General features: G+C 41.6%; 1 protein-coding gene across 2 annotated transcripts; it reads right to left on the bottom strand.

Moving 5' to 3' along the window:
• Positions 1-31,535: 31,535 nt before the first annotated feature.
• On the bottom strand, positions 31,536-112,470 carry Znrf2 (zinc and ring finger 2). Of its 2 annotated transcripts, none has more exons than XM_041640298.1 (5): positions 111,654-112,470; positions 64,615-64,710; positions 50,144-50,249; positions 46,327-46,406; positions 31,536-41,603 (listed from the first exon to the last, which is right to left on the bottom strand). In XM_041640298.1, exons 1-4 carry the CDS (start codon positions 112,108-112,110, stop codon positions 46,349-46,351), a joined length of 717 nt encoding a protein of 238 aa, XP_041496232.1. In that variant the 5' UTR covers positions 112,111-112,470; the 3' UTR covers positions 31,536-41,603; positions 46,327-46,348. The 2 variants fall into 2 exon arrangements, 1 of the variants encoding a protein (XP_041496232.1); XR_005973284.1 differs by lacking the exon at positions 31,536-41,603 and adding an exon at positions 54,779-54,852 and having other exon boundaries at positions 111,654-112,110.
• Between the last annotated feature and the right edge of the window lie 19,241 nt (positions 112,471-131,711).

Below are 131,711 nucleotides of genomic sequence, written 5' to 3'. Positions count from 1 at the left end.
CCTACGGTAGGCAGAGGCTCCATATAGCCGAAGAAAAGAAAACTTGTCTTCCAGTGGCCCACCCCTGTAATCCAGCTGTGAAGAGGCTAAGGCAGGGCCGTTAGTTCAAGGTCAGCCTGGGCTACAACAGGGAAGAGGATTTGCCTAGGAGGTGCAAAGCCTGGGTTTCATCCCTGGTATTTATTTCCCTTCCAAATGTAAATGACAATGAAAAATTTCTATATGAATTTTGAATATAATTTATTTCCATAGGATGCTCTGACTGATTTGGGAAAAAAAACATACACAGTTCCTACCGTTCATAGATGCTATCATGGCATATCCAAGCTGATCTGGAACTTTTCTCTTAAAAATATTTATTTATTCATTTATTTATTTATTTGATGTGTGTGTGTGTGTGTGTGTGTGCGCGTACATATGTATGTGTGTGCTTGCGTGAATATAGAAGTCTGAGGACTTGTTCCTCATGTGCTATCCACCTTGTTTTTGAGACAAGGTATCTCATTGGCCTGGATCTCACTGAATAGGCTAGGCTGGGAGTCAATGGCTTATAAGGACCTCTGCTTGCCACCATACCTGGCTATTCTTTTAAATATAAGCTGTGGGGGTCACATTCAGGTCCTCATGCTTAAAGATAAGTACTTTGCTGACTGAGTTGTCTCCCTACACTAGATCGTACTTTGAAAAGTTGTGTAAATCACTACACACCTCCTGTGTGGGAAGTCCTTCTGTATGTGTGTTGCTTTTATTGGTTAATGAATAAAGAAACTGCTTTGGCCTGTGATAGAGTAGAATAGAGCTAGGTGGGATAAACTAAACTGAATGCTGGGAGAAAGAAGGTGGAGTCAGAAGATGCCATGGAGTCGCCAGAGGGGAAAGAGGCAAGCTGCCAGCTGAAACCTTGACAGTAGACCACAAGCCTTGTGGTAAAATATAAAATAATAGAAATGGTTTAACCAAAGATATAAGAGCTATCTAGCAATATGCTTAAGTGATTGGGCAAGCAGTGATTTAAATAATACAGTTTCTGTGTGATTATTTTGGGGAGTCTGTACGGCCGGGAAATGAACAAGCGGCCTTCTACAACACACCTGAGTAGAATTAACTTCATGGCACGCCTCACTCTGCCACAGCCTGCCTGTGGCTGTGGGCTGGGCATAAGACTCTTGGGATCTTGATTTCCTCCTTGAAAAGGAGAACCCAAGAGTTGTAACTGAGGAGTGTAACTGTTGAGAGCGGGAAGGGAGGAAGGAAGGGAGCAGCGCTGGCACAGGATCCCCACTCTACAGCACTAGCCCCCACAAGCCTGCCTTCCTCTCTCCCAGTCAAGTGGACTCCCCACTTGTTTCTTCTCCCTCAGGCTGAGGGAACCTCCCAGCAAAGTCAAACAGGACAGTCAGCTTCTCATCCCCTCCCCAACAAAACTGGGCATCATGCGTCTTATAATCCTCTAGCTCTGCCAATGAAGACAGTAGCTAGTCCTCACCAGAGTCCCTGAAAGGCACTGCGGTCCACGGGTGGACTTGCCGGGCACGGGTGGACTTGCCGAGCACGGGTGGACTTGCCGAGCACGGTTGGTTGCCATGTCTCCACTGCAGGAGTAAGAGCAGGGTCGGAGCTGGCACTACAGTGCAGACCCAGACCCTTTCAGGTTCTGCTATGGCTTCATTTTGAAAGAATCTCCCCAGTGTTGATGTGTTGAAGATTTGGTCCTCAATATGGAAAAGTCCCAAAGCTGGTGCTTTGGAAAAGTAATTGTGCAATGATGATCTGACCTCATCGAAGGGTTAATCTACTGATGGGTTATTGGAAGAAGGTATAAAACTCAGTTGGGGTCTATTTTTAGGTCAGTGGAGGCGTGCCCTGGAGAGGGTGTTTCTTGTTCCCTAGCTGCAACCTGTCACTCACTTGCTCCCTTATTGTCACTGCTTCCTGGCCACCCTGAAGAGAGCAGCTTTCCTCCTCCCCACCCTTTTGCCATGACTTCCTGCCTCACCCAGGCCCATAGACAGAGCCGAGGGACCGTGAGTTGAAACAGGGAACCGAGTTGAACATTTCTTCTCTAGGTTACTTGCTTCCTGGTGTTCTGTGACAATGTTGGGAAGCTAGCACTACTTAACCAGGAAGAGACATTAATATTTTTAGTTCATTTCCAGATGTGGCACATGTGGTAGTTTCTGGTAACGAACTACCTACCTAGTTGACAGAATCAAACAAAACCTTGCTATGGTGCTGAGAGGTAAAACCACGGCCATTATCCAGCTCTACAGAGCATGTGATCAGCTCCAGAGGTGGCCAAGACACGCTCACAATCACACAGACAGCTAAAAGCATCCTGTAATAGAGTTGCATGGGTGCGGGGGGCATCCCAATGCTGTTCGCATCAACTGAGATGGAAGGAACCTCACCCACAACCAGCTTAGGAAAACAAGGATGCTAAACAAGCGTGTGGTTCCCCCTCTTAATTACTTGACTACTCTTTTGAGTTGGTATGTATCAAAATGCCTCATGATTTTCCCTTAATTGTTTGCTCTCTCACTGTAGGGAAACTCAGAGTCAGCTCAGGATACCCCAAGACCAAATTCTCAGCACAGAGAGAATTTATTTGCCCCAGAGGGACAGAAGGAGGGGAATAAGAGACAAAGACAGGAGACAGAAGAAGGGGAAGTTATTTGTCCCAGTAGGGGTTGGAGGGCAGCAAAGACAAAGGACTGCGTCTAGATAGAGGAGACAGATGTGGCCCATGGATAAATGGCGGTTTATAAAGTAAGATAGGAAATCCAGTGTTAGGATGAGGTGTTTAATTTTAACTGGGCATGCTAATAGGTGATCCAAAGGGGGCTTTTGACTTTGATGGCAGGATCTTGGTCGTCAGCCTCAGGAGTAGAAATTGGCCTTTGTGGGATGAATCTTGGCAGCTAGCTTCAGGAATGTAATCTAATGGTTTTCAGAGGCAATGGGGGAGAAGGGCAAGGCCTGCCAGAGCCATGTTTGCCAGGCCTGGGCTGACTGGAGTTTCTTCACTCACAGCACACTTGTTTTTGTTAAAACCGACCTTATTATGTTGAACATTTAAAATACTGCACATTATCATGTTCCTTTCCTGTTGCTTTGACCAAATACCTGAGAAGTCCAGTATAAAGGGACGATTTGGGCTCATGATCTTGGAGGTGTCAGACCAAGGTTGGCTGGATAGGTGACTTAGACATATGTGGCAAAAGAGGCTGTTTACCCCCTAGCCATAGAATAGAAAGACCCAGAGGCTAGGGATGAAGGCCTGTGTCCCAGTGTCCACAGAGACTCAGAGGCTAGGGATGAAGGCCTGTGTCCCAGTGTCCACAGAGACCCAGTGGCTAGGGATGAAGGCCTGTGTCCCAGTGTCCACAGAGACTCAGAGGCTAGGGATGAAGGCATGTGTCCCAGTGTGCACAGAGATCTAGAGGCCAGGAATGAAGGCCTGTGTCCCAGTGTGCACAGAGATCTAGAGGCCAGGAATGAAGGCCTGTGTCCCAGTGTGCACAGAGATCTAGAGGCCAGGAATGAAGGCCTGTGTCCCAGTGTGCACAGAGAGACCCAGAGGCCAGGAATGAAGGCCTGTGTCCCAGTGTGCACCGTTTCCCAACTGTCCATTGAGCTACAAGTCTACTACAACTCTCATCATCCAATCACCTCTCAGTTAGTAGATCTGCCACATTAGAACTAAGTCTTCATCACATAATCTTATGGGGTACACTTCATACCAGACCAAGATAGTAACTACAGCTATTTAAGTTTTTTAATAATCTTCTACACTTTGCATTAATATGTTTAGGATTAAAAAATTGTTTAGTGTGTGTGTGTGTGTGTGTGTGTGTGTGTGTGTGTGTGTGGTCAGTGTACATGCACACCACAACATATATCTGGAGGTTAGAAAATGACTTCATGTGTTGGCGTGTTAACTATTCTCTTCCATCATGTGGGCGCCAAGAATGGAACTCAAGTCACCAGGCTTGTCAGTTATCTTTACCCATTGAGCCACCTCACTGACTCCTGAACCCCGTTTTCACTGTTCCAATCATGGCGCATGCCCGCAGTTCTTTTTATGTAACTCTGGCTGACCTGCACCTAGCTATGTAGACCAGGTTACCCTTGAACTCACAGAAATCTGTCTGTCTCTGCCTCTAAAGCGCTGGGATTAAAGGTGTGTGTAACCACACCCTATGTCTGTTGTTCCTTTAATAAAACATTTCTTTCATATTGTTATGCTCTTAACAACTCCCATTTGTGCTGTTAAGAATTGGAGAACTCAATAACATTCTAATGACTAGACATTCGTGTTTTCAGACTGGTTATGGAGCTGGTGATGACAGCGAACAATGTTTTGGTAGAACTGGAAATCTTTAAGTTATTTCTTTGGCGTGGTATGGTCAAGGCTCTTGTTATAAATTTTATTTCTTATCCATGTTAGGAGTGTGAGAAATGGTTTAGAAGTGCAGAAAACAAGAGAACAATAGAATGTAATGCCAATGGTGTTTCCATGGAAGAGCAAAGCTCTGTACCCTTGCCCCTGAGTATAGATGGAAGTTTCTGTCCCTCCCAGTCCCACAGCCATTCAGTCCCAAAGAAACACACAGAGGTTTATATTAATTATAAACTGTTTGACTTCTTAGTTCAGGCTTGTTACTAACTACCTCTTACAACTTAAATTAACCCATAATTCTTATCTATGTATAGCCCATGACTTGGTACCTTTTCTCAGTGAAGCATTTTCATCTTGCTTCCTCTGTATCTGGGTTGCAACTGCAGACTGAGACTTTCCTCTTCCCAGAATTTTTCTAGTATGGTTGCTACATCTATACTTCCTGCCTGGCTTCTGGCCAGTCAGCATTTTATTAAACCAATACAAGTGACAAATCTTTTTTTTTTTTTTTTTTTTTGATTTTTCGAGACAGGGTTTCTCCGTGGCTTTTGGTTTCTGTCCTGGAACTAGCTCTTGTAGACCAGGCTGGCCTTGAACTCACAGAGATCCTCCTGCCTCTGCCTCCGGAGTGCTGGGATTAAAGGCGTGCGCCACCACTGCCCGGCCCAAGTGACAAATCTTTACAAGGTACAAGAGCATTATCTCACAGCACTTCACCTTCTTTTCTTTTCAAAACAAGAACTCTGAATCTAATCTCCATTATTTAACTTTTTTCCTAACCGTCATCAATAACAACTTATAACCAACACTCTAAACAAAAACAAACATCCATAATTTATTTTTTGGGGAATGTAAGCATTGTTTTCTAGGCAACTTCCTACTGATTGGGGGCACTGATAATCTTATAGGGACCTCAAAAAATTTAGGATATGATCAAGTCCTAATTGGAGTATTCTGTGAGGCTGGATTATTTCAGCCAGCAGTCTTGAGACTATTCTGGATGCAGAACTCAGAGGAAATGGCAACAGAGGTGCTCTGAGATGTTGGATCATCTAGGTCATTTGTTCCCACTGGAGATTTTTCAGGGGGTCTTCCTTGATCAAACCTTATTTTTCTTAAGCCAGAATGAATCCACAGCCAATCATTTCCTGTGGAAACAAAAGCACATCCTCTTCTTCAAAGTAACATACATTCTGACTTAAATTTTAAAGTCAAGGCATTTTCAAAATATATTGGTTGGATTAATCTAGCAGCATTTATAATCAAATGTCTTCTTGGCTGCTGTTGCTCCTTCCTCAGCAGTCAAACAATTCTAAGACAACACAATAACATACAGTATCCACAGTCTCTGTATATTTTCCATCTTTATGTGACTTTTTTTCTTACTCCATTTCTTTTATTTTTATTTTATAATTTTTTTTTGTTTTTTTGAGGCAGGGTTTCTCTATGTATATTTAGCTATCCTGAGATTCACTCTGTAGACCTGGCTGCCCTTGAACTCACAGAGATCCACCTGCTTCTCTCTACCTCCCAAGTGCTGAGATTAAAGGTGTGTGCCACCACACCCAACTATCCTTTCTTCCTTCCTTCTTTCCTTTCCCTCCCTCCTTTCTTTCTTTCTTTCTTTCTTGACTTTCTCTATCCTTTTTCTTTTCTATCCCAAGTCTACATATATTTTTAAACATACTGCAAATGGTTTCCAAGGGTTTTTTTTTTGTCTGAATCTGTCTTTATTGTATATATCTTTTTCTGACCACATGAGATCTTTAATTTGCTAAACAATATGGCTAGGATTAAAGTCACAACTTTGGTGGCTGGATCGGCCCCACTCCTTGGCTTTCTCAGAGTCTAGCTTCACGATAGAGATATTGGCAGGAGCTACTTTTTTTTTTTTTAACCACAACTCTGTGGAGTTTCTAGGTTCATGTCACACCAAGAAGTCTGCCACTGGCTGCTCATAAACACTGTTTAAGTGTTTGGTGGCAGAGCTTCTTAAAAGAGCTGCAAGGTTTTTGCCACTAACGCTGAGTCAGGAAGCCTCTCTTAAAGGAGCCCCACCTCTGCTTGCAGCCAGCAAACAGAGCCTACCAGAGTAAAGACAGTTACCAAGAAGCTGTGCTTAACTCTGTTCTTGTTTGTCTGGAATCCTTTTTTTTTTTTAAAAGCTTTCTCAGGCTTTATGTAGAAATACTTGCCAAACGCTTGGGCACCATTTGTATACAGAAGTTTCTGTCCCACCTGGTCCTGTAGCCATTCAGTCCCAAAGAAATACACAGAGGCTTATATTAACTGTTTGACCTCTTAACTCAGACTTGTTATTAACTAGCTCTTACAACTTAAATTAGCCCATATTATTATCTATGTTTAGCCATGTGGCCTGGAACCTTTTCTCAGTAAGGCATCTTGCTTCCTCTGTGTCTGGCTGATGACTGACTGCATCTTTCCTTTCCTCTTCCCAGAATTCTCCTAGTCTGGTTGCCCTGCCTATACTTCCTGCCTGGCGATTGGCTAATCAGCATTTTATGAAACTAATATGTGTGACAACTCTTTACAATATACAAGAGCACCATTCCACAGCACCTCGGCCTAGACACTGCCCAGACTCTGCCTATGCCCAGGATGTGCATGTCTGAACACCACTGGTGGTGGCAACAACTGCCACAAGAAGGAGTTAGCAGGCCCAGGAGCAGCTCCTGTTGCAAGGGAACTGTATGAAATAGTGGGGAGTGGGAAGGTGTTGGGCTCTCCTTGATGTAAACATGTAATATCTCTGAATGTGTTCACTGGACCTGAACAAATCCAGCCTAAGCCCAGCACTGAGGCCTGTGGAAGCTTCTTCCCTGCACAAACCTTGTGAAGTGGGAGTGTTTAAACAGCGACAATGGAAATAGTGATCCAAATTGTGCAGATTGTCTCGTTAGCCAAGACGTGCCTACGATGAAGCAAAGCAAACCGTGAGGATGGAACCTTGGCAGATGTGGAAGACCATACTTGTCCTGTTAGGTACTTGAGGGACATGATTCAACCCCTCAGTCCACCAGTAAGGAAGCTGGCATCAGATGACAATGGTGTCAAGCCATGAGCACACAGTTTACTACTGACAGAGTTTACTACTGGAGTGGGAACACAGGCTTCTCCCTGACTGGTTTAATATTCCCTCTGTTTTAGTGGAGTGCACGGTCTTCCATGTGCAGCAAACCTGTCCACCATGCCTATTAAACACTGGCAAGCCAAGCAGAAAAGGTCTTTCCCAAGGGCACAGGGTGTCTGTTTGGCATCCAGTATTTCTTCAGAAAGCCTCACATTTACTCCTTCAATTAAGAAGCTTGCATCCCAGGACTCTGGAGTCAGGCTGATGGGCCTCGTGTATGTGTGTGTGTGTGTGTGTGTGTGTGTGTGTGTGTGTGTGTGTGTGTATGTGTGTGTATGTGTGTGTGTATGTGTGTGACCATCATGGAGAAGGCAGGAAGACTGCTAGAGCAGACAACTGCATCCCCAATCTCTAGCCAGGAAGTCAGCAGGTGCGTTGCAGAGCAGCAGTTCGTGTGTGTGTGGTGGGGGGTAGGAATTTTACCACAAGGGGACCCAAAAGAGCCATCTGTACAGGGACCCTGGTAACTGTCACACTATTCCACTCACTCTTTTTTTTTAAATTTATTTATTTATTAAGGATTTCTGCCTCCTCCCTGCCACCGCCTCCCATTTCCCTCCTCCTCCCCCAATCAAGTCTCCCTCCCTCATCAGCCCAAAGAGCAATCAGGGTTCCCTGCCCTGTGGGAAGCCCAAGGACCGCCGACCTCTATCCAGGTCTAGTAAGGTGAGCATCCAAACTGCCTAGGCTCCCACAAAGCCAGTATGAGGAGTAGGATCAAAAACCCACTGCCATTATTCTTGAGTTCTCAGTAGTCCTCATTGTCCACTATGTTCAGCTAGTCCGGTTTTATCCCATGCTTTTTCAGACCCAGGCCAGCTGGCCTTGGTGAGTTCCTGATAGGACATCCCCGTTGTCTCAGTGTGTGGGTGTACCCCTCGCGGTCCTGAGTTCCTTGCTCGTGCTCCTTCTCCTTCTGTTCCTGATTTGGACCTTGAGATTTCTGTCCGGTGCTCCAATGTGGGTCTCTGTCTCTGTCTCTGTCTCCTTTCATCGCCTGATGAAGGTTAATATTCAGGAGGATGCCTATATGTTTGTCTTTGGATTCACCTTCTTATTTAGCTTCTCTAGGAACGTGAATTATAAGCTCAATGTCCTTTATTTATGGCTAGAAACCAAATATGAGTGAGTACATCCCCTGTTCCTCTTTTTGGGTCTGGCTTACCTCACTCAGGATAGTGTTTTCTATTTCCATCCATTTGTATGCAAAATTCAAGAAGTCCTTGTTTTTTACTGCTGAGTAATACTCTAATATATATATATATATATATATATATATATATATATATATATATATTCCATACTTTCTTCATCCATTCTTCCATTGAAGGGCATCTAGGTTGTTTCCAGGTTTTGGCTATTACAAACAATGCTGCTATGAACAGAAAAGAAAGTGGGAAATACTCTACAACACATGGGCACAGGAGACCACTTCCTACATATAACCCCAGCAGCACAGACATTAAGGGCCTCATTGAATAAATGGGACCTCCTGAGACTGAGAAGCTTCTGTAAAGCAAAGGACTCTGTCACTAAGACAAAAAGGCAACCCACTTACTGGGAGAAGATCTTCACCAACCCCGCAACTGACAAAGGTCTGATCTCCAAAATATATAAAGAACTCAAGAAACTAGACCGTAAAAGGCTAATCAACCCAATTATAAAATGGGGTGCTGAGCTGAACAGAGAATTCTCAACAGAAGAAGTTCAAATGGCCAAAAGACACTTAAGGTCATGCTCAACTTCCTTAGTGATCAGGGAAATGCAAATCAAGACAACTTTAAGATACCATCTTACACCTGTCAGAATGGCTAAAATAAAAAAACACCAATGATAGCCTTTGCTGGAGAGGTTGTGGAGAAAGGGGTACACTTATCCATTGCTGGTGGGAATGCAAACTTGTGCAACCACTCTGGAAAGCAGTGTGGCAGTTTTCTCAGGAAATTCTGGATCAACCTACCCCTGGACCCAGCAATACCACTCTTGGGAATATACCCAAGAGAGGCCTTATCATACAATAAAAGTATATGCTCTACTATGTTCACTCTTTTTTTTTAAATAATTTTTTTAATTCTTACTTCACGTGTGAGCCCAGGTTCACGCTTGCATTCTCCTGTGTGTGTGCATCTGTGCAGATGTCATGACATACACGTGGAGTCCAGACTCTGTGGTCTCCATCTGCCTTGTTGAGACAGGGTTTCTTTTGTTTCTGCTGCGGTGCTGCCCTCTTCAGGCCAGCTGGCTGACAAGCTTCTAGATGATGGCATCTCCCCTCCACGTCTCACTTTAGGGTGCCAGGACTACAGATGAGCACACCTGCATTTGGCTTTTTATGTGTGTTTCAGGCATCAAACTCGGGTCATAAGGCTTGCTAGCAAGCATTTTTACCAATAGAGCCATGAAATTCAAACCAAAGCATACTTCACTAAATAAAAGAAACTTTATCTTAATTCCACTTCTTCATCAGGTCAAAGACAGCAATACATGAAGAAAACTGGCCAAGGACACATTAAAAGAGTATTTGGTGAATCACTGTAATGCTCAGGGTCTGGGTTCAAATCCCAGCGCTACCTGCAGCTGAGTGTGACCTTGTACAAGTGACTTAGCTTTTCTGTTGTCAAGTTTCCCATCTGTAAGCGGGGTCGATCAAACAGTGCTCCTCTTGCAGGGTTGTCTGAGCAAGTGGGTTAAATAAATTAATATAAAACTCTTACCCAGCATCCCCTCACAGTCAAGGGGTGAGGCAGAGTGACTCCCATTACCTCATCACTGTTGCCCTCTGGTCCTGCCTCAATGGAACTGGGAATTAGAGTAGGCAGAAGCAGAGATGCGCTGAGCTACCCTCTCCGACCTTCAGCATGCAGCCAAGACATCACCCTTTTACAGAGCCAGTCAACTTGCGGCTTTTAGACCAGACACACAAGGCCATGTGCAATGACCAACCCACATCATATCTGCAACAGCCCTCTTTATTTTGTAAAGCAACTTTGTGTCCAGGTGTGCTGGGGAAGATTATTTTCCAGTGTGTGACTTTTTTTTTATGCTGCATTTGATTAACTGTGAAGCTGTGTTTCTTTGCCTGTGTAACACACCTGATGGTCCTAATAAAGATGAATAACCAATAGTGAGGCAGAAGCATGGCTATGTCAGGCTAGCAGGAAGAAGAGTATAAAAAAGAAATGGGGACGAACGAGGAGGAGCAAGAGAACAAGGAAAAAAGGACATCCGGGGCCAGCCACTCAGTCACCCAGCCAGTCTCAGAGTAAGAAGGAAAGAAAGGTATACAGAAATAGAGAAAGATAAAAAGCCAGAGGCAAAAGGTAGTCAGGATAATTTAAGAAAAGCTGGCAAGAAACAAGCCAAGCTAAGGCTGGGCATTCATAACTAAGAATAAGCCTCTGTGTGTGATTTATTTGGGAGCTGGGTGGCAGGCCCCTAAAAAGTCGGAAGAGTAAAATATCCTCCAACACAGGTGCACAGGGCATGCATGGTTCGGACAGACGAGGCTTTCCACAGCGGTCTCCATGGCTGCAGGTTGCTTCCATTGTATCAGTCTCCTGCTTATAACATGTGAGGTCCCCACCCAACAGCCAGGGTACAGGAAAGATCGATGCAGTCAGCGAGCTCACAAGCTACTGAGCCCCCCAGGACCCCAGGACGGGCCAGCTGCCTGTTGTGGAGCTTAGATGTCCAATCAGGTGTTCACTCGGTGACTGCTAAGACTCTGCCTCCTGCTACTGAGAAGTGCTTGGTTCTTTATTTGGAAGGGGCCGAAGGCCTCACTATACAGTCCAGGCTGGCTTCGATGCTATGATGCTCCTGCCACAGCCTCCTAGGTGCTGGGAAGGCAGGCACCTGCCAATACAACCAGCCAAGAGAATTCCTGTCTGCAATTAATTTCCCAGCACAACTCATTAGAGACCAAGCAGTCCGGTATTTCCCCACGCTGTCATGGCCACCTCCTAAAGTGACTACGGTGTATTTTCTCTCTTCTCTCCACTCAGCGCACTTAGTCACTCGATGTGATGCGTTTCTGTTTAAGTCCCTCCCAAAGGCTCGCACTCAGAGCTAAGCTTCCTACCACCCCCAAGCCCTCACCTCTGTTTCTGTCTCTCCCTGGTGCTGCTGCCTGCTGCCCTACAGAGAGAGCTCTGCTTCCCCACACCTGGGCATTCTCTCCCTGTCACATCCAGAGTCCCTCTGCCCCGCCATGGCTCTTTCTGCACACTGCGGTTTTCAATTCAGCAAATCGTGGTCACAGGCCTCACAGTCTGCATTCTTTTCACTCACCTGTCCTGAAGATCATCTTTACCCATGCAACAGCTTTGCCTTCGTTATGTTTCTGACGCCCCTCTAGAAGGGGAAGAGGCTGCCGTGGGAGCAGTGGCGAGCAAAAGCCCATGAGGCAGCTGTCCCACAGCATTTCCTCCATGGCCCCTGACTCCTGAAACCACAGGCAGAGTGACAGGTTTTCCTGTGTGAGCTGCTGTCATACTTCCTCTTATTTCTTGGGTTCCTCCCATCCTGTCCTCCAAGAGACCAGGGCCTCCTTCCTCTGTGGGTACCCACGTTGGCCTCCTCACCACACACATCATGACACCTCACCACTAAGCTGGCTAAGGGTCAAGGTCATGTGGAGGTCAAGAGCAAAAGGCAAGTGCCTGCACTCTCTGCCTCCCGTGTGTCACCAGCAGGTTATGCAGGTGATCTCCTGAAGCCTCCCTACCACCCCAGGCCTTTGCCTCAGCCGCCAACTCTTGCAGGCTCCCTGGGAATCCACCCCACCCACCAGGGCCACACTGGCCAGAGAAGCAGGTGGGTGACTGTAGGATAAGTCCCGCCCCTTAGGGGGCGTGTTCGCCTCGGGCTAATGTTTACCTATAAATCTGGCAAGTGTGCTCGAGAGCTCGCTTCTGCTTTCCTGGTCTCCGCAGGAACAGTGGTTCTGTAAGTCTATTTCTCCATTAAAGCTGTATATATATTTTTACAATCTGTCTGCATTCGTTTACGCCGTTACAGGTGACCTTCAGACATTCACTCTCCCTCTTTTCCAAATCCAGTCCCGCCCCCAGCTAGGTAGCAAACCACCTGCCATGGCCTCCCTATCTCCTCTGCCCCATCTACAGAGGGTTACACAGATTCCCACAGACATCCTCGCCACCCCGAGCCTTTGTCTCGGCCGCCAGCTACACGCAGGTATTCCCTGGGAACTTGCCTGCCAGGAAAGCAGGCAGGCAATCTTCAGACCCTCATTGTCCCTCTTCCCCTCCAAACCCAACACCCCAGGCTCATTATTAGCTCCTTAGCAGACAGCTGTGGCATGTCCTCCCTCCCAGTCCCCACCCGGGGGACTAAGCAGATCCAGGTGGCACACCCTGCTTTCCTCCCTTCCATGGACCCTCTTCTAGTCAATCCCCATTATTTATTGTCAGCTCCCAATACCAAGAAACACCTTCTACCCAGAATAACCAGTGGCTGCATTCCCTACCAGGTGACCCACAGCTTCCACAGGAATGAGAAAATCAACAGAAACCAAGGAATGGAACATTCACCTAACAAAGACAAGAGCAGATACAAGAAATTAGAATTACAATCACTCCAAACCCAGATGCCTAGATGCCAGCCCCAAACCACAATCAATAACAACCCGAACAATGTGTCTCCACTACAGCCCACCACCCTACCGCAGCAGGCCCTGAGAAATGCAATACAGTTAAAGCACAAGACAAGGACATCAAAATGGCCTTTATGAACATGTTAGAGCCGGGCGGTAGTGGCACTTGCCTTTAATCCCAGCACTCAGGGGGCAGAGGCAGGCAGATCTCTGTGAGTTTGGGCCAGCCTGGTCTACAGGATAGGCTACAAAGCTACAGAGAAACCCTGCTCAAAACAAACAAACAAACAACAACAACAAAAGAACATGGTAGAGGTTTTGAAAGAGGAAATGGACAATCCAACAACGAAGTTTATGAAAACAGAAACAGTGGAATGAAATAAAGAAACCAGTTCAAGACTTTCAAGTGGAAGCAGAAGCAACAAAGAAAACCAAAGCTGAGGGAAAACTAGAAACTAAAAATTTAGGAATCTCAGAGGCAACCGTCACCAACAGAATAAATTGGTAGAACAGAGAATCTCAGTCACTGAAAACAAGATAGAAGAAATGGATAAAGGAAATGTTAAATAACTTTGCCCATGGCCCATGGTGCCACCCAAGGTCACATGATGCACAGAGTGAACTGCATCTTGTGGCCATGTTAGCATCCCGGGGCTGTGCTGATCTGAATGGCCTACACTGTTACGTGGAGCTATGGTGTCATCCAGGCCAGGGCTGCTGCTGAGGGTCATGTCTGGGTCTGTGGTCCTACCACAGCCAGAGTATCTATAGTGATGTCTATGGTCCATGGTGACACCAAAGGCCACACAGATGCCTGGGGTCTAGCCCACAATCTATGGCCATATTGGTGCCTTGGTAGCCTTCTGGGCTGTTGCTAAGGGCCATGTCTGGGTCCGTGGTCTTGCTGTAGCTGGGCTCTGTGATGATGTTCACGGTGCACGTTGTCACAGGGGATCATAGAAATCTTGCATGTTGAAATCCAAGGGTCATGCTAAGTTGGCCCCGCCCCTCACTGTCCCTGAGATGGCTGGCCCTGCCCCTTGTTGGAACACTGCAACAGGAAAGCTGGTCCTGCTCCCCATGGGAGAACTGGCTCCCACACTTGGGAGAGATATCCTCACCCCACGCCATGGACTTGGGAGAGCTGGTCTCTATGGCATGAGCCTAGGAGAGCTAGATCCACACCTCACCTGAGGGGGGCGGTCCCAGTGGGTCAGGTAGACTAACTCAGCTACTACCCAAACCCACATCCTGGACCTTCACTTGGCCCACGCTAACATCTACCACATCTGTGACCTGCTGGAGTGCATGAAGAGACTGGTCCTGTGGAATGAGGGCCACAGGATCTCCATGACCAGGGACAATAGCAGGATGTCTGAGGAGTTTCAGTGAGGGTTCAGTGATGGTGGTGTGCCAGAGACCTTGAACCAGACCAATAACTCCTCGCAATGAACATTTTGTGGGTGGGGCTGACTGGGAGATAGGGTACACTATGTGACACACTGCAGCACCCAGTGCCACTGGGATGAAGGAAGAGGTGTTGGAAAGGCAGAAGAACAGGTGTTTATTTTTGAGTGTTATATTTTGTTTTTAATTGATTTGTGGGGGAAATCTTTGCAGGGAATGCTGTAGGGGTGAGGGGAGACTATGGTGGGGCTGGGAGGTGAGCAGGATTGGGGTGCATGATGTGAAATTCCCAAGGAATCAATAAAGAATTATGTCTTTTTTTGGAAAGAAAGAAAGAAAGAAAGAAAGAAAGAAAGAAAGATGTTAAATCTATCCGGGCACAAAAATTTCAGGAAATCTGAAATCTGGAACACTATGAAAAGACCATAATACAAATAATAGGTAGAGGATAGAGAAGGCAAAGAAAGGCACAGGAAACATTTTCAAAAAAAATCATAGAAGAAAGTTTTCCTAATGTGAAAAAAGGAAGGTACAAGAAGCATACAGAACACCAAATATACTGGACCAGAAAAGAAATTCCCAACGGCACATAATAATAAAAACACCAACCAAACAAAACAATGAAAAAAATATTAAAAGCTTCAAGGGAAAAAGAACAAATAACATATAAAGGCAAACCCATTAGAATAACACCTGACTTTTACAGTGGGGACCCTAAAAGCCAGAAGAGCTTGGACACATGTTATATAAACTCTAAGAGACCACAGATGTCAGCCCAGACTACTATATCCAGCAAAGCTTCCAATCACAATAGATGATAAAAAAAAAACAAGTCCTATGATAAAACAAATTTTAAGCAGTTTCTATCTACAAACCCAATCCTACAGAAGGCATACTTCAAGGCATATTTAGAAGGAAAACTTCAACCTGAAAAGGTTAAACATACCCAAGGGAAGTAAATAATATCAGACCAGCAAGTCAAAGGAAGAGGGGGAAGGGTCCACACCATCACAGCAAACTAACAAGATCAGTAAACACAGTAGACACAAATCAAGTCTCAACAGATTCAAGAAAACTGAAATAACACCCTGTATCATATTCAGACCTCCCCTCATTAAAGCTGAACATCAACAACAGAAAGCTTACAAACTCCTGGAAACTGAACAACACACTACTGAGTAAAAAACAGGTCAAGACAGAAATTAGGAAAGACAAAAGACATTGTTGAACTGAGTAAAAATGAAGATACAACACACACAAAACTTATGGGACACAATGAAGGCAGTTCTAAGAGGCAAGTTCATAGAGCTAAGTGCTTCCATAAAGAAACTGGAGAGATCTTATATTAGTTACTCAAGAGCACACCTGAAATTTATAGAACAAGAGAAAAAATAACACTCTAAATGAGTAGATGGCTAGAAATAAACCCAAGGCTGAAGTCATTAAAATAAAAACAATACAATACAAAGAACGAATGGAACAAAGAGTTAGTTCTTTGAGAAAAAAAAATAAGATTGACAAGCCAAATTAACTAAAAGGTAGAGAGAATACCCAAATAAATGAAACTAGGTATGAAAAGGAGGACATGAAAACAGACACTGAGGAAGTCCAGAGAATTATAAGAACATGCTTCAAAAGCCTGCAGTCTACCAAAAAGGAAAATCTAAAAGAAATGGATAATTTTCTTTATATACACCACCTACCAAAGTTAAGTCAAGATCAGATAAGCATTAAACAGACTTAAACCCTAGTAAAGTAGAAGTAGTCTTTCAGACTGGAAGTCTTCCTCCAACTCAAAAAGTTCAAAGCCAAATAGTTTTAGCACTGAATTCTACCAGACTTTCAAAGAAGAGTTAATGATAAAACTTCTCAAATTATTCTACAAAATAGAAATAAAAGGAACATCAGTGGTTAAGAGTACTGGATCCTCTTCCAGAGGTTCTGAGTTCAATTCCCAGCAACCTCATGGTGGCTTACTACCATCTGTAATGGGATATGGTATCCTCTTCTGGCCTGCAGGCATACATGCAGACAAAATACTGTGTACATACTAAATAAATCAAAAAGAAGAATTACCACCATTTCTCTTGTGAACATAGATGCAAAGATTCTCAACAAAATACTTGCAAACAAACAAGAGCAAGTCAAAATGATCATCATGATCAAATAGGCTTTATTCCAGAGATGCAACAATGGTTCACCAAACTGAAATCGATAAGTGTAATCTACTGTATACGTAGACTGAAAGACAAAACCACATGATCATTTCATTAGATGTAGAAAAGCCTTTTGACAAAATCCAACAGCACTTCATGATAAAAGTCCTGGAGAGATTAGCGATACGTAATAAAGGCAAGCCTGTCGCGACAGCCTCGACCAGCAAGGATGGCACGACACCGGAGCTCTTCTTGTAGACAGTTTATTCAGGACCGTTTTTTTTTTTTGTTTTTTTTTTTTTGGTTTTTCGAGACAGGGTTTCTCTGTGGTTTTGGAGCCTGTCCTGGAACTAGCTCTTGTAGACCAGGCTGGTCTCGAATCAGGAACTTTTTTTTACAGAATCACGATCTTTTCTTTCTCTCTTCTCTCTACGGGCAAGCCTCTCCCAGCCCTTAAGTAGGCCTGGGCTACCAACCCTGGATAGCCACGTGGGCACCGTCCATTGGTCCAAGCATACGCAAAACAGCTTGCGATCATTGGGTGATGATCGCAAGAGTCCGGCCTTAGCCAAATAAGAAGTTGTTTGTGAGAGAGCACTCACTTTCGGGATGGTGGAGGGCGGAAGTCAGCGCCATCTTTAAGGTGCGGCTCCACGCCACTCTCTACACAACCCCATAGTCAACATCAACTTAAATGGAGAGAAATTCAAAGTATTTCCACTACAATCAGGAACAAGGCACGGTCGCCTACTCTCTCCACACCTATTCAATAGTACTTGAAGTCTTAGCTAGAACAAAAGACAACTGAAGGAGATCAAGGGGATACAAATTGGAAGGGAAGAAATCAAAATATCGTTATTTGCAGATATTAGTATACATAAGTGACCCTAAAAATTCTACTAGAGAACTCCCACACTTTTATGTAGTGTTTTTGATAAACACTTTTAACAAAGTTGCAGAATACAAAATTAACACACAAAAAACAATATTCAGTTGGCAGGATGGCACTAGTGTACCTCAGAAATAAACTTGATACTCCCCATATTCACTTATGATGAATGAAGTCAAATATTGTCTTATCCCAGTTTCATTGTTTTGTTTGTTTGATTGGTTTCGTTTTTTTGAGACAGGGTTTTTTTTCTGTGTAGGCCTGACTGTCCTGGAATTTGCTTTGTAGACCAGGTTGGCCTTGAACTCACAGAGATCCTCCTGCCTCTACCTCCCAAGTGCTGGGATTAAAGGCTTGCGTCACCTCTCCCTGTGACTAATGATACTTTTTAAATATCAGTTTTCATTGTTATGTTAATCCCACCAATCCAGAAAAAGACCACTACCGCAGTTTAAAGCCAAATTTGAAGGAAGCTTTAGTTAAACACTGGCCAGGTAGATGGACTCCGGCCAGGTCCATCTCCGGGTTTCCAGAAGATGACTCTGAGTCAAGGTTTGCAGCTGCTTAAATATTTCCCATCAGGTCCAATCAGGGACACGTATTCGTCCTGCCAAACCTCCAGCCTACCTCCAAATCAAGGGCAAGCATGCGTCCTGACGTATTTCCTGCCAGTGAACCTGCTCCTCACAAGTGATCAAGCACTTTTGGTGCAGATGGGTGGATCAAACTTGTTTAGGGGAATAAAAACAAGTGGCTTGTTATCTCCCATAAACAACAGCCTCCAGCATTTCAGGAACTACCTGTCCTTGGGCAAGGGCCTTGCAGATCAGAGGCATTTTTTGTTTCCTGGCTCTCTAAGGCATAATAATTCAAACTTAAAATGTAACTTTGGCTCTCACAGTTACACAATGAACACGCAGTTTTCATTATTGTATCAACAAAAGAACGCCCGGTCTGGGTAACTTTATAAAGAGATGTGGGCAGTTCGCCCTTCTGGGGTCACAGATGACAGCAGAGCCAGCGTGGCTCTGTGAGGATCTCCTAGAAGGTGGTGACACTGCAGTAGGAACAGGAATTAGAGGAAGAGATGGGGATCTAGAGGGGAAAGCCAGAGAGGCTGGGAGGGGCCAGTTGTGGATAAGCTGTCAGTGTCCCAGACTGGCCTCAAGCTCACGGTGGTGTAGTTGAGCTTGAACTCTGGATTCTCCTGCCTCTACTTTTGAATCTCAAGTATGCACCTTCACACCCAATTTTACGGCCGCCTTATGAGAAATAACTCCGGGATCCGGTGAGAACTACCCTAATTCCTTCCAAGGGTGTTTCCCCATGACCTATGGACCTCCCTGTGACTTCACCTCTTAAAGGCCCCATACTGCTTGCCAACATCACCACAGGAGCCCCGGGAGAAAAGCCACATCCCAACCATGATGACTGGCAAATACCTTAGTCTCATATCCAGACCTAAAAAGTAATTTAAAAATAATTGGAATTTTATTATGCCCAACACTTATTCAGTTGATTTAGATGTGGAACGCTGAGGCCCACACCTACAACCTCAGCTCCTCGGGAAGCTTAAGCAAGCTCTAAAGTTCAAGGCCAGACCGGGGCTGTGCAGGGCAAGACTCCTTCCTCATCCACCCCCTCCCACCAAAACATTTTCAACTCATTCAGGAGGTAATGAGAACAGTTTCCCAGCTGGACTTTATTATCAGCTATGCAATTAAGCTGTTAGACAAATGTGAACCAAGCCCCTACTTTGCATACTTGTGACATCTGTAGCAGACAGCAGCGAAAAGTGGCCCCCATAAACCCTGTGTCCTTCCGGCCTGTGGAATGCACCAGGGCTGTGGAGCCGCGGTGTGCACTAAGCCAGAGCAGCTTAGAAAGTATTTTCAGATTGGGGCCTGTCCTCTCTTGCTCCTGGGAAGGCTTCCACCATCACATGAACGAGCTCGGGCAAGCGTGCTGAAGCACGTGGTGCAGCCAGCAGCCAGCACCTACCAAGGAGCTACAGCCCGGCTAGACTTCATGAGATCCACCTGCTGATTGTAGCCACACAAGCAAGCACATGCGAGAGCCCACACTCCTGGCTTATGTAATCAGGGGTTAATTAAGGTTGACTGTGGTCTGAAGTCACTAAAATTTCAGAGCACTCTGTTACCCCAGTAAAGGGTAACTGAAGTAGTCCACACAAATTAAGAATGAATAGCCACAGAAAGAAGCAGCATACATATAGCAGAAGCCTCTCTTGGATTTCTACGCAGCCCAAGGAGGCCTTAATGCTGGTGACATGATCCACAGAAATCAGGACCTTGACAGGGCTGAAGAACCCACCTCACCTTTCCAGTGTACTGGTTGCTAGATCACATGTCTGTCCTTGTGGCCATCATCCAAATAAGGCAGAGCTATGTGGCGGTGTTTTCTTTAAGCACCACAGACCCAGCAGATCACAGAAAGAGTTGTAAAAACTGTAGACTCACCTTCATTTGGACTAGAAACAACAAACCTGCAGGATGGTCATTGCAGATGGAAGGTACCTAGTCAGTGGCTAGCTAGCACTTAAGCTTCTGTCCCATCACTCAGAAAGAGGGCACAGGGGCTGAGAACCAGTCATTTCTTTCTTTTTCATAAGAAACATTTTCTATAAAGGCAAACCTTCAGTGTCTCTTGGTGGCACTCCAGGTACGCAAGGTTTGTAACCTGCTGTATGAATTGGCAGCATTAAAGAAAGTAAAGACAGGATAATAGGAGAAAGACAGAGATAACTTTAGAAAGAAAAGACCAGACACATGAGAAATTAAGAATTTCTTGGCTATGACTTAGTACTTTGACATACATATATTACATATATTATCTATGTATGTATAGAAATTTAACCATTTTAAGTAGACCTCTTTATATCTCTGTCAATCAACCTTAATGCTTATATCATACTGCTGTGTCTAACTCATTTTCAATTTTGAGGTATGCTAAATTGTCTTTTCCAAAGAGGGACAACTGGTCTACCCACCTCACAGGTATAAAGAGGGGCAGATCCACCATACTTCACATGATCTAACCCACCTCATTAGCTATTCACTTTGTTAGCACATTAACTTTATATACCCCTTCCTGTGTGGTGGGCCTGTCTTCTTCCTATACACCCAGGAAGACCTTTGTGTCCTTGCCACAAACCTGATGGAGTGACAGTGACTCTGTATGACTTGTGAGCTGAGATCATAAAATCTAAGCACTTTTGCCTTGTTTTCTTGGGCAAACCACACCGAGAGCCCGGTCCCTGCAGTTAGGAAGTCAGGCTGCCACTCCGACATGCTACTGGTAGGTGTCTTGGTTCCTGTTCCCTTTGCTGTGATAAAATGCTCTAACAAAGGAGCTAAGGGAGAAAGGGCTTGTTTTATCACCAGACTGACAAATCTGGGTGGCAGTCCATCATGACTGAGAAATAAAAGCAGCGGGACTTGAAACAGAGAGCACTGAGTGTTTGCTGCTGTTCAGCTCTCTTTCTCCACCTCCAGTCTGCAATCCCATCCAGGGAATGGTGCTGCCCACAGTGGATCTCCCCATACCAATGAACACAATCAAGATAATACCCCAGAGGCATGTTCAGGAGCGATTCTAGAGTCTATCAGGTTGACAGTTAACACTAATCTTCACACTGGTGTTGTGGCAAAGATCTCCAGCTGAGTGAGGTATACACTGACCACCAACATCAACCAGGAGACAAGAGTAAAGTTTTAGGCAATTCTTACCTGAACCTGTGTGTAACCACCAGCTCCAACTAACATGCATGGAGCAAAGATGAGCAAGTGGTCCTGGATAATCCGGTCCATGATACAATGTGGTAATAAAACAATGACCACTATCATTGAAGTCACTAGGTTTGTTACACAGCAGAAATAGTCTAAAGACCAAAAATATCGTTACATTAGTAAAGATAGTGACTCAACACAGAGGGCCAGGAAGCAAAATATATTGGATTGAAAAATAGGTATCTTTTTGTTTTTGTTTTGAAACAAGGTCTCACTACATTATGGTCAGGTTTTTTTTGTCCTTCTTGCCAGCTTCCAAATCATGACATGGTGATTTATTATTAATCATTAAAGCTTGGCCAATAGCTTAGGCTTGTCCCACTAGTTCTTATAACTTAAGGTAATTCGTTTCTATTCATCTACACATTGCCATATGACTCCTGGAATCATGTCTTGTTCCCTTCTTTGTCTGGCTGCTGACTCCACCCTTCTTCCCAGCACCCTTTGTGCCTAAAAATCCTGCCTAGCTATTGATCATTTAGCTTTTTATAACCCAATCACAATGACACATCTTCACAGTGTACAAAAAGATTATTCCACAACATTTTCCCTTTTTGTTTAAATAAAAAGGAAAGGGTTTAACTTTAACACAGTAAAGCTATATATAATAAGTAAAATCATCAGATAAGAATTACAATCACAATGTTTATTTTATTTGTATTTCACAATTTTGGAGAAAAATACTTTATTATTTATCTTATTTTGGTGAATTTAATTTTGTGTACCTAATTTATCTTACATCAGAATTAAGGAAAACTATAACTATGACTATCTAGTCTTCAGCTCCATCAAAGACCCAAGAAGGATAAAATATTACTTGAATAAACAGGAAGTGCAGTGCAAGCCACTTCCAAAGCTATAGAAATGACAGAGACAGCTGGTTGCCTAGACAGTCACATAAGTTCCTCTGTATTTGTCTTTGGCCTACAGGCCTATGACATCTGACAGACTTTTCTATATTTTTTTTATTTTTTTATTTTTTATTTTTTGGTTTTTCGAGACAGGGTTTCTCTGTGGCTTTGGAGCCTGTCCTGGAACTAGCTCTATAGACCAGGCTGGTCTCGAACTCACAGAGATCCGCCTGCCTCTGCCTTCCAAGTGCTGGGATTAAAGGAGTGCGCCACCATCTCCCGGCCAGACTTTTTTATAAAGCAGGAGTTTTGAAGGACTGTCCTACCTTGTTTTGGCAAAGTTAGTCAGGTTTCTTTGTGTCCTGCTTGTCTAGTTTGGACAACATATTGTCAGCAGTAGAGGCAAGGGCAGCCCCTTGCCCTAATGGCTAGTTTTGCCATATTGAAAGCAAACTCCTTATGGAGTTTCTTCAATGTCCATCATCTTCTATGAAGTAAATTGGTACTGCCATGAGAATACATGTCTCATTGTCATGAAAAGTCTTGTTAAGAAAACATTTTAAATGCCATAGCCTGTAGGTCTTTGAAGTATTTGAAGACCCATCTATCTAAAAATATATCTGTTTTACCTTGAAAACATACCTTAACAAAACTACAAGTTTGATGCTTATAGGTTACTATTAATGTGCATTTCTTTATTATCCTAAATAGTTTGTAATAACAACTTTAAAGGACTAGAATTTACATTACATTGTTAAATGGACTACATAGGTACAATACCTTAAATAAGAATGGCGGATCTCTGTGAGTTCGAGGCCAGCCTGGTCTACAAGAGCTAGTTCCAGGACAGGAACCAAAAAGCTACAGAGAAATCCTGTCTCGAAAAAAAAAAAAAACATATGTACAGTATAAAAATAACCTTAAATTTGTATCAATATACAAAAATCTATCCAATGTAAAATATTTGAGAATAGTGGTTGCTTAAATTCAACAATTCAGACCTTTAGCTCATCATTTTTATACTATATCCCTCCTTTTTTTCTTCAGAAAGAAATCTTTGAATCTCACTACTTTGTTTAGCCTTTTTCCTGACCATGACCAATAACAACTTATAACCAATGCCCCCCAAAAATTACATTGATAACCTATCAAATGACCAAAATCCACCATCCCCATCTCTTGGGAATGTGGGTGTTGTATTCTCTAGACGGCTTCCTGTTGTCTGGGAACACTGGCATCTTTAGGAGACCCTGGGAAAATTGGAATAATGGTCAAGTCCTGGGAGAGTTAGCTGTATTATTTGTTGCCCAGTCTCTGTGCAATGAAAAAATGCAAGGCTTATTTGAAGTTCTGGCTGGGGTAGCCTGTGATAATGGACTAAACCTCTGAACTGTAAGCCAGTCCCGATTAAACGTTTTCCTTTATAAGAGTTGTCATGGTCATAGTGTCTCTTTAGAGCAAGAGAAACCCTAAGACACCCTCAATGACGGACTGTGATGTAGAAATGTAAAATGAAATAAACCCTATTTCTACAAGTTGGTTTTGGTCATTGTCCTAGTTAGGATTTTATTGAAGAGATACCATGTCCATTCTTATAAATGAAAACAATTAATTGGGGTAACTTGCTTACAGTTTCAGAGGTTCAGACCATTATCACTATGGCAGGGAGCGTGGTGGTGTGCAGACATTGTGTGCAGACGTTATGCCAGAGTAATAGCTGAGAGTCCTACATCTTGTAGGCAACATGAAGTCAACTGAAACACTGGGTGGTATCATGAACATAGGAAATCTCAAAGCCCACACCTACAGTGATGCACTTCCTCCAACAAGGCCACACCTCTTAATAGTGCCACTCCCTGAGTTTACAGAGGCCAGTTACATTCAAACTATCACGGTATTGGTGCTATTTTATTGTTGTTTTGTATTTTGTTTTTCAAGACAGGGTTTCTCTTCATAGCCCTGGCCATCCTGGAATTTGCTCTGTAGACTAGGAAGACCTCAGACTCAGAGATCTGCCTGCCTATGCCTCCCTAGTTAATCCTGGGGTTAAAGGTATGCATCCTGCTGGTTATGGTGTTTTATCACAGCAATAGAAACCTTTCCTTAGTTTTATCTTAAAAAGATTTACCTTGGACTTACCACAGGGCAGGGAACCCTGACTGCTCTTTGGACTGGAGAGGGAGGGGGAGAGGAGTGGGAGGAGGGGGAGAAGGATGGGAGGAGGGGGAGAAGGGTGGGAGGAGGGGGAGGGAAATGGGAGGCTGGGAGGAGGTGGAAACTTGTTTTTTTTTTCTTCCTTTTCTCAATAAAAAAAAAGAAATGAGAATACACAATAAAACACAGTAAAATATGATAAAAAAAAAAGATTTTCCTTGTGTGCTCCATCTCCTTTCTGTGATAATCACCAAGCCAGTAACTGTCTTTCTAGAAGGAACTGCTGATACTTAGTAATAATGCTTTACAGTGTTAAAGTGGGCAGCTTTAATTCTTCTGAATGGTTTCTACCAACATTCTCTTTCTTTTTCTTTCTCCCACTCCCTCCCCCCTCCTCTGTGTGTGTGCTGCCCGTGGTGGTGTAGAGGCCCGAGGTTAACCTTGGGACACATTCCTCAAGAGCAATCAACCTTGTTTTCGGCTGGGGTCTTTCATTGGCTTGACTTTCCTACTGGGCTAGTCTGGCTGGCCAGCGAGCTCCAGGGATCCACTTGTCTCTGCCTTCCTAGTACTGGGAGGCACACCCAGTTGTTTTCATGTGTGCTTTGGGTGCAGAACCCAGTTCCTCTTGCTTCTGTGGCAAGCACTTGTGACCTCAGCAACAGCTTAGCTCCTTTTCTTTCTTGAAGACCATAGCTCTCTAAATTTATACATTCCCTTTCACTTTGAGATTCTCAAATATCCCAAGACAGAAAACACTTTGTGTGGATAAGAACAGAGGATAGAAATAGAAACCTATTCGGTGGCCACGAGTAGAAGAGCGAGTGACCAAACCTGGGGTTGTCTATGGCCGTCTGGCAGATGCTGTCATTTCTAGAACAGGTCAGCTCTCGTTGTCCTTTAGTGTGTCCAACCACCTCATCCCTAGTGGGATACAAAGACAACAGTCACACCTTCTCAAGCCCCTCAGTTCTCAGAATGGGCTGGGACAGCAAAACTCCCTCCCTCACTCTGGCATCTCATCTGGGTGGCTGCAGTATGATGGCAGCTGGGGAGAGTCATCTAGAAGCTTCCTCCATCAACTGCCTGGTGACCAGCCTGTCTCAAGTACAAAGCTAGGAGCCATGGAGCTTCTCCAGAGACAGGCAAAGGTGCACCCAGGGTTCATGTGTGTGGACACTTTCCCAGCTGGTAAGGCTATTTAAGAAGATTTCTGAACTTTTGGGATTCGGAGCCTGATTGGTGAAAACAGACCAACAGTCTGCTCGTTAGCTTCCTGCCTACTCTGATAAACCATGTTATGATCCTACTGGCACCTTCCGAGCTACTCTGCTTGGCCACTTTCGGAAGCCATGAGCCCAAAGCAATCTTTCTTTCTTTCTTTTTTGTTTATTTATTTATTTTTCTGAAACAAGGTTTCTTTGTAGCTTTGGTGCCTGTCCTGGAGCTAGCTCTTGTAGATCAGGCTGGCCTCAAACTCACAGAGATCTACCTTTCCTCTGCCTCCCGAGTGCTGGGATTAAAGGCGTGAGCCACCACCGCCCGGCAGGAATCTTTCTTAAGTTGTATCCATCATTCGGTCAGGTATTTTGCCAGAGCAGCGAGGAAAGCCACTTCCCTGAGCCTAGAGGTTTCCACTCAGCCTTTGGAAGCAGACTGTTCCCAAGGTCCTGGGCACATCTGGCCTTTCCCTGTGTGACAGCTTGGCTTCCTGTGCTCCAGTGGGGCATCCCATTATGTCTCACTGTTCACAGCTGTGGTGGTTTGAATAAGATGTTGTTCCACCCCTCCCCCATAGTATCAGGCATTCGAATAATTGGTCCCCAGCTGGTGGTGCTGTTTGGGTAAGGAGAACCTATGTCACTCAGGGTGGGTCTTGAAGCTTAAAAGGTTCACTCTGCTTTCTGCCTGTGATTCTGATGGAAACTCTCAAGCTTCCAGCTTCAGCCACCATGCCTACCTGCTGCTACCTCTCCCCTATATGATGGAGCCCAAGTAAACCCATCCTCTGTAAGTAACTGGGTCACACATTTTTATCACTGTGACACAAAAATAACTCATATAACCGGCATCAAAACCAAAAGAAGACAGAGCATCTGGTGCTAGGCAGTCCCTAGACTCAGGCCCTGCCAGCCTTGACCTTCTACACCTCCACTGCAAACTCGTTTCTAAGGCAGGAGTTCTGACCCTCGTAGGTCTGCCTTCAGCTGTAGCTTCCAGAGACCTGCAATCGGGGGGCAAACCACTTCACCTCTCCATTTCTTCACTCCAGGCTTTGCTCTGGGCAACTGTGAAGATTAAATAACTCTGCTTAGCATGACAGTCCACACACAAGAGCCACCACGGTATGAGCATCACTTCATGACTACCAAATCCTGATACAAGCACATCAAAAGACCGGTTACGTAGCTTCAATAAGAGTGTTATTTTTGTCACTCTGTGGTCAACCTATGTGTCATACACCAGATAACTCCAGTTTTCTATTGAATTACTTGTAGTAATAAGAGAGGCGGGGCTGCATCCCCAGCACCCCAGCTGCCCACATGGCTAGCTTATGCTCCGAAATAACAACACACAAACTGTATTCATTTAAACACTGCTTGGCCCTTTAGCTCTAGCCCTTACAGGCTAATTCTCACATCCCGATTAACCCATCTCTAATAATCTGTGAGCACCGGTCTTACCGGGAAAGATTCAGCATGTCTAACCTGGCGGCTTGCTTCATCGCGTGCGTCTGCCTGGGAGAGCGGAACATGGCATTTCTCTGAGGCGTCTGCTCCCGAGAGGAGAGCTGTGGAGTCTGAGCTCACTTCCTCTTCCTCCCAGGGTTCTGTTCTGTTTACTCCTCCCACTTATCTTCTAACCAATGAGGGTCAAGCAGTTTCTTTTTATTTAACCAATGACCTTCCTCCATCAATTACTTCCTTCTATTGAAGAGTCTGAGTGATGTTTGCATGTTCTGTGTGGACAGGCACTTATGTACAGGTGGGTGGAGGCCAGAAGTTGATTCAATCACTCTCCGCCTTACTTTTAGAGATGGATCGACTCACTGAACTTGAAGCTTATCGATTCTTCCAGGTTGTCTGCAGACCGTGAGCTCCCAGGATTTGTCTGTTTCCACCTCCACCTCTACAGTACTGGGAGACATAAACACAGGTTGCCATGGCTGGCTTTTTATGTGGGTGCTGCTTCATCAGGTATTTTTACCAACTTGACCGTCTCCCCAGTTCCTATTGCCTTTCTAATTTATGACTTCAGATATTGTTGGATTGTTAGCTTCTTAACTCAATGGGAATCAAAAAGCTAAAGGAGTTCATTTCCCCAAAAACAAAAATGCACTTGTGATACTCATTTCTCAGTATTGCATGCAATAAAAACTTCTGTAGTTTTCAAAGTTATAGATGGATTAAATATTTAGATGTTTTTCAAATGAGCTAAATATAGAAGTACTAGGAGAAAACAGAGGTAAACATGTCCGCAAGTTGAGATGTATAAAAATCTTTTTTAAGCATAACCACAAAGGCCAAAAAAACATTGGCAGCGTTCCGGTCTGGGCCCGGCAGAGAGATGCCTACTAAGAAGGCCAGTTAGAAAGGTGCACCATTAACATTCATAAGTGGGTCCATGGGACAGGCTTGAAGAACTGTACACTTCAGACATAGAGCGCAGAAGTAGGGCCACTTGTCTAATATGTGAGGGTACTCCCACTGCCAAAGGAACAGCTAGTGTCTAGGACAGCACCAAGGAGCCAAGACAGCCATCAACAACTCAGTATCAGTGAAGGAGGCTCAGCTGAGGTTTCTACCTGCATTATTGCTGTCACTTGATAAGTACAAAAATGTGTCTTAATGCTTACAAACTAACTTTCACACAAAGCTAAAAAGTTTGAGCCAGGTGGTGGTGGCACACTTTTAATCCCAGTACTTGAGAGGCAGAGGCAGACAGATCTCTGTGAGTTCAAGGCCAGCTTGGTCTACAGAGCAAGTTCCAGGACAGGCAGAGCTATGTATCGAGATGTTGTCTTGACAAACAAAAACAAATGAACAACCCCCCAGGTCTGAGCTTCAATGCATACCACAAATATATAGTTATTAAAATCATGTGGTATTGGCATTAGAACAGACATATAGCAATGGAAAACATTATGAGCTTAGGAAGAAAATACACGTTTAGTCATTCTCGACTAGATGCAAGACACTATACAGGGAAAGACTATAACGATGTTGGGACACTGGTTGTCAACATACCACAGAATGAAGCTAGGTTTCTACAACTCACATAAAAACTAATCCCGGGTATAGAAAAAAACCTAAGTGTAAGAGGGAAAATGATAAAAAAAAATTGGGAGAAAACACAGATATAAATCTTTATGACATAGTTTAGGCAGTAGTTTTTTAGATACACTTGAAGCTCAAGCAACCAAGAAAGAAAATAGATAAATCGTACTTTATCAAAAGCAAGGCTGCCAAGGTCTGAAGTAGTGGAAAGACAACCCTCAGGATGGCAGAAACCATTTGCACACCATATATCTACCTATAGGCTAGTAGGCAGAACTCAGGAAAACTAATTTTAAAATGAGCAAAGGATCTAGGCAATTCTCTGGAAGTACAAGTGGCCAATAAGCATATAAAAAGACAAATAGCAATGCAACAGAATCTTTACGGAAAGGTCAACCACAGGCAAGCACTCCCCGCCTCCTGGCACCTGGGAAGCCATGAACTGTGAAACTGTGAAATGGTACAGACAAAAAGCTTGGCCATTTTCAGACATCTCACCAGAATTACCACATGGTCCCACAATTCTGAGGTTTAGACCCGAAGGAATTAAACCTGTGTTCACACTAATGCAAATGGCAACATTATTCAGAATCACCAAAGTGGAAACTCCTGAGGGAATTCAGTCCAAGAGCCAATTGTATGGGACAGCTTGGTCCAACGGGCGTGGTCTTCTCTGGAGAAACGTGACCCCACGAGGGGAAGGGTCACAGCGCAGGATCCCTTGGACTGAGGAGGGCCTGCAGAGGCACGGCTTGGGAACTTCCCCAGACCTTCCCTATCGCCACTGGGAACTAGAGGAGGGTCAGTTCCGTGGAGGGAGGCTTTGTAGCCTTGATCGGTATTGTGAGTATACTCTTTTGATTTGCACCTGTTAACAAATCTGATTGACCACCGAGTTCCCTCCATCAATACCATTCTTCATCTCCAGCTGGTGGTACTATTTTGAGGGTTGTGAGGCATAGCACAGTATTGAGGGAGGAAAGCCTGTGATCAAGTCAATCAGTAAAGAACCCCACCCCTACCCTACCCCACCCCCGGGTTTTATCGGGTCACTGATCTCCAGAAAAGACCACACCTATTGGACCAACTAGCCCCATACAACTGGCTACTGGACTGAATTCCCTCAACAGGAAACACCAGAGGATATCAAGAAAAAAAAACTATCCATAGGACTATCCATAGGACATAAAGAATTCATGGTAGCACACAGATGAACCTTGAAAACATGATGGCTAAGTGAAAGGAATAAGATACAGGAGGCCACATGCTGTCTGATTCCATTGATGAAATGTCTAGAACAGGCAGAGACAGAAAGTAGGTCACTGATAGTTCCTGGGGCACAGGGGAAGGGGGTGGTGAGAGTTAAAAAAGAACACAGACATTCTTCCTGGAGTGACAGAATTATCTGATGGAAACAGCGGCCTGAGTGTGTGCAGACCAAACACGTGGCCTGCACACCTGCAGACAGCAAGTTTGATGCTTGTGACATCTGATGCTGTGAAGAATGTGGGATAGGGAGTCCCTCTGTCTATGTGTTGCTTTCCTTGGTTAATAAAGGAACTGCTTTGGGCCTATAGCAGAGCTGTAGGGAAACAGAGCTAGGTGGGGAAAACGAAATGGAATGCTGGGAGGAAGAAGGCAGAGTCAGGGGGAGACGCCACGGAGCCACCACTGCCAGAGTCAGACATACCGGAACTTTGCTGGTAGGCCACGACTCCGTGGTGATATACAGATTAATAGAAATGGGTTAAATTAAGATGTAAGAGTTAGCCAATAAGAAACAAGAGCTAATGGGCTAAGCAGTGAATTAATTAATACAGCTTTTGTGTGATTGAGTTTAGAGTAGCCGGGTGGGTGGGAACCAAACAAGCAGCCCCCTCCCTCCAAGAATTACTGAAAGAACACAGAACAATCAAGACAATGACACATTAACATGGGCACAAAAGACCACAGGGGCTAAAATAACAAAGGGGACCAGAAAAGGGTGGAGAGAGAGAGAGACAGAGAGAGACAGAGGCAGAGAGAGAGATATTTTTTAATGAAGTTATCTGGAACAGGCTAGAGTGTCATATGGAGGAACACAAACCATAAACCTCTTCGTCACACAGTGCTCACATGATTTCAGCTCTATCACAGATTATTTTTTTATACACACATAATTTTTTACGAGCTACAGAGAAAAACCTGTGACTATGTATTAGGCAAGAATTTCTTAGGACAGAAAGGCTGGAAGACAGGAAGAGAACACACTAATAAACTGACAAGAAAACAGAACATTTTCAGAGGTAAGCCATAGACAAACATTTACAAAATCCTACCAGCTAGCAGACAGATAAAATGTGGCAGTGTCATACACATTATACTGTTCACTGGATGAAGAACGGCTAATAAGAACTAAGCATGGGTGAGGGATAAGGTGCAAAACATCAAATGCAAGAGCACACTGGAGTAGACAGACACGGGCTAGGTAACCAGAAATGCAGATCTGCAGAGTGTGATGGTCAGAGGAGCTTCTGGCTGGGGAACAGTAGACAGAGAATGACTGATAAAGCATTTTTCTTTTTCCTTCCTTTTCTTTTTCTTCCTTCCTTCCTTTCTTTCTTTCTTTCTTTCTTTCTTTCTTGTTTTTTTGAGAAAAGACCTCATGCAGCACAGGCCTCAAATTTATTATACAGCTCAGGCTGGCCCTGAACTCCTGATTTCCCTGCTTCCACCTCTTGAACGTCACATTACAGGTGTGTACCAATGAGTGTGGCACTGGTGGGAGGTGAAACACAACACTTTGCGACAATCTGCAACATCTTATGACATAAACACCACACAACTCGGCAATTTTACCACCAATATTTATTGAAGAAAAATGAAGCTATATGTTCACACACATTGTATATAAATGTTCATAATCATTTATTCATAATAACCCAAACTAAAAACAGCTGAGGTCCACACCAATAGGATAACAGCATCTTCATGTAACAGAACACAACTCTCTGAAGAAAACGGACTCAAGTAACAAGATGGATGCTTTTCACAGAGCCACGCTGAGTGAAACCACACATAAATAAAATACTGATTTCACCGAGTACACAGCAGCACAGAGCAGACAGCGGCGGCTTGGGCTGAGTGGATGGGTGGGACGTTACTCAAGGGACATGAGGCAGGCCACACTGAGGATGAATGAGTGGTCTCTATTTTGGTTGCAGAAAAAGCCATGGAGGTGCATTTCTGTCCAATTCCTTAGGTGCTATTCCCCACGGGTGTTTCTGCTATATGTAAAATTTTAAGTGACTAAAGCTGCTCTGAAAAAGAACGAGTCTGACCAGGACACCATTGTTCTTGCTGAGGAAACGGAGCCACCACGTCTGCCTGGCATCCGCAGTGCACACACTGGCTCTCAGTAGCACAACAGTTTGGTACGTGAGACCACTGTCCTGGGCAACAGCCCTCCCTTACTCCTTCCAAGACCTGAGGACACATGCCTACTCAAGAACAGTGTTTCAAACCTGTATCTTTCTGAGATGGTCTAGTTAGGTAGCTTTAGCTACTCTGGTATTTACCATGAAGCCCACATTAGCCTCAAAGTCACAGCAAGCCTTCTGTCTTCAACTCTTGAGTGTTGGAATTATATATGTCCAGTTTATTCTTATGGCTGATCTATTTTATTCCCAATCTTTTTGTTATAAAGAGCAAATATCACTCCCTGTCTGTCCCCTATAAGCACAGCTTCACACGCTCCTCTGTAGGATGAGCTGAAGGCTTATTCCGTGACTAACACAGGCTGGGGCAGCTTTTTCTGTCTCGTTGGAACGCAACATTTGTTTTAGGGAACAGGGTCTTGTGTAGCCCATGCTGGTCTCTGGCTATGTAAAAAGGGTGACCTTAAACTACTGATCCTCCTGCCTCCACTCCTAAGTGCTGGGATTAGGTGTGTGCTACTAGACCAGCTAGCGATACTATTTTTAACTGCTATGGTCCTTGTTCCCGGTAACTTCTTGTGTTCTGGGTGCTTCTGGGAACTCTGACTCACGAGGGTCACCGATTCAGGGCCAAGAGAGAGATGTCAGTGCTCAGTCTTGAGGGTCAAAGCTGAGTTTATTAAACGTAAAGAAGATAAAAGCCTGCAAGTCAGAGGACTTTTGCTCTGGAGGTAAAAAAGGTTTTGAGGAACCTACTAAACTTGGCTGTGCAAAGTCAATGTCGGAGCCCTGGCGAGTCACTTATTCCTTACCACAGGGGGAAGATTAATAACATTACCAAGAGCAGCTTCTCAACATTCATCAAGAGATGCTGACTTAATAGGAAGAGCAGAAGAAGAGATGTCAAGAGCCTGGCTGCACAGGTCTGAGGTCTCTTGAACCCATTCCAGAGTATGGATACCCAACAGAACCACACTGCAAAGATTAGCCTAAAGCCCATGTGGTGAGGCTGAGGCCTTAACAGATTTAAAGAGCTGCTCCCGCATTCCCTGTTGCCTCTCAAGTAAATCTTAATGCTCGGCCACATTCTGAGAAATTACTGACTCACAGGCATCAAAAGGCACAAACATTTAACATGCCTCTCCCAGGGCACAATTCAATCTGAAGGAACTCCCTTCAGCTGGAAACTGGAGCACAAGACCCCTTGGCAACCTGGGCAGTGGCCTCAATAATATTTAGACTTCACTACTTCTAGACTGCTCCCCACACTAGGTCGTGAAGTCTGTTTTGCAAATGAGTATTTTGTGGATGAGCTTAACAGCATCAAGCATGAACATGGTAAAGTCAACTACAATTAGATGGTCAGGAATATGGCAAAGTAGAACTTGAGAGGTGATACATCTAAAAGGAGCTCATGAACAACTCTGGTTCATCAGACCTCACAAACCCTTCAGCTCCTGTGCAGGAGAACAAGCTAATCAAGCCTGAATAGAATCATCAAAAGCTGCAGCCACATTGAAGGCCAGAGTTGTCTGTGAATATACACAAAACCCCTAATTTTGAAAAGGGTTTTCAAGCTCTTTTTGCTGAAGTTGACACTATTTCCATTGAGTCCCAATACAGAGCAAGAGCTGCTCACGGGCAGCTGCTAAACAAATAAGGTCAAGGTCTTATCAAGCCTTCAGAACTATCCAGGCACAAAAAGTCAGACAACATTCCTGAGGAAGAGTTGTCTGAACCTGGACTTTCCAGGACAACAACCACTGGTCACTTAACTGCTGGGCACTGAAAACAGGGCTGGTTCCAAAGAGATCTCAGAGATGGAAAACAAAATAGAAAACCAAAGACCTAGTTATGTATCAGTTGGGGACTTTTTGTCAAATTGATTACATGGCAAGATGGATCTGTATGTCTGAATACTCTAGGGCAGTCTATGGTTGTGTTCTAACAACAGATGAACTATACGCCATCCTTGGTGTACAGAACCTGGATATCTGGGTGGTGATTAGACTTACAGTTCTTTGGTGAGTTTCAGTACCTATCCCTGGCCGGCCTGTTGTAGACCAGGCTGGTCTCAAACTCAAAGATCTTTTCGCCTCTGCCTCCTGAGTGCCTAGACTGAAGGTGTGTGTGACCACACCTGACCGAAAACTAAACATCTCGGGCATTAACGAGCTACCAAGGACTCATGATATGCAACTGTTTATTTTCCTAAAGTTGTTTTACACTATGGCCAACACTATGTTCCAGTCACTCAGCTCCCAAAGGACCAAGTAAATCAGGAATTGTAAAAAGTCAAATTTATTTTATTGGGAAGGTATTTTTTGGTTATAGTCTATCTGACTCCCGTAACATAGTTAGTTCAAGAGCTCACAAAATATTATTAGGAGTAAAGCACTATTTGACAAAAATTTAAGTTTTATATTAGCATTAAGTACTGCAGACATTTTTTTTAAAAAAAGCATTTTATGTGAAATATATAAACTTAGGGGATTTTGTCATCTTGGGATATATCTCTCAGGATACATACCACTATTTCACAGGTCTGGTCTGTGATTTCCTGCCCTCTGAAGAGCAATCTGTTGTGGTGTTGCCATGGATGCGCTTAACAGCTAGATCATCAGCAGGCTGCCTCCTTGACCTGTACAGCTACTCTACGGCTACTGCTCCTCCAAGATTTCACCAAAGACCATGAAACAGCAACCTGTAGCCTTCTGGTCCTCCTACAGAGCACAACCCAATCTGTCTTTAAGAGTAATCATCACCAGGATATAGATGTGTACAAGAACCCAAACCAAGTTGTACCTTTGTTTTTCGTTGTCAAGATCTAAAGTCAGGCACAATGGAAAGGAACCCAAGACAAAACTCCCAAGAGTGTTTCAGGGCACAGGTTGGCACTCACTAAGCAAAGGTCAGAGCAACAGGAGCTAAGGCAATGGGGCTTCAAGAGAGGTCCAACTTAGCCAAGCTAGAGTGCTAAGTAACTCCGTGCCCCTCACGCTAGAGTTAGTGCTGGCGATGTTTCAAGCCCTAAGGCACTGTGACCCGGAAGCAACTGCCAGTATTCGTGTGTTCGTTTCTGGCTTTGTTCTCAAACCTCTATCCAGTCCTCCACCTCAATTCATTTTCATATGTATGTTCCTTATTTATGGCTCTTTAGGATATTCCTGGCAGAATCGGATTTTCCTAGGTACTGCCAACCTTTCGCGATACACAAAAACAAGGAGTTGTCCCACCAGCTCTCTGCCTCTTGGCAAAGATGACTGCTGAGGTGAGTCAACTTTCCTTCTTAAGTTTCCAGTCCTCTTGCCCTCCCTCCTCTTTACTTCCCGCTCATCTCTCGAGTTACTTTAGATTTCCTAACAGGCCTTTCTGCCTCCAGTCTCCCTTCTCCAATCCGGAATGTAAGCAAGGCTGTCTTTTTCCTGCTGAAAGTCCTCTACCACAGCTAGACACACACACACACACACACACACACACACACACACACACACACACCCTGCATGAGCTGCTGTTTGCTTGCCTCCCTAGATAGAGTGAAGGCTGATTTTCTCATTTTCTGTCTACTGTACACTTACTTCTCTTTACCCACTCTCTCCAGAGCCCGGCCATCTATCTATTCTTAAAGACCTAATCATGCGCTCATCTCTTCTGAGTCGTATTACATTGTAATATGTCTGCTACAGCTCATTACTTACTCTCCAGTGTGCAACAGTAACTTAAATTAAGCTCCCAGGGGCCAGCTGACTTTCATTACTATGTTCCTAGTTCCAAGAAGCATGGAATCAAAATCCTTAATGTAAAGTTGTTCAAACAGCACTTTCACCAAATGATGAGAATGGAAATCAGAACCCACGATGCTCTGTTAATCCATGGCTTCTTCCAAAACACAAGATCTCAGATGTTACCATGATACTTCATGATAAATGTATTATAAAAATCATAAATGGGTACAAATGTTTTTGTTTAGTAATCAACATTTATGTATATTACGTATCTGACTTGGAATACATACACCTTCTTATTAATACAAGAGTCCTGATATCAGAAGACCAAGGCAAGGCACAGAGAATAAAACCCATGGCCAGAGATGCCTAAGACTAGGAGGTCCAGCCCCAAAGTCTAGTTTCTTAATTGGTTCACTACAGAACCCAATGTTGTTTATATCTTAAAAATTGCTTCCAAAAATAAAGGCAAATTATGAAACAAACGAAGTCTACAAAGTGTGACTCCTCACCCACAGTGCACCCTTCCCAACAGGGCTCCCGCTGCATTTCCATGGTAATGGTAAAGGTTTAGATCAGGTATTCCAGAGGACACCTTTACCTACAGTCATGGGAAAACACATGCCTTTGTCCACTACCATAAGCTTATGAGAAATTTTGATACTTTTAGATCTAGCTTTGCTATTATGGGTAATAAAATAAAGAGGCCTAACATCAATTACAGCATGGCAACTTTTCAGCATTCAGATGTTCTATTGCAATGCACTGTCAACTTAAAGACAATAGGTAGGGCACGGCAACTTCCCTTCAGAGCATTCTTGATTTTCTACTTCCAAAGAGCAGGAGAGTTTAACAAGATCATTTGGAAATTTTATTTATTAAAATATCAATGATGAGCTGTTCCGTTTCTGTTGAGATCACACTAACACAGGCTGTTCCTAATACATTTTCTCTAGTTCCAGGGCCTTATTTAACAAGAAGAATAAAATACTTTCTGATAGAGGAAATCAAGAGGTATTATAGAAAAGTTGGGGAACCTGGAGCAAATCAATGGAGACAAATATTGTGATTTTCAACCAAAGAAACCCGCATGACAAGTCACCTGCAGAGACATACAGCAACCGCTAATCAGTGCCACCAAGTCCGATGCTCTATCACATCTTCCCAGACCAACGTCTCCTGAGTGTACTATGTACAAGCAAACACTCTAACAAGACTACAATCAAACTTTGAGACAAGCTCTCATTTTTTAGTTCAGGCTGATCTCAAACACCATGTAGCCCAAGCTGGCTTCAAACCTGTGATCCTCGCCTCTGCCTCAACCTCTCATGCATACCAGATACAAACGTGGTTGACTAATGAAGGAAACATTTCTGGCGCCAGTTACAGCTGACAATAGGCAAGCAGTTGTGAAGTTTTCCAAATAAATGATCGGTACATGTCAACTCCAACATACTAAATCAGAAATGTCTCTTCAGTGACAGGAGAATGTCACTTATGTCTGTCCAATCTTGAGATCCTCATGGGCCAGAGACAGAGCTAAGAAACATATAATGCCAATAAATGGTACAGTATCACATTCTTCATTTGTGGGGATGCTAGTTCATGCCAGCTGCTCTTTGCTTCTCCATAAACAAAGAGACCAAACCAAAATAAAACAATCTTATTTTCAGCCACTGGTTAAGAAATTAGAGTTTGGACATCTTTTAACAAACCTGTGAGGTCACTGACAGTGCATATTCAACTGACTAAATATTAACATTTCTGGTGTTCAAGGCCTTTTAAGTTCTAAAAGAAAGTCCACAGACTTAGGAGATGAGGAATTTCCCACTTAAGACAGAGAACTCTTTGATTTATTTATTTATTTTTCTATTTCCTAGTTTAAGCACATTTACAGAATATGGTAAAGAGTATTAGTTGGGTACATTATCACCAAGAATGCCTTATCAACGGTTTCAGTAGTGGATCACTCCCAGGAGTGTGCGGAGCAGCAACCATTCAGATTCAGCAGATGTGAGGAGAAAGAGGGGGCAGTGAAACAGGTAAGGTCACTGCAGTCATATCATACAGCTAAGAAAATATTACAAGTGACATATTTTAGGAAAAGGAAGAGAATGGGCTCCACAGTACTGACATGCTAAGAGTTTTAAAGTTAAAATATCTGTACAGTGATTGACAAGGGGCATTTCACACTTCATCTCTTGCTGCCAGTGAATGCCGAGTTTATACCAGGGTAAACCAAACCCACAGGAAAATGGCTGAAGGCGCCAGAGCGCCTACAACCAGCAAATGGCACTGCTGATAAGAACACCATTTGCCTTTAGCTAACTTTGTGCGCCCACAATTGGCTCTGGTTTAGATGGAAACCTCCTCTGTGAAGCATAAGGCTATCTGGTCATAAGGCCAATGCACAGTGTGGCTATCAGTCAGGTTACAGACACAACTCTTCCCCAACTGTGAGAGTTCAGCTCTGCTCACCATTGGCTCCCTGCTGGGGCCATCCTCTTATTCACTCAGGTCAGTACAGGAAAGCAGGTACTATTTACATCGACTCCACCATCCCTTTCACTGAAAGGAACATGCCTATGTCTTGCTGTAACATATTAAAATGATTGCTTTTGTTTGTTTGTTTGTTTTTGAGACAGGCTAGTCTAGAACTCACTATGCAGCCCAGGCCAGCCTGGACCTCCTGGTAATCCTGTTTCCTGAGCGCGGAGGGTCTCTGAAACCTCACCACACCCAGACTTAGAACCACAGTGTGAAATAAGGTCTGAACAGGCACTGCCGTTCCCGAGTGCTCACGCAGGTGGAAACAGCTTTGTTGTGTGCGCTGCAGCTCTGCTCAGGATTGTCCTTGTTATTCTGGGCTGCATTCTAGTGTCTAAAGGGGTGGAAACCGAGTTATTATGTAACAAAGAATGCAGAAGACTTGCACTGGAGAGCCCAACTCTATACACTCCTGTCAACATGACTTTACACTGTGGCTTCTGTTGTCACCTAACACAAGTCAGGCAGAGACCACTGCTTACTAACAGTCAGAAACACTCTTCTTAAAACAATCATGCAGTCTGATTAGTAGCTTGGTTTGAAAATCATTATGTCTATTGCTCTAGACAGGGCCAACTAAAGTGAATGGATTTCTAAAGAGAACAGTGCTTCTCTTAAATATCTTGGTGAAGAGGAAATGAAAAGCCAGGTTAAAGGAGAAAAAAAAAATGGCAATAGATTCACTATGGACAGAGTGGCACTAGAGAAACCCAAACATGTGCCTCCTTCTCCATACACGTGTGACCTTATCCGAGGAGCATTTACAAAGACTCTAGAAGGGGATGATTGGCTGGGTAAGTGAGGCCCCAGTTTTGATTCCATCTCCATAGTATTTGCTATCAGTAGTTTCTGGTCGGATAGCTAACATAATTTTATGACTGATACTACTCAGTGTCCGCACACAGACTGATAAATATTATAAGCAATGCTATATAAAGTCTCACGTACAGAACATTCCTAGAACAGGAACTTTGAACAGAAACTGGAATATCTGAGCTCCTCTCTTTTCTTCTATTTCTAAATTGTTCTTTATAGGAAATCATTGCAAACAAAATTTAAAGTAAAAATGCTAATTTTATAAAATATGAGAAATAAAAAGGCTGTTATAATGCATTTCAGTAAACACTACCCAGACAAACATAGTCCGTCCGTGTCCTCGACAGGGCAGCACTGCGCTCTGACCTCACGGTACTTAGAGGCAGCAGCCAAGGCACATGAGCCATCAGGACCGCAGGAGGACAGTGTGAAGGAAGGGTGAACTGAGGCAAGACGTCCAGGAAGCTGAGCTTGACACAAAGCAGGTCACCTTCCAGGGGATTCTAAATATTAATTACCACAGCTGCTCTCCAAGAAGAGAAGACAGCGGACATAATTCTTACCACAACAATACACCAGTAGTAGAAAGCAAAGCAATTATTCACATTCTAAGAGCTTGGGGAAAATCAGAGAGAAGAAGAAAGCTTACAGACTGAAAGATGAAGTGACATGGATTCAGATTTCATATTAACAGAAAAAAAAAAAACTTAAGAAAATTTCCCCCGAGGGAAGAGTAACTTCCTACAACTGGCTGAAAAAAGGCAGCTACAGAGCTGTGCTGGCAGCTGCCACACTGAGGTTCTGGGTGTCTGACCACTGACCATAACAGCCCATGGCTTAACCGTAGGAAAGCTCTAGTTACAATACGAAAGCAGTGCAGCTCTTCCCAATATCTGGGAAGACCCCTGCCCTTCTGCCCTTGCCCTTCTGAAAAAGAGGCAGCAGAAGCCACAGGGCTGGGGACAAATGAGAGGTACGAGTAGCAGCATCTGAGAAGCACCCACTTCAACCCCCAGGGCAGCTCAGCAGGGCAGCAGGACTGTGCGGCACGGACTAGATCGGGAGCAACATTCTCCTGAGGAAACCTACTAGTAGTATTCTGATATGTTTTTTAAAAAGACATCCACTGTTGCAGCCTGACAGCACTCTTCCAGTATTCTTAACCATCAGATGTATTTGGGGGGAATATTTATTCACATAATTTTGCTTAATACAGTTCTTTCTACAAAGACTCAATTTAAAAGTATCCACAACATTTTCAATTACAGTAACAACACATTAATAAATTATAAATTAACAAAATCTTTATATTTGCTTAAAAATCATTTATCAAATGCTAACTTCCAGATTATCTGGAAAACTAAAATTGCAAGTTGCTAGAAATCTGGCATCCCAATTATATTCTGATTTTTAAAAGTATATAAAATGTCCCTCAAATTACTACAAGTCCCACTGCAGATGTGTTTATTTCACCCTTTTCATAAGGTATTAAATTTACAACTTGCTAAACATTTTACCAAACATGGGAAAACTGCCTGGCAATGCAAAGCACAATGAAGTAGTTACACGAAAGGAAGCAAAGACCCCTGTTAGGACAGTCACTGCGGCCCCAGCATGAAGACCTGCAAATCTAGACTTTTCAAAGTTGCATAGCTGCAAGATGGTCACTGCTAAAAGAAACAATGTATTTCAGAAACTGCAATTCAGCAGACAGTTCTACATTTAATTAACTAAAATGTAATTATGTAACTTGATTTACTCTTTGGATGGCATTTTTATAATATTAAACCTTTAATTCAAACTACTAGCATATTTAGCTTTCCTATCCAGAAGTCTATGTTTCACACATGGGGGGGGGGGAGGAGGAAGAACTTAAGATTATCCTCTCCATTCACAGAATATTATACTGTTTTGATTACATTTCTTGGTTTCACATTGAAGAGTTTGTAAAAACTAAATTGGACAGTTTTCAAGTTAAGAATAGGTGAATGCAAAAACATTATGCTGGGGAAAATAAGAAGTCCCCAAACTAAAAACAAACAGACAAACAAACAAAACAAATACAATAAAACAGCAGCTCTACAGAACTTAATAAAAAGTAAATCAACTTTCAAATTAGTTAACTTTGGCGTCCAAATACAAAATGTTTATCAGTATCATCTACGCAGTGACTAGTACAGGATGTGCAGCATTTTCAAAGTCCCTGTGTGTCCCTTATATGCAAGTTTGGTGCACTCAAGTTCTGTGGTTCCCATCCATCTCTGGACCACTGAGTGTCACAGAACTCAGATCCTGGGCTGAGTAAGCCTGCAGTTTTCATTTCTTTTTTTTTTCCAGAGACAGATCTTCAAATCTTCCAGATTTCTCAAGCATCTTGAAAAGACAAGAAAACCTGCATAAAAATAAATTATTCTAAGTCATGGTCAATGTAGTGATGAGGCAAGCAGACCTGCTTTTCATCCCGCCCAGCTAACTTCACACCTGAAATAACAACACACAAATTGTATTCATTTAAACACTGCCTGGCCCATTATCTCCACTCCCTTATTGGCTATCACATATTGATCTAACCCTTTTCTAATATCTGTATTGCCACTTGACTGTGGCTTACCGGCATGAGTCTAACCAGCATCTGTCTTGGAGAGGAGAGTCATGGTGTCTGTCTGACTCTACTTTCTTCCTCCCAGCATTCTGTTCTGTCTATTCCACCTATCTAAGCTGCTGTCCTATCAAAGGTCAAGGCAGTCTCTTTATTTGACCAATGAAAGTAACACAGACAGAAGACCCACCTACATCATTTCCCCCTTTTCTGTTTAAACAAAAAAGAAAGGCTTTACAGTTATAATATTTATATCTATTTTATCTTTTATCATAACTAAACAGGTCAATATGGTAATGATAACAGAAATACAGCACCCATTCTACCACGAAGAGAGCTTTATTACTGTCACCTTTCATACTACCATTTTACTACTTCAGAAATTTATAAAGTTATTATTCTGTACAACAAACTAAGAAACAGAATGATCAGTTAAAGCTTAACATAGAAGAAATCAGCAAAACTTAAGTCATTCCTTTTCCACAGTAAGTGCTTAAGTACACACATGAACACACACACACACACACACACAAAATCACACATATCCTCTCAAACTTAAAATCATCTCCCAAATAAAAGCAGCAAGCAACTTCATAATTAATGAAGACTGTACATATTCATATCTCTATTTTGGATTAGTAATTATTAAATTCTTATGTTGCTGATAGAATGCAGGGCCTTTGCTACTTAAAAAAAATAGACTCTGTTGGTTTAGATTTTTGCAGGCAGCTGTGTAGAAAGATCAAGCTGACCTATATAAGTTCATCTCAAAGCCTAGTTGTTATCTAAGGTTGACAGATATATACTGATGACCATGAGAGGGGATGTGTTCCAAAATCCCATGATCTCACTGTGACATCAAAGAAAAAAAGTGTTGTGATGAGACCATGAAAGAAAAAACTAGGTCTTCTGTGGTTTTAGGGTTTGCTAATCTCCATCATGATAACATCAGAACCCTTCAGGTTCTGCCATCCAAGGACACCTGAGGAATGATTAAAGACACTCCGTCTTCTGGCCCCTTGATCTAGGACTTTCCAGTGAGCAAGACACTGAGCAAAGATATTTTGTTCACCATCAGCCACCTCAGGTACTTTGTTAGGTTTCATTGACTGCACTAGAACAGACTAAAAGGAGCATATATATCTGCAGGTTAAAGATTTAGGGATATACTTTACCATGTTAAACGCTAAATACCTTTTTCTGTAGCTTAGCCTCACCCAGAACTTCTACCACCACGCCCAGCAAAACTTCCATTTTATTAGCACTGTTTTTTTTTTTAAACTATTTCTTTTAAAATGGTTCAGTAATTTCTCATTATGGTATTGACCCAGACACAGGACAACACACAACAGTATTTCAAAGTATCCTTGCCATCAGAAAATGTTTTACTGTTGGGGATACAGCTCAGTGGCAGGGCACCACCTAGCCAGAAGAGAAGTTTAAATTCAAGCTCTAAAACAACACTAGGATACAGATCGGGACTGTGAATGTACCTCGGCGTAAACTGCTGGCATGTACAAGACCATGGCTTTGATTTCCAACACCATAAAACAAAACCAGTAAAATCTCTACCTTTCCAATAGTGAAATAAAAACACAGATACCCATGTGCCCTGATACAACCTCACTACATCCCACTGCTCGGCAACACAAATCTTACTATCCCATCTGTACTGAGGACCCTACAGAGACCCCAGGCAATAGTGCCCCAGTCTCCCATGCTTTTGCTTTCATGTGCACCCAGCTGCAGTTCTCACTTCTCAATCTGTTAAGTTATCCTCACCAATGCTGCAAACAAGTTTCTTGAGCACATCACCTCAATGCCTAGACTTCTAAAGAGCAAGAGATACTAATGACAACATTTATTTATTGTCTGTGGAGGTGGGCACATGGGCAGAGGTCAGAGAACAACATGTGGCAATTGGTTCTCTCCTTCCACTCTGCGGATCCCAGGGATGGAATACCAGTTACTAGGCTTGGTGACAGGCAACTTTTTTTTTTTTTTTTTTTTTTTTTTGAGACAGGGTTTCTCTGTGGCTTTGGAGCCTGTCCTGGAACTAGCTCTGTAGACCAGGCTGGTCTCGAACTCACAGAGATCCGCCTGTCTCTGCCTCCCGAGTGCTGGGATTAAAGGCGTGCGCCACCATCGCCCGGACGCCCGTGACAGGCAACTTTACCACTGTCCTAATTAGGGGTTATCATCGCTGTGATGAAACACCATGATCAAAAGTGAGTTGGGTTGGGGAAGAAATAGTGTCTCTGGCTTACACTTCCACAGCACTGTTCATCATCAAAGGAAGTCAGGGCAGGAACTCAAATAGGGCAGGAACCTGGAAGCAGGAGCTGATGCAAAGGCCATAGAGGGTGCTGCTTACTGATTTGCTTGGGTGGGCTTTCTTATAGAACCCAGGACCACCAGCCCAGGGATGGTACCACCCACAATGGGCTGGGCCCTCCCCAATAATGACCATTTTAAAAAGTGTCCTACAGGTTTGCCTATAACCCAACCTTATGGAGGCAATTTCTCAATTGAGGCTTCCTCCTCTCTGTTGACCCTAGCTTGTGTCAAGTTGACATAAAACCAGACAGCACACACAATGAGCAGCACCTTGCTAGCCTAAAGCACAAGAAATTATGCGAGGATAGCAGAGAACAAGACCCTAGAGCTTCTAGTTTAATAGCTGCTCAGCAAGTTTACTGCTGGCTATAGTGTCCTCTCCTTGATCATGAGTCTCTCAGTTCTCTGAAGGGTTACAAGATTAGCTAAATGCTTCATATTTAAAGAGAGCAACTAAGTTAACCTTATTTTTTAAAGCTAGATGATGCCTTACTTTAATTTACCTTATGGGACATATATTAAAGATAGTTATCATTTACCTAAACTCACTAAGCATTTTCAAATAAATTAACTTGGCAGAACAGACTACTCTCCATTTACTACTGTAGTGTAATGCATTTGCCTATTACAGATACAAACATTTTATTTTACAACATGTTAAGGATGGGAAGGAGAATGGCTAGTCACATGATGTAACTTTTTGAAGGATATGTTGTCTAATCATCTCAAAATCGTTAAGTCATCAATGTCAGAACAGCTGGGTGCAAACCAGCACAAGACTGTGTCCTCAACAAGTCACCTTTCCCAGCTGCTCTAACTTCCTTATCTGAGCACTGAGCGGTACTACCCTATCAGCAAACAAGTAGTGGACAGAAAATGACACCAGCACACAATACTTCCGAATGACTGGAATTATACTACCTAAGAAAACACCCGGGACAATGCTCAAGCACATAGATTAAACTCTTTGCAGTCTGGAACTTGCAATGTGCCTTGTTTCTTTTTATCTTTCATGTGTGAGACTGTGTGTGTTCATGTGTTCATGTGCTCAGCCAGAAGCTGACAAGTCATGTCTTCCTCAACTGCTCTCCACCTTATTTTTGATATAGGGTCTCTCACTAAATCTGGAGGTGGCCAACAAGGCTAGACTAGGCTAAGCCAGGGAGCTCTAGGTGTGGATCAGCTGCCCAGTGCTTTTCATATAGGTTCTGGGATCGGAGCTCGGGTCTTCATGCTTCCCTGGCATGCCCTTCTGAAAAAGAGGCAGCAGAAGCCACAGGGCTGGGGACAAATGAGAGGTACGAGTAGCAGCATCTGAGAAGCACCCACTTCAACCCCAAGGGCAGCTCAGCAGGGCAGCAGGACTGTGCGGCCCTTTTTAAACTACCTGACTCAGACGAAAATGATTTGCACTATGTTGTGCATATGCAACACAAAAGCTCCGATGAGTGTGATACAACTTACTTTTTAAATCATGGGACTTAATCTCTTTGACCCTTAAAGAACGTTCTGGAAAATGTGGTCATGATATGTACCTCACTGTTTCCTCCCAGTATTAAACTGTAAGTAAATAAACAAACAAACATGTTTTTAAGTATCAAGAGTATTCTAGTTACACAATACCTAACTCTACTCAAGAATCAAGAATAGCTGCTTTTAATTAAGTAGTTTTTTGTTGGTGTTTTGGGAGTGGTTTTTGGTGATGGAAATTAAACCCAGGGCTTTTGACAATCAAGTCTGTATTCTAACACTTAGCCTCCTTAGTATAATTTTAAATGTGAGTTTTTATATAGTAGTCTTACAAAATACCTAGAAAACATACACAGGGACACACACAGAAATGTGCCTCTGTGAATAACTGGATGAAGGACAATTAGAGCTAAGGACTTGAGGGACAAATAGCTCATCAGCGAAAGTCAGAACTTCAGAACCTGAGTTCTGGGACCTACATGGTAGAAAGGAAGAACCAATTCCTGCAGGCAGGTTGTCCTCTGATCTACACACACATGTCAAGGTTTGTGCATAATCACATGCTGCAGGCCTGTGTGTGTGTGTGTGTGCGCGCACGCGCGCACACACACGCACACACACACACACACAGTTGAAAAAAACTGAAGATGAAATAGTAATTCAAAATAAGATTTTATAAATCAATTAAAACAAAAAAAGGACAAATTACCCATGACACAGGAATCAGATGCTTAATCTGAAGGGTGCTCTGGACAAGATCTATTTACTTCAAACCATTCATCTATGCAGCTAGAAAAGAACAAACCAGAGAAGTATAAATCCTATGTTTAATCACATCCTATAGTCATAATAAAAACATCAACTACTTGACTTTAGTGTCTTTGGAAAAAATCACTATCTTTAATGATCACACCTGACAAATACAGTAAAAGATGTTAATTATACTTCAGTTATTTTACATTATTAAAGGGGAAAATCCTCAAACAATTATGCTATGACATACTTTCAATCTCAAAAAGAGTAATTATTACCTTAAAGAACTACCATTTCATTAATATTCAAGAGTTAGAAAAACATTTCTTTTTCAATAGTTACACATAGGCCTGATCAGTTTGCCTATCAATGCAATAAAATTAAAATGCTTTAAAATTATAATTCTTGACAATATTGTATAACATTTAAAAATTCCATGTTTATATGTGATTATTGAACCTTTAGTTCCACCTTGCTTTGCAATCCATATATATACAAACAAAGAAACCCTAATCTATTTGTATTTATAGAGCATTCATGATCATTCTGGAAATTCTGCACAGGGTACATACAATTATCTTCTTCCTTTGGGTTTGCTATGTATATATATGTGTGTGCACACCTGTGGAAGTCAAACACAACCTTGGAGGTCATTCCTCAAGTATTGCCCACCTTTTTTTAAAACAAACAAACAAACAAACAAACAAACAAACCAGGGCTTACTACTAGCCCGGAACTCGCTAGGCTGGTTAGTGAGGCTAGCTGTCCAATGAGTCCCAGGGATCCACCCAGCTCCACCTCCTTAGCACACACTGGAAGTGCTAGTCACCACACCCGTGAGCTTCTGTGTCTGTTTTCCAAGGACTGAACTCAGGTCCTCATTCTTGCAAGGCAAGCACTTTATTGAGCGATCTTCAAGCCCATAATTACTTTCCAGTGCTCAATTAACAACAGAGTCCAGTTCTGTAGTCCCCCTTCAAGTGCTCTCGGTAGTGACGGGCAATGGCTGCTGCACTATCGGCACAGATGGAACACATTTCCCTCACTGTACAAAAAAATTGTTCCTTCACTGTCCCAAATTCACAGAACTGTGACAAATGACAACACTGATGTCTTCAAAGGACAAGTAACTCGGCCAGCAGCGTGTGAGTCACTAAAGCAGGACTCAAACTGTTCTGAGTTCTCACTGGAGGCACTGTTAATTCCTGCATGCTCTACAGTGAGGTCAGCTAGTATCCTGAAGGGGAAAGAAGACAGGCCATTCTCATACTCTGGTGAAAACACTAGGAAAAATGTAAATGACCTCAATAATCATTCATATCTTCCAACTGACTAAAGTAACTCCTGATACCACTCAAATATTTGCTCTAAATATCAAACCCTAATTTGGTTATGACATGTTTTCAGTCTGGACTGTACCACTGCTCCCTAAAAGACCTCCCAACTACAAAAATACATCTTAAAACAGAACAGTCCAGTGGTGGTTACGCTCATAGTCCACTGAACAGCACTTATTAGCCATGTAATCTGGGCTCATCATGAGACGGCGATAAATAACTCCAGTCCCATTTCATGTGAACTAATATCAACCCACATAGTTTCTACTGTAAACTACCTCATTAGTTGTTCAGACTGTGATACCCCTTTCTCCTAGCAGCTCCAACAGGAAATCAGTGTTCTAAATTTAGTACTTTTTATTCTCAAGCATTTTCTTACCACATAATTCTAAAGGCATGTATTTTTAAAACACACAGCATTGTCCCATGTTTAAAAACCTAAATCAGTGCTACCATAAATATTATTCCTTATTTGCCTTCTTCATTTGAACTTTTAAATTTGTATTCCATTATGTAAGTACAGTACATGGATTTGATGCCACAAGCCTATAAATCAGAGTTGCTTGGGTTGCTGAGGCAGGAGGATTAAAGGCTTAATAGAAGACATGATATACTGTTTTAAAATAAATGACAACAAGCATGCCACAGTTTACTTATCTATTCTTTTGTTATAGATAGTTCCGATTATCTTTTAACAGTCTCTCAAATGTCATGCAAATTATAAATTAATCTTGTCACTAATTACAGTTTGAATTGGCTTTTTAGAAAGTCACAGTAAGGCTTTTTCAGTGCTGGCTCACATCCTGGTTTAGATGCCTTCTTTCCTCTTGGTCTTAATTTTGGGTAGTAGCTGTCTCTAGACTTGAGAGTAGAATGACTGACTCGTGACATATATACTGTAACTAAAGTTGTCTACCAACTTCAATCTTTTTTACTGAATTAAGAGCTAAAAATTTTTCATTTTAAAAATATTTTATCATAATCTATTTGTGTGTGTGTGTACATGCTCTGGTGACCGTGTGGCAGCCAGAGTCCATGGGAGTGAGTTCTTTTCTTCCCAGCAACCACATGGTGGCTCACAACCATTTGTAATGAGATCTGGTGCCCTCTTTTGGCCTTCAAGCATACACACAGAAAGAATATTGCATACATAATAAATAAATAAAAATTTTCCATTATGATGGCACAGTTGTCAGTTTCTTATGTTAACACAGATCATCAACAAGAATTTCAGTGTTTACCATTATATAGTAATGTTCTAAATGAAGCATCCTTTAATGGTTTACACTGTATGGCATTGGTACCCAATGTTAGGTTTAGTTATCATTGCCTGGATATAGCTCTCTATCCTTTGATTGCATATTAGCCTGTACCTTTCAAGCATGTTACTTATCAACATCATATTCTAATATTTCACCTACTTTCAGTTTATTCTTATAGATATAATTACTGGTATGTTTGGATTTATTTTGGTCTCCTTATTTTGAATTATTTACTCTGCTTTCTGTTTTTGCTACCATCTCCCCTAATCTTAGGTAAAATTCCATTTTATTCTTTTCCTTGGTTTGAATGCTACAACTTCATATTCTTTTTTTAATTTAAATGTATTTTATTATTTCTTTTAATTTTGTATATGTGTGCATTTGAGTACCAGTTCCCTCTGAAGCCAGAGGTGTTAGATCCCTCTGCCTATACCCTCCCCAAAGCTGGAGCTGTCGGTAGCTGTGAACTGCTTGACACAGGTGCTGGAAGCTGAAATGACCAGTGTGTGCTCTTAACGCCTGAGCCACAATCCGGTTCCTAATTTTCTATTCTTTATGTGGCTACCTTAAATATTGGTTGCTTTGCAACAGGGTCTCTCTACTAGCCCTGGAACTTACTATGTAGACCAGGCTGGCCTATAATTCACAGAGACTCACTTGCTTCTGCCTCTTGAGTGCTGGGATTAAAGAAGTACGTGACCACACCTGGCTTTGTATTTTAAACTCAAAATCGTTCTGTATTATTCTGAAAGCAAGAAGAACGTATAAAAAAAACAGATGGGCTTGGGAGTCAATCTCCTGGAATTCCCAGTTTGTTGGAATCTTGGTTTGCCACTTGCTAGAAATAGAGGCCTGGAGAAACCTCCTCCTTCTCCTTCTCCAGCTGTAAATGAAGGGCTGCTCGGCTGACACAGACCACCTGCTGATCTACATGGAGACAGCTGCACCACACTAAGGGCTTTATGAACGGCAGTCTAGTTACAACAGGCGTCTGTTCAGATTTTATCTGAGCAAGGGGGAGAACGGGAGGTGGGTGGGGTGCTACTGAGATTCTAAATTGAGAGGAAGAATTAGAATGAAGAGGAAACTGCTTAGCCCTAACTACAATGTTTGAAACTAAGAGAATAATCGCTTTGCTTTAATATCAACCTTGCTAGAGCAATACTAAACTTACCCTTTATGATATATACACAGGCAAGGCAGTCGTGCTATGGTATCTCCCTGCTGCAATTCTTCAAGGCATATTGCACATTCCCCAGCATCTTTACTCAGCACATCCTCTGTGAAGAAAAAAATGAATTCAGTACAAGAAAACTAGCCTGAGAAACTAAAAAACAAAAACAAGCAGAGAATGACTTACTATACCTGTACAACTAACTATACAAAACTCAGCACCTGTACTTGAAGCGCTGTTCACACTGAATGAAGTTCATCAAACCTGCTTCACCAAGGCATAAGAGTAAGCAAGGACACACTACAATAGTTCTCAACTCACAAAAGAGTCTGATCCAAACAGCCAACAACTCAGTCATTTGTTATCTGGAATTAGTATTCTTTCTGCTATGTATCAATATTAGTGTAGCATCCAAAATAGTTCAAAAAAGTTTAGTGCAGTATCGCTGAAAAGACATGAATATAAAATACCTTTATAAGTTTTTTAATTAAAGGAAATAAAAAGAAATCACCCTGAACAGAAAACTGCTAAAAGGTTCCTTATCTCAAAAAAAAAAAAAAAAAAAAAGGCAGAAGGATATCAATACTCTTGTTTAAATTCTGAAAGCGACTTTAGAAACTTGAAGGTTTCAGAGACTGGGCAAGGAGGAAACTCTTCACAGCCCTTTTGTCAACAACACCATACCAACCCCAGATGGTGATCAGAGTGGCTTCCAGACAGCGCTGATGGTATTTTGAAGACTCTATGGTGTTTAAAAAAACCCAACAGAAAAACTCTTACTGCAAAGCAGATATTCCTTTAAAGAGCTCTGAAATTGCAGTTTAAATCGTTTTAATGTTATTTATTTATTTATTAATTTACTTCTGAGGCGGGGTCTTAATATGTAGACCTGGCTAACTTGGATAACTATATACAACAAGCTGGCCTCAATTACAGAGATCCTCCTCTGCCTCTGTTTCTGCTTCCTGAGTGCTGGGAATAAAGATCCCAGCACTACATGTGCTTACTGTTCAATTTTAACCCTGCCTGAACTAGCATGTTGGTTAGGTATCTTTTGTGACCTTTAGAGCTGCGCTGAAAACCATGCCATCTCTGCAGAGTATGAATAAAAAGCCCACAGAGAATAGTGTGGCTCCCTCTCAATGATTCATTCTGAGACAGCAGATGGAGGAAAAATAGTCTATTTTGGTCCACAGAAAAGCCTGGCAATGAACAACTTCCATGAATAAAAAAGGTATCAGCGCTCATAAGTTAATGCAGTATGATCGGCAACTAACAGAGATAAAAGAAAGTGTTATATCATTTCCCCTTTCCTGTTTTCTCCCTACATTAGAGTTCTCTTCTGTCTCCTTCTTGCCCCTTTATCTCCACTGAAGTGTTAGTGTCTAGTCTATCATTCAAGGACCCAGTTTCTAGTGAAAGCACTAAGCAGACAGACAGCAGGAAGAGTAAAAAGGATGGGTTTCATTCCCAGCATTGCAAAACAGAGAAAAGCCATTCTGTAAAGGTTTGCTCTAAAAAATTCAGTATTCTAAAAAATACAGTATATTCCTACCAAGTAGATTTTACCCACAAAGATAAATCAATATAAAACCAAACAAATCTGTGAATGAGTTTTCTAATAAACTTCAAAAATGAGGCACTCCTTTTTATGCAACCCATAAATGATTATGAGATGCATTACCAGTTTCATATAACTCAAGTAAGAAAAACATAGCCCCGTAAGTTATGACACATACTCTGAGCTTAGGCAGGAGGACTGCAACTTCAAGGTTAGCCTGAGTCATAGAGAGACCCTGCTTCTAAAGAAACAAAAGCAAACAAAACTGCAGCACCCATTGATCTTAAAACAAACCAGTCTCTTCCAGCTGCCTGACAATGCATTCTGGTGTCGGAAGAACTCTCACGCTCATCACAAAATAAGATGAATGAAACGAGCATTTGAAAAACAAACATCATTACTATTTTCCTGTATTCTACATAACGGATTCAACATAAAATAGAAATATGTAGAACTTTAACATGCTCTGAATATAGTGTTGAATAATGCTGTTTTAAACTTGATGGGGGCAAGTATGAACCCTCAGATACTTCCTACCTTAACTTCAGAATGCTGTACTAAAGCCAGTTATTTTGATCTTTAGTTCTATTTAGCCCCAGTACAAAGACAATTGTACTTTAATATCAAGATAGGCACCCACACCCCGACAGCAGCTTACAGCCACAGCTCAGCTTCTGCTGCAAACAGCTTCCCCTAGCACTGCCAGTGTTAACACTCCAGCTACTCAATGTCAAATGTAATCTGGTAAGCAACTAAAGTAGTTCATTCTTGAAATAAAACCTCATAATCACTGAATCAAGGAAAAAATGTTCAGTTTTTCAAAAGTTAAAGCCCCCCCCCATAAAAATCTACCTGAAAACATTTTTACAGTTAAAAAAATCACCATGCAATGTGAAAATTGAAGTGCATTTTTCTTAGTGTCCATCACCGACCTAACACACCTGGAGCAGTAAAGAGTGAACTTGGTGCACTGTGCATCATCCTACCTCTCAGGCCATGTATTAATTTTGGCATACAGATAAGGGAAAAGGAAAGTAAGACAAGACTTTTAACAAGAGGTGGGTGCCAGAATCCCTCTGGGGTGCAGTTCATCAAAACACAGAGCTTCTCAGTGTCTTACAATCTACACCTGCTTCAGAAAGGGAACTGGTCACTAAAGAAGGGCAGGAAGTGCAGGAGATCTGAAGTTGAGTTGGGTGTGGTGGACAGTCCTACAGCCAGACCCAAGAGGCTAAGATGGGAGAAAGGTATTCAAGGACAGAGCACATAGTGAGAAACTGGGGACGGACATACACATGCGCATGCACACACACCCACACACCCACACACACACACACCCCATCCACAAAAATTTATGGGTCGGGCATGGTGGCAGTAGAGGCGTGGGCCACCAAGAGTATCTCTCCATGAGTTCAAGGCCAACCTGGTCTACAATAGTGAGTTTGAGGACAGTCTAGGTTATGAGACCCTGTCTCAAAAACAAAACTAAATGAAAAAAGCTGAGAATTGAAAATCTAATACAGATTCCCATTTTGCTAGTCGTTTGACTAATTAGTCAACCTCTGAAATATCCTACTTGTCTTTAGTATTAACGTAGGATATGTACTCAAAATATTATAGTTAAGATTTTAAAGAATTATATAAAATATTCTAAATTATAAAAGACTACATGAGATTTGCTTTATTAGTAGGAAGTACCTTATGGACTTCTTCAAAAACCAAAGTCAATTAGCATCCTATTCCTTCTCTTACTCATCCTAATATTCCAGTTGTTCAAAGAAATCCCTGTTGACTAGGACTGCCTTAGGCACTTCTGCCCTAGCCATCTTGACACACCCGTGACTATGGCCGGACCAGCACAGCAGCATGCAGACGGTGCTGCCCAGTGCTGCATATGCTGTGCCTTCCTTCCCACAGGCAGACAAACCAGCACGTTATTACATTCTTTTGGACATACTTATACTTTATGTTAATCTTACACAATAACAATTGCCATCTACATTTATACATGAGCAAAAAGGCTGGAGGAAGTTAAGTAAGTTAACCGAAGTATTAAATTAGTTGTGTTCTAGAACCAAAACTTTTGGTTGGCTAAATTAAATAGGTTTTTGCCTACTTCATAAATTGTGTTATAATGAAAAAAAAACTTCATTTTTAAAAGCTTTCACATTAAAGTAGCATAAATACTGATGTAAATGAACAATGTTAGACAACCATAAGATTGTGAAGTTCTCAAGCTGGAGAGGACCACATTTTTAGAGAATGTATTCTTTTTTGGTTGAGTTCTGTTAAAACTCTGTGTATGCTAGTGCCCTGAGGCCAAAGGCGCTGGATCCAACAGAGCAGGAGTAGCAGGCAGTTGTGAGCTGCCTCATAAGGTACTAGGAATTGAACTAGGGTCTTCTCTAAGAGCAGCACACACACTGTTAACCATGGAACCATCTGTTACCAGCCTCTGGGGAAGCTATTAACACTGGTCACACTTCATCTTCAGGAGTTAATAATACATTATAAAGGTGGTGTGGTACTAAGTCGCTCGCGCTCCACTGCTTCAAGAGCTTAAAGCAATCCTGACCAACAACATGTTTTATTATAAAAGAAATAGTATTATCTGTGCTATCTACATTGGCCACATACCAACTAGAATGAGCTCTTGAATTTTCAACTTGTGGTAAAATATCAAACCTCAAAATGCATAATAGCTAATGAACATACATTTAAAAGCTAATTAGAAACTTCTGTAAATTGGTATTTCAGTTACAGCTTCTCAAGCTCTTTAAGTGTGCATTGTCCAAAGAGAGTACTTACAATTCAAGCAGCCAACTATGCAAAATTAAAATATTTAGCAGGTCCAAGCACATATCCATACAGTTATTGTGGATTAAGACAACATGAAGAAAAGCAGACAGCCAAAAGTCTCCAAAGCCAAAACAAAACCAAGGCCGAGTGTGAGGCAGCCAGGACTCCATGCACAGTCTAAATCACCACAGTTAACTTTCCGACAAGCACCAAACAGGAGGCTCATCTTTCCAGCCAATACAATGCCGAGCACTATCACAGATCAGGCATTTTACCTGAAGATTTACTTTTTCTTGAACCCTCAATGATAGCAGAAGAAAACAAAAGCAGCTGAAATGTGAAATAATCCCTAGAAAATCAAGAATTAAAAAAAAAACCACAATATTAGTAAAAGCAATTATTCAAATAATGAAAAGTGGGGTTCTTTTATTAATATTTTCAGATATCTCTTAATTAGTTTAACAAGAGTCAATACTAAGACTTGACATTTCAGATCCATGAGCTGTTTTATTCAAATACTGTAATGCAGTTTATAAATGATATTTAACAAAGTGAGGCTGATTTCTAAGTTAAATATATCAATAAAAGTATGGTATCAACCTTTACTAGTGTGCCTCAAACTAGAAACCTTGGTGAGTATTGGTCCTATCCTGTTCAGTCACGTTCTGGCTCACCTGGAATTATTAGTTTCTTTGCCTTGATGCAAGCAAAGTCAGCAGGCGTATGCCTTCCTTTGTGTAAGTATAACTAAGAATCAATGCTATTAACCATGCAGCTACCCTTCAACTGCACTGTTACAATCTAAAAATGAGATGCTTCTTGGCTTTTGAGTAATGGCTCACGTCTAAAATCCTGAGCAGGCGGGACTAGAGGCCAGCTTGGGCTATAGTAATGCAGTACACATGTCTCAAAAGCAAACAAGAATATTTAAGGGCAGAATTTTTAGTAATTTAAAAATTATATGCCTGGAAATTCACACTTGACATCACCTCTAAGAAAATGTAACAAAGTAAAGTGGACTTGGCTCTGGAATGGGAAAGCTGGAACGAAAGGGATGAAAGGACGGTTTACAATCACACTCCCATTTCCAAGGAGACCTAAAAGCAAACTCAAAACACAGTACTGAATAAAGCTAAGTTCCTTATAGGCTGCAAGGAGCCACACCAGACACCTAAGGAATTAGCATTCTGTGGAATTACTCCCCAATCTTCCAAACTTTCAAGCTATGCCCCTTTTCTTTCACATAAAAAGAAAACAAACAAAATCATAATTATTTGCTATACTCTAATCAAATATTGCCCTAAGTGGCACTCTATTTGTAAAAACAAACTGTTGAATATAAAAAAAAAGAGCTGGGTGGTGGTGGCACATGCCTTTAATCCCAGCACTTGAGAGGCAGAGGTAGGAAGATCTCTGTGAGTTCGAGACCAGTCTCGTCTACAAGAGCTAGTCCCAGGACAGGCTCCAAAGCTACAGAAAAACCCTGTCTAAAAAAAATAAATAAATAAAACCCAAAAAAGAACAAATTATGTTCTTTAAATTATATTTAACTATGAGTCAGGTTCATTTGCTTTGAATCACTTACTACAAAGGGGGGAAATCAGTTACTGAAAAAACAAAAATCTATTATTATTTTACATGATTTTCAAGCTTATTATTGTGTACTTTAAAATTAGAATAATGCAGGAAGCTATAATGTAGGCTCAAAATGGCAATAAATTTGAATACAGAAACAAAAACCCAATCTCAAACCCATAAAAAAAACCTACCGTGGGTATAGTTTAGACAGTTCCAGGTTTGATTCTCAATCTCCAGTTTATTTAGGAGCACATGGGGTGGCAGCTACCTCATAAAGCTGTGCCTAGACATGACTAATACTTGACTATCTAGTACTGCATCTGGTATGGGACAGGTTATTCCAAGATGATTAATGGTCTATACCATTACTAATTCACACACACACACACACACACACACACACACCCCAAAACCATTTTAGACAACTTTAACTGTGTGAATTCTCAAGCAGGAGAGGATCATATATTTAGGAAAAATATTCTTTTGTTAAATGTAACTTTTAAAAACTATGTGTATATGTGTGTACCTGTACATGTAGAAATGCCACAATGGAAGAGAAAGCAAACCCAGAAAAGAACTCTAACCCCTCTAGAACTACAATGGACCATCATTGTCAGGATCGGTCATTATCAGGGATGCAAAAGTACATACAACCTTGACTGAGCAGGACTACAAGGCATATAACATATGAAAGCTCATAATTATGTACAGAATGGTCATAAAGTAAATGCAGAAAGAACATGTTTGCATAAACATGAATGGGGATATAGATTAGCAATAGAGAATATTCATGAGACCCCAAGTTTTATGCTGCACATTGCAAAAACAAAACAAACAAACAAACAAAAAAACAAAACAGAAACACACCTAAATACCCTCTCTGCTGGAATGAGTGTAAGAAATTAAAGCACTTCTGGAAAGAACTGGGGCTTGCTAAGGTGAGAGGGGACTTTTCATTGGGTATTTTCTGTCTCTGTATTGTAACCATGCAATCATACCTATTCAAAAAGAAAAGTTAATTTTAAAAAGGAGCAAAAACAAAGATGGCAGGCAAAAGCAATCAAAGAAACCATATTTGGAAGGCCATTCTCCCTGGGTCTGGTTTCTGTGCCCTTGGGGCATCTCTTCAAGGACACCTATCTCAACAGCAGCAACAGTTCCAGAGCTAAGGGAAGGCGTGCCTCAAGGAAGAGGCACAGCTTCTTTTAACTCCTCTTCATTAGAGCTGCTCACTGATGTGGGACTCAGGGCTTCAAGACAGACAAAAGGGTTTGCTGGCTGTTGAAGTTATTTCATGAGTAACAAAATCCTTTGATTCTGACCCAAAATCAGAGATTTATATGTTACCACCTGGAGTTCACACAACTACGGCAGGCTAACCGGTTATGGCAAGGTAAAGAAGGTAAACAAAGCATTTACAGGTTGAGAAGTGTAAATTCAAATAATACCAGATGATTGGGAAGAGCACTTGCTTGGTATGCACAAACTGGGTTGTGATCCACAGTGCTGGAAAATCATCACTGCCATCAAATGATGACATTAAAACAGAATATGGTCAAAGTCTTATATGAGACAGAGTAAAATATAGCATTAGGGACCAGAGAGATGGCTCAGCAGTTGAGAGCACTTGTTCTTGAAGATGACCTGGATTCAGTTCCCAGTGCCCATATGGCGGCTCACCACCATTCAATTCTAGCTCCAAAGAATACGATGCCTTCTTCTGACCTCCATGGGCACCCGGCATGCACATGGTACACATAAATATGCAGGCAAAACACTAATACACAATAAACCAAAAATATAACACAATAAACCAAAAATATAACACAAAAGATCCAAACACAGTTGTGTGTAATTGGCAATCTCAACAGTTCAGGAGGTGGATTTGAGGCAGAGGGTGTTCAACTCCAGGTGAATTCAAGTCCAGCTTTAGCTGCATGAGACCTATCTTTAAAAAGTTCTAATACAAAAAGGAATACTCAAGCTGCATAATATTTGTTTAAATAATTTAACTATGAAATATGTATTTTAAAAGGCTAGTGGCTCAGAAGGCAAAGTACTCAGTGTACAAGCATAAGGACCCGAGTTTAGCTTCCCAACGCCAACGTAAAAGCAGGGCCTTGTGGCATGCATCTGTAACCCCAGAGTCGGCGAGGCAGAGACAGCAGACCCCTGAAGCTCTCTAGTCAGCTAGTCTAGATGAACTGCTGAGTTACATTAAGACCCTGTCTTGAAAGATAAGATGGAGAGCAAGTAATAGATGAGAACATCAACTTTGGCCTCTATATATATGCATACCTATGCAGAAACACCTGCGCGCGCGTGCGTGCGCACACACACACACACACACACACACACACGACCAGAAAAATTTTCTATTAGGTTATTACCATCAACAGACTGAAGAGACTTTAAATCCAAGAAAAATTGGTAAAACCAGTTACAGTGGGGGATTTAGTAAAATTTCTAAATCTATCAGACTTATGTAGATCAGACAATGCTCTCTTTGGAAGGCCATTGAATATGTCCATAATACAACCAACTCAATTTATGTATTAATAAGCTGCTGAAGTAGCTACGTGTGGTGGCACATGTCTTTAATCACTACCAAGACAAAGACAGGCAGATCTGAATCTGAGCCCCGCCTGGTCTGCATAGCAAATACCAAGTTAATCAGGGACACCCAGGGCTATACAGTGAGAATCTATCTCAAACAAACAACAGCAAAACAAACAAACAACAGCAAAACAAAATGGCAGAAGATCTTTTTCACTCCATAGAAAACGTACTTCACTGATGTTCTAGTTGCTTCTGTGTAATACACTCTGACTGAGAGAAACTCGGGATAGAGTGTTTATTTGGATCACAATCCATCAGGTCACAATCCATCATTGAGGCAAGTCAAGGAAGGAACTTAAAATCAAGTAAGAAATAAAGTACATACCAAAAAAGGAATAATCATTACTGGCTTGGTCACAGACTCATGTTTAGCTACTTTTTAAAAAATTTGTATATATATCAACATTTTGTCTGTGTGTATGTCTACAGACCATGTGTGTCCTGGTACCCGAGGAAGTCAGAAGAGGGTGCTTGGGCCCCCTGGAATTGGAGTTGCAGTGGGTTGTGAGCTGCTATATGGGTGCTGGCAAACAAAGCTGGGTTCTCTGCAAGAGCAGTTAAACACTCTCAATAGCTAACCCCTCAGTTAGCTTTCAATCCAGCCCAGGCTGATGGCATCACCCACAGCTGAGAAACACACCAGAGACAGGCTCCAGACCAATCTCATCAAGGTAACTCTTCAGTGAGGTCCCTTTGTCCAGGTGACTTTAAGTTTGTGTCAAGTTGGCAACTAAAACTACGACAGCTTATAATCATTATTTACAGAAAGCAATGCTCTACTTTCACAAATAATCAATGAATTTCAAAAATAGAAAGGTATGGACAGTGCTTTGTAACATCAAAATCAAAATCACTTCTAGTAATTTCTACCAAAATTACCTTTAAAATCAGTAAAAGGAATAAAGCATATTAAATTGGTAAAGCTATTAAAAAGTTATTCTTAAAATGTTTATTATTATAATATAGAAAATGAAAAATAAGCTATTAAGTGCTTAGCATTAATAAAATTTAGCTTTATTTAAAACTATTATTGTTTTTGAAAATACCATTTAAATATTTAGCTTGCCTAAACTACCAAAACATATATTATGATGAAAAATACAACTGTGAGAAAATACCATGTGAAATGTTATACCAATGAAATATAAAATTTAGAGAAAAATATTATTACTTATCATGTTGAGTAGCTGAAGAAGTGTCTCATATAGACAGGCTGGCCCACAGTCCTCCTTCTCCTGCCACCTACCTCCTGGGTGCTATCATTACATAACTGCTCCACCACACTTAAGTATAGAAAAGGATTATTTTCAAACAAAATTCCCAGAATACACTGAGGAAGTGATAACTAGACCAGACTGATGACCCTGTCGGTCGTCTTTAAGAGCGGATGGTTTCACCGTTGTGTCATGGCTGATGAATCTGTAGCACTTCCTGAATTACAGACTTCAGTGCAAACGACCAGTCTCTGAGTCATAATCTTTGCCTGTATGTAACCTCAGTAGTAATGTTATTAAATATATAGGTTGAAAGGTAAAAACCCAGCAATACCAGAAACTAATTCAACTCAATTAGACCATTAGAAAAAAAACTATCAACACAATCTAACAACAAACAAAAAAGAAAAAGCTCAGAATCTCAGCACTTGGGGAGGCCAAGACAAGAAGTTTATAAGTAAGTTTGAGGCCAGCCTGGGTTAAAGATTCTGTTTCAAAAACAAACCTAAATAAATTTAATAAATAGCTGCGTTTTGTTTTAAAAGAGAAGAAAATGGCATACCCATTACTGAAGCTCAAAGCAATCGCTCATTCAGCAGGTTAACGCTAAGTGAGAAAAAGCAGCATGCCCCAGTGTCAAAGTTATCCTAAGAAAGCTTACAAGCAATTCAGGAAGAGGAAGACACAGAACACTTGGGAACAATTCATGTTCAGGTGACACATGCCCACAAAATCAAGACCCAATGAAGCCAGTATTAGATCTGGTTCTGAATGTCGACTGGCTGAGTGCCAGTTCCCACGCTGTTGTGCTATGTAGGTGAGAAGGGAGTCAACATACACATACTTTTCAAGAACCACTGTTCCATCTTCTCTTGCACTCTCTGCTTTCTGGTCACCAAGAAAGAGGAATACATTTCCTCTGTTATACACGCCTATCTCACCAGGGCCAAAGCAATGGAACCAAAGAACGTGACCTGAAAGCAGGGGTCAAAAATCAACCATCTTAGCTGCCTGTCTGAATATTTCTGTCACAGTCACTGAAATGCTAACCACAAAACCAACTACAGTTAGCATGGAAAACCGTCACTCTTAACCCCAACAGTAGGAATAAACCTTGACACTAAGAACACTGATTCTCCGAACCCAATCAAATGCAGACAGACCGGGTTCCGTAATAGAAACATGTAGTGTCTCTGTGGGATGAATCTCAAGCTCTGAGTCATCAGCTTACATTCAGATGTCTGGAACTCACCCTCTCTAAGAGTTCCTCTATAAATAGAGTAGTCTGAAAGTAAGACCGACAATTCTAACTGAATTTTTATAGGTAGTTAACAGATACTTCACAAAAAATTTCAAATTTTCAGATCGAGCTACTTCTGGAAGTCTGCACAAGATACAAGTTACTAAGTATTTCCCATTGAACGAGAGTTCTTGTTTAAGCACTAACATGATTTAGAGGCCCAATCTAGTTGAGTTGGTGTCAACATTTAGGAATTCAAACCCAAAGCTATAAAGAGTCATGTGACCAAAAAGACTTCAGATTTCTGTGTCACCTAGTCTAAACTTTGTGATAACAGGTAACATAACAGATGCTATGTTTAATACTCAGGCATTAAAAAGGCCACCTCCAATCAGATTCAACATGGTAAGTGATATTCTGGGGCTCTTCCTTTAACACAATTATGATTCCCCAAGCCCAAATAATGTGGGATTTCCTTCTGTATACTGTGATTACCATTTATGAACAAAGAAACTGCTTTGGACTTATAGCAGGGCAGAACTTAGGTAGGCAGGGAAAACTAAACTGAATGCTGGAAGAAAGAAAGGTGGAGTCAGAGAGAAGCCATGTAGCCTGCCAGAGACAAACACTGGGAACTTTAGCTGATAAGCCACAGCCACATGGCAATACACACATACATAGATTACTAGAAATGGGTTAAATTAATATGTACTAGTTAGCCAATAAGAAGCTAGAGCTAATAGGCCAAGCAGTGATTTAATCAATATAGTTTCCATGTGGTTATTTTGGTTCTGGGCGGACAGGATGAATAAGTGGCCTCCTCCTACACCTGAGACAGAGAAGAACTTATCAAGGTGCCACTTTTCTGTAAGCCCTAGATCACGATGTACAGCCAAAGATCCCTTCTTCATTCACCTCTGTGTCATCACAGCCCTCAGACTAGTTTTAAAATTGAAAACCACGGGGAGGGGGAGGGATATGGGAGGCGGTGGAGGGGAGGAGGCAGAAATCTTTAATAAATAAATAAATAAATAAATTGAAAACTACATAAAATTTATGAAATATTTGCTTCTTGCTGTAAATTTTTATTGAAAGACCCAGGCCTAGTTATTTTTCAGAATGGCTTTATCACTAGCAGAGCAGTGTGTGTATGTGTGTGTGTGTGTTGTTGTTGTTGTCAATAACTACTAATGAGTACTGTAAGCATTAGGAACAAACAACACTTGAGGAGAAGCCTGCTATTTTTTAAAAACACTGCTAACAAACGTTTCAAGGGGTTTTGTCACCCCCGCCCCCAGTTAAAACTCTACAGGAAGATTTAAGAGTTCTCACTAAGGCCAGAGTCATCAGGAGACCCCACACCACAAGAAGACAAGGCCTTGGTAAGAGCCCTAATCCGTTTCTTGATTGCTGCAGCTATAAGCCTCTCTCCATTCTGCATCTTTGGGCTGTGCTCACTGGCTTAGCACACACCAAGACAAGAGCCACTGTATTTAGTTAGACTTTGAGACAGCCTAGCAGACGAGCTTAATAACCTAAACACATTAAATCCGGAAATAAAAAGCTGCCAAATATCACAATATTTTTGCAGTGTTCTGGATATTAAAAAATTAAATTACAGAATACTATGATCATGCGCAAATCTATTATGCTTTTTAATTCAATGAAATGTAGTTGCAATTTTTAAAAGCCAGGGGTTAACATTAAAGGGCAGTTATTTTATGAATATATATCATAAACATCATTATGAAGTATAATGGCAGAACAATGAAGCAAGTACAGAGACAAAATTATCACTTTTAGCCTCAAATTCTGAACTTGAATGAGAATTTTAAGTAACTGAATTTCAACTAGATTATGTAAAGACAATTTCATAAGGCAAAAGGTTACAACATAACCAATACATTTGCTATTAAAAGTAATTGCTAGGAGCTATTTCCACTGATATACCGGTTAATGAATGAAATGCTTGTCACCACGGTTGATACTAAGGCTAGAGACGCTACCTTCCTAAATCACTTGACAAAGTTATCACAAGAATATATTCATCTCATTAACTCTTTGAGAGGCCTTAAGCCCCACCTGTCTCATTTACTGGATCATAGCACTTAGCACAGTATCTTATATATAAGGACCCAAAAGATGGTTGATAAACCATCTGCCAATAGATTTTGCCATTTACTAGTATTCTCACCATTCACTTCATATCTAAGTCTCAAATGTCTTTTTTTCTTTTCTTAGTGGCATTTAGGTATGCACGAAGTTCCTCTACCTATTTCTTTGCATCAAGAGACAGAGTCTTACTACATAAATAGCCCAGGGTGGCATCAGTCTTGGCTATGCTAAAGTTATTTATAGGCAAACACCACAAAACCCAACTGAAGTTTGTTTTTCTATTAACTAGAACTATTTGATTTTTAATTCCTGAATTTGTTCTATGATGACACTGAAGACTGTATTACTAGGGTAAGGAGAGAAAACCCTGGTTCAACATACCATACCTAAAGCAACTGCCAATTAGCGCAAGAATGAAATTTCTCTGTGGGTTCAAAGAGACAGATAATGGTGACATTAAAGTTCCGGTCTCCACTTCCAACATTTGTTTTCTTCCATTAGTTGTCTATCTACTGTATTTATCCCTTCTGTTAACAATGTATCATTAATTACAGATTTGCTTAAGAATGACTTATGTGTATAGGTGCTTTACCTGTATGTATGCCTGTGTACCACATGTGTGCAGTGACTACAGAGGCCAGAAGAGGGTGTTAGGGCCCCTGGATCTGGAGTTCCAGAGTTGTGAGCTACCACGTGGGTGCTGGGAAATGTTCTTGACCACTGAGAAATCTCTCCAGTCCTTCACTTATTATATATTCTTAAACACAACTTTTTAATGAACACTACTTTTTCTTTAGGCCTACTAAAACTTTTAGTCAGCACCACAGTTCTCAAGTGCAATGCAGCAATCTTCTGGAGTAGAGAAGTGAGGGAGGCCTGGCCGTCCTTTTCACTGAACAAAGCCAGCGCTACTTTTATGGTAGCATCATCTGTCTTTTTCATTCCTATTCTCTCCTCTGTTCCAGTGGAATTTTCCAGGATATCTGATGTATCTTACTACACACACACACACACACACACACACACACGAGAGAGAGAGAAAACCCAACCTAACTGTAGAAGAAATCATTCTCTGTCATTAAGCCAGGTAATACGAGTTTTTTTTAAACAAACAAACAAACAAAAACAAAAAACAATGCCACTCCTGTCATTAAATGTCTTGGAAATTTATTATTTTCACTTATTAATAGGTATAAACTAATTAACCTATTTTTAAAACACATACAAAGTTATCTTCAGATGAGAATTTGAATCCTTCCCAGCCACTTAAATTTTGCTTCAAACATGAAATTCACATTATTTATGGCAATACTAATTACAATATTATTTTAAGGCATAGACTTACCATTATAGGTTATTCTTGGCTTTGTTAAACACATCACAAGATGCAAATCCATTTCATCTGAGGGTACAAATTTTGAGCATACCGGGCACTTAAACCCTAAAACATAAAAGAAACCCAGGTTATTTAACTATTCTGAATATCAAACTATAGTTTGTAAGTCATGGAAGACTAAAAGCATTTAAAACTTCAATATTAAGACTTAAATAATACATTACAGTACTTATTACAATTCAATTTTGGGGAAAAAGATTTGTGACTAGAAATCAATACAATTTAAACCAGTGTATGAATATCATCCCATTATCTTAAAAATCAAGTCAAATGAGAAGAGGGAGCCCCATCATAAATCCCCTTATCTAGTCCTATTACTATTATTCTGATTTTTCAAAAATACACACTTTCTCTAGGTTATTTCATGTTAGAATAGCTTCCTATACTGATCATCTTTGTGAAAATTATCTTTACCAATTTGATAACATTCTTTATAGCTATACAGTACCAGTGATGACTGGAATGAGGCTGTTCCCCATGAGCTTATGTTTGAACGTGTGGTCCCCAGTTGGTACAACTGTTTGGGAAGGATTAGTAGGTGTAGCCTTATTGAGAATGTGTGACGCTGAGGGTGGCTTTAAGGTTTCAAAAGTCCATGCCTTTCCTAGCCAGCTCTCTGCCTTGAGGTTGTCGCCTTGGCATGTAAGGTCTTGCCTACTGCTGCAGTGCTATGCCTGCCTACTGCTGTCAGGTTCCCCACCATGGTCAATGGACTTATTCAAACAGTAAGCCCTAACAAACTCTTTCTTCTATATGTTGTCCTAGTCATGGTGTCACTTCACATCAATAGAAAAGTAACTATGATAATCCCTTAGCACTATTCTCTCCAATCCACTATTTTAAACACACACTGATAAAGAACGTAAAAGCTTTGAGAACAGCAAAGCAGGTCTATCATCTAAGACTCCTGAGGCCTGCATTACCAGTTGCACACTTGGAGATGGCTTGTGTTTACACCTCAAGAGTTCTTATGTTCAAAGCTTCATCACCAACTTGTTGGAAGTGCAATCCTTTCAAATGAGGCTCCAGTATGTGGTTGTCAGGTCACATGCTCCAAAAAATGAAAAGCAGCTCTTATGGGATTCCCCAACACTAAGTTGCTATGCAAGTCTCAGCCTGAGCATTTAATGGCTCCCTGGTTTCTTGTCTGACAAAGTAATCCCTTACCTCCATAACCTCATCTTCATCCCACACCTGCCACTGTGGTGCCAACCACCATGAGGCCTTTGTCAGTGCCAAAGTGATACCAGTACCAAGTCCATAAGCCTCCAGAAATGTGAGCTAAAGCAACATTATGAGATCGGTTGTGCTTGGATACTTCATTACAATAATGAAGAACTGACTGAAACGGCCTTTCTGCCACACCATACTAAGTCCTAATGCAAATTAAAAATAGCAACAAACCAAGAGAGGCACTTGCAGTCAATTTTGATACTTAAATGCTAGATTCTTCCATGTAATATTCAATGTGGACTAATATTTGCCCGAAGTGCTCTACTGAAATCAAACTAGCACACTAATGGGAGAATGTTACCTATCTCACTTACAAAGACACAGTCTGGAATATTCAAGGGGGCTCAGACGTAAGCTGAATTGAGAAGACAGAAACCAGGGCAAGTAGAGGAAAGGAGGCCTCTGGTCATGGAGCAGATGTGTAGACAGAAGTAGTAGCACTCTGGGAGATGAGCAACCAGTGAGGAAAGGAACCTTCTACACCTACTTCTAGGATGTACCAGTTCTTAAAGAACAGTTTTCTCTCAACTGTGAGAGCAAAATCACAGGCAACCTGACAAGTCAGATTAGAATCATAGCTCCTATGAAACTAATATAGCAGGAAAGAGTTCCCTTACTATTTATTCAAAATTCTGTTTCCCTAAGTGAAACAGTCTGAAAAAAAAAAAACTAAAAAAGCTTTATTTATTGGAGTTGGAGAGATAGATGGCTCAGCAGTTAAGAGCACTGGTTGTACTTGTTTCTTTCCACTTCTCAAAATTCCCTAAACTGAGAGTGAATAAAACTTCAAAAAGGAGAAATGAACTTGATATAAGTCAGCAGCAAGAGTAAGAAAGTCCACGAGTGAGTTGACAAGATTGCTAAGGCCGTGTCTTCAGTGCTATGAAGGCAGCAAAGTCTCACTTCCTAATCCTCAAAGGCCAAGATGGAGGACAAGGATGCCCCATGACTTTCCTAATATTAATTCATGAGGCTAAACTATTGCCACAAGCTTTCAGGGTTCAAGGCATGCAGCACCAAGCAACATCTGAAAACCTGAGGTTTCTGAGTCACTTCTACACCAGAAAGAGCTCCTTGGAGCAACAGTGCCTCACATCCGGGTAGGGAGCACAGCCAGTGAGCCCAGAACACTGTCTGCTCTGCACTTTTTCAAGTGTTTAGAAACCAATACCAACAACACGGTGGGGTGGGGGTGGGGTTACTATGGAGAAAGAACTCAAATATTTCTACTAGGCTGTGGGTGTCAGAGTGAGCCTCCCCTGCCAACCTAGTCCCCTGTTCAGAGGGCACCTCAGCTGAAGAACTGCTCCCATCAGACCGGCCTGCTCCTCACTGGCCTGGAACAAGGAAGGCAGCTGAGCAAGCCCAGGTGCAGCATTCCTCTGAGGTTTCTACTTCAAGCTCCTACTTTTGAGATTCTGCCTCAGTTTCCTTCGACAATGAACTGTAGTCTGTGAGCTGAGACAAACCCTGTACTCCCCAACTGCCTTTGGTCGCAGGGCTTGTCACAGGGACAGAAGACCAAACTAGGACAGTGGAAAAAAGAAGAGAACAGGATAAAGAAAAGTCTAGCATTGAAAAAGAACCCTCTCTCCACAGGCTTTACCTATATACATCTATTGAGAAAACCCAAACACCAAGCGTTCTTATCTATTATAAGCCCTACCTTACATATAAAACAGTCAATCAGGGTTTTAAAGGAACCTTTCTATTAGGTAAGATGCAACAAAAGAAAGAAAAAAAAAAACCTTATCATAGAGAAATACACCAGAAACAAGTTCAAAAGAATGCAGACAAACAATATTTGCATTATCTATCAAAAGCAAATGGGCAGTATCTTTACCATACAAAGAACTCTTAAAAATCAATGAATAAAGCTAAACACTGCAGTTTTTAAAATGGGCAAAATTTCTAAACAGCACCAAGCACTCCTTGGTGTGATATACAGAGGACAAGATACACCTATGTATATTCCTGTCGAAAATAATTAGGATATAATCATGAGGAATTTAGAAAAAAGCCTTTAACATTCAAGAGACCTCAAAATAATACAAATGTTAATCCAGAAAACAGAAGGAAACAAACAGTTCAAATCCTGACCCCTGCACTAAAAACGTGGGTTGTTACAAGTTACTTTGTTTGACTTCCATCTTATTATGTTAATGATCCCCCCAGGAGGGCCGATTTGTTCTTAATTATCCAGTGATAATTCAAGATAGCACTGCATCCATGAAACAAGAATGAGAGGCTAGAAAACAGTGAGAGAGAAATGGAAGAAAGGAATTAGGGCTGCCAAGATGACTCAGCAGGTTAAGGTAAAAGTCTATGGAGAGAACAGACTCCATGGAGCTGTCCTTGGACACCTACAAACACCATGGCATATGTGACTTGAATACACATCACACACACACACACACACACACACACACACACACACACAAAGCTAAAAAAAATACAGAAATTAAAAATTCACATAGAATTATGGGCTCTTGACTTAAGTCGTCAATTAATAATAATTAATATTTACAATGTATGAGAAAATTATCTAGATACTTTGAATATATCAATTTACCCCTGCACACTTTGAATTTAGTCTTAATATCTTAAAGATAAAAGCAGATGAGCTAAGAACATGGCTATAGCTAGGAACTGGCCACAAAAGTACCCCAACAGCCCTCCTGGTTCCACAACTTTGCGCAGCCTTTTCAGACTCCCAGGAAGTAGGACCAAGATTCAAGAAAGGCAGATAATAAAATAAGATCAGCTCAGGTGAGGAAAGAGGAAATCTAACATATTTTCCCAAACTATAGCTAATCAGTATTCAGAATGAAAAACTGTAAAAATAAATCAAGACAGGTAGCCATGTCAAAGTACATTACTGTGAAATTAAAAAGCAAGACTTTTTAAAAAATTAAAATATTCAAGAAGAAAAAAAGACAGTCAAACTAAAATCTCTAAAACCCAGGCCTTCTTCGCTTATAGCTTTTCAGAATCTGAATGGCATTAGTCTTTTCAACAAAGCTGGAAGTCAACGTAACTCCAAAGTTCCAAAATGGCGCTTTACTGAAGCCACACCTAAATTAGCGTCCACGCTTCCACTGGGTCGAACACAGTTTCTGTTTCAGATAGAAAAGGCAGCCAAGCCCTTGCCTCCTGAGACTATTTTCGAGACGGTCCCAGAGCATGCACTCCACTAAAGGCAGGAGCAGAGAACACTTGAGAAGGTAAGGAAGTCTTTGATGAAGAGAGGGAGGTCTAGAAATTATTAGCTGAGATATAGGGAGGGAGTAATTTCAGAACTCTTAGAAAGAAAAAAATGAGATTCAAGAAATATGTATCTTCAAATATTCAAAGACTTAGGAACCACTCAAGACACAAAGACCCAAGTAAGTGATGGTTAACTATGTACATGTGTACCCTACTCCCAGTGCCACCTCCATCTTCTCCTATAATCTGCTCTGCATGAAGAGTGTCACCAAAAGCTCAGTAAGTTGTTGCCTTTCTACAACAATCTTTCTTAAAACATTGCTTCTCCACCGGAAATTAAATCAAGTTTCCCTTTGTATTTTTCCTGGATTTCAACAATTTCTGTATCACAGCAGAGCAAGGAGAGTATTATTTATCTTATTAACTTAGTAGCCTAATAAAAATTTTGAAGCCCAAAAATATTTGTACGTGGGTACAAATACTGGTTGTCCTACGAACTATGATGATAAAATGTAATACCAAACACACACTGGATTGAAGCGACTATACAGGAAGTGCCCAAAGCACAGTAAGGTGTTCAGCAAGCAGTGGCTGTGCTTCTTTTCAATATTCAAGGCATTCCTAAATATAAAACCCACACTCCTATGAAGAAAGGTGGCATACTTGCTATATCAATTAAAGTGCATATACAAGAAAACTGTGAACATTATATAGGTACCTAGTGTTTGTCCATGGTCGATGATAAGATAAAAGGATTCTTTTTTCTCAATGGCCTAACCATACTTTTACTTAGAATGTGTACTTTATTTTCTCCTAGAAACCAACCAATCATTCTCATTCAAAGAGAACAAAATGCTCAACCTCAGCCTAAATTTCGTATCAGCAGGACAAAGTAATGGTGAGATTTTTCCCTTCCCCAAAACAAAAATGATGCAAAAATCACCCTTACCATCAGTCAGAACCTATTGCAGAAATGACAGAGAAGTATGCAGGCCCTGTTTTTTACTATTTGAGCTGTCAGAAGTCAACCCCAGGGCCTCCAGCTAAATAAATCAAAATAATTTGAAATTTATGCCCTGGCAATGCTGAAGCATGCATGGGGAGCCCATATGTGGGGGTTCTGTTGAACTTGTCCATATATTGGGTTTCATTGTCTAAGTTGATGAGGACAATTGACCAGATCTCATTACAGATGGTTGTGAGCCACCATGTGGTTGATGGGAATTGAACTCAGGACCTTTGGAAGGGCAGGCCACTGAGCCACTGAGCCATAAGGAAAGCACTTTATCAGAGATGGAAAGCCTGAGTCTCTAGTCCTTACTATGTGAGCTTTTTACATATCAATGCATTATTCTACAACAGCAGTAAACTACCTGAATTCAATCTAGTTAACTATGGGAAGTCCTGCTCACCAAGACAGTGGAGGAGAAGCTTTCCTGCCCATACCAGACTCCAGGCAGCAGGGAAAGAAAAGTAGCCAGGTCCAGCCTTAGGCTGTTTGTGTAGACAGCACTGATGTAGGCTTGCGGGTTCTTGTGTTTTAACCTTTATAATACTTTAGTTGGCTAATAATTTCTAGAAGGTACCGAAAGATAGGCTTAAGCTTCTCTAAGTACGTATGAACTGAATAGAATAACAGTGGAACAAATTAATGATAGACAAATGTGTTTACAAGACTTTTTATAAAGTAATCTCTATTTGTTATGCTGGATCTCCAAATACGGCAGTTGTCCTCTCCTATCTTCAATAATGGAGCAAGAAATAATAAAAGGAGCCTAGAAACCCACTTGGTTCAATTGCTCACTTGACGACAATACAGGTCCAACTGAAAAGAGATCCAAAGTGGCAGAAATCAGCTCAGCTTCCGGCTTGCTGCATCTTGGCTCCTGGTGTGCACGATCATTACTGCACACAGATGCCATCTGTCTCTGTATGTGGCTTTTCATACTATTTCCCATTATTATCGTAATACAAATTTAGTGAAACAATTTTATATATTTTTCTCCAAGAAAACACTATGGCACCTCTGTGGTTTTGCTCAAGTAAATTTGTTTTGCTCCTTGTATTTGTTAAAAACCTATTTCTATGTCTTCAAGGTCAGATCAAATTTTGCCATGTGATCTTTCAAAAGCTTAAAACCCAAAAGCTCTCTGTTGGCCTACATAGTCATTCTATATATCATCACTACTTCTATGTAAATCTTATCTCTCAAATCTGACACCATCTGTGAGGCAGAAGTTATATATCCATACTCTCTCTTTCTCTGTCTCTCTCTCTCTCTCCCCCTCCCTACTTCCTCTTCCACCTAGATCCATAGACAACACTGAAAACCTAAATCCAGTTGGTTTGCGTTCTACAAAGGTAAGAGCAGCACAATTAGAGGACAAAGAACTCTAATTATTGCTAATCATAACTGCAAGCAGTTAAGCCCTAAACCTCATGATTTTCCAAATGTATCTAAAAGGAATAATTGTTTTAAACATACCAGTAAGAAAAATGAATCAATTCCTGTAAGCAAACAAGTTTTATGGCGAGTAATATGTGATGCAGAGCCAAAGTTTTTGCTTTTGTTTTTCAAGACAGGGTTTCTCTATAGCTTTGGAGCCTGTCCTGGAACTAGCTCTTGTAGACCAGTCTGGCCTTGAACTCACAGAGATCCACCTATCTCTGCCTCCCAAGTGTTGGGACTTAAAGAGTGCACCACCACCTCCTGGCTAATTTTTTTAAGGTTTATTTATTTATTATGTATAGTGTTCTGTCTGCATGTATGCCTGCAGGACAGAAGAGGGCAACAGATCTCATTACAGGTGGCTGTGAGTCACCATGAGGTTGCTGGGAATTGAACTCAAGACCTCTGGAAGAGCAGCCAGAACTCTTAACCTCTGAAAGTTTCAAAGTCTAACTTGAAAAGACAACTGTCTCAGGTGCTAGTGAGACCTATTCAGTAATAGGCACATTTAGGATTGTGTGATAAGAAAACATTCTCCCCAAAATATAAGCTAAATAACTTACAAAGCCAGGACAAGATGCAGATCACCCATCTTCTTTCTGAACTACCACAGTTCTAACAGGTATAAGTTAAGCTACCAGGGAAAGGATGCTCAAGAGGTCAAAGGAGAAAACAGCAAACGAAATCTCCAGCTCTTCTGTAAGGAAGCAAAGTATATCTAACAGAATGAAAGTGGTAGTCCGGTGAAAGAGCCAACTCCACAATGTAGCAAAATACACTGCAAAACAAGGTCACTCGTTACATTTTAACCTTGTTCATCAAGTGCTTTGCCTGTCTAAAGATCAGATTCTCTAATGAATCACCCAAAGCAGTCCTGGAGGAGCATGCATAACTCATATGTCAACAGATAAGACTGCATCAAGGGATTCTTAGAAAACTTATTTCATGTGGGTCCAAGTTTTAAGCCAATTCATGAAAGTCAATGTTTTCTATTGTCTGCCTGTGTGTGACAATTCTTTGTTCATTCTTTGTCAGGCAGTGTTTATAAAAACATTACTTTTGAGAATAATGGAAACATGAAATGAATACAGCAAAGTTTAGGTGACCTATTTTGCTTAGTCCAAGTCATTAATACTACTTTTGGCACACAGTAAGCATTCAAAATCTAAGAGAAAGAATTGCTGGTTGTTTAGACTTGAGAATACTGAAAGGCTTCCTAAAGGTCTTGCCATCACTTTTTAAAATAAGCTTTCCACAGTTTTCTGTACAGCTTAAAACAAAAACAAAAATCAAAACCCAGAGATTCCTTTTTCATGAGAACAAAGCAGTGAACAGGAACACACATTCTAAGGCTATAACTGCTCATCAAACTACTGCCTGCCCAGGAGAAGCTGCTGGCCTGAAATCACTTAGTGGCTCAAGGTTACAGAACGGAAATGGAAGTGGTAACTCTAATCTTTTGTAGATGAGAAGACAGTGAGGTAAGAACTCTAACTGGAAGTCAGGAAACTAGTCAGCACTAGGGTGAAAAACAGTGTGCTGGGTAGTTTTAAGCCATCTGAAGAGGGAACCTCAATTAAGACAATGCCTCAGTAAGATCTAGCTGTAGGCAAGCCTGTAGGGAATTTTCTTAATTAGTAATTGATGGGGAGGGCCCAGTCCATTGAGGGTGGTGCTATCCCTGGGTTTGTGTTCCTGGGTTCCACAAAAGAAAGCAAGCTGAACAAACCAATCTGCATCAGCCCCTGCCTCTAGTGTCCTTCCCTTCTTGAGTTCCAGTCCTCACTGACTTTGACGATAAACTGTTAGAGGTGGCTACGAGTGAAATAAACTCTTTGGTCATGGTGTTTCATCACAGCAATAGCAACTCTAACTACGACAAACAGGATGCTATTATACTTTCCAGCCCACTTATCTCCTCTAGACCTCTCTCTCTGGCATCAGTCAACAAACTCAACCAATAATTTACAATACTTTATAGAGATGCAGGCTACCATCGTCGCAGGGGTCTATTTTACAGCTGTCTTAAAAAAGGTGATATTCCTTGGAGAGTGGTAAAACTCAAAACACAATGGCTGAGATTAAGAGTACACATTAAGTACCACAAGTAAAAAAAAAAAATCCCTAGTGGGATCAAATTCTAGACATTTCCACAAATGTACTTCATGTATTTGAGAAACTATTAAGGATCAAGGAAGATTAAATATTTGAGAGTCAGTAATTCCTCCTGTAAAACAAGAACATTTTACATCCATTGTTCAAGTCATAAAATACAAGCACAATAGATGCTTCAACTCTTACATCTGACACAGTTACAATCTTAGATAAGACTGCAGAGACATCTGCCCCTTTCTTATTTACAGTTCACATTATTTTAACAAGCAATTCTCTTTCACTTTCCTCAACCTCACTTCAGCTGTTTCTCAGCCTGTATTGTGACTTTTTCATTGTTGAAATATTCATACTCATGCTCCCCCAAACTCATGTGTGTGTGTGCTTGTGCGCACTTGTGTGTAAGTCTATAAATCTGGAAGTTGGAATGATTATAACCTTTGCAGTCCAGACGCTCTTCCCCGTCGTTGTACTTTGTGTGGAGGAAAACTGATGCTGAAGAGCACAGGTTTAGAAAAGCACAGCACTTCCCTAGGAAAGTGAACCAAGGACAAGATTTCCTCTTGAAGTCTGTGGATGAATTAACCTATCTTACAGAAGAATTTCAGTAAAATATGACTGCGCTCATCACAGAGTTGAAAAAGGGAACAGAAGGAAAAGAGGGGGCAGAATGGTTGAAAAGTCAAAGATCGGGACAGTCCAGCTCCCATGGAAATCAGATCAAACCCAGGCAGCTTTTTTTTTTTTTTTTTTTTTTTTTTTTTTGAGAAAGGACACCAGTAAGGGAACAAAAGACCAACGCTTTAACTATAGTAAAGCCTGATACAGTACACTTGAGTGGTTTCTACCACTAGGGAGCCTCAAAATGGCCCCACATCACTAGTGAGGAAGGGCAGTGAAGCAGGGACAGATGATCATTGAGTGCTTACAACCACTGCAAAGTTTCATGATCTGGAAACTTGGTCCTCAGCCTGGTTGTGTCTGAAAAACTCCCCTAACCATCATATCCCTTTCAACTATCTGTTGTCTTGCCATCTTTTGATTATTCAAAAAAAAAACTGCTGAAGATTTGGCTGAAATTATCCCAAATCGTAAGTCTCTTAAAATATAAACAAAAAACCCTCTACTCCTTTTAATGTAGTGTGACCAGTTAATAAATTCTGTAGACTTAAAATTTATCAAGAACAATGGATGAAATTATAGTCATATTTAAACCAACCAAATGTCCTTAAGACCTCAGATATAAATATTAAGTAATTCTAACTGAGAAGACAATGATTTTTAAAGCATGTCTTGTTTCCCAGCGTCACAAAACTCTGCCAAAGCAGGGGGTTCATTATGAGTGAATCACAAACTGGCCCTCTCTCCACAATGCCTTTCCAGCCTGCCCAGACTGCAAGAGAATGTAGAGCTCTCATCAACAAAGGCAGCTCTGGACAGCTAACTGTCATTTTAAATGACATGCACTGTTCATCATGCATTTCTACCACCACCCCAAGACAGAGATTTTAACATGCTGTCCAAAATCAAGACACAACCTGAATCAAAAGCAACAAAATATGGACAATTTACATTTCTAACAAGTAGGAAAAAGACAAGAGGGTAGATATAGCAGAATTGCACAGAGAAATTCCAAGCTTATACTTTCTTAATGTTAAATGTCAACTAGTTGTCTGGTGGCCAGTGGCTGACAGCTTCTGCGCAAGCTTATCCATAGTGTGTATTAAATGATTTCATGGACTACTCACCTACAGGAACTTGAGGTCTTGAGAAAGCAACACAATGAGGCAAACATTCTTCTAATGTTTGCAGTATGAATCCTCCCCAGCTCATCATAAAAATATAGCTGTTTTTATCAAAATGAGAACAACACAGGAAACCTCTACAGTATATTTTTAGGTTTAATACCCTCTATCAGAGATTCCAACTTCACTTCCTAACAAGGCTGTACTTAAGTCTGACAAAACCTGTTAGCTTCTCTCCCATGGGGCCTGACCTCTGGAAGCCACTACTGGTTAGTAATGTGTTAATTGTCTTCCTAGAGACACTGCTCTTCTGGGACTGCACCCTGCACTGCTGGCTGGTGGTTCCTTGTTTGTATACAGTTTTGCCTCTTGGGTTCCCAAACTCAAACAGAAGAATAAAATATAGCATTATGATAACTGTAAGGACATGTGACCCTTAGGGATGAATGGGATTAGCATCTCAGTCTCCTTACTCTCTCTTATAAGGGAAATGCACTTGGAGTAACAACTTGTTTTGTACAGCGATGATGTCAAGGATAACTCTACATTTGTAAAAAGTAAAAAGCATCAGAATAACATGACATATTAAAACTATAGGACATTCACATTTCAATATATACTGGTAGTTTTACTCTTTATTTATTTTCTGGTCCTCACTTATCACAGAAAGGAGATAGCCTAAAACATTTGTTATGTGGCATTCTCATGCAAGTCTGTATCCTTATAGAAATCATTAGCTGTTCAGAATATCTGTTTCCAAGGGGGGAGCTAAGAAAATCTTTTCAAAAAAGATTTATGACATGAATGTAAGTTATCAGAGAATGTAACCCGAAGGTTGCCCAGGCTCAGGCAGAGTTGTGGACCAGGGTGCATAACAGTCAGACCCGTGACACATGTGTTTCTCTCATGGCCATGGTTTATGCTCAAGCACCTCTCCACCGTAAGAGATTTGACCTCTAAGCATGTCAAATTTAACCACTTCTCTCAATAGCCACCAACACTCTAAATTTAGCCATAATTATCTTATGTGCATTGGTATTCTGCCTGCATTTACGTCTATGTAAGGGTATCAGATCCTTTGAAACTGAAGGTACAGATAGTTGTGAGCTGCCATGTGGGTGCTAGGAATTGAACCCAAATCCTCTGAAGAGCAAGCAACCAGTGCTCTTAACTGCTAAGCCATCTCTCCAGCCCAACACATTTACATTTTAAACATACATTATATACTATGATAGTCAACTTCCTAACCAACATGGCTTAGTGTTTAATTCAATCACTGTAATTTCAAGAAAGTCACTAAGTACCAATCTGAACTGCTTAATAACATATTACTTAATTTTTGCCTCCCTAACTATTATAAAAGTCTTCTCCCCGCCTCCCTGACTCTCTCTTAAATCCAATGCCCAGCATCATGCAGAAATAAGCCCCTAACTACTGGCTGCCTGGGTTCTCTAGACATTCCAAGCCAGCAGCAGATTTGAGGGGCATCTGTCTGGGCTTTCCAGGCAATACTTCTCAGAACTGGGTACCATTTAGTTCTCTACTGTACTCATTAACAGAAGAAAAAAAAATCCCATGTTGAGTTTTAGCAAGTAAGTGATAAGCTACAGAAGATCTGAAACACTCTCCTATTCTTTAAACAATCGTTGGGGGGGGGGGGCAAAATAAGAATATAATTCCTTTATACAAGGTTACAAAGTTAATTACCTTATTTAAGTAATTATTTCATGAAGCTCAGTTTTCTCACTGTGTTGGAGAAACAGACAATATTCAGTTTGATCATATGACTAACTGAATTTATTACAGGTAAGAATTTTTGAAATAATATTAAGTCAAAACCTCCAGCTCTAAGTACCCAAACAACAGAAACTGTAGAATTATTTTGGAATTTTTATACATGTTAGAATGTTCTTATGCTAATTCAAGGTTACCCCCCCCCCAAAGCCCCTGAGAAGGGGGTAAGAGAGATGGCTCTGCAATTAAGAGCATTGACTGTTCTTCCAGAGGTCCTGAGTTCAATTCCCAGCACCCACATGGTGGCTCACAGCCATCTATAATAAGCTCTGATGCCCTCTCCTGGCCTGCAGGTGAATATGCAGAGCACTCATACATAAAATATGATATTTAAAAAACTTTAAAAAAATGCCCATTTGTATGTAAGACATTGTCTTTACATCATGAAAATGGCTCGTTATTTTAGATAATCATGTTTGAGTATACAGGGGTGAAATGACATCATACCATAAAACTGGCTTAAAATAATTCCAAGAATAAGCAATGAAGCAAATGTAAGGAAATGTAATGAACCACAGGCTGTGTCATGACACGAAGCTATTTGTCCAGTATACTCCTTATACTTCCGCGTATGCTGGAAAGCTTTTCTAGCAACATTTCGAGAAAATCCTCAGTAAATTTAAGTCAGGTCTTTCAGTAAATCTGAAAAACCAAAATTCAACTGTAGTTAAAAAGGAACTCAGAAACCATTCAAATTTTATGTACAAAATTCAAAGCTTAAAATTAGTTTCTATTACAGACTGCAGAGTTACAGAGGCCCAACTAGCCCCAGTGCTAAGTAAAACTGGATACAATCTCCATGGGAAATTAAATTTCCAATCTGTAATAATGGCAAGCTACAAGTGCACACAGCAGTGGCTCAGAGACACCAGTTCTAGGTAGGTATCCCAGGGCAGCAGTTTCCCACGTTGTACTGTGTTCATTTTGAGAGTCTGGTCTCCTGGACCCTATCCCCAGAGATTCTGACTGAAGGCGGGGGGGGGGGGGGGGGGAATAAATCTGCATTCCTAAAATGTTCAAAATACTTTTGAGAAATATTGTCCTAAAGAAGTATTTTTATGCATGTACCACAATACATGCTAACAAAGAATAACCCAGGAATATTTTTCTTACCATTAAAATGGAAACAAATGTCCAGTTACTGAATGATGAAATAAAATCTGGTATTTTTATCATCCCAGAACACTGTAAGATGTATTCTAATGACCAGAAGTGGTGTCTAAGAAAACAAACAATCAAACAACAACAAAAACCTATCATGGGAAGAAGCTGGGAATGGGAACGGCCTCCAGACAGCCAGGTTGGGCTTAACTGGGCAACGTTTGCTTTCTTAGTACTCACTAATGTTTTTCATAAAAGAGAACACTACAGACTCTATAACAGCTATATTCAATATAAATGTGAGTCTTATGAACAAGTCTTGTAAATGTAATACTGGAGGGCAAGAAGCAGAATCCAAAAGGAGTATAATCGCATTTACAGCAGGCTGGCCGGTGTCACTTAGAGATGCACAGATAATGAAACACAGAGAAGGAAATGATGATCATGAGCAAGGCTTACGATTACTCTAAAAGGAGCTCTGTATCAGACGGCACAGGTGACCATGTCTAGGCACAGACAATCTTCGTCCGTATACACTGATGGCTGGGTATTTGGCATAGAACTGTATTCTTCTACTAACTTTGCTTAAGTATATTTCACCAAAATTAGACATTCGGTTTGCTGACAGACTTCTATCAAATTTCTTTCCCAAAGTGCACTACTTCGAGTTTAGTACTCTAATCCATCCCGGTGCTCTGGATTTCTTTCCAATTCTATGTCATAATAATGAATTTAAAGAATAGAGGATCTGACCTGGCTATAAATGTAAATCTGAGGTAACTGCATAACAAGCTTCACACTGCGTTTAAGTCCTAAACACGTATGTGCTCCTTTAAAAACATACAACAGCGTCTGAGTATCTTGACATCTGGATGAGTTATAATGCAACCTAGAATTTAATAGAGAATTTACCAGAGTCAATGACTTTTAAAAAGTATCATCAGCCACTAGGAGAGGTGGCGCACGCCTTTAATTCCACCACTCAAGAGGCAGAGGCAGGAGGATCTCTGAGTTCGAGGCCAGCGTGGTCTACAGAGCCAGTTCCAGGACAGTCAGGGCTACACTGAGAAACCCTGTCTCAAAAAACAAAAATAAAACAAAACAAAAGGATCGTTAGCAGACTTAGACTAAGTCTAAAGCTCAAAACCACTGACTATTGTGCTTTACATCACTCATTTAACAGAGACCTAGACTGCAGGAAAATAGTGAGAATGCCAGCAAGCCTTTCCCTTCCCTCCCTGACTGACCGCCCCCCAAACGAAACACAAGAAAGGAAAGGAGGAGGTAATGCAAGCTCCAAGAAAAACATACTATGGCACACAAACAATGGATGCCATTTGACAAAGCATGCAAGGACAGGTACCTTAAAACAAGTTTGCTCGGCCTACACACAAACAAGGCAACAATGAAACCTGCAAAACCACAGAGACCAGCTGGAGTCTACAAAGTTTTCACCAAGTTGTGTGAGGGTAAAAAATCCTCACTAGGCCAAAAACTTTGTACGTCTTTTTAAATACTTACCATTACACTACTGGTTCCAGAAGGACTAAGGGTAGCAGAGTAGAAAAAAAAAGAGGGAAAACCCAATCAATACTAATAATAAAAAATGGCAGCTCAGTATCATCAAATTTAGGCACCCAAAATAACACGCAAATAAACAGCCAAGGAGGCAGGCGGCCCATTTTCTGCATGAGAAGCAGCAGTGCCCCTCTTTGCTTCTCAGTCCTAACTTTATTTATCTGGAAACAGAGCTTACTCGGTTCTCCCAGACAGCAGCTGAGAAGGGTGAAAGGAAGGCCGGTTGGTCGTCCTAATATGGTACAAACAACCACAATAATCGAAGAAACAAAGCAACATCTTGTTGCCTTACTTCTATCTCCAGAATTCCAGCAAAGCCAACACTATCCACATGGGTCCACACAGCTAAAGGGCTGTTCAACATCTCACTGAGCAAAATAAACAGCTTTATTATTTACTGTTGTGGCTGATAACCAACCACTGTCCTGAAACCAAAAGTGAAAGGTCGCAATTCTGAATCCACCATTTATCTGCAGCTCTGGCCGCAGAGACCTGCTCCAGGAGTTTTACTTCGAGCTGTGTCTCTAAATCATTGCCACCTTTCACACATGGTATTCAAGGCAAATGTTGATAGAGAATTATAAATTTGATAATAAGGATGTTAGCTTTCCATCTGAAAAAAATTGCACTAAGTCAAACTTTTGTTTTGCTAAATGCTACTCCATTTCGTTTAACATTATTATTATTATTATTATCATTATTGAGATGACAGAGGCTTACAAAGTTCATATAATTTAAAGCACACATACAATATGCCCATATTTTTTTAAAAAGTATATTCCTTCTTGTTACAATGAATTCTAATGATTTATTAAAAAGATAAACTGTGGGTGGTTATTTGTTGCAAAAAAAGATCTTTCAAAGATCCCTTTAAAAAAACAAATGTTTTAAAGACTACAGAACTGTAGCCAAGGTAGCAGATTTAGCTAACATGAGTTCAATTTCCAGCACTGCCATTAAAAAAAAAGGGTATTAAAAAATTGGGTATTTATAGTAGTGCACACTTGTAATTGCAGCATTTGGAAGATGGTGGCAGGAACATTTCAATTTCAAGGCACAGAATGAGACACTGTCTCAAAAGACCAAGGGCTAGAGATACATAGAGCTCAGTGAGTAAGCACTTGCCAATCATGCTCAAAGCTCTAGGTTCCATTCACAGTACAAAAGACTAGAAGAACAAATTAGCAAAAACGAAACAAGGTGTATTCCCTCTAATTTAAAAGTATCTTTTGAAATATTTGAGAAAAATTAAAATAGTTTCATATTATCATGGAATTGCTTGAGCACATTTGCTGGGATGGTAGATAATGGTATCTAAAAAGCAAGATGTTATACACCAAGCAGTATTCTGGCGGATACTGAGCAGCTGCTCTAATGCATTTGATTAAGAGCTGCCTGACAGTCTCTGTCCAGCCTCAAGGAGACAATAGCATATTCTTACCCAGTGTCCCCACCACACAGACGCAGTGACAGTACCCCAGGAACAGACACAGACTGAGCACCCTACTCCAAAGTCCAAAGTATGTCAGGTGCAGTAGTATATGCCTGCAATCTGGCACTCAGGAAGCAGAGGCAGGGGGATTAGGAGTTCAAGGCTAGTCTCTGTTATTCATAATTGGATCATAAGAGTTTGCCTTATAAAACAAAACCAAAGCTACCCCAAATTCCAAACTTTTAAAGTAAAAAAAAAAATCCAGCTCGAACTCTAGACAGGTCATAGTCAAAAAGTAATAAGTTAAAATGGCTATACAAAATTCCATTCAGAATATGTATTTATGGGCGTATTTGTTTGAAACCCAAAAAGAGAGCTGGGGCAGTGTGCACACCAGTAATCCCAGCATTTGGGTAGGTGGAAGCTGAAGGATCAAAGACTGAAAGCTGGGCTGGTTGCTAAGTGGATAAGGCACTTGCTGCACAAGGCCACACAAGGATGAAGCCAGGAGGCTGGGTCCCCAGTACCCACACCAATGGCTGAATAAGTGTGGTGGCTCACCTGTAACGCAGAGCTCCAAGGACAGTAACAGTGGATGCCTGGCTTTTGCTTATTTTCCTTGTCTCCCTATACTTTTTGAGTTTGTAAGAAAGGAAGTCATAATTGTCCTCAATCTATTCAAAAAGACCTCAGCTAAATTTAATACAAATGTTCTCAATATCACAACACAAAAATTAACAATGTTTATTTAATTTAATAAATATATTAAACATTTATTTAATAAATATATTAGTGCCTCAGTTTACATTTTCCTGAACAGAAAGCTAGTACAATATACTAAATTTAATAGAGAAAGCTATTTCATAAATATAGTGGAATAGGTACTAGACCTATCCTTCTGGTAGAAACTATTCAATACCCAAATCAAGAGCATCAAATGAGCTGGCAAGTGTGTTATACATTCCTGTGCCAGAAAACGAGATGGAAACCCATAGAGACAGAACAGCTGAAGTCTTTCTGCTTTGCACTAGAAAGAAGCCCTCAAAAGGCTTTGCCTTCATTGTTACCACGCTTAAATTCGATTCCTTTCCATAACCCCAGCATCACCCAGAAAATTCATGATACTAGTCAGGAAAGGGGTAACCCACGAGAATGTAGAATCACAAACAAATACCTGCAGTTTTTTCAGGCTGGATTCCTAAGTTTTTGGTGGCCTAACATTGGCCATCACACTGACATTCCTATACTTGAGCAAGCATCAGAGCCACATGAGGTTCTTGAAAGCAGACTGTGGTTGTCTTGCCCTACTAGGTTTCCAGCGTGTGGGGACAAAATCTGCACTAACAACCTGGTGATGCTGACACTGCTGGTCTGTGGGACACACTCTACCAGAAACACTTATGCCAAATGCTCCAAGTGCCCCAAGTTTCAGAAAAAGACATTTATTTTATGAAAAGGACGTACTACAGATGATTGACAAATGGTGCTAGGACAAATGGGTATAAAAATGCACACAAAGTTTTTAAAAGATTGACCTCTACCCTGTATCTTACAGAAAACTCAATCTCAGGAGCAGCAGAGTCTCACGGTAAAAGGTGGAACTGCCAAGCTTTCATCTTGGATGAGGAGACATCTACAGAGCAGGGAAGACAACTAACATTAAATAAACGACTGTGTCACATTGCAAAGGACGCATCTGGAACTTGCTTGGGGGGAGGTGCTGGGGGGGTAGTGTTGGAACAGATAATATTCATGAACGTTGAATGCGTGTGATAAGGGTTTTTGTGATACTGTTTTTTCAACCTTTATGTATATTTATGTATATTTTTCCAGCATTAAACTCAGAGATATATGGAACTTGCATAACAAAAAAAGGACAGACTACATGTGGAAACCTGTGAATCACTAAGTAACATACTAACAAACTAGCAGAAAAGTAAGCATGGTGTGGGCCTTCCAACAGAAGACACATGGGATCATGAACACAACAACTGTAACTAGACAACCAGCCATATTAAGCATCTTCAAACACAGGATTCAAGAAGCTGAGGCAGGAGGATCATAAGTTTAAAGCCAGTCTGGGTCACATAGTGAGAGCAAGCTGAAAGAAAGAAAGAAACAAAGAGAAGAAAAATAAAAGAACAAATATGGACACGTATCTTCCCACCGCTCCTAGTTTAGCTTCAGCTGCCAATCTGCCACAGCTCAGGTTACCTGAGGGAGTTTCAACTAGGGAACTGCCTCAATCAGACGGGCCTATAAGCACAGGGCACTCTCTTGATTGTGAATTGATGTAGGTAGGCCAAATCCACTGTGGATGGTGCCACCATAGGCAGGGGACCTGGGTTATCTAAAAAAGCAGGCTGCACACGGGCCAAGAAAAGCTAGCCAGGAAGCAGCACTCCCCGATGGTTCTTCAAGTGCCTGTCTTGAGTTCTTGCCCTGACTTCAAGGATGGACTGTAACCTGGAAGTAAAATCTAAATAAACCTCCCTTTTCCCAAGTTGCTTTCAGTTAACAGTTTATCACAGCAACAGGAAGTAAATCAGAATGCCACTAACAATTACAGAATTTGACAAAAGCAAATATATAGTGAAAGAACGGAAGGAATGACTGGGTAACTTACTCACTGCTGGTAGCACTGCAAATTGATAAATTGATCCCAGAAAGTGAGGATCTAAAACCTTTTCAGGCTATCAATTAAAAAATATAGGCTTCCTTCTTATGTAGCTTAAGTGCATGGAAGTGATCACTGGCTCTTCTCCCATTTTATAAAGAAAGTCATACGTCACACTCATTGCAAATTATGTTTGAACACACCAGACAGTAATAAAAGAACCAAACAACAAAAACACCTGGCACCCCAAGCTGAATATCCCGACATTTTCTTTAAGTGATACTCCATCCCCTAGCCAGTATCATTAAAAAACACATGGATGAAGCCTTAGGCTCTATTTCCAGGACTGGGGAAAAATGCATTTCCAATAAAATCATATTTACACTAAGCATATTAAACTTTCAATATTACTTTTAATTAACTGTGTACTATTATTAAAGAGCAATTAATGTTTATTGTGTGGAGCTTGATAATTCAAAATTTAATTTAAAATACATGAAATCATATAGATAAGTATTATTTATATTTGGACACATTAAAAAGGGTATTTTTAAAGGTCAGTATTTGTAATGGACCTAAAACTGTATCTACTGAAATGTTCAACTATGACAAAAGATGAAGTGTGGACACTGGACAAAGCGGTCAGGTTTGTTGCTTTGATTCAGGGCTGTGGACCCAATGCAGGGCATCAGGCAGGCTAAGCGAGCACTCCATCACTCACCTGTAAGACCAGCCCGAAAAGGCAGCACTGAATTACTTAGTGTGAAGACCGCTGGAAGGGAGCACATGGACACCCAGAACCACGTCTCCAAAGGTTCCCAGAGCACTGTTTACAATGCAAAACCTGAACAATCAACCAGCAACTGTGGCATATTCATTCAATGCAACGTATCAATAGGGAAATAAGCAAACTACTTAAGGTAACAGGGACATGGCATTTAAAAGTAAAACCTCCTGGTTTAATATCTGTGCTGGGATGCACCAGTGAGCAACAAAAGTATAAACTTCAGGAAAACTATGCTTACCACAGGTGCACAGGAAATATACCAAAGGAATGTTGGTAAAGGCCAATTTCTGAGCAGTTACCTGGTATATGAGAATTAATTTCATTATCTATGTATCGACGAATAGACTTATCTATCTTTCCTGTATGTAAAACCCATTTTATAATACAAGTAATTTTAAAAGTTGCCCTATCCGGAAGTCCTATAGAGACGACAGTCATCAGCATACAAGACTACATGAGCAACTGACCACCAATAAAAAATTGTGAAATGTGTCAAACTTCCTTACCGTGGAATATCATACAATTATTAAAAATGAACTTGAAGTGCTGAAGATACTGTTCAGCTGTTGGAGTATTTGTGCTCTTGCAGAGGACACAGGTTTAGTTCCCAGCATCTATACTGTGAGGCTCACAATCATCTGTTACTCCAATTCCAAGATCTGATGCCTCTCTAACTTCTGAGAGAACTGCAAGTGGTACACACACATACAAAGAAACACACACATGTAGACATAAAATAAGAAAAATGCTTTAAATGAACTTGGAAATAAAGTGAGGCAAACAAGATGCTGAAGAGAGTCTATAAATCCATGAACATACTGCATAATCAACCAAGGAAGCATCTGGCAGGTGAGGCTACGAGGGATAAAGGAGGAAAGGGAGAGAATAAAGAGATACTGTTATGTGAGAACCTGACTTTGCAAACTCCGTTTTTTGTTTTGTTTTTTACTTATGTGGGTTTTTTTTTGTTGTTTTGGGGTTTTTTAAAATTGATTTTAATTGAGCTCTACATTTTTCTCTGCCCCCACTCACTGCCTCTCCCCTCCCCTTCAGCCCTCTCCCATGGTCCCCATGCTCCCACTTTACTCAGGAGATCTTGTCTTTTTCTACTTCCCATGTAGATTAGATCTATGTATGTCTCTCTTAGGGTCTTCATTGTTGTCTAGGTTCTCTGGGATTGTGATCTGTAAGCTGGTTTTCTTTGCTTTATGTTTAAAAACCACTTATGAGTGAGCACATATGATAATTGTCTTTCTGGGTCTGGATTAGTTACCTCACTCAAAATGATCTTTTCTAGCTCTATTAGCCCACAAATTTCATGATGTCATTATTTTTTTCTATGGTATAGTACTCCATTGTGTAAATTGTACCATATTTTGCTTATCCATTCTTCGGTTGAGGGGCATTTAGGTTGTTTTCAGGTTCTGCCTATGACAAACAATGCTGCTATGAACATAGTTGAGCACATGTCCTTGTGGCACGGTTGAGCATCCTTTGGATATATACCCCAAAGTAGTATTGCTGGATCTTGAGGAAGGTTGTTTCCTAATTTTTTTGAGAAATCACCATACATATTCAAAGGGGCTGTATCAGCTTGCACTCCCACCAGCAATGTAGGAGTGTTCCCTTTACCCCACATCCTCTCCAATGTAAGTTGTCATCAGTATTTTTGATCTTGGCCATTCTTACAGGTGTAAGATGGAATCTCAGAGTTGTTTTGATCTGCATTTCTCCGATGACTAATGATATTGAGCATTTCCTTAAGTGTCTTTCAGCCATTTTAGATTCCTTTGTTGAGGGTTCTCTGTTTAGGTCTGCACTCCAATTTTTTATTGGATTATTTGTTCTTTTGATGACCAATTTCTTAAGTTCTTTGTATATTTTGGAGATCAGACCTCTACCTGATGTGGGGTTGGTGAAGATCTTTTCCTATTCTGTAGGCTGTCGTTTTGTCTTGTTGACCGTGTCCTTTGATTTACAGAAGCTTTTCAGTTTCAGGAGGTCCCATTTTATTAATTGTTTCTCTCAGTGTCTGTGCTGCTGGGGTTCTATTTAGGAAGTGGTCTTCTGTGCCGATGAGTTCAAGTGTACTTCCCACTTTCTCTTCTATAAGGTTCAGTGTGGCTGGCTTTATGTTGAGGTCTTTGATCCATTTGGACTTGAGTTTTGTGTATGGTGATTGATATGGATCTATTTTCATTCTTCTACATGTTGATATCCAGTTATGCAGCACCATTTGCTTTTTTTCTCATTTGATATTTTTTGCTTTTTGTCAAAAATCAGATGTTCAAAAGTGTGTGGATTAATATACGGGTCTTCTATTTGGTTCCATTTGTCCTCCCGTCTGTTTTTATGCCAATAACTGGCTGTTTTTAGTAGTGTAGCTCTGTAGTAGAGTCTGAAGCCAGGGATTGTGATGCCTCCAGAAATTCTTTTATTGTACATGATTTTTTGCTATCCTAGGTGTTTCCCTTTTCCATATGAAGTTGAGTACCATGCTTTCGAGGTCTATAAAGAATTTGCTGGGCATTGCATTAAATCCGTAAATTGCTTTTGGTAAGATTGCCATTTTTACTATGTTAACTCTACCTACCCAAGAGCATGAAAGATATTTCCACTTTCTGGTGTCTTCATTTTCTTTTTTAAAGATTTAAAGTTCTTGTAGTACAAGTCTTCCACTTGTTTGGTTAAAGTTACTCTGAGATATGTTATGCTATTTATGGCTACTGTGAAGAATGATATTTCTCTCATTTTTTTCTCAGCCCATTTATCATCTGAGGGCTACTGATTTTTTTTGAGTTAATTTTGTATCCTGCTACAAATCCTGTTTATGAGTTGTAGAAGTTCCTTGGTAGAATTTTTGGGGTCGGTTAGGTAAACTATTATATCAGCAGCAAATAGTGAGAGTTTGACTTCTTTTCTGATTTGTATCCCCTTGATCTCCTTTTGGTGTCTTATTGCTCTAGCTAGGACCTCAAGAACTATATTGAATAGATATGGAGAAAGTGGACAACCTTGTCTTGTTCCTGATTTCAGTGGGATTGCTGTGAGTTTCTCTTCATTTAGTTTGATATTGGCTGTTGGCTTGCTGTATATTGCCTTTATTATGTTTAGGTATGTTCCTTGTATGCCTGATCTCTCCAAGACCTTTATCATGAAGAGATATTGAATTTTGTCAAAAGCTTTTTCAGCATCTAATGAAATGATCATGTAGTTTTTATTTTTCAGCTTGTTTATATGGTGGATAACGCTGACTTTCATATGTTGAACCATCCCTGCATCTCTGGAATAAAACGGACTTGATCATGGTGGATGATGGTTCTGATGTGTTCTTAGAGTCGATCTGCCAGTATTTTATTTAATATTTTTGCATCCTTGTTCATGAGTAGGATTGGTCTGCAATTCTCATTCTTAGTAATGTCTTTATGTGGTTTGGGTATCAGGGTAACTGTAGACTCATAAAAAGAGTTTGGCAATGTTACTTCTGTTTCTATTGTGTAGAACAATTTGAGGAATATTGGTATTCTTCTTTGAAAATCTTATAGAATTGTGAGCTGAACCATCTGGTCCTGGGCTTTTTTTGGTTGGGAGACTTTTGATGACTGTGTCTATTTCTTCAGCAGTTATAGGTCTGTTTAATTTGCTTATCTGGTCTTGATTTAATTTTGGTAAGTGGTATTTATCCAGATGGTTGTCTATTATAAGTTTTCCAATTCTGTGCTGTACAGGTTTTCAAAATATGACCTAATGATTCTCTGGATTTCCTCCATGTCTGTTTGGTGTTGGAGGTCCTTCTGTTTGTGTGTTGCTTTCATTGGTTAATTAATAAAGAAACTGCTTGGCCTGATAGGGCAGAACTTAGGTAGGTGGAGAAGACAGACCTGAATTCTGGGAGGAAGAAAGTAGAATCAGAGAAAGAACCACCATGGAGCTGCCAGAGTCAGACGTGCTGAATCTTTCCCAGTAAGCCACAACTTCGTGGTGATAAACAGATTATTACAAATGGGTTAAATCAAGATATGAGAGTTAGCCAATAAGAGGCTAGAGCTAATGGGCCAAGCAGTAATTTAATTAATACAGTTTCTGTGTGATTATTTTGGTTGTAAGCTAGCTGGGCGGCCAGAACCAAAAGCAGGCCCTCCTCCTCCTTCAACATCTGTTGTTATGTCCCCCTTTTCATTTCTGATTTTGTTAATTTGGATATTCTCTCTCTGTCTTTGGGTTAGTTTGGATAATGTTTTGTCTATTTTGATTTTCTCGAAGAACCAACTCTTTGTCTCATTGATTCTTTGTATTGTTTGATTTGTTTGTTTCTATTTTGTTGATTTCAGCTCTCAATCTTATTATTTCCTGCCATTTACTTCTCCTGGGTGAGTGTGCTTCTTTTTGTTCGTCTTCCCCGGCTTGACACTGCATTTCCCTCGCCCACTACATTGGTGTACTGGAGGTGTAGTTCAAACTCCAGTTTGAATATTGTGCTTTACATCAGAATCTGGTTCTGTGGAGTTTCTTTTTGGGGGTTCAGTAACTTGACCATAACAGCTAGATCCTAAATTAACCTGTAAGCCTCCAGCCCAGGGACCAGGTAATTTCCTGGAACTCTGGGAGTTGTAGTTTTTGGAAAATAACAAAAGTCTCACGGGAAAGTGTGGGAACCCACAGTGACTCTATTTCTATCTTGACATAAGACCAGAGAGTTTAAGCTTGCCAAGGTCAAATAAGGAGATGTTTGACTAAGGACGTGGTTACTAGATGTTTTGCATATTAAGGAGGTAATTCTGCTTGTTTGTTCCCTGTATCATGGGAAGGAAGTCTTTTACCCTCCCCTTTTGCTTTGGGTATAAAAGGATGATGAAAAATAAATTCAAGGCTGCTCCAGTATTCACTGAGAGTCTCCCCCACCCCCTCCCCGGCTCTATCTTCTATCTCTTGTCTTTTCCTTCTCTCAATCCTCATTCCCCTTTTCAGGCACTTTCGACAGGTCACCTGGTCCCAACAGGAAAGTACAGTGGCCTACGGGTTTTGTCCATATAAGCCCCACCAACACGTGAAAATTTCCAGATGGCGGTCCTGACCAAATTCCAACTTGGTCAGTATTTAAAATTTTAGTAAAAATTTTCTTAAATTTGGCCAAAATGGGTGGAACTAGTTTTTCTGGAGAATACCAGGATTAACAATACATCAAAGAGTGGTTACAGTTTTAGTGGTAATTTATTGTAGATGATATGCTTTCAGACACTTTTCATCTTCATGTGTTACCTCAAGACTTAACAATAGCATGTACTGCTTTATAGTTATGGAATACCAAGAAAGACACTGTCAAAGTACTATGGGTTCTAAAATAAACAGTACATATTCTTTTCTTCCTTTCCTTCCTCTCACCCCCGCTTTGGTTTTTTGAGACAGGATTTCTTTCTGTAAAAGCCCTAGCTGTCCTGGAACTTGCTCTGTAGACCATGTTGGCCTCGAACTCACAGAGATCTGCCTGTCTCTGTCTCCCAAATGCTGGGATTAAAGATGTTCACCACCACCGCCCAGCCAAATTGTATATATTCTAATTGATAACATTAACATAGACATGCAAAACGAGCCAGTATATGAAACTAACCATGTGTTGCTTTTTCCCAACATGTAAGCTACATTGATGCTCTTCACAAGGCAATGTACATACAAATCTCTTGGGCATTCTCCAAGTGCAGACTTGCAGCAGTGAGTCTGGAGTGTGGCCTCCATGTTTCTATTAAGTTTCTAACTAAAGAAGCCATCTGAGCCCAATTTGCTATTTGCTCATTAAAGCTGTAAACTGGCATGAGATGCATCTATACTATGGTAAATGCATCATTTACTCCTAAACTACGACCTTCTCCAAATAGAGTTCATCATTTCTATGAACAAACGAACTGAACTCAAGGTTACAGGGCTAGCAAAGACTTAGTCAAAAAGGAGGATAATGTTACCTAGGGTAATTGTGTTAATTAAGACCTCTTGCTCTAGAAAGAAGAAGAAGAGGAGGAGGAGGAGGAGGAGGAAGAAGAAGACGACGACAATTATTTTCTTTTTCTTTCTTTCTTTTTTTTTTTTTGTTTGTTTATGAGGCAAGGTCTTGAAATGCATACAACCCAGGTTGGCTTTAACTTAATCCTCCTGCCTCAGCTTCTCAAGCTGTGATTACAGGTGTGTGTGGCCACACCTAGCTTTCCAAATTTCAAGGTACTGTCTTACTTTTCTATTGCTGTGACAAAACACCATGACCAAGGCAAGTTATAAAAGAAAGCATTTAATTAGGGGGCTTACAATTCCAGAGGGTTGGAGCCCATGACCACCATGATGGGGCCATGGCAGTAGGCAGGTATTGTATTACTGGAGCAGTAGTGGACAGACTAACAAGCTGAAACAACAACCAGGAAGCAGAGAGAGCACCCTGAGAATGGTGAGCATCTTTTGAAGCCTCTAAACCTACTCCCAATGATACACCTCCAACAAGACTACTACATCTCTTAATCCTTCCCAAACAGTTCCACCAACTGGAGACCAAGTGCTCAAATATGTGAGCTTATAGGGAGCCATGCTTCTTCACATTGTCACAGGTACCTTCTTTGGTCAGGGAAATTGTAAGATGATGCTCTACCACAGTTTTAAGAACTTTATCTCAAGGGAACATGAGGTAAAAGCAAACTTATCAAAAATGCAAATTCTACCCTAAATCTACTCAATCAGAAACTGGGGCCCAGTCCTGATTGTCCGCCATCATGAATGTTTGAGAGTCACAGAACAAAATATAAAAATAACTATAGAACTAATTTGGAAAATAGTGGCTTAAAATAAGTTAACTAGATTTCTTTATTGAAGAACTTTGGTAAGTTACAAATCTGTGTGGCTACAGAATTCATTTTTCCAGAAAATTTTAGGTGGCCAGTTTTCAATGGTGCCATCCCAACTGGGTTCAGGGCACACAGATGGAATCAGATACAAGAGACCTGAGTATAAACAGTTCTAAAAGCATTAGCAGTAAATGGGTATTCCCATCTTATCTTTTCTCTTCACACACACACACACACACACACACACACACACACACACACGGTAATAAAGTTGTTGACATAAACAAAACACAGAACTTTTTTTATTGCAACAATTTCTTTTCAAGGCTTTTTATCTAGCAAGCACATACTTCCTAAGGACAATGATCTTTCTTCATCTTTATATTCCAGTACCAAAAGCTTACATAACTTATTGCAGTAGGCACTGCAATATTTTTATTGCTTTACACAGAGCAATAAAAATGTGATACAGATTAAGCATGGTAATTAGAACACTTAAACGTTTCCTCCACATTCAAATTTAAGTGAGCTAAAACACAAAGATTAGCTATGTCTTGTGCTGTTTTGCTTGTAAAAGGCTACTGTATTACATTTTTTGGTCCTCCCTATATATAATTAGGGCATGCAGATATAACTACAGCAAGAAAGCAGGGTAGACAATGAACGGATCTTCAGTGGAGGACCAGTCAATTTTCTCAATTTCTTTAGAGCAGTGGTTTTCAACCTTCCTAATGTTGCGACCCTTTACTACAGTTCCTCATGTAACAGTGACCCCAACCATAAAATTATTTTTGTTGCTACTTCATAACTGTAATTTTCTACTGTTATGAATCATAATGCAGATATCTGATATGCAACCCCTGTGAAAGGGGGTCACGACCCACAGGTTGAGAACCACTGCCCTCGGGCTTCCAACTCTCAGCAAGGAAAACTGTTTTCCTCCTGCCAAGGAATGAGGGCTACAGAATTAGCTTTGCTCTCAATGCAGAGGTGAAACGCCCTCCCTGTCCTGATATGTAGCAGATGTCACTCTGCACAAGCGTCCTTCCGGCACACCACTCACAGGAGCGCTTTTCCAGCAGGCACACACTGCACCCCACACCTTCGTGTAACTGCTTCAGTGGGATTTTCCCTGCCCTGGGTCATTAAAAGAACCAAACCATGGACATGGACTTTTAAAAACAGGCCAGATTGGATAGAGAAACTTCCAAAAATAAGAAACAAAGTTCTAACTGACTTCAAAGTAAAATGATGCCTCCTTATATTTAAAAAGTACTATGTCAAAAGTGGATACAGGTAGCATGTGGTGGCCATTTAGGAGGCAGACAGAAACAGGACTGCTCCAAGTCTGAGGCCCGTCTACTCTACACAGTCAGTTCTAGGCCAGGCAGAGCTTCATAGCAAGACCCTGTCTAAAAACAAAGCAAAGTACAAAATGACCACATCCTTGATTCCCTATAGCCACGATCCTTGCTAGCCTTTGCAGAGCATACCCACCCCCCAGCACGTTCCCACCTTCACAGGCCAAGAGAATGGCCTTTGCTGGCTCTTCTCATATAAAGCTGAAACCTCCTTTAGTTCCAGTTGTTATTTCAAATTAGTTGAACTGAATGCAAAACAGTATATTTGATTCATTTATGCCTCAATTGGCTTCTATACAAACAAAAAGACTACCAAAAAAAAAAACCCAAACCTGCCATTGCCTATCATTTGATTTTTTAAAAAATTCAGATCAAACTAAAACCACAAATATCTAACATGCAAATTTTTGTTGCCTTTGTATTCCTTGAACAAGTGAAATTCCTCACACACTTTGAAACAGTGATCCTAAAAACCAAGCTCCCTGAACCCTGAACGTGTGAGGATTACGATCTGAGAGTAAGCCAACCACTACACCCTACCACTGCAGTGAGTTACCTAATTCTTGAACGAAAAACCTAAAATTTAACCAATAATTGGAAACTAAAGAATGAAGAAATGGGAACAGATTAAATATGAAATTTTGATTCCTCTCTTACTAGAGATAGTCATACACTTCAGTCTAAGTGTCCATCATCAGTTTTTCTCATGTGTGTCCACAAACCACAGCACAATATTACAGTATGGGGGAAGGAGTCCAAGGCCCTTCCCAATGACTCAGTTCTAACTGCTCCTACTTCACATTTAGCCAAAGTCAGTGAGCACATGTGGTATGACTTCACATATATGAAGCTCAACAACAAAACTAGTTCAGGGTAACAAAACAGAAAAGGAATGCCCAGTGTTAATGATGTGTTCACAGTGCATGCATTGCTCAAAATCTTCAAATGCTACACTTAACATCTTTGTATGCACATGAACCTCCCCTTGAAAACTGAAAACTCCAGTTGCCTACTTCCTACAGAGCTCTTCGAGGCCAGCCTGATCTACAAGAGCTAGTTCCAGGACAGGAACCAAAAACTACGGAGAAACCCTGTCTCGAAAATCAAAAAAAAAAAAAAAAAAAGATATTCAGGAAGAAAGCATTTAAAAAGGTTTAAAATAAAGTTTACAAGAAAAACTTGACAATCATGAAGCTCTATAAATATAATTTTTCTGCTGCTACCATCTAGCACTTAGAAACTTAATCAGTCTTCAAATATAAAATCACAAAAACATCACAATATGCCCCGCTCAAAATTACAGACAAGGACTAGAGATCTGGCTTCCAGCCCAGCTGAGGACCTGAGCTCAGATTTCCAGAGCCCATGTTCCAGAGCTCCTACAGGAAGAGGAGGCAGATATGAGAATTTTCTGACTCTCTTGTGCCAGCCAGCTTGCTGTATGCAGTAGCAAACAAGAGATCCTGAAGGAAACAAAGCAGAGGCAAGGACCAACATTCAGGGCTGTCTTCTGGCCTCCATGCAAAGTAGCCCAGGTGTTTCTGGACAGCATGCTCAATGCACAAAGTTAAAAAAATTAGTTAGCAACAAAATGAAACTTAGATCAATATTGTGAATCAAGTTAGGGTCACAGATTCCCTTTTAAAATCTTATGAAAACTACTTAGTCTATTAAAAGTCAGTGTAAAACACAAATTGTCTATCCCATTGGATGAACTATCTTCTAGTTAACCATAAAGTTCTACATAGACCATAATGGGTCTAAGGAAACATTTTAATTACCAGATTAATTTGTAAATTGAGCATTTTATTTAATATGAATATACTACAACAACAACTCTGCTTTGGATTGCTCAAAGTGAAATCAGAATATACCTTTTTTGCCCCTATATTATCAAACTCCATCCATTTATGCAGTGTTGGGGAATATTCAGACTGTGCATTTGTGTTAACTAAATATAAATTAGCCTTGGGTCAGGAGGCTGAGTCAGCAAGCGACTGACAGAAAGTAAGTAATCCCAGTGCATCAGAGGGCATCTAAAAGAGATAGACACACAGGAAGAAGTAGGAAAGGATTTGGACAGATGCAGGCAAGGAGAGAAGGCTAGCTAGCTGCAACCCAGCCTCTCTGAGCTAGCAGGTTTTCACCCCAGTCACTGAATTTTGAATCTTATTTATAAAGAGAGCAATAGAGATTTACCTAAAGCTACCTTTCGCAACAGCAACAGAGCCGGTGCCTGCAGGAACAGAATTCCTGTCAAGCAGAGGTGCGATTGCTGGCTGAAGTAACATTAAGCCACTGTGCTGAATTAAAACAATAATGCTGTTTCAGAGAAAAATTTCAAAATACTTAGTTAGCTATCTTAGATTTTACATAAAGGTCTTTTAAGTATAATAGTGATAGATATTAAAATTTACTCAAATTATTTAAAAACTCCTTTAATCTCAAATCATTTTTCTTTTTCTCTGGTAAGTCAAAAGCATACTTACACAGTAAGGGCATTCAAGAGTTAGACTGAGGTGGGCAGAATGGCCTCCTGGTTATGTCTATATATCGTAAGTCTTGGAAACAGGTTACAAGACAAAGAAGAATAAAGGCTGCAGGTAGTATTAGCTAGCTTAATTAGCTGATCTGAAAAAGAATAACCTAGGTTATCTGGGCACAGCCAATGTAATTAAAGATTCTTAAAATGTAGATGAGTCTGGTAGAATCTCAACTAGAGAAATGGCAGTGTCAACTGACCTGATGCTGTGGCTGTGAAAAACAGGAAGCAGGCCATAAGCAAAGAAATCCAAGCAGTCTCTAGAAGCTGGAGAAAACAAGCAAAGATTCCCCTGGGGTCTCAGCAGCATTCTGCCAATAGCTTGATGTGAGCCCCCCAGAGGGTTACTGCAGACTGCTGCCCACCAGCACTGTGAGAGCTCAGATCTGTGTGGCTTACAGCCACTACATGTATGGCAATTTGTTACAGCGTCAACAGGACACTAACAGTGAAACGGAAAAAAACACTGGATTGATTCTGATTTATAAAATGGGAGATTATATTATTTTCTTTTTGCAAAGTGTTACTTGGAGACATCAACATGATTATATCCACATGTTTTGATAACTGAAGTATCTACAGATATAAAACAATACCTATAAGGTCATATTAAAATGTTATATGGAGCTGAGTTATGAAACAAAATTCTGCTAGTGTAATTGAAGCTCTTTCTAATAGATATTTCTCAGTTTTATGACAAAGTATAAAGTCTTTTAATTTGTAGGCAATCCATTAGAAATAGATTTTATATTATATAATGTATTAACTATGTATGTGTGCAGGTATATGCAGGTGAGCACAGGTGCCTGTGGAGGCAGAGGTCTCAGAGTCCTTGGAGGTGGAGTTACATGCAGCTGTGAGCACCTGAGGTAGGTGATGGGAATTTACACCAGGTCCTCTGAAAGAAGATTACCCACTCTTAACCTCTGAGCCATCTCTCAAGGCCCCAAGTATCAATTTTACTGGTAAGAATTCATTCTTCTAACATATACTTCTACACAAAGCACACTCCTACAGTTATTTAAAGAAATACTATCCAGATTGTGGTAGTTACTAGCTTTGACTTCTCATACACTACCACAAATAGTCTCTTCTTGCTCTTCAACTCTTCCTTACTCTTAAACACAAATGTCCAAAAAATGGAGACAAACTAGCTCCATAAAATTTTTTTTTTTAAATTTATTTATTTATTAAGGATTTCTGCCTCGTCCCCACAACCGCTTCCCATTTCCCTCCCCCTCCCCCGATCAATTCCCCCTCCCTCATCTGCTCGAAGAGCAATCAGGGTTCCCTGACCTGTGGGAAGCCCAAGGACTGCTGCTGGTGGGAATGCAAACTTGTGCAACCACTCTGGAAAGCAGTGTTTCGGTTTCTCAGGAAATTCGGGATCAACCTACCCCTGGATCCAGCAATACCACTCTTGGGAATATACCCAAGAGAGGCCCTATCATACAACAAAAGTATATGCTCAACTATGTTCATGGCAGCATTGTTTGTAATAGCTCCATAAAATTTTACTTCTTCATTCTACACACATACTACTACTTCATAATACTAGTTACATATAATTTAAGTCTCTATAAAATTCAACATTATACATTTTAAGTAGTAGTAAAAAACAAAACAAAGTTGAGCGTGGTGACACACACCTTTAATCCCAGCACCAAGGAGGCAGAGGTAGGTGGATCTCTGTGAGTTCTAGGCCTGTCTGGTCTATAGAGCGAGTTCCAGGACAGGCTCCAAAGCTACACAGAAAAACCAAAGTGGGGGAAAAAAAACTCCCCAAAATAGCCAAACTGGCAAATCTCTGTTCTACATATCAGGTTCCAGGTTAGCTAAACTGCTTGCCACTCAGTGAGACCATGCCTAGAAAAGGAAAAGGGGGGAAAGGGGCTAAAAAGTAAAGATCTTTCTTCTTCATTTATAGGAACAGCTTTACAAATGTCAACTTAATTTAAATTCATAATGCTGTATCATTAAAAACAGTGAGCCTCATTCATAAAACCTTATTTTATAAGCCAGTGGCATGAGAAGAAATGTTTGAAATATGTATGTATATGTGAAAAAACACTCATGTGTTTGTGTGCATTATACAATGAACCACAAAGAAATATAAACATAACAGCTGGAAAGTAGCAAAGCTAAAAACAAGCTGTTGAAACACATATACACATGGCCAACCATAGCCCCGGAAATGCTCTTTTCACAAGAGTCGAAAATGCAAACCAAAGAGTGATCGACAGAACAGAGGAAAGTAGAAGTTCCCTAAAAAGAAGAAAAACATCTAACAGCAAAGTTAGCAGAAATTGTACTAGTGGCACAGAATAAATCAGTATGCCTTTAGGGAGGGTCAATATCTACTGAAAATTAAAATGTGCCTTCTGTTCAACTAGAGTTTTTTTTCTTGTAACTGTTGTATACTTGTCTGGTTTTTTTCCCCCCTCTCAAAATTCTGGCAGAACTTTCAAATTTTTTTAGTTTCCCAAGAGGCATTCAGAATGGGAGCTAGGAAGGACTCCTTAGGATTGCAGAATGGGGAGCTGAGTCAACCCCAACCTCCAGGGAGGTTGGACGGAGATTAGAGTCAGCCAGTAGACTGGCAAATTTCCAATGAATGTTGACATAACGAAATCCAAATAGCAGTGTGGTTACAAGACTTGGAAGAACTCTCTGGTGCATGAACACAGAGCATGAGTTCTCATGGGGAAGGGATGCCAACTCTGTTTTCTGGCTCTGAGGAATCTTGCCCCATGGAGGGCTCCATTTTGCTGACCATGCTCTGATCTTTATAATACAACTGCAATGATAACTGTAGTGTTTGTTCTCCTGAGCTTTATAACTAAATCACGGCAGTGAATTACCACGCCTGAGAAGTCTGGTGTGGTGGCATGGGACTATAATCCCAGTTGCTCTGGAAGCTGGAAGTAGAGGATCACAAGTCTGAGGCAACTTAATAAGATCTTATCATAAACAGTAAGGAGAGCTGGGAATGCAGCCCAGTGGTGAAGCACTTGCTTAGCATGCAGGAAGCCTTACTGCCAGTACTGGAAAATAACCAAAAAAAAAAAAAAACAAAAACAAAAAAAAACAAAAACAAAAAAAAAAAAAACCTGAGCAGTTGCAGCCTTCTTCCCCAAATCTGTAGTCAGATGGGAAGCCATGCAGATGTCCTGGGAAGGCCTGAAGCATGGCTTGCACATGTGTGCAGCTTTCCTGAGCTGTTGCCTTATACCTGAGTCTAACAATAATATTAAGTGATTAGTAGCACACTCTATTATACCTACTGCTGTCAAAATAGTACCCATACTAGAAAAGTGTGTGCCTGTATAAAGACATTCAGTGGAATTACAACACTGGAAAGAGCTGGGAGCTCAGCAGTAGAGCTCTTGACTCTAATCAGTAAGGCCACAAAACTAAAACCTTTCTAAATGCTCAGTAATAGGAAAGGCTTAAGGAACTAGAGTGCATTTATATCATGGAAATATAAACACATGCTAGTTACAAACAAGCACTGGGTTTATATGTTCTTTCACAGAAAAATCCCCTAAACACATCAAACAGAAAAGCAGGTTTTTAAACAGTATGACGACATTCTTGCCCACTAAAAAGTGTGTAGCTGTGAAGGGACACCATGCACAAGGCAACTCCAAGAAGGAAGCATTGAACTGGGGATTGGCTTACAGTTTGGGGGAGGGCAGGGTGAGCTCTCAGAGTTCTCTTCCTCTACCTCCTGGGCACCAAACTCAGGTTCTCAAGCTTGCAGCATGTGCTTTTATCTGATCCATCTCACACGCCCAAGAAATAAAATACAGAAATTAATTATAAAATTAATGTAATGACACAATGAAAAAATAGTACTCGGTCTTTGGAAAGCACATAAATGATCATTTCCATGTGAAATTATGAAAGCAGAGGCACAACCTGCTTTACAGCAGACTGGGCCTTGCTGGAGTGAAGGCAGGCCCAAAGGGCAACACTGCCTGCAGCGCCAATCAAAATGCTGTTAGCTGCCCCAGCTGTGTTTTCTTCTTTGAATGGCTAGGAAACCCGACTGGGACTGCGTCAGGTTTTGTGTTTGGAGGAACCTTTCTGGACATGAGACAATAGAATAGCCAAAAAACAGAGCTATACTGAATCTGAGCAAAAGTAACACTTTTTTTTTAAAACTCCAAATCTTGGGCTGGAGAGAATGCTCACCAGTAAGAGCACGGAATACTCTTCCAGAGGACCTGGGTTCAATTCCCAGCATCCACATGGCAGCTTCCAGCTGTCTGTAACTCCTGTAACTTCCAGGAAGCCTGACACTCTCACACAGAACATAGAGGCAAAAGCGCCAATGCATATAAAATAAAAATAAATATTTAAAAAAAAAGACTCCAAAACTTTCTGACTCTGCTCCTATAGCACTGGGATAAAAAATTATGTCTTGGGTTAGAGATATGGCTTAGTGGTCAAGAGACTTACTACTCTAGCAGAGGACCTGGGGTTCGGTTCCCAGCACCCAAAAGGCAATACACCGCCTCCCCCGGTTCCAGTTCCAAGGGATTCGACCCTGTTCTGGCCTCAGCAGGCACCAGGCATGCATGCAGTACACTTTCATACACACAGGCAAACCATTCAGACACATAAATTAAAACTAAATCTTAAAAATCAATACAAAATATACCTTCCACAGGTGGAGAGAGAGCTTTGTGGTTAAGAGTACCTATTCAGATCATGAGGAACACAGCCTGAACTTCAGGGCCCATGTAACAAGCAGGCATCACAGCTCTGTAGTCAACACACCTACAACCCACCACCCACGTGCATATACAGTCACCCAGACACAAATATACATATAAAGTAAATCTATCTTTAAAAAAAATATATATATATATATATATTTTTTTTTTTAAATGTCTTCAGAGCCAGGCATGGCAGTACACTCATAATTTCAGCACTCAGGAGGCTCAGGCAAGAGTATTAATTACAAGTTTGACGCCAGTCTGGATGCTGTCCTTATAACAGGGGATGTTGATGGTGACTTCTGTGTAAGAAAAGTCATTTCCGAAAAACATGACCAAGCCCAAGAGAAAACAATTTAACATTCTTTAGGGCTCAGAAAGATGCATGCATGTGCAGAAGGCTTCCGATTACAAGTGCCCCGATTTAGTGTTTACATGACCACCAAACATTTGAGGAAAACACCTAAAGAAGACTAAAAAAGCTAAACAAAAAAAGCAACGAGAAACTGATCATGAAGGGAGAAGGCACACACCTGATCATACATGTGTGCATATATATAAGACACAGTGCAAGCATATCATCAGTGTCTCAAAGGAAAGAAGATACTGTTTCTTACAATAAAAAGTTAAAAAATCAACTAAATATTAAGAGAAAACCCACATCCAACTTATAGTTTGGTATTCCAGATCTCCTGAAAGAGAACAAAGCATGGACACGGCTCAGCATGCAGTCCTTGCCACCAATCTTGACAGTCTGAGTTTAACTCCTGGGTCCCATACTGCTGGAAGAAGAGAGCCACCACCAAATTGTCCTCTCCCCTCCACACTCTAGCCAGAGTGCACACTAGTGTATGCAAACACACATGCACACACATGTATGAACACACAATAAATACGTTTCCAATAGTCAACGACTGAGAGTGCCTACCACATATAACAAACCCATCACATGTATCAGAAACAGTGAAAGCCTGTAACTCTGGGAAGAAGGGTCCTAAGAGGCAAGGGTTCAGACAAGACATCAAAAAATCAGAACTAGCACCTGTACACTCAAGATGCAACACAGAAATCAGAGGTGAGGATACTTTTAAAGTTCTGAGGGCAAGTAATGCCAGTCTGAATTCTATTACAAATCAAAAAAACAAAAATCAAGAGTGGGGGTGAAAATAAAATATTTTCACATACTGAGCTCTCAAAGTTTTACTTTACATGTATTTTTTCACAGCAGGACAAAGGAAATTGTGCTCCACCCTAAACCATGGATAACAGGAGATCAGGGAACCTGCAGATAAAACATGAAAAAGAGAAAATCTCCTGGGTGGTAACGAGCAAAGGACTCACAGGGCATGACCAATGACCAACTTGGACTGCGCAGAGCCCGAGGCCCCAAACAAACTTAACAAGATGCAATGCAGAGAGTTGGATTTGGAAGCCATGTCTGTAACCCAGTAAAGAAAGTAGAGGCAGGAGGATCAGGAATCCAATCATCCTGTGCTACACAGCTAATCAGTTCAAGGTTACCCTGGGCTACAGGATCATTTGGAAAGAAAAAAAAAAAAGCTAAAAATAAAACATGCAGAAAATTTTTTTCAAAGATGAAATTCAGTGGCTAACATACATAAGATGAGGTAAGACTTACAGAACTGAAAACTGTAAATAAACTAAATAAACCTTTTAAAACACAAGGGAGAAACAGGAAGTTGTGAGGAAAAAGAAAAGCAGCCACCCTAAGCAAGCTTTGATTCCTCAGACCAAGTTCTCTTTCCCCTAAGTCTTGCCTCCAAACAAGTGAAGAAAAGAATCTGCCATTCCTATTTCCAGTGAGGTCACGAGACCATTCTTATGAAACCATCTGCCTAATATACAAATTATTATAATAAAACCATGCATTACCTCACTACTTTAAAAGAAAGTGGTCCATTGCATCTTGATTTTAGCTTTTCTGAGTATGTTTTAAGAAACTAGACAGAAACCTCTGGAAAGCACTGTGCACTGAGGTGGAAATGAGTGCCCAGAGAGCAGTTAAAGAATTGGCCTTCAGGATAACCACAGTGGGTCCTCCCACCTGTTCTGAGACTGTCCTGGAAATTACTCTGTAGAACAGTCTGGCCTCAAACTCAAGAGAGCCACCTTCCTCTGTCTCTTGAGTGCTGAGATCAAAGGCGTGCATGATCATATCCTGCCAAAGTGTATCATTTTGTCCTATGATAAGTAATCGGAAGAACTGGGAGCCAAGACCTGCCAGGTGGAGGCTGACGACTGCAGAGCACTAGCTCGCAACTGAGCTGCTTTACTGAGTGCCAGGCTGTTCCAGCTGCCTGCGGGGCACCACCTCACACAACTCTGAAGATGCTACAATCCTGCCGGGATGGAGCTCAGCGGTGGAGCTCTTGCCCAAGTGTGCAGCCCGAGGTTCAAATTCCAGCACAGGGAGAGCAAACTTTTCAGGTTCTGTCCTATAGAATCACACACAAGACTGACGTGACTACCAGTCACTGTAACCATCTCAAAACACTCACACATCCAGACAACCTAAGAATATTCTGTCACAAATTCAAATGGTTATAAAACAAAATCAAGCTGTAAGCACAGCGTATTTTACTTTCCCTCTAAGGCAACTCTATGACTGTCTCATTTGTAGAGCACAAATAGTATCTACTTTCATTGTTCAAAAAAATTAAGGTAACACTTACACAAATAACATACTGCTTTTTTCTAGAGCAATACATTTTTTTTGTAGATTTAAATATGACAATAGTTTTGGTGACCAATAATCTTGTTTAAAAATATAATAATGTAGCATTCAAATACATTTTAGGAATCAATCAATATTCACAAACTTTTACCACAAACCTGGCACAGTAAGTGTGCTATGAAGCATAATTCAATAGTGTGAAGAGAATTTTGAAGAAATTAACAACATATAAAAAGTAGGGACTAGAGACAGGTCATCAATACAGTGGCTGTTGCACAAACATCAAAACTGCAGTCTGGATCCCCAGCACCCCTGGTGCTTGCTGACAGCCAAGTAGTGAACTCCACGGCCAGTGAGAAACTCTGTCTCTAAAAATAGGCTGGGAAGATGGTGTGAGTTCAGATCTCGGCACACAGAACAGTCAGATGTACTTCTGTTACCCCAGTGCTTACAGGGAGGAGGTAGGCAGTTCTGGAGTGCTGGCCAGTTAGTACAGCAGAAACAGAAAACTCCATGATCAAATAAAGGCAGACAGTGACAGAGGAAGATATTCAATGTCAACCTCTGGCTTCCACATATGTGCATACTCACATACACACACGGTACCCACGCACACTACCATGCTGGTATCCCCCCACCGCCCCACCCCGGCACACACACAAAATGGTAGAAAAGCAATTGAAAAAGAGTCATCCAACAGAACTCTGGCCTCCACACACTGCATGCAAGCAAACAGCAATAAAAATTAAAACAAAACATTGAGGCACGAGAGGTTAAATAAGAAGGTAGACTGATACCTACTCAAAATAGATTTACTTTTTTTCTAGTTATTGCTATTTTGAGCTATGGTTCGATCATTTACAGGTTCTTAAGATTTTCTGTCCACAATGCAACTCACTTCTAGGTAACACTTTATGTGTTACTTTTGTTAACAAAAGGTAACAAAACAACGATAAATCTGTCACCCGCAAATGTTAAAGCCACACTTTAAAACAGCTCCCAGATGCACAGTGCCAAACTATGTAGCTAACAGAATCACTCCTCAAGAGCTGTCTTTAAAACAGTGAGTGTGTGACAAAGAAACTAGGAAGCGTCCAAAGCCATGGATTAGATGTACTGAGAGGTAATTAGAGTCTAATTATGTTTTAGCATTAGAAAATACATGAAAGATAAAGCAGCTACAAAAACAAATTTAACTCTAAAATGAGAAAGAAAGCAATAAAGAATAAAGCAAGTGAAACAAAAATCAATTAAAACTGAATGTATTGTTCAAACCAAGAACAGGCATTTAGGAATAAATCACATGTAATAAACCCAGAATGTATATACATTATGCACACATATATGCTGTATTTATGCCTTACTCCATTTACATGTATGTAAATTAAGTTAAATTAATGAACTGTTCAAGCTAATCATAACTACTCAAGTTACAGTAAGAATTGATTACACATGGAACTTGAATTATTATACTTAGCTTCACATATATTTCATAGTTTTGTCTTAAAATTAAAAGATGTACTCAAGATGTATCTACTGTTCTGCATTTATATGCACCATGACCAAATGCATTTCTTGGGTTCTAATAATCCCATGTCTCTAATAAATTTCCAAGAACAGGAGAAATGTGCAATTTGGGCTACACAACCTTAAGTACTCAACTGCTAAATAAAAAAACTTGACTCTTTCTCACCTCCATGTCAACTTTGCTAAGCTCCACTTTTAACATCATCAGACCCATGCACCTCTTACTACCTATGATGCTACACCTGCTCTACAGTCATCTTTAACTTGGATTTCCATCTGCTCCTCCATAGGGGCCACAGTTATCTTTTAAACCCCACCAGGTTCCATCAGTTCTCTGCTCAAAACCATTCTAGACCTCTGCACCACTCCTGAGAGCAAAGCCAAGAACCTTGGACACAAGGTCTTTCCACCCTCATGCTCACCCAGCCACATCTTTGCTCTCATCTTCAACAGCCTTCAGGGCTCCAGCTACCCAGGCCCTGGGTTCCCAGCATGTTCTGTCCCAGTTTCAGAGCTTGGTCTTCTCAATTTCTGCTGGGATGTCATCAGAACATCTCTAGAGCTTCTAGGAAGAACTGTGTAAGAGCAACCTCATGTGTACCCTTGACTACATACACAGCCTCTTAAAAAAAAAAAAAGATTTATTATGTACACAGTGTTCTGCCTGCATGTATCCCTGCAGGCCACAAGAGGGCACCAAATCTCACTACAGATGGTTATGAGCCACAATGTGGTTGCTGGGAATTGAACTCAGGACCTCTGAAAGAGCAACCAGTGCTCTCATCTTCTGAGCCATCTCTCCAGCCCATGCACACCCTCTTAAAAGGACTAAGAGTCAAGGCCACTAATATTACACTTGCCACATTAATAACCACAACGTTTAGAAAGTAAAAAAGTGTATTTAAATTAAAAGGTATGTGTTAACCTGAAACCTAATCCTATACTCAATGTGGTAAATAGATTTTAGGGTAACCATTTTTGATTCCCACATTCTAGTGTTTAAACCTTTCCTTCCCCTTATGTGTGGACCAGGCCTACATGCATCTAACTAATGAGAAGTGGTAAAGGTGATAAGCTGAACCAAGATGGAATAACAAGGTACTACGGAAATCTGTGCAACAGCTCTTCAGAAAACTAAAAATAGAACTACCAATGGGCCGGCAACACTACTCTTGGGAATATATTCGAACAAATCTAAGTCAGTGTAGTGATATTTCATTTATATTTTAATAAATTAAACTTGCCTGAAGATCAGAGAATAACATAGTCCCACTGGTAGGCCTTACAGACCAGGCAGTGGTAATACACACATTTAATCCCAGTAGTCAAACTAGCTTGCCACAGAAACTAGTCGGTGCTTGCCTTTCACCCCAGTGGTGCGCGCCTTTAATCCCAGTACTAGAGAGGAATAGAAGATGAGAGGAGACAGCTCAGAGACTCAGTCTCATTCTGAGGTTTCCTGGAGGCAGGATCACCATTTTCAGACTGAGGTCAAGGTAAGAACCAGTGGCTGGCTGCTTTGCTTTTCGGGTCTTCAGGTTGAACCCCAGTATCTGTCTCTGAATTTTTATTAATCATGCTTCAAGTCAGTATATTACAGCGATATATGAACATCCACATGTTCATAGTGGTTCTGTTCAAATTACTAACTTACAGAATTGGTCTAGGTCTCCTTCAGTAAAGAATAAAATGTTGCATATGTACTAACAGTGGAGGTCTAGTCAACCATAAAGGATGAAAGTAAGGAGCTGGAGGGATGGTTCAATGGTTAAGAACACTGTGTAAACGGAGACTGCATGTTCATCTCCCAGCTGCCCAGACCCGAATAATCACACAAAACTATATTAATTACAACACTGTTTGGCCAATGGCTCAGGCAAATTCCTAGCCAGCTCTTATATCTAAATTAATCCAGTTCTATTAATCTATGTATTGCCATGAGACTGTGGCATGCCGTCTCCTGACTCCCTCCACCTTCTTTCTTTCTGCATTCAGTTTAGTTTTCCCAACTACCTATGTTCTGTCCTGCCACTGGCCAAAGAAGCTTCTTTATTAACCAAAGGCAATAAAACATATTCACAGCATACAGAGGGGAATTAATATCACACTTTTTCCTCTAACAAAGGGGCATTTGGTTCCCAACATCCACACAGTAGCTCACAACTTTTGAGTTCCAGGGGCTCTGACACACTCTTTTCAATCCCTTGTGCGGCAGGCATAAGTGTGGTACATATGCATACATGCAATCAAAACACTCATACAAAATAAGATCTTTTAAAATGACAGGTCATCTGCAGAGAAATGGACAGAAATAAAGAGTACTGTAAAGTGAAATAGGACAGACTCAAACATAAAAACTTCATGTCTTTGAGTTCTAGGTTTAAAAAGAGAAGGGAACTATCTGGAAGAGGAAGGAGATGGGAAAGAGGCTAAGGGGAAGTGAGTGCGACCCTAGAACACAATATCAATGATGAAAATGTCACAAGCCGGGCAGTAGAGATGTATACCATTAATCCCAGCACGGGGGAGGCAAAGGCAGGCGGATCTCTGTGAGTTTGAGGTCAGTCTGGTCCACAAAGTGAGTTCCAGAACAGTCAAGGCTATGCAGAGAACCCTGGCACAAAAACAAACAAACAAACAAACAAAAAAAAAACAGAAAAAAAAGTCACAACCAAACCCATTTATTCCATACAATGACTCCACACTAAGAATTAGGAGGGGGAGGGGAATAAAGTTCGGTGAGCCTAACAACCACAAGGAAATGAATTATGCCAATCCACCTGAGGGAATTTGGGTGCAGATCCTCTTCAGGTGAGATCAAACATCAGTCACAGTGCCCCCACTAACACCCTGATCTGCTAAGCTGTGCTGACTCTTAAACCACAGACCAATGTGTACTGCATCAAACAGCTATATTTGTGATGTGCTGCTTGCACGTAGCATAGAAAACAAATACTCATACAACACAAAAGTTTTTTCTGAACCTTTTGTTCACACGAAGTACCATGGTTTCTCCAATTTCTAAAGACATTAATGTCAAACAGTTCAGAACTTACAAAAATTTAAATAAACTGGCATTTAAAAATGCTTAGGAGTATTACCTAAGAAAATAAACCTTACAAAGTACTTTGTATATATAAGTTTTTGCACTTTTCTCAGTCCATTTGCCAATATCCTAGATTAGATGTATAGACAGTGAATTTGATACGTAGAACAGTAAGGCAATTCTCCATATAATTATGCACAAGATGAGTATGAGACAGGTGGACAGCCAGCAATAAGAACCTACTTACTGGTCAATAGGCAAAGCAACCAAGCAGAAGGGAGTTGGACAGGCTTGCTGGTACAAGCACACAACAGACAGAGAGCTCTTCCCCAAGACAGTCCCGCAGCTATCAAAGGGCCGGCCTGTGAACTCATCCCACTCCGCCTCCAACCTCAAGGTTACTTCCAAACAGTTCCCAAAGCAGGACCATCCAGGACAGAGGCCACACTTCAGTAAGCAACTTAAGGCATCGCCTGTGGTCTTTAAAGATAGATGAAGTTACAGGTGAGAAGCACTAACCATCCAAGTCCCTTGGCAGAGATGGCAGGAGTGGTCGTTGGAGTCTGTCTTCCCTATACAGTGCAATCATCTCTTCTACCCCCCCCCCCCAAAAAAAACATCAACTGTGTTAAGAGAAAAATCCAAGAATGAAGAGCAGATTAACCACAATTTCCCAAATTCAAATATTTTGGCATCTATGGTAAGTAATAACTGAGAACAACTCCATAAAACCTCACATCTGTGCTGAAAATTCATTTAAATAAATCTTCCTAGGAATACAAATCTTATTTAAACACACTCAATTTGGGGGCTGGAGAGATGGCTCAGAGGTTAAGAGCATTGTCTGCTCTTCCAAAGGTCTTGAGTTCAATTCCCAGCAACCACATGGTGGTTCACAACCATCTGTAATGGGGTCTGGTGCCCTCTTCTGGCCTGCAGGCATATACACAGACAGAATATTGTATACATAATAAATAAATAAATTAAAAAAAAATAAACACACTCAATTTTAAATGACGGCCCACGCTCTTTCAACGTAAGTAACAGGAGACACCTGAATTACAGGCTGCTGAAATACTCACAGGCAAGCCACACCCAAACACGTTAAAACAATTAAACAGCGAAAGCAGCAAAGAACTGTTGGTTCACTGCCTTAAATTAATTCACTTTACAATCTCACCACCAGACACACATACACATGCATTACTGAAGTCATAGGATTTCTCCGGAAATAATCTTTACTCGGTAGGGTATTTTAAAAGCTAACTCACCTCCTTTGACAGCTGCATCAAGGAAGGCTGTTTTAACTCCTATTGACAGCTTTTATGAACATCAGTGGCTTAGTGGGAAAATGCAGGCATAAAATAAAGTCAAACAAATCCTCCTTAAGATACCAAGGTTTTCAAATGTTAGATGATGCCCTTAGAGACCAGTTTTAAAACAAATGGGACCAGACTATTACCAGTAATTAAGAGAGAACTTCTGTTCACTATATACAACACAGTAGTCAATTCACTAATCGACAAAGAGTAAAGAGAAACAAGCCCTACTTCTTCTAAAAACTCCACAGAGATTCTAACCATACTCTGATCTCCACGAGAACTCAATGCCTACCAGCTGAAATATCTGAGTTACTCATCTTCCTTCTAGTTACTTAATTCTCTAGAGAGAAGTAAGAATGTATGCAGCCTCGCCTGGTCTACACATTAAGTTCCAGGACAGCGAGAACTGCACAGAGAAATACTATCGTGAAAAGCTAAAAAGGTGCAGCCAAAATATACATCCCAAAGAAAGCAAAACTCAAAGGTCACCACAGAAAACTTCATTCAATTTGGCAACTCACTGTGATAGAGCAATAGAATAGCTTACGTATCTACTTGCCACTCTCCTAAGCGGAAAGCAATTTAAAGAGCAATAGTTTAGGTTTCCTCTTTCAATACATAACATCGGGAGTCTACAAAGGAACTTTATCTGAGTGTTTTTAGGACTACCTTTTCTGGTTAGGAAACAATACAAACATCAATGCTTTATATAGTTACAGTAAGAACTTTCCATTAATTTTGAAATGTTCTTTTTCTCAATTTTCAGTTGGAGTCCATTATCTATGCCCTAACATTCAAAATTCAGTAAACACTGCACATGCCCAACCTTTAACAACTCTGACACATTGGTATAAAACATAATAAAATGGTGTCAATATAAAGAATCAAATCTAATTATTTAAGACTCCACATCTAGCTCCGTCCATCTCAGAATGATTAGAAATGCACTTCCACTAGTTGTTCTCATAACCCCACTCACTGACAGACTGGTACAAGTTTCATTAGGCAAAGCCTTTACTAAGGACCAACTTTACTGTTTCTCTCAAGGATTTTAAAGTCGCTGCCCTTTTCATTCCTTTCACATGAGAACAGGTCATTTCTGACCCCCTTTAGGCCTTGTCAACTAAAGTTTCTTACATGAATCAGGAAGCACAGAAAAATGAGTGACTATTTTTCTCCAATGACCCAAGATCGAAACATATCTCTAACAGTTCATAATGAACTGTAGAAAAAAGTTAAGATCCTCCACACAATTGATGACTTAGGACTGTCTAGCAATCAACCTTACCAGAGACCTGGATTAGAAAAGCTGCCCCAGCACTGTCTTGCTACCCAGTCTTTCCAGATCAGGAGGACTACTAAAGAACTACATACTACGTCCACAAATCTAAGAATTATGTTTTTAAAAAAGCAAACAAAAAGCTTGCATTCCAACTCTAGGCAAACAGGTCTTGCCAATTTATTAAGAACTAATAGCAGGAAGGCCAGCGATCTCCCCTGCTCTGAATACTTACTTTAATAAAGCAAATACATACTGAGTCTTGTCAAAGAGAAATCAGCCCAGAGAAAAACTGAATCAAAAGTGGTAATCAGGATATTAAATATTAACTGAAAGACTTTTCCTATTCCCTTTTCTTGTTCCTACTTTTGATGATCATAACTGCTTAGTGAAAACTTCATTTTAAAAAGGTAGTTATTTCTAAAACATGGCACCACTCTCAGGAAACTACACTGTCTCAGACCACAGTTAGGGCATGATTACTTCTTTTTTCCAAAAACAAGATTTTTTTTTTAAATATGCCTCAATTTTAGAAAACATTAATATAATTATTGGCACTGCAAAACTTACCATAAAGCAAGTTATTTAAGTGGCAGGCTAAGTGTTTAGCTCAGTGATAAAGAGCTGGCCTAACAAGCTCAGCAACTTAGGTCAGAGTCTCAGAACCTCACAAACAAACAAACAAACAAAAAAAAAAAGTAGCTAAAAGCTAAGTGCTTTCATATCAAACATGCAAAATATCATTAAGATGGTGGAAACTAAACATGACATTTTTACGAATTAACGCTAGAGTCTGATTGCTTTAGCACACAGATCAGTAAACAAGCCACTTAATTTCTTACAACTATAAACACATGAATAAGAAGGTCTTTAAAACAGAAGGTGGGGTTCACACCATTCCGCGCTCAAATAGGAATATATAATGCCGGACACATAACGCAAGGAAGTGGGAATGTGCGGTCTGAGTTCACACTTTCACAATCAAGTGCACCCTTTCCCTGGTTTCAAACAGCATAAAAGCACATCACTGACCTCTAATGGTTTCCTTAACGCTAGTCAACACGGCTCTTCGAAAGACCCTGACCAACTACTGCCTTTGTAGGCAGAGTTGTGATCACTGTAAAGATTATCTCTTTAAATAACTGTTTTTGAACAGTTCCACAATCAGCTTCAAACTAAGCAGTACTGACATTAGCCACATGTAAAGTAGCAGTTTCCTGCGGCTAAAGCAACACTTTGTGTTAACACATACACCCAAATAACATGGACCCACCCAGTAAGAATACAGAACTATGTACAGACGCTCGAGGATTACAGCTTTGTTAGGAGTCGATCCAGGGAAATAACTTCCTTTTTGTTCAAGCACTCAAACATCCACGTGAGTCCCTTCTGGCTTTGGGCCTTTAAAACTGCTCGCTTTCCAGCACCCGAGCAGAACTACATTCGTCCACCTATCACCCCTAACTTCCTGGTACTAAAAATTATAACCACGAGGCTGTTTCGTCAGTTTGTTGTAAAACAATTCTAGTTCCATTCACCTCGTGGCAGGGGGGAGGGGGGTTAGGAGGGGGCGCTTCCCCCAGCTGGGAAGCTGCTTCGGGGGCAAGGGACCGTACCTCCAAACAAGTGCGGAGAAAGGTGGGCCGGGAGCGAGCCGATCACCAGGCGCGGCCCACCAGGGCCCCCGCCCGCTGGCCGGTCCCGTTCCCTAGCGCCGCCGCCGTCCTCCGGGCTGCTGTGCACCGAGTCCTGCGAGCCGTACGGGCCACTGCCACTGCCGCCGCCGCCGCCAGGGATGCTGAAGGCCGACTGCGCCGCGCGTCCGCCCGCAGCGCTGCCCACCGCCCCTCCGAGCGAGCGGCTGCGGGGCGCTGTCGGGGCCGAGGCGGCTGCCGCTGTCGCCGCCGCCGCGCCGGCCGAGGCGCTGGGCTGCTGCGCGCCGGGCACCGGGGCCACGAACCGGGCCGCCCGAGCGCCGTCCGCCCCGCCGCCGCCGCTGCCGGAGGGCAGGTCCGAGCCCGAGTAGGCGCGGGTGCGGCCGTTGGCGGCGGGGCCGCTCTGCTTGGCGCCCATGTCCGCGCCGCCCCGGGCCGCGAGCGAGCGAGCTAGCGAGGCCGGCGGGACGCAGCTCGCGGCGGGTGCTCAGGTGGCCGTGCGGACGCGGTCGCTGCCGGGCCGCCGCGACGGGCCGCTACCGCTCGCTGCCGCGCTCCGCGGCCTCCGCACCGCCTCCTCCCGGGCGGCCGCCGCCACCGCCGCCATCCTCCGGCTCCCCGGCGGCTCGGAGAGTGGGAGGCGCCCGGCTGGACTGGGGGCCGCCTCCCTGCGCGCCAGCCGCTCGCAACGGGAAAGAGGAACGGGCGGCGCGCGCCCCAGCAACCGTCGCCGAGCGGCCCGCACTGGAGGAGCCGCGGCCCAGCTAAAGCGCAGCGCAGAGATTGGGTCCCGCTGCCCTGACTCTGCCCCACAGTCGGGCTCGCCCGCCCTGGCCCCGCCCAGAATGCGGTGATGGACAGACAGGTGGCCCCGCCCTCCATGCAAAGCTTCTGGCACCAATCAGAAGACGGCTCCTCCTCCCGCACGTGGCCTGTGGACGCCGGAGAAGAGCAAGTGCACCTTTTCCTGGCTGGGGCGGGTGCCCTTTGATTGAGTGGACGTGACCTTCGTTGCTGTTGTACAGACAAAGTAAACAAACAAACAAATCAATCTCAGCTTTGAGGACGTTTTCAAACAAACAAAAACCGTTGTGGGGGCGGAGGACCGAACAAAACACCTTTAAGACTGAAGCCAACTTGATCTGAATTATCCTGGGGTGGGAAGCACAAAATTGGAAAAACGAAGGAAAAATCCAGTCTGACCTTCATGGGTAGAGCCAAAACTGAGGGGCAGAGACTTTGTTCTCCCTGAAACACTGCCTTCAGGCCCAACGGCTAGCCAGATTATGCAGACTGCCAATTTCTTTACCTTTTTTGGATTCTTAGTTTCCTTGCCCATAATGTTGAAACTAAGTCTCCAGTGCAATAGCTGCTTTCAAATCTTATGGTTTCTCTAAATGGAATTTGACAGAATCCTCAGTACCTTCCTGTGTGTGGTGCTTGGGCCAGTCGGTTCTGACCTTCCCATTTGGAGGATTCCCGAAGCCTTGTCTGCATGGAAAAACCGCAGTGAGTTTGTATAAACTGCAGAAATGAATACCTTGTTGCTGTTTTTTCCCTTTTGTATTTGCACCGAGTCATTTATGTAGTGATTTTAGTCATTGTTTCAAAAGATGTGGGAAGAAAGAGAGAGTAAATGTTTTGCCTGAATGTTTGTTTTCCACATAGGTGCTTGGTTCCCATCGTGGAGGTCAGATGGGGGCATCAAATCCCTTAGAACTGGAATTATGGGGCTAGCTGCCACATGGGGTGCTGGGAATCAAGTCTAGTTTTTCTGCAAGAGCAGAGTGGTTCTTAACCACTAAGCCTCAAATTGGATTTGTTTTTCTTTGGGGGGGGATGTTTTGTTTTGTTTTATTGGCTTTTGGTTTTTTCCATAAAGGTTTTCTCTGTAGGTTTGAAGCCTGTCCTGGAACTCTGTAGACCAGGCTGGCCTTGAACTCACAGAGATTTGCCTGCCTCTACCTCCTGGGATTAAAGGTGTCCGCCGCCACCACAGGGCTCAAATTGGGGTATTTTTATTATTATTATTTATTTATTAAAAATTTCCACCTCCTCCCATTTCAAATTGGGTTTTTAAAAAAAGAGAACTGAGGCCCTCTGAGCCGGCTTGCCTGTAGTTCCCAGCTTCTGGAGAGACTGAATCAGGAGGAGCCTTTAGAATTCAAAGTCAGCTTGAGATATAACAAAAGCCTATTTCAATAATAAGAAGGAGAAGATGAAGGAGAGAAGGAGGAGGAGGAAGAAATGTATACACATAATATACTTATATAGCTTTTATATAAAATATCCTGTGTGATATCATTTGGTTAAATGTCTTTTCCCTGCACATGTTAGCAGCCACCCCAGACTGAAGACGATGCTGTGTAATAATCCCTTTATCATGGTATTAAACTTCTCATTAGACACTCAACAGTGAATGTCAGTACAGTAGCTTTTCAGTGAATGAGAATATTTATATTTTCTAATCTTGCTAAAATGAGTTTTTAAATGTTTGTACAGTTATTTATTTATTTGTGTATACAAATGTATGTGGGTGCACTCATGCTATGAATTTGTGTGACATATTTGTGTGACAGAGGACCACTTGCAGGAGTTGGTTCTTTCCTTCTACCATGTAGGTTCTGGGGGTGGGGGTGTTAGAGCCTTTGCTTGCTTATGCCACCTCACTGGCCCTAAAATGATTCTTGAAAGTCAACTTTTAAGCTTACACATTGCTCTTCGATGGCACCTGTGTGGAGCAGCTCTTCTCTATTTTTTCCTCGGTCCTCTTCGCTCTCTATCCAGCCTTCTCGTCTCTCTCCAAATGGGAATCCTCATGAAGACTGTGTTTTATTGCCAGGCAGCTGTACCTTCACTTAATACCTGTAGCTGCGTTACACCCTACCGGTTCTTCACATTTCTTTAGTAAACTTGTTCTTCCTTCTGTGTGCCTCCGTTGGTCCTTTAATGAGAAGCCAATGGACAGGAGCCAATCAGGACAGGATTATAAGCGCATGCCACAGAGTAGGTAGATTCAAGCTGGGGTTAGGCCTTGATTCTAGTTAATGCTAGCTTTGGAACTGGGGTCAAGCCAAGCCACTCACCCTAACTACACCTATTTCCTGTAAAATATTTAAGTGCACATGAGCGTAGTACCAGTCTCAGAGTGGCTGAGAGTCTCAAAAGAGCCAATATGTGTTTGAAAGTACTTTGGAATCACTGCCCTACCTATCACAAAATAATATCATGCATATTGTCTTTAGTAGAGTGCGATACTGTGCAAAATAGAATATGCAAAAATTGGTGGACTTGATTTCACTATTTTGTACAATTGAATTGCATCACTAACACTTAAAGTATCATTAAGAATTGATAGAGTCGTCACTATATGTACATCACCATAATGGCTTGACTGGATAAGCATATATAGAAAGACCAGAGGTTATTTGAAATCTTTGATATTTAAAAGGTTTTTTTTTTAAATGAACTTTTCTTTAACACTTTGAACAGTCTTTGGTGTCCTAAACAGGCTTCAATGTGTCACAGAAATCCCTCATGCTAGTCAGCTGATGAGCAGAGCCCTGTGTTATAGTTAACATAGATTTTTAGAATCATTTTCTTTTCCAAAAACAGCTGAGACAGAATGTCAGCACCTGCTAATAAAAATAACTCGATTCTTGTTTAACAAATTAGTATAGTTATTAATAAGAGATTAAATATGTGTATTATATTCTACTCTCAATTAACTTTGGCTTGCAAACAATCTTTTAATTAAAAAAAAAGAAAACTGGGGGCTGGAGAGATGGCTCAGAGGTTAAGAGCACTGGCAGCTCTTCTAGAGGTCCTGAGTTCAATTCCCAGCAACCACATGTGGCTTGCAACCATCCATAATGAGATCTGATGTCTTCTTCTGGACTGCAGGAATACATGCAGGTAGTACTTTGTATACATAATAAATAATTTTTTAAAAAAAGAAAGAAAACCAACATCTTGGTCCTGAGGAGATAGATTAGTCTATAAACTGTTTGCCACACAAACATGTAGACCAGAGTTCGGGTTCCACAGTCTCCAGCACATGTAAAAATACAGGCATGGTAGTATGGCTTGTAATCCTAGCTCCAAGGAGATGGGCGTAGGAGGATTCCTGAGACTCACTGAGCCATCCTATCCTAATCAGGGAGCTGGAGGACTCAATGAAGAGACTCCTGGCCCAAAATTAATAAACAAATAATCTGGCGGGCTCCTAAGGAATGACAGCCAATATTGATCTCTGGTCTCCACATGTATGTACAGATATGTGCACACATAAATGAGCAAACATACTTACACACACACACACACACACACACACATACACACACACACACACACACACTTTCTTTCAAAATGCTTAGCATAAGACAAGCAGAACCTATGTTATGTTTTTCCTGCATTCTAAAGAAACTTCTTAGATTCCAAAGTATTATAAAGGCTATACCGGGGCCATACTGTTGCAAAGATTTAAAAGTTAGTGGAGATAGTGTCATGGGCCCAGTACCAAGGGGATGTCCCAGCCTATAGCAGTGAAAAGGAGCTTGGGGAAAAAATAGCTCTCTGCTACATAATGCATGGGTTCTCTCCTCCACTGCCTGTGCACTGTCCTCCAGTCTCCTGCCACTTTCACAACTCCCTACGGTAGAGTGGGAATGATTAAACAGTAGCAGGAGACATTTCCCTGCACCACCTCCTCCCTCAAGGGCAGCCAAAAGCCCCAGTAGAGGCAAACCCTGTATTTTAGGCCCGGATTGTATAAATCTCCCAAGTACAGAGGGCTCTAGCCTACTCCATCTTTAACTCCCCATGGTGACTGCATCACCAGAGCTGAGACAGTCTGTAGGCAGGCGGTTACAGGCTGGTGTGGATCAGAATGGCAGGTAGCAGTCATTAATGCGTGCCCTACATTACCACTGACTTAGCTCACTATTATCACCATGCCAAGTTGGTTGCTCTCTGTATTGTACTGCCAAAGCAGTCTATAAGTGGTCAATACCCTTAGGGTGGCATCTGAATGACCCTGGCCCCCAGTTAGGGCAGGTGGGAAAGAGGTCAGAAATGCAGGATTACCTCTAGCTGGGAATGAGAAAGCAAACTGGGTGGTGAGAGCTACTGGTCAACCTACCACACCCTCTGTTTCCCAGAAGCCAGATGCTCTTTGGCTGAACTCTAGAGCTCCAAGTCTGAACCGATAGGTTTTTGGACCATAGCCCTGAGCAGGGTCATCCCTGGTACACAGAAACATTAGGATGCATCCGGACCCCCATGGAAGATTGGCTCCACACTAATGTAATGTCTTAACTACACACTAGTGTAATGTCTTAACACTAGAGACACAAAGTTAACCCACGGACCCTGCCCTCCAAACCGTATGTCCTGCAGTCGCCATGCCTAGACAGAAAGAGATGGTTCAAGTACAGCGTATTTGCACACTACAGCCAAGGGATGGAAGTTGGGTAAAGAACAAAGATGCAATCCCACGTCTTGAGACAGCTGCCTTAGACACCTGTAAACATCCTAGGCTGCACGAGCCTGGATGAAGCAAAGGAGAACTTTGAGTATCCAAAGAACAGCAAGCATTTCACTAGCTGGAACGAAGAGGAGAAGACAAGGAAGTCTGAGAACCAGCTGGAAGAGTGGACTGGGACAGAGGCCAGCTGGCTTGGCCGGCTGGGCAAGGATCCAAAAGGCAAAAGCGAATAGCTCTCCAAGGCAGCTGTAACATGGTCGTATTTAGATTTTGAAAGGACAGGTTCTCTGGGGCAGCATTTTGGAGAACGGAGTGATAGGAGAGAGGAGAGCACACCTGTAGGGGTTGATGGAGGCTGGCAGGTAAGAGGGGAATCTAGAGGAGCTGTGAAGGCTGGTGACAGATCGGAAGAAGGAAGAGGTGAGGATGATGTGTGGGCTCTCTGGCCAGTGCTCCTACTGCCGGGTGTGAATATGGAGGGAAGGGCCACAGGAAGAGGAACTGAACCAGTACTGGTGTGAATATGGAGGGAAAGACCACGGGAAGAGGAACTGAACCAGTATCTTTTTATTTATCTTATTGTGATATTATCTGCCATCTAAAAAAGCACTGGCCACTGGCCCTGGAATTTGCAACCTATGTTGTTTTTATGGAGGGAAGGACCACAGGAAGAGGAACTGAACCAGTACTGGTGGTGTGAATATGGAGGGAAGGAACACCTGGGAAGGGGAACTGAACTCATCTATACACAGACAAAAGGAAATGTTTGTTGCAGCAAGGCATGGGGCTGGGGGACTGAAGCCAGGATATCCTACACCAGACCCTGGATGGGAGGCACAGAGACCCGGCTAAGCTTGTGTCCCCTGCACCAGCTCTAACTTCAGTGCTGTGGATGTGTGCACTCACCCAGACATCCTGTAGCAGGGGTCACCAGGGCCAGGAGAGTTAGTGCAGTCCAGCTGGAGAGTGATTGAATATTAATAGGGGTATAACAAATTTATTCTTTCCATTGTTGATATTCTATGAGCTAAACCAATTGAGGCCTTTTTATTTATCTTATTGTGTTATCATCTGCCATCTAAAAAAGCACTGGCCACTGGCCCTGGAATTTGCAACGTATGTTGTTTTTAAATTACTGTGCTAGATATATGCCTACACACACACACACACACACACACACACACACACACTACCACCACCACCAGCAGCAGCCCACGATTCTCCATATATTCACTGTGTATCTGTTACCTTACATGACAAGATGGCCTTGGCAGGTTGGAAAGGTCTTAAGTAACCTGGGTTGGCCCACTTTCTTCTTCAAAAGCAAAGAAGGCAGACTGGAGAGGCAGGGCAGAGTGATGTCAAGATAAGACTAGATAGAGCCAAGCTTGGTAGGCCAGATTTGTAATCCTAGCTCCTACAGAGGCTGAGACAAGAGGAATACAAGTTCAAGGCCTGCCTGGGCCAGTAACTGAGCTGGTGCTTCAAAATAAAAAGTTGTGTGGTTTTTGTTGTTGTTGTTGTTTAAGGTTGGGAATGTAGTTTAGAAGTAAGAATGTTTACCTAGGTCACAGGTTCTAAGTTCTACTCCCTCCCTGTGTGTGTGTGGGGTGGGGGGTGGGGGGTAGGAACTGGGTGGATCATTATTGGTTTTGGAGACAGAAGGGAGTGGGCAGTGGGCAGTAAGAGGCAAGCCAAGGAATGCAGTGGCTCCTAAAAGCTGCCAAAGAGGCGTGGAGATGGATCTTCAGGAGACTCCAGGAGCAAGGACTCTGCCTGCACCTTGAACTCAGTGACCTTCTGGAACTGTGAGTTGGTTCTGGTCTAAGCTACCCAGCTCCTGAGAATGGCTGTGTCCCTGAGAGCAAACTAGCTCAGCGACTTTTCTTCAAGCCTACAGAAATGCCCTGATTACAAATTATCTCTGAAAAAACAAAGGACAGCTAAAACCCCTAAACTGGTAAAATACCTCCTGTGGTGGATCATAAACTCTTTGCCACAGCTTCCTGCCCCCCCTCCACCTACCCACAACCCCCGTCTGAGAACAGCAGTGATGAGGTAGGATGCTGTGGCTTCCTAGGCTGGGCCTACCTTTCTGACTTAAAGTGCTGCTTTTAAGACCCTGAATGGAACTTTCCATTGCCTGCATTGGGGCGTCCTTGCAGGCTGCCTTCCTAATGACAAGCATTGAGAAGAGAAAGTTGTGGTACTTAAAAGAGCAACCCTTAATTCAGAGTGTCTGTTTGTGTTTTTAAAGATGCTGAAAACTGATATTCTAGAAACAGACAAGAAACTTGGTGAAATGATGGTTCCCGAAGTCAGCCCTGGGTTCAGGAAAGGTCCTCGGTGTTGCTGTCTTCTGCATGCAAAGGTGAAAACGTGGCGGCTGGAACAGTCCACACTGACATCTAGTGATGCAGAGCTGCACTGCCAAGGGCTTCAGGAGAAACTGCTGGCATCCCTGGCCTCCTCCTCCTTGGTACCTCCTGTGGGAACAGAGCCTGTGGGTGGGGACTCGGGGTCAACCAGCGACCTTCCGCTTTGGCTGAAGCACGGCACACTTGGCTGTCCTAGTGCGCTTCTGTGCAAGGGTGGGCCACATGAAAGTTTTATTCGTTTTAATTGAAAACTTACAATTTTGTTTGAGAATTTCATTTTTATTTTTTATTTTTTTATTTTTTTGGTTTTTCGAGACAGGGTTTCTCTGTGGTTTTGGAGCCTGTCCTGGAACTATCTCTTGTAGACCAGGCTGGTCTCGAACTCACAGAGATCCACCTGCCTCTGCCTCCCGAATGCTGGGATTAAAGGCGTGCGCCACCACCGCCCGGCTCTTGTTTGAGAATTTCAAAAATGAATATGTGTTTCGATCAAATCCACCCCCAACTCTCTCTCCTCCAGTTCTTCCCACGCCTGACACTTCCCTCACAACTTAATGTGTTGTTTTTTAGACTCACTGGACACATTTAGCGCTGTCAGCATTGCACAGGTGTGGGGCCGTCCACTGGACCTATGTAGCCATTACTTCTTCTGGATATTCTAAAGCTAAACTTCTAAACAGGTGTGTGTGTGTGTGTGTGTGTGTGTGTGTGTGTGTGTGTGGTGCATGCTTTTGATGGTTAGGCCTCTAATGGCAAATGGGATTTTTAAGAGCATTCACATTTTCTATACATTCTAGATGATTGTCTGGACTATGATGTTCTGAGCAGACACAGTCTAAATGCAGAACTGGGCCCTCTACAGCAGGTTCTTGTGCTTCTTTGTCATCAGAACTTCGTCTGTGCTGGATTTTAGGAAGTCTGAAGGCCAAAAATCTACAGAAATGACAAAGAGCGGACCTTCACTTTTCTTTCTGGGCAACAGTTAGAAAAAGCCAACAAAGATTTTTGTTTCCTTCCTTTCTGGGGCAAGATCAGAAGCCAAAAGGGATTCTTGTTGTGTTTTATTTGGGTTTGGATGTTGGGGGTCAAACCAGGCCCTGTGTGCATGCTAAGCAGGTGCTGTACCACTGATCTGAACCCCCAACTCCAAACTGGGTATCTAAAGACTTTTATAGTACCCTAGGTATTAAAAAAAAAAAAAAACGCCGAGGAATTGTATGGTGAGGTAATTATACCGAATGCCTCTAAACTGCATGCTTAAAATGGCTAGAGTGATAAACATTACGTATATGTCATCAAAACTTTAAAAGATGAAGGACTGAGTAACGGCAACAATAGAACTGGGAGACTTCAAATGCTGACACACTTTCACATCACCCTCGTAAGCAAAATGTGCAGACTAGGTGCAAATGAACAGACCTGAAATTCCTTAGAATGCCCGTGCCAAATACTGCTACAACTTCCCCCTCAAAAGAAACAGAACTCACAGAGATCCTCCTGCTTCTGTCTCCTGAGTGCTGGGATTAAAGGTGTGTGCCACCACTGCCCTGCCCTGTGGGGTTCTTAGGAGGCCAGTTGATGGGGGAACCCCACCAACCAGCCTCATCCTTCACGGCTGGAGTTAAAGGCAGCCACCCAGCTGGACCCAACATGGATCTTTGATCCTCACACTTGCTGAAGCAAAGGCTTACCCAGGAAGGTGGCTCCTCAGCCAGTCTGAATCAGTCTAGCGTGTCAGAAATGTAGGAGAGGAGAGGTTCAAACACTTCCACACTTCGGTTGCTTCTGGGAAGCTGGAGAAGAGGACAAATCCGATGGCCTTTGAGGAAGCAGCATCAGACGTGACCTGTGCAAACAGCAGGTGGAAGGTTTCAAAACGATGATTTTGATTTCTTACAGTTGGCGATAAATTGTGATACTGATGCACTGAAATTCCAAGGAGGCATCAGATGACATCTGGAATATTTTTGGCAAAAAGTAGAATTTCAACAAAATACTTAGATGTGCATCCATCCAGTTTCTCAAGTATATTGCAACAGCTGAAGACCAATACAGCTTCCTGTTTCTTCAAGCCTCCCCCTGCCCCCCAAATTATAATGATTAGTAAGACCAGCAGTGGTTACAAGAATGATAGCTACAAATAAGATTCCATTCTATACTGTATTAAATTCAATTGTATTCTTTTCTGATAATAGCACATCCATTTCGGTGGCACATGTGTCTTTTGGGACTCACAGAGAAACTTAGGCTATAGGCCTTGCAAAGCCAAATAGAAGCTGGGAGTGGTAGATCGCACCTGTGATCCCAGCTACTGACCCCAGGGCCAAGACAAAAAGGACTACTTGATTGCAGGAGCTCAAGATCAATGCTGACAACAGAGAAACTCCCCCCAATATCCCCCACCCCATCTCAAAACTAAATAAATAAAAGTACAAAGTCCTACCATGCAAACACTGCCTGTGGCTTGATACACAGGGCCTTCAGAGAAATAAAGGGTTTGGGGAAGCCGGGCCACAGCCTCCACTGTTCTCCTGCAGAAGAGAAAAAGGAAGCAAGTATCCACTGCCTTCAGTGACCAATTCTAGAATGGTAATAATTAGCAGACAAATGGCAATGGCTTGATAAACTAGGCAAGAGGAGCCGTCTTGTTTTTCATATTTAGTATAAGCTGGCTAATGGCTTATGTGTGATTTTCCAAAGCACTTAATGTTTGTTTCTTAATGACTTAAATAATTATCCCTTCTTGTCAAGCAAAGCAGCATAAAGCTTCCAGATTTCCTCATTTGAGGGTCAACGGCCTCCGGAAGAAGTTTATATCTGCCTGAACAGTAATTCCAGGGTCTGGCTTGCTCACCCGCGCATCTGTAATGAAGTGTATCCATAGAGAAATGAGGGCAGTGTAGTGGCTGTGATAGATGAAAAGATAAATGTGGTCAGTGTGTGACTTTATCCTTTCACCCAAGATGACATCTTTTCTGTTTTCTTGATTGGCAGTAGATTGGGTGGGGGTGTCGGTGATCCCCTCCCCCTGCCATCCTACAGCCACTTCTTTCTCCTCCTCCCCTTTCAAGTAATTCCTTACTTGGGACAAAGAAACACTGACAATGCAATATTGTTTCTAAACCAGTTTTTTATTTGTACTGACTTATGAAATCCAGACAGTAGGAAGCTGTTACTCAAGAGGCCGATAATCCCTGCCTCTGGTGTTCTTTACTGTAACACACGGCAGTGTTAGGCTGCACCCCATCACCCCAGGCAACTTCTCAGCTGCAACGGTGGCTCCCAAAAGGAGAGTTGCTTGGCAGAATGACTGAGAGTTATCAGACCCATCAGACAAAGACCCTTACAGTTCTAACAGGCCTTTCCTCCCCACCAGAGGCATCACCCATCCCAAGCCAAGCTAAACTAAGAAATCCCATCCAGAAGCATCGAAGCATTCAGTGTGTCTTAGTGGAGCTAGAAAGGACCCGGATCCCTCACTTACTAATTCACCATCTTGCTCTCCTCCCGGTCTGCCTTGTACCTTCCTAAACTAAGGGACTTCAAGTGAGGGCAAGTCTTAAAATACCCAATGATCAATACAGTCTGTGTTTTGAGACAGAACCTTCCAATGTAGCCCAAGCCAGCTTCATTCTCTTGCCAATCCTCCTGCTTCAGTTTCCCAAGTGTTGGGATTATACATGTAAACCAGACCTGGCATAAGAATTCATTATTTCTAACACCAATTCCTCAGACTAGAGTTTAAATGTCTCTTTGCTCTTCTAGGCCTAGTTGTCTCATTATTCTGGAAGGAAGGGAAAAAAAAATCAAAGGAGAGAAGTTGAATTCTTTTGAAATAAAGGTTATACCCCATTAGTGAGTTAGGAAAACCCTCAGGTCAAGCATGGCCAGTATATTTATTATATATGTCTCTCTCTCTCTCTCTCTCTCTCTCTCTCTCTCTCTCTCTTTCTCTGTGCATGACTAGTATGTATATTATATATGATGCTCTGCTCACTTTCTCTTTATAGATAGATAGATGTGTGTGCATGACCAGTATATATATATATATTGTATCCGGTGCTCTCTCATGTGTGTGTATGTATATGACCAGTATATATATTATATATCATGCTTTCTTGCTGTGTGTGTCTGTGTGTGCGTGTGCGCACCTGCGTGCATGTGTCTTAATGAAAAAGAATAATTTGGAAACATCAGACAGTATAAAAAGTGCTGCAAGGATATTTAGTGAGGATATTGTTCCATAAACAATATATATTCTGAGATTTAGAATATTTCTCCTAGTGTGAATTAGAATCCATAAATGTTTGAAGATCATTCGATCCATAACAGTTGTGAGTGCTATGGTCTGTTGGGATTGAACACAAGGTCTTGACCATGTTAGGCAAACATTTTACCACTGAGATGCTTTTCCAGCCCTCTGGAATCATAAGACGATCTCTATAATGCCTTGTAGCTCAAAACTTTATGATTTTTGACTGTGGATCTCACTTGGTAGCTCAAGCTAGTCTCTAGTTTGTGAGCCTCCTGCATCAGATGCCTCCTGCATGCTGTGACTACAGGTTTCCACCCCTATGACTTATTTAATGAACCGAGAATTCTTTCTTCAGCACAATAGCCCAACATCCCCCTGGGCAGGTCAGAGAGTGCCTCTTTGTCCTTTAACCTGCCATCCAGCACGGTGTCCTCCAAACCCTCTGCCTTGATTGCTCAAGCAGAGTGGATGCCAGGCTGCCCCTGGGATCCCTAGCTTGAGACAATGCTGCACGCAGTACTGATGATACAGCCATTGTTCGCCCATCACTCAGGCAATGGTGCTTATACAACGTGCAGCTGACACGTTCAGGGGAACAAGGGAAGGAAGCAAGCAAACAACAGCTGTATTTTGCCATCTGTCAGATCCCAGAATCTCCTGTTTCCTTCACTCTGCACAGGCCCCTGGGCTGTGAAGGCAGATGACAGGGGATGGAATATGTAGCTCTCTTATTTAAGCATGCTCTGTTTCAACAGCCGGGTTTAGTTTTATTACTCCATTGAGTTCACTTGGGCAGGTTTGGACAGCCGCAATTATTCTCCTTATTAGTTCGCAGATGAAGAAGAAATCGATTTGGCTCTGACATGTTAGGTTTTCTAGAGCAAATCCCACATGAAAGATAAAAGCTTTTCATTCTAATCGGAACCAGCTGTACATGCTCTTGACTTCCTGCTTCCCTAAGCCCCTCTTTCAAAACACTTGGAGGACATGCAGTGTGCCAGGTGTTGTACCAGATTCACACCGGGAGATGGGACAGAGGTCTGGGCAAAGCGCCACTGGACCAGCGGGGTGAGGGCCTCAAGCCTCCTTACAGATGCGGAGGGCAGAAGATAGGACAGGCCGCTCCACAGAAGAGAGCCGACTGGGCTTAGCAGCAGAGAGTGTGAATTTGACATGTAGGAAATGACAGGAAGCTGTTACAATGAGAGGAAGGAGGAAGCAGGTAGCTTCGTGGAGGACAACGGAGCTAGAGTCAGCTTGATGCTAGACTGTAAGACGTCAGCCTTTGGATTTCACCCAGACAGCCACGAGAGGATGACTGATGTCCTATCTTTTTATTTTGATAAAGACCATGACCAAGCAGCTTGGGGAAGGAAAAAAAAATTTATTTTGGCTTACAATTCCTGGGTCACACTCCATCTCTGAAAGGAGTCAAGTCAGAACTTGACAGAAATCTAGAGAGCAGGAACTGAAGCAGAAGCCGTGGAGAAGTGGCTTACTACCTGCTTACTGACTTGTTCAATGACCTTCCTCCATCATTAGATCACACAGGGCCATCTGTCCACATGCTAATTAAGAATATACCCCCTCATAGTCAGACCTATGGGCAATCTAATGCGGGAATTTTCTTATTTCAAGCTCCTCTTCAACAAATACGTCTGAGTTTGTGTAGAGCTGACAAAAGCAACCAGCACAACCACAGAATTCATCATCTACATGGGCCGTTATGGAGAATAAATGGGTATGCCTACCAGAGTAAATAAATCATCTAGCAAAAAAAAACAAAAAAAAAAACATGTAAGGCTAGAAGGGACTTCAGGTTTTGGAAACTTCCAAGAGCAGATGCTGAACAGATGTATGTATTATAAAGGAGATCCTGGCATCATTTTCTGTTATAAAGGGGCAGGGATGGCCACAGTCCCAGAGGTAGCTAAGAAGGCAGGAAATGGAGAGAAAGAAAGTTTGGAGATGTTTCTGTCAGAGGTCGGATGGAGTGAACATGGGGGCAGACTGGAGGGGAACAGTTTCTTAGTTACTTTTCTATTGCTATGAAGAGACACCATGACCAAGGCAACCTATAGGAGAAAGAATTTATTGGGGGAAGGGTCTTACAGTTCCAGAGGGTGAGTCCCTGGCCACCATGCTGGGGAGCCTGGCAGTAGGTGTGCAGGCTCTGGAGCAGTAGCTGAGAGCTTACATCTGATCCATAAACATGACACAGAGAGAGTGTGTGGGCCTGTGAAACCTCAAAGCCTACCTGGAGTGACACACCTCTTCCACCAAGGCCACGTCTCTCTATATCCTTCCCAAACAAACAGTTTCACCAAGTGGACACCAAGTGTTCAAATAGATGAGCCAGTGGGGCCACTATCATTCCAACCATCACGGATAACTGAGGATAACACAGTACCTTCAGGTTGAGGGTGACATGGAGACTTGGAAAGAAAAGAGGAGAAATAACTCTTGTGGGCAGCAGTTTATACAATTGGGGGCATGCCTGATTAGAGACACTGCTAAATATCCATGCTGATATCATTAGACAGAACCACAAATGTGGAACTCAGAGCTGGGGGCATGCAGCTCCCCCATGGAGATCAGAAACACAGCATGCTGCTAGGTAGATGGTGCCGAAATCACCACTGGCAAAGAGAACATCCAGAAGCTTCTGAGGACTTCCGAAAGTGGCAAGTAGCTGGTGTGAGGACCGAGCGAAGGATGCGGTGCGGTCGGCACTAGAGGAGTTAAAGTAAGAGGGGCGATTCCCAGAAGGCAACAGCAAAAGGACATTTTAGAAACGAAGACCAGTTCTTCCATTCAACACTGTCAAAAGTAGCCGAAGGGCACAGAACGATGAAGGCTGGCAAGCACCAAAGCCAGGCAAAGGAGACCATCTGTCACTCTTTCCCTGCGAGGCAGAGGTAAGACAGCACGCAGCATGGGAATGCCTGAGAGGCCGCAATTAAGGCCATCTTCCCAGAAGGCCGCAGCGATAGGCAGTGGAGGGAGTCCTCAAAGCTTATGGGGGGTGGTGCGAGGTTTCCCCTCTTTGTTTTGCTCTTGGTGTTTACTTTTGTCTTGTATGAACATGCAGTCAGAAGATTAAAGGCAGCAGAATCTGCCCCAGGTCCCCTGGGTCTCACTTTTCCAGTTTCGAGGGCTGACCGTGAAGCACTTTTCACAGTCAAGCTTATGAGCCAGCGTGAAGCAAGTAGACAGAATGTTTTCAAGCCGAAATCTGGATGCCTTGACTTGCTTTCACCTACAGCCCGCCAGTGGTCTAATCAAGACACTTGACTCTTGTATCAGTTCCTTTTCTACTGCTGTAATAAAACACCGTAGAAGAAACTTACAAAGAAGGAAGAGTCTATTTGGGACTTTCTGTTCCAGAGGGACAGGAGTTTGTCACCATCGTGTTGAGAGCATGACGGCAGGCAGAAGGGCATGGTGCTAGGCAGAGGCTGAGAGCACACATCTTGACCCACAAACAGGAAGCGGAAAGAACTAGCTAGAAATGGCATGAGTCTTCTAAAACCTCAAAGCCAGCTGGCCCACAGTGATGCACCTACCTCTCGAAACAGTCGCACCTCCTAATGCTTCCTAAATAGCTCCACCAGCTGGGGACCAAGGATTCAGACATAGGAGCCCATGGAGGCCATTATCATTCAACCACCGCAAAGGCATAAAGCTTTTTGTACATTAATGTTGGAAGCTGTATCTCTTGTAGCTATTATAAGTTCTAAAACATCAATTAAAAGAATTTTACACCGCCAGGTATAGTGGTACACACTTTGAATCCCAACACTCAGGAGGCAGAGACAGGTGGATCTCCGGATTTGAGGAGGCTAGTCTGGTATACAAAGTGAGTTCTGAGAAAGACAAGACTACATAGTGAAACCCTACCACAAAAAAAAAAAAAAAACAAGGAAAAGAAAGTAAAACCTTTGACACCCTGGGGCCTCTGCCTCTTGGTGCAGACGCCAGCTTAGCTCTTTTCCACGGATCCTCTCAGACCTCCCTTGTAGCCCATTGCCATTGCTTTTTATTAGCTGGTGGCAACAGTGAGAGCGTTTTTACCAGGAAATCCCAGTGGTCATACAAGTCTGGAACTCAGGTCTTCACTACCCTTCCAGACATCCATTCCAACCCCTTCAGTCTTGCCTGCTTACAGTGGCCTTTCCACCTGCCCAACTCTATTTACTGGAGATTCCACCTCGTTAGAGGCCCAGGGTTACACTAGCCCTGTCATCTCTTCTCCAGAAATATTTTTATTCTGCCAGAGTGGGCTTTCGGGAGCCCCTCCTACAGCTGCATCTCCACTGTCTGGGGACTCTGCCTGTTGGTGTGGTCACTCTTTCCTACAGCCCCTCATGCCTTTTACTCTCTCACTCATCTCTGTTCCTCCCTGCTACTCATCAGTCTGCGGAGGCACTCTCTGCCAGGAACCCCACAGTGATCACATTTGTCTGAGAACCCAAGAAAGCAAAAGCAACCAAAGAATGGAACATCCACCCAGCACAGGCAAGACTAGATATCAGCACCCACAAACATCTTAGTCATCATAACTCCAGATGCCTAGACCCCAGTGCAAAAATGCAAACATGAACAGCCAAGACAATTTGCCTCCACCAGAGCCCAGCAACCTACCACAGTAGGCCTAAGAAGTGCAATACAGCTGGAGCCCAAGACAAGGACTTCGAAACAGCAGTTATGGATATCTTTAGGGACCTGATTAAACTTCTTAATGAAGATTGAAAGCATAGAGCAATGTTGAAGGAGCTGCGGGCTGTGTTCCTGCTGCCCCAGCTCCTGGTCGCCTGGCTAGCTTATGCCCCGAAATAACAACACACAAACTGTATTCATTTAAATACTGCTTGGCCCATTATATCTAGCCTCTTCTCTGCTAACTCTCACACCTGGACTAGCCCATTTCTAATAATGTGTGTAGCACCCCAAGGTGCGCTTACCAGGAAGATTCTAGCCTACGTCCATCCTGGGTCAGAGATTCATTGCATCTGCCTGGGAGAGGGGAGCATGGCCTCTGAGCTCACTTCCTCTTCCTCCCAGCATTCTGTTCTGTTTACTCCTCCCACCTATGTTTTAACCTATGAGGCCAAGCAGTTTCTTTATTACTTAACCAATGACCTTCCTCCATCAGAGAAATAGTGAAATGAAATAATGAAAACAGTTCAAGACATGAAAGTAGAATTTAGCAAAAAATAAAATAAAATCACTAAATAAAATCCAAACTGAAATTAAAATGGAAGTGAAAAAAATTGGGATATCAGATAAAAACCTCAGAGGCAAGCCTTACCAACGGAATTACAAGATGTGAAAGATAGGATCTCAGGTGTTGAAGACAAAGCAGAATAGATACCTCAGACAAAGAAAATGTTAAATCTAAAAAAAAAAATACAGGCACAAAACATCCAGGAAATCCTGGACACCATGAAAAGACTAAATCTATGAAGAACAGGGAAAGAGGAAGGAGAAGAAACCCAGGTCAGAGGCACGGGAAATATTTTTAGCAAAATTGTAGAAGAAAATTTCCCTAACCTAAAAAGGAGATGCCTATCAAGGTACAAGAAGCATACAGAACAAATAGACAGGACCAGAAAAGAAATTCCCCATTACAGATAATAATTAAGACACTAAATGTACAGAGTGAAGAAAGAATATTAAAAGCTTCAAGGAAAAAAGACCAAGTAACATATAAAAGTAGTCTCATTAGAATAGTACCTGACTTCTCTATTGAGACTCTGAAAGCCAGAAGAGCCTGAATGGATGTTCTACAAACACTAAGAGAGCACAGATGCCAGCCCAGACTTCTATATCCAGGAAAGATACCCATCACAATTGCCAGAGAAAGAAAAACACCCCATGATAAAACCAAATTTAAGCAATAGCTATCTACCGTTTCAGCACTTCAGCAGGTACCAGAAGGAAAAGTTCAGCCAGAAAAGGCCAACCACACCCCAAAAGACAAAAGGAACAAATACTCTAAAAACAATGAATCAAAAGTGAATCGAAGTCCACACCATAGCAACAAAATAACAAGAATCAATGAACACTGCTCCTGCTTGTTGATAACTCTCAATAAAAAGACACAGACTTACAGACTGGTTTTGAAAACATGATCCATCTTTCTTTTGCATCCAAGAAATACATAGCACTCTCAAGGATAGAAAGTGCATCACTGGAAAAGGATAGGAAGGGTTATTTCAAGAAAATAGATCCAAGTGTCAAGCAGGCGTAGCCATTTTAATTTCTGAGAAATAGAATTCAAACTAAAAATAATCAGAAGAGATATGGAAGGAGATTACATACTCATCAAAGGAAAAACTCACCAAGACCAAACACAAGAACCACATAGTTTATAAAAGAAACACTACTATAGCTAAAATTGAGTATTAGTCTTTACACCATGCTAGCGAGTGTGATTGTTATTTTTGGTTGTCAACTTGATTTCATCTGGAATTAACTAAAACTTAAGAGGCTAGGTACCCACTTGAGGGATTTTCTTGATCAAATTGTTTGAAGTGGGAAAGAAGACTTAGGATGCTAAATCCAAATCCAAATCTTCTGAGGCAAGAGAATCCACCTTAAATTTGGTTTTATCATGAAATGTTTTTCTTTCTCTGGCAATTGCTATTAATAGTTTTCCTGGGTATAGTAGTTTGGGCTGGCATCGGTGATCTCTGAGAGTTTGTACAACATCCATCCAGGTCCTGTTGACTTTCAGGGTCTCCGTGGAGAAGTCAGGTATTATTCTAATGAGACTACTTTAATATGTTACTTATCTTTTAAATATAGGTCCTACCTTCTTATGACAGCCTATATAAATGACATGGAAGAAAGAAGTGCTTCCTCTTTGCTTTCTTGCCCTCACTCTCAATAAGAAGTTAATTTCTGCATTGATACTAGATTCTACTTTAAGATTCTGGCATATACTGACGGCCATCTGAAAATTTAGTAGGCTTGAACAACTACTAGATTTTGGACTCTTCATCATCAGGAGACAGTCATTGTTGAAATACTCTGACTCTAACCTGTAAGCCATTCTCATAAATTCCATATATATGTTAGAATTTCTCTAGAGAACCCTGACCAATACTGTGGGTGACTTCAGTACCCCAATCTCACCAATAGGCAGGCCACACAGACAAAACTAAACAGAGAAATGCTGAAGTTAAATGACAGCATAAATCAAGTGGACCTAGGATTATATGAATGTTCCATGTAAACACTGAAAAAAAAAGGATATACTTTCCTTTTAGCAGCTCATGGTACTTTCTCCAAAACTGACCACATACTCAGTCACAAAGCAAGTCTCAACAAATATAAGAAAACTGAAATAACACTCTGCATCCTATCTGATCCCCATAGATTAAAGCTGGATAACAACAACAACAAAAACAAAAGAAACCATACAAACTTATGGAAACTGAACAATTTACTGTTGAATGAAAAATGGGTTAAGACAAAAATCAAGAAGGAAATTTAATTCTTTTTTGGAATTGAATAAAAATGAAAACACAACATACCCAAACCTGTGGTACACAAGGAAGGCAGTTCTAAGAGGCAAATTCATAGTACTAAGTACTATGTATATGTACTTAGTATGCACATATATGTATATGTACTCGGTATGCATATATAAGTACAATTAGGAGAAATCTCATATTAGCAATTTAAAGGCACACCTGAAAGCTCTAGAAGAACAAGAAGAAATAACACCCAAAAGAGTAGACAGCAAGAAATAATAAAACTCAGGACTGAAATCTACAAAATAGAGTCAAACAAACCAAAGAGTCATTGAAACAAAAAGTTGGTTCTTTGAGAAAATCAACAGGATTGACAAACAAACCCTTATCCAAATTAATGAAATTACAGAGAGAGAAGAT

This window comes from Microtus oregoni, unplaced genomic scaffold, assembly GCF_018167655.1.
Source record: "Microtus oregoni isolate MIOR12 unplaced genomic scaffold, Mior012 000062F_ref0000492, whole genome shotgun sequence".
NCBI lineage: Eukaryota > Metazoa > Chordata > Mammalia > Rodentia > Cricetidae > Microtus > Microtus oregoni.
The sequence above is the reverse complement of the archived record's forward strand: the minus strand, read 5'-3'. Positions and strand labels throughout refer to the sequence as shown.

What these genes read in the sequence shown, in the direction of transcription:
- Znrf2 (XM_041640298.1), bottom strand. Translation starts at nt 112,110, where the DNA reads ATGGGCGCCAAGCAGAGCGGCCCCGCCGCCAACGGCCGCACCCGCGCC. An exon ending in GCCAAGAATAACCTATAATG is followed by an intron (nt 50,250 to 64,614) that starts GTAAGTCTATGC and finishes TTTTCTTCACAG; the next exon opens with AGGATGTGCTGAGTAAAGAT. An exon ending in CTGTGTATATATCATAAAGG is followed by an intron (nt 46,407 to 50,143) that starts GTAAGTTTAGTA and finishes GTTCTTTTCTAG; the next exon opens with CTGCATAGATGAATGGTTTG.